General features: G+C 38.5%; 1 protein-coding gene across 8 annotated transcripts; it reads right to left on the minus strand.

The window, feature by feature from the left end:
* Positions 1-17,146: 17,146 nt before the first annotated feature.
* On the minus strand, positions 17,147-79,979 carry Mecom (MDS1 and EVI1 complex locus). Of its 8 annotated transcripts, XM_090338621.1 has the most exons (16): positions 79,896-79,979; positions 77,088-77,222; positions 64,490-64,592; positions 59,645-59,861; positions 54,423-54,570; positions 53,049-53,205; positions 47,505-48,849; positions 44,000-44,087; positions 39,429-39,455; positions 33,842-34,008; positions 32,653-32,730; positions 28,585-28,754; positions 26,799-26,943; positions 23,623-23,859; positions 22,650-22,833; positions 17,147-18,674 (listed from the first exon to the last, which is right to left on the minus strand). In XM_090338621.1, the coding sequence occupies exons 3-16, from the start codon at positions 64,536-64,538 to the stop codon at positions 18,540-18,542; spliced, it is 3,147 nt and encodes a 1,048-aa protein (XP_090194747.1). In that variant the 5' UTR covers positions 64,539-64,592; positions 77,088-77,222; positions 79,896-79,979; the 3' UTR covers positions 17,147-18,539. The 8 variants fall into 8 exon arrangements, with proteins under 8 accessions (XP_090194747.1, XP_090194748.1, XP_090194744.1 ...); XM_090338622.1 differs by lacking the exon at positions 39,429-39,455 and having other exon boundaries at positions 53,049-53,202; XM_090338618.1 differs by lacking the exon at positions 79,896-79,979 and having other exon boundaries at positions 53,049-53,202; positions 77,088-77,168.
* Between the last annotated feature and the right edge of the window lie 64,200 nt (positions 79,980-144,179).

Genomic DNA, 144,179 nt, shown 5'->3' on the forward strand with positions numbered 1-144,179 from the left:
GACTTTACCACTCGGTATTAGATGAATGCTGGTGGTAACTTGGGATATGGGCCTGGTTAGCAGGAGAATATCTGAAGAAGACAAGACAGTTCAATGTGGTGTGAACTATAGATTTACTCAGAAATAGCATTGCACCAGTACTAAACCAGTTTCACAATCCTCTTATCCCCCAAAGAAAACAAAACGGGACAGCTTCTTGACAAGGCACCAGCTAATGGGAAAGTTCCATTTGCTCCCTTCATTCTGTAATGCCTCAGCCTCATAAGGGAACTGGCAGGAGATGGAGGAAGAAGGCTGTGGCAATGGCAGAGGAAGAAATGTAGCCCTTCTCCCCATGGGTAACGGGGTGAAGGTGCCAGGCGTGGAATGCTGCACTCCTGTGTTTATTCAGCCCTGGGGCTGAGGTTTGCCTTGGACATGTAACCTTTATAACGGGTTTGCTTAATGACAGAATTATTCTGCTGCATACCTCACTCCAATTAGAAAAAGGCTGTTTGGATTCTAATTGGCCTTGACACAAGTCTGCTTAAAGGATTCCCTTAGAATTATAGGGCTACTTTCAGAGTTTGACTTGGCCAAGAATATGAAATGTAACACAGTTTTTTTAAATCTGCACTTACCATGAAATGACCAAGCCTCAGGTATCAAACACGGTTAATTTTTGTGTTATAATCACATTACAAATTGAATGTTTCCACACGTGTGAGTTGGCGAATCTAAAACAAGTGATTCTGAAGATTGTAATTACAGAGATCAGGTATAGAGGGTCAACGTATTTTCACTCACACACAAGTATATTTGCTAGAGTCCCTTGACATCCATGTGCCGTGTGTTTATTGGTTGTAAAAACCATCATTCCATATATAAGCCCGGAGCTTGTATTTTTTTAAGTTTTTGCCAGGTTAGGTGATAAGTCCACATAATAGTTGGAAGGTGTAAGTTCTAGGAGTGAATCGAGATTTCTAAGCAAACCATGAGTAAATGACTTACAGTAATATACCGAAATCAAGAAGAATATAATTTGAACTAAATATCAAGAGAAGAAAAAATAAACTCCCTGGCTACAATAACTGTTAGGCTATGAAATAATTCCTCAAGGAAGTGGCAATCTCTTCCTAACCCAAAACTTTGGAAATGAGGCATGCATTCTTGGAGTCGCTTATAACAAGCCATTTTCCTTGGAGAGTGAAAAGAGATCTTTTCCATTTCTATTTTCTGTGATTTGATATTAAGGAAAAGTCTCAAAAATAATCCTATAATTACTCACTAAATGTTCCCCAAACCACCTTTTGAGTGTGAGCTTGCCTTTACCTCACAGAGGGTATTATGTCTACTGCTCTTTTACAGCCAAGACAAACCCCACAGTCAGGCGGTCTGGAGAAACCAGGGGCTTTACTCCAAACTCAGGGGCATCCCAGTGTTCCTTTGGTAATCTCAGCTCATCTCTGAGCATCATTTCCTGATGGTCCCCAAGGAATGCAACTCACCACACTAGCCAGGATTGCTCTCCTTCTGTGCCTCATCTCCTGTCGTCTCCCAACAGAAATGGTTCCCTGAGTGCAGGCCCTGAGCTCTTCAGTTCAAGGCTCACTTTGAACCACAGCACCACTTCTAGTTTTTTGGTGGTATCATGGAGATAAAAGTCTCATGGACTTTAATGCCCAGACTGGCTTTGAATCATGATTCTCATATCTCAGCCTCCAGAGTAGCTGGATTACAGGCACGAAGCACTGGCTTGTAATGTAATTTTTTTATTGTCTTTGAATAGTTGCACTAGGGGCTTCAATTCAAGATGTCAGCTTATGAGGACAATGGACCATGATCAGTGTTAGCCCTTTCATCCTTTTCCTACCTCTCTCCCAACCCCACTCATCCACCAACTTCCTTAGTGGAACAGACTTATTTATCTATTTATTATTATCTTAAAGGTGATGTACACAGGGGTTACAGTTACATAAGTCAGATGAAGAATACATTTCTTTTAGAACAACATTACACCTCTCTCTCTCTCTCTCTCTCTCTCTCTCTCTCTCTCTCTCTCTCCTTTTCTTTTTTATTGTAATTAATAGAAGGGTTACATTATATTCACCAGATAGAAGGTGCATTACTTCACAAACATTGATACCCCTTCTTATGTTTTTGTGCCCATTTCCCTCCCCCCAACCCCTCCCCTCATCTGTTTTCTCTCCTTCCCTTTCCTATTTCAAATAAACAAATACACACATATATACAATATATCAGATAACAAGGTAAGATACTATAACAATATGAGATAACCAAGGGACAACCAAAGAGATGAGAAATAACATAGTACATTCAGAACAACAATCACACATTATATGGCTCCATATCCTGGAGGTCCTTTCATTTAGCCTTATCCTATATGGCCTTATGTATCTAGGTTTTACCCTATTGTAAACCTCTGCTAGGAGAGTCCAAGGTTTATACTAATTATGATAAATGAGGGAAACCATTGAGCCTATGTTTCTTTGAGTCTGGCTTACTTCCCTTAATATGATTTTTTTCCAAGTCTTTCCATTTCCTTACAAATGGGGTGATGTCGTTCTTCCTGACAGCAGCATAGAATTCCATTGTGTATATATATCACATCTTGTTGATCCACTCATCAACTGTCTCTCTCCCATTCTTATCCACAGGTTGTTTAGTTCATTTTTAATACAGTGTCTACTGAGTATCACCTATGCGTTTATTCTTCAGTTTGTCCCACTATTTCTATGCCCTCCTTTTGTCCTCCCAAAGACAGATAAATGAACAATCAAGACAAAAGGAAAAGAAAATTAAAGCAGCAAACAAAGAATAAAACAACTGTTTTCCATTTCCTGGAATTTGTTCTGATAAATGAATTTTATCTGATCAGATGCACGTACCATTGTACATTTGTGATCCTCTTCTGGGAATATCTTCCTTCACTCTTACTCTGTGAATGCCTAAAATGTTGCATAATTTATCATGTCCCCATGCATTTTTATGTCTCTTACCATATACTTGTAGATTTGGAACACGTTCTAGTTACCACAAATGAGGGACCCATGCAAACTATGTTTCTTTGGGTTTGGCTTACTTCATTCTTTCTAATGGCAGCATAGAATTAATTCCACTGTGTATATGTACCACAATTTCTCGACTCATCCATCCACTGAGGGGCATCTGGGTTGCTTTCATATCTTGGCTGTCATGAGCAATGCTGCAGTGAACATGGTTGCTGAGGGTCTAGTGTATTCTAGTTTATGTTCTATGGATAAATGCTTAGGAGTGGAATTTGGGAGTCAGTCTCTTCTCTTTGTGTCTAATGTCCCACTAGTGGACACGAGTTCTTTTTTTATATTTTTATTGTAATTAATAAAAGGGTTACATGATATTTGCCAGATAGAAGGTGCATTAATTCACATACATTGATACCCTTTCACATGTCTTGGTACCCATTACCCTCCCCCCCACCGACCCCCACCCCCCGTCTTGGTTTTCCCCCCTTCCCTATCAAATTTCAAATATCCAAATACAAATAAATTCAATATATCAGATAACAAAGTGAGATACTGTAACAATATGAGATACCCAAGGGACAGCAAAGGAGATGAGAGATAACATAGTACATTAAGGACAACAGTCATTCGTTATATGGCTTTTATTCAATATCCTGGAGGTCCATTCAATTAGCTTCATACTATATGGCCTTATGTATCAAGGTTTTGCTCTATTGTAGATCTCTGCTAGTAGAGCCCAAGGTTTCTACTGATTATGACAAATGAGGGAAACCATTGAGCCTAAGTTCCTTTGAGTCTGGCTTACTTCACTTAGTATGTTTTCTAAGTCTTTCCATTTCCTAACAAATGGGTCGATGTCATTTTTTCTGACAGCAGCATAGAATTCCATTGTGTACAAATACCACAACTTGTTGATCCACTCATCAACTGAGGGACATCTAAGTTGGTTCCATATCTTTGCTATGGTGAATAATGCTGCAATGAACATTGTTGTGCTAGTGGATTTAGTATGCCCTAGATTCTGGATGGTTGGGTAAATGCCAAGTAGTGGAATTGCTGGGTCATAGGGGAGTTCTATGTTTAGCCTTTTGAGGCACTGCCATACTGCGTTCCATAGTGGTCGAATGAGTTTGCACTCCCACCAACAGTGTAGTAGTGATCCCTCCTGGCCACATCCCCTCCAGCATCTGTTGTTATTAGTTTTCCTGATCCTGGCCATTCTAACTGGAGTGAGGTGGAATCTTAGAGTTGTTTTGATTTGCATTTCTTTTATGACCAGAGATGTTGAGCATTTCTTCATGTGTCTATAGGCCATTTTTTTTCTTCTTCAGAGAAGACTCTCTTTAAGTCTTTGGCCCATTTTTTAATGGGATGATTGTGACTTTGGAGATTAGTTTGGGAGTGATTCAATTTTTTGAGTTGTTGATATATTTTAGATATGAGGCCTTTGTCCGTTGTTTGGTTGGTGAAGATCTTCTCCCACTCTGTAGGCTTCCTAATTAATTTACTAGCTATGTCCTTTGCCATACAAAAGCTCCGCAGTTTAATGTAGTCCCACTTATCCAGCCTTTCTCTGATTTGTTGTGATTCTTGGTCCTTATTAAGAAAGTTTCGACCTGTGCCAAGGAGGCCTCGTGTATCTCCTATTCCTTCCTGTAAAGTTTTCAGTGTGTCAGCTTTTACCTCCAGGTCTTTGATCCATTTGGAGTTAATTCTAGTGCAGGGTGACAAAGAAGGATCCAACTTTAGTTTTCTGCAGGTGCTTAACCAGTTCTGCCAGCATAACTTGTTGAAGAGGCTTTCTTTCTTCCATTCTATTTTTTTGGCTCCCTTGTCAAAGATTAGGTGGCCATAGGTCTGTGGTTTAATATCTGGGTCCTCAGTTCTATTCCATTGGTCTTCAGGCCTGTTCTTGTGCCAGTACCAAGTTGTTTTGATAATTATAGTCCTGTAGTAGAGTCTAAAGTTTGGAATTGAAATTCCTCCAGCGCTGTTCTTTCTGCTAAGAAGTGTTTTTGCTATACGGGGTCTTTTATTATTCCATATGAAATTTTGAATTGCCTCTTCTATTTCTTTAAAGAATGCCATTGGGATATTGATGGATATTGTGTTGAATTTGTAGATAGCCCTTGGCAAGATTGTCATTTTCACAATGTTGATTCTTCCAATCCAGGAGCATGGGAGGTTTTTCCATTTCCTTAGTTCTGCTTTAATGTCCTTTTTTAGGGTTTTAAAGTTTTCGTCAAAAAGGTCCTTTACATTCTTAGTTAAGCTAATTTCTAGGTACTGTATTTTCTTTGAGGCTATTGTGAAAGGAGTTTCTTTCCTGATTATTGCCTCATTCCTCTCACTGTTGGCATAAAGGAAGGCAGTTGATTTTTGAGGGTTAATTTTATAGCCTGCTACTCTTCCAAAGTTTTGAATCAGCTCAAGGAGCTTGGGAGTAGAGTCTATAGGATTCTTTAAATACAGAATCATGTCATCTGCAAAGAGGGATAGTTTTACTTCCTCTTTCCCTACTTGGATCCCCTTTATGCTTGCTTCTTGCCTTATTGCACTGGCTAGGAATTCTAATACTATGTTAAAGAGGAGTGGAGAGAGTGGGCATCCTTGTCTCGTTCCTGATTTTAGAGGGAATGGCTTTAATTTTTCACCATTAAGTGTAATACTAGCAGTGGGTTTGTCATACACAGCCTTTATTACATTGAGGAATGTTCCATGGATTCCTAGTTTCTCCAGAGCTTTTAACATAAAGGGATGTTGGATCTTGTCAAATGCCTTTTCTGCATCTATTGAGACAATCATGTGATTTTTGTCTTTGCTCCTGTTGATGTGTTGAGTTATATTAATTGATTTGCGTATGTTGAACCAGCTTTGCCTCCCTGTGATGAATCCAGTTTGATCATAGTGTATAATTTTTTTGATGTGTTGTTGTAGACGGTTGGCCAGTATTTTGTTGAGAAGTTTTGCATCGATGTTCATCAAAGAAATAGGTCTATAGTTCTCTTTCTTTGATGAATCTCTATTTGGTTTGGGGATGAGGGTTATACAGGCTTCATAGAATGAGTTTGGTAAAGAACCTTCATTTTCAATTTCGTTGAAGAGCTTGAGGAGTATTGGTGTGAGCTCTGCTTTGAAGACCTTATAGAATTCAGCTGTGAATTCATCTGGCCCTGGGCTTTTCTTAGGTGGAAGTTCTCTAATTGCCATTTCTATTTCAGAGCTTGAAATAGGCCTGTTGAATTGGGTTAGTTCTTCTTGGTTCAGTGTGGGTATGTTAATATTGGCTAGGAATTCATCCATTTCTTCTAGATTCTCAAATTTGTTGGCGTAAAGGTTTGAGAAGTATTCCCTCATGATATTCTGGATCTTGGTAATTTCTGTTGTGATATTACCATTTTCGTTTGCGATTTTGTTTATTTCGGTATGCTTTCTTCTTTTTTGGTAAGATTTGCTAAGGGTTTGTCAATTTTGTTAATTCTTTCAAAGAACCAACTCCTTGTTTTGTTGATTCTTTCTATAGTTTTTTTGGATTCCAAATCATTTAATTCCGCTTTCATTTTAATAATTTGCTTTCTTCTACTGGGATTAGGGTTGGTTTGTTGCTCTTTTTCCAGGAGCTTAAGGTGAGACTTTAACTTGTTGGTTTGCGATTTTTCCAACTTGTTGTTGTAGGCACTCAGCACTATAAATTTTCCTCTGAGTACTGCCTTTGCTGTGTCCCAAAGGAGTTGGTATTTTGTGTGCTCCTTATTGTTAAATTTCATAAACTGTTGGATTTCTGTTCTGATCTCTTCGATGACCCATTGGTGATTCAACAATGTGTTGTTCAGTCTCCATGAGTTACATGGTTTTTGTTGGTAGAGATGTGTGTTCAGTTCCAATTTGATGCCTTTGTGGTCTGAGAGCGTGCATGGAATAATTTCAGTGTTTCTGAATCTGTCCAGGTTTGTTTTATGGCCTAAGATGTGGTCTATTTTGGAAAATGTTCCATGTGCTGCTGAGAAAAACGTATATTGTGTTGTTGCTGGGTGGAATATTCAGCAGATGTCTGTTAGATCTAGTTGGTCTATATAGTTGTTCAGTTCTAAGGTTTCTCTGTTGAGTTTTTGCCTTGTTGATCTGTCCATAGGTGAGAGTGGTGTGTTAAAGTCACCAACAATCACTGTATTTCGATCTATGTATGGTTTCAGTGTAAGTAAAGTTTACTTGATGAAGTTTGGAGCTCTGGGATTGGGTGTGTAAATATTTAGGATTGTTATGTCTTCCTGGAGGAAAGATCCCTTTAGTAGTATGTAGTAACCTTCTTTGGACACGAGTTCTTAATATCCATTTCTCACCATTAGTCCCTCCAGACTGTTCTTTGGTTATATTTAGTTTTCAATTAATATTTATCATTTCTCCCTTGGATTATTAAAACACGCTTAAACTCTGTGACTGTCATGATAAAAGAGAATATGATCCATCCATATTTATGAAATCACTGTAGAAAATCAGGGTGAGAACCTTTTTTTCCCACTGATGATAGTCTTGAAGATTGAACTCACATGCTCTCTCTGAGGCCAGCCCCGTGCTATTTGAGAGTCATTGCTTTCTTCCAGCTATTTTGGTGATTAAGTGGCTCACAGACTTTCCTGTCCAGGCTTAGTTTGAACTATTGTCTTCAGATCTCAATCTGCTGAGTAGCTAATGAGCCACTGGTACAAGTAGCATGAGAACTTTTAAAAAGTGAGATATATGGAATAGACCAGGATAAAAAGATTTCAGAATGAGGTACATGAGTTGCACATAAAGGCCTTTACTGAGATTTGTGATCCATTTATATATAAATATATATTCATAAATACAGACATTGGTTATCATTTATTAGCAATTAGAAGTTTAAATTGCTCTTGTACAAAAGATTGCAGTTGTAAAAATTGAAAACCATTGAAATGTTTTTCTCTTCAGTCTTGGCTTTTCTAGACCTCTTCCCAGAATGAGCTTTTGAAAGTCCTACATCGGAATCAGTCTGCGTCTGCATGTTCTGGAATGAATGTAGCCTGTGGTGATTCTCCACAACCCCTTGTGGGACAATCTGGACCCTTCTGTGATCACCTGACAATGCCAACTTCATCCTTGAATCTCTCCTCACATGCACCTTTCTCTCCCTCCAACTTACAATCTCCCTCTCATGATTTAGGACCCCTGCTCTCCCAAGTATTTTTGTTCATCCAGGTTCTGTTTCCTGTTGTTTGTGTCACTCATGTACATTCCATCATCCACAGGTCATCTAACTGTTGTCAGCAAATATTGTGAGACTTCTGTGGGTAGAGTGTATGTAAGAGAGAGAGAGAGAGAGAGAGAGAGAGAGAGAGAGAGAGAGAGAGAGAGATGCCATTAATAGTGTCCCAATCATCAACAAAAAGTCACACGTTTCCTGGGTAAGAAGAAATAAAAACTTACAAACTGCTCCAGAGCCCATACATAATTAATTTTTTAATTATTTCCTTCCAGAGAAAATGCTTTTATAAAAGTTTTAAAAATAGCTTATAGATGGCTCTGTTGTCGAGATTTTACTTGAACGTGGTACAAGAATTTTCCATGTTGATTTTTTATTATTTTGTAGCACTGTGTTACAAATGTCTTTCAAATATATCACTGGAGCATGATATGATCAGACATGTAATTTGTAAATAAATCTTTTAATGGTATGAAGGACTCATGGGAGTGTGAACAGATTGGGACCAGGAAAAACAAGCAGAAATGGATTGCATCAATCGTATAGATGTGGACTAGACCAGTATGTAGTTAATAACAGGAAAGAGGAAAATGAAGGCAGAGAAGAGACAGAAGACAACTTCATGGGGAGAAACAGGCAGGTCTAATGAAAGAGTCTATGAGGCAGATGAGGAGGAGGCAAATGTTTATATTAGAAACACCAAAATACAGTGTAAACACTCACTTGAGTGGTCTACAGAAGTGCAGCAGCCTGAGCCTAGGTAAAAAGAAATTTACATGTGATCAGCATGCTGGAAAGTTGGCAGATCCAGTTAAATTCCTATGAAAAACAAATTAGAGGAAATATACTAAAAGATACATTTTAAGCCAGGTGCTGGTAGCTCACACCTAGAATCCTAGCTACTCAGGAGGCTAAGAACTGAGAAGCATGATTTAAAGCCAGCTGGGGCAGGAAAGACCATACAATTCTTATCTCTAATTAGCTACCAAGTTTGCCAGAAGTGATAGAGTGCTAGCCTTGAGCAATAGAAGTCAAGGAAAGTGCTGAGGTCCTAAGTTCAAGCACAGAACCAGCACACACTTAGTGGTAACTACAATGGGAATCAAACAAGGTGGGTCAGGAGCATGGCCTAGTGGTAGAGTGCTTGCCTAGCATGCACAAAGCCCTGTGTTCGATTCCTTGGTACCACATACACAGAAATAGCTGGAAGTGATGCTGTAGCTCAAAGTTGTAGAGCTCTTGCCTTGAGAAAGCTCAAAGACAGTGCTCAGGACTTGAGTTCAAGCCCCAGGACTAGAAAAAAAATCAAATAATTAAGGTGGAGAAAGTCATAGGAAGATAAGAGTTGATAAAGATAAAAGTAATAATTAGTGAGCTACAAATATTCATAAATAGTATACATTCATTATCTAATTTAACACTTAATTTTAAGTATGTGCTTTGCAATTTATTTAAAATTTAGTGATTATGTATCTATGTTGGGAAAGTGGAAGTTATGTGGAAGGATTATGTACAAAAACTTAATACTTATTTTTTTTTGTAATAGGAATTTGATAGTGGTGCTTAAAACCAGTGGCATAACAGAAATGAAAAAATTATTTATTAATGAGTATTTAAACATGTAGAAGATTTGGAATTGTGTGCCTTATAAAAGCAGAGAAGGAAGAATAAGGTAGAAAACTGGATATTTTCAAACAGTTACGAGACGTAAAATATATGTTTAAAAATAGTGTATGGGGCCGGGAGTTTGGCCTAGTGGTTAAAGTGCTTGCCTAGCATGCACGAAGACCCAGGTTCGATTCCTCGGTACCACATGCATAGAAAAAAGCTGGAAGTGGTGCTGAGGCTCAAGTGGTAGAGCTCTAGACTTGAGAAAATTCAAGGACAGTGCTCAGGTCCTGAGTTCAAGCCCAGGACTGGCAAAAAAAATAGTGTGTATGATTTAGTAACATACAAGTGAAAGGTGAAAGCCTGGTATGGGCTGTTAAAAAGGAGCATAGACCACAAGTTCCAGTTAAAGGATTGTTGTAAAGTGAATATCTTGTGTAAAAATCATGAAGATTAAGAGACAGAAAATAGAAACCGATATTCCAAACCATTCCCAGAGTGGTTTTCTAAAAGTATATTCCCACCAACATTGTATATTGTATGCAAGTTATTGTTGCTTTACATCTCGTGTGTGTGTGTGTGTGTGTGTGTGTGTGTGTGTGTGTGTGTGTGTGTGTGTCCAAGTACTGGCTCTCATGCTATTGCTTAAGATTTTACTCCCAAACCTGGTGTTTTTACACTGACAGCCATTTACTGATTAGCTGATTAATAGGCGATGGGTTGCTCAGATTTGTCTGCTGTGACTGGCTTCCAACCTCCATCTTAGGAGCTTAACCTCCTAAATAGCTAGGATTACAGGCAGACACCACCAGCACTGAGCCAAAGACAGCACCACTTCTGGCTTTTTCTATGTATGTGGTATCGAGGAATTGAATCTGGTTCTTCCTGCAAGCTAGGCAAGCCAAACTCCTGGCCCCTAAGCAAGTCTTTTAAATTCCTCTGTGTGCAGTACGTGTGAAGGCATCATACTGTCATCTCTAGCTGGCATCTCTGCATTGCGGATAATGTTGACTCTAAAGCTAGCCTCTGTTGTGAAAGGTTTTACATTTCTTGCTGCTTTTCCACAGAGTTTGTTTTCTTCCTCGTTTATTAGCAGGAGTTTGTTATATATTCTGAAAACAAAATAGTCAATCAGTTCAGCTTTTGTAGAGAAAAATCTGCAATAAATTCCTGATGGTATCTTAAATATATATTATCCCAACTTTTTGTTGCTTAGCTTTTACTTTAGATATAAAGTTCACAGAGGAATTGACTCTTATTTTTTTAGTACGGTATGAAGTCGGTATCAATTTTCGCTAAATGAGTTTGTGAATTTAATGAGCCCCAGTTGAAAGAAAGCAAGTTGACAGCTTCTTTTTGCAAACTTTATAAAATTCAAAGATTCCGTTTAAAAATTAAGAAGCAATCATAGCCAGGAAATTCTGGAAAAATGAAGTAATTGAAGAGGATTGGCCCATCCGTCATACAAGAAGTGGTACAATATTAGACATTATTATAGGTCTCTAAAAAAATGAGCTATGTGCAAGCTATACCACTGGACAGAGCAGCTCTCACCTACTATAAAGCCAATTGTAAGCTGATAGAAGAATTCATGAAAAGAATGAAAGCCACCAAAATTTACATTAAAACCTATATAGAACGACTCCTTTTTGTGAGGGGATTCCTTATGGCTAAATGACTTTGGGAAAACAAAATCGAAGCTGTCCCTGTGCATGGTGTGTGTGTGTGTGTGTGTGTGTGTGTGTGTGTGTGTGTGTGTGTGTGTGTGTGTGTATGTGTGTGTGTGTGTGTTCGTTTGTTCGTTTCAGGAAAACCAACTTAAAATGGGACAAAATAGAGCTTCAAGTAATTTATCTCTAAAATAGATTTTTTAAAAAAAAATATCTAGAGTTTGTGGTATGGAGGAGATAAAAGGAATAGGATGCAACTCTTCTAGAAAATATCCAAGAGCCTTACCACAGGATTCATGCCAGCATCGCACTATGAGAGCTACCTTTGCTTTATTACCACTTATTAGCACTTGCTATTGTCAACTTCTTTTGAAGAGTAGTGGTTGTTCATTTGCTGTTGTTTTGGGGTGGTACTAGGGTTTGAACTCAAGGTCTCACCTTTGCTCTGCTTACTGACTTGCTTGGCCCTCTACCAGTTGAGCCATGTTACCAGTCCAGCACTGATTACTTCAGTCTCACAGACTTTTCTGTGATCCTCCAGATATCAGCTGCCTAAGTAGCTGGGACTATAGCTGTGAGCTACCGGTCCTAGCTTTTTCTTTTCATTCTCTTTATGGGTTAACAAAATATGAAAATGTTTCCTTGTGAAATTTTATGCATGCACACAATGGTACTTCGTAAATGCTCACTTGTCTACCATATTCCCATTGATCCTCTCCATTTTCCTCGCTTTTCCAGGAAGTATGTGATGTGTTTCATTATATCATATTCATAGGTAGATGATAGATAGATACAGATAGATATAGTAGAGAGTAGATGATAGATAAGTGATAAGTAGATCAATAGATAAACCGATGATTGATAGAGATGATAGATGATTGGTGGTAGATAGAAGGTAGCCAGATAGACAGTAGCTAGTGGATAGTAGATAATAGGTAAATGATATCGAGATCCGTAGGTAAGCAGATGATTGACGGGCAGAGATGATAGATGATGGCTGGTAGACAGATGGTAGAGAGCTCTCTAGCTAGCCAGATAAAAATAGATAGTAGATGGTGGATGGGGGTGGTAGGGTCTATGGTGCCTCCCAGTCTATGGTGCCCGGCGGGGTAATGCCTGGTGGGCATTTTCTTGATGACAGCACAGCCGCCGGCCCTGTCCTCTGGGTCTGGGTTTGTCTTCTCCTGAGCTCAGGCTCGCCCTCACACTTGCGCAGACGCGAGTGGACACACGGGAAGGGCCTGTGCAAGGTGGCAGCCTTCTGTGCTGAGGTCATCCGGCTCCCTTCACATGTCTGTGGACGAGTCCGGCCCAGGGGCAGGTGAGGGGTGGGCGGCAAGGCCCAGTGGAGGCCCAGCGGAGGTCCTGCCCTTCCACTCCCAGTTCCCTGGCCCTCATGCAACAAACTGGGAAGTTCTAGGCGGTGTCCTCATCCATTCAACAACCAACTCCCCAGCTGTTGACTAACACTACTCCGCTTTTCATGGCTGACTTTTGACTATTCTAGGGTCCTGATATAAGTGGCATTATGCAGAATTTCCTGTTTGTGACTGGTTTGTTTCACTTACCAAAATATTCCAGGGTTCATTCATGTTGTAGCACACATGACAATGTGGCATGACCCTTCCCAAGATCAATAACTCCCTGATTGCATGTAAATACTACATTTCATTTATCCCTTCACCTGTGGGTTGCTTCCATCTTCTCACCATTGTAACTAACGCTGCGTTGAACGTGGCATACAAAATCTCTTAGAGATCTGATTTTACTTCTTTTGCATATAGATTGAATGCTGAATCATTTTTTTTTTTTGCAATTTTCATGCTTTTTTCCCACGGTAGCTGCAGCATTTTACGTTCTCACCAACAGAATGCGAAGGTACCATTTCATATACATGTTCTTGCCAGTAATTGTTTTGTTTGGAGATTCATTCACAGAAGGGAAATGCTTCCTTTCTTTTTATTATTTATCATATATTGTATATATTACAAACATTAAAATATTTTATAATATAAAATTTATACAAGAATGTAACATATATTATTTTAGTATATAGTCCATACACAGAGCCTTTGGGTTGCCAATCCTTCTTCAAAGCTTTTACATTTGATCTCTTGGCAGGCTTCCCATTCCTACCCACATTCTTTTTTCAGAATTTCATTTTATTGTCAAGGTTCTGCACAGCAGGGTTAGTTACCTGTGTAAGGTAGGGAATATGTCAGTTGGGGACCATTGTCTACCTGCATCCTTTCCATCTGCAGTTCTCCAAATCCTAGAGACGACAAAGTCGCTTGCTCTTCCATGTATTTTCTCTTATGATGAGTGTGCTAGCCATTTCACAAAGGCCTTCAGCATGGAGGTTTAGGGTAAACCATTCTTTGTCACCCAGGGCTAAGAAGCACCTGCTAAGAATTTGCAGATAAAATGACTAAGGCCTTTATTAAGAAACCATTTAGAATCTCTGGAAAGCCCCAGTACTGTTGACTTGCGATAACCTGAATTTTTGAAAACCTGGGTGGTGGGCCTTGGCATCCCCCTTTCAAACACTTCACACCCAAGAATGAGGCGCCTAGATGTCACTGGGCCCTGTGTATAGTCCGCGCCGCCCTCTCCACACAGGCACATTTCCTCCATTTGAGAGCATTCTCCTTTGGCTTTTCTTCAGCTGTACCTGGACCAGGAGTTCTAAGGCAGCAAGAGTGCCCGCCCTCCACTCCTGATCATCTATTTCCAGCTAGCTTATTCTGTGCCAAGTTCTTCAACTTTCTGCCTTCCAGTTTCCTCATCTGAGAATGAGGAACCACACTGCCTGGCTGAGAAACTGGTTGTGATGATTCACTGAACAAGGAACATACACAGAATCAGCACGATTGCTCTGGTAGATTTTAAGACTTGGTCTGACTAGGTAAGCCCAGGCCCATCTGGAACTTGTGAGCTCCTGTCACAGCTAGTACTCGAATTACAGGTGTGTGCCCCACTTAAGTATGCTACCAACGTAATAAGCATTTAAATGAATAATTCATGTACCCTGTATGCTAAAAAGCCTGGTAGAATTATGAATATACCTACTCTTAGAATGTGGTGTCATAACTGCTTTTTTGGATTTAAGAGCTTTCAAAATTACTCTAAAAAATGTTTGGTCTAGTGGTAGAATGCTTGCCTAGCATACACGAAGACCTGGGTTCCATACCTCATACTAGAAAAAAGCCAGAAGTGGTGCTGTGGTTCAAGTGTAGAGCTGTAGAGACAATGCTCGGGCCTTGAGTTCAAGCCTCAGGACTGGCAAAAAAAATTTTTAAGAAATCAAATATATATCCTAGTCAGTAGAATAAAAATATACTATATTTGAAAATTGCTTAAAAGTGTTGAATGTTTTAACCACAGAAAGTTTATGGCATAATGTGTGTTAGTTTATCTAGTCTGCATTGCATAATTAGATCAATGTACATTGAATCGTAAATAGATATAATTTTTGTTGATTAAAACATCTAAGTGCCTCATGCTTTCCACAGTAATGAGCTGTTTGGGTTCTTTTCAAATCTATTTTTCAAGAAACATTTTCAAGAATCTATTTTCAAGAAACATGAGGGCTTGGAGTATTGCTCAATAGTGAATACATACTTTTGAAGCCCTGACTTCACAACTCAGCACTCAAATGTTTTGGTTGTTGTTGTTGTTGTTTGAATGAAGGGATGGAGGGGGAAAGGAGAAGAAATATTTCCAACTGTTTTGTACAAAGCTTCTGCATCATGTAGAATAAACTACTCTAGTATAAAAACTTCCTCTAGCACAGTTTGTGCACACATGTGTATACACGTATGTGTACCATATACATCCACTAGCATTATTTAATGCTTCCCAAGATCCTGCCATATGTTGTTGGAAAAGAACAAGTGGAAACACAAAAAGTAGACAGATAAAGGCCGAAAGTCTTTTAGGCATTTTCAGCAGTACTAGCAAACCATTGAGTTGAACAAGTTGCTGAGAGGACTAGGTGAGTTTGAATGGCTTCTGAAATGGTAGGTGTAATCTTAAAAAAAAAAAAAAAACAGTATAACACAGTCCACATCCTCTCTTTCTTAAACATGCTTTCATATATCCTAAATCTTCAATTCATGTTTTCCTTCCTGACAGATTTATAGCTTAAGCATACTTTATCCTGTCTATATGTTTTACTAAAATTAATTCAGTACACACATGCTATACTTTTTTCTTTGGGGTTGGTCGTGGGGTTTGAACTTTGAGCATGGGTAATATCCCTGAGCTCTTCAGCTCAAGACTACTGCTCTACTCATTGAGCCACAGTGCTACTTCTTGCTTTCTGATGGTTAATTGGAGATAAGAGTTTCAGGACTTTTTCCCTGGGCTTTGAACCAAGATCCTCAGCTCCCAGGCTCCTGAGTAAGTAGGGTTGCAGGTGTGAGCCACCAGCACCTGGCATTCTATATTTTTAATTTTTATACTCTAAGAATTCAAAAAAATGTAATGTTTATCTGATATGGTAGTTAAAAAGGAACAGAGATACAGAGAAAAAGAAGAGGAGAAGACAGAAAGAAAAAGAAAAAAGAGAATGGTAGAAAAAGACAAAGAGAGAAGGAAAGAAGGAAGGAAGGAAGTAGGGAAGGAAGGAAAGAAGGAAAGATATAGTCTGAACCATATAGCTTACTTATTTCTATTCTTTAGGACTGGTTAATCAAAATCTCAGCAGTCAAAATTAGAGCAGGCTTTCCTCTAAAATACACTATATTTAAGGAAGAAAAAGAATTCATAATTGCAACACAGAAAATTAACCTCTAAAAATAACTTACCAAATTTAATGCAGCAATCACAGTGATGTCCTTCAAAACTAAGATGCCTTTGCCCTTGCTAATGATAAAAAACAATTTTTCCAAAAAATGAAATTCTTGAAGAAACTATAGGTCAAACGTCTAAATATGTTTGAAGAATCTGCATTGCTATGCAGTGTTTTATATTTGTGTATAAATGTGTGTATACACCCAAATATAAGCGTGTGTGGATAAATGTATGTATATTTCATATTTTGGACACAAGAAAGAAACCGAGCACAAAAGCATGTTTATGCTTTGATTATAACCATGAAGAAAGAATATTGTGTAACTGGACAAAATCTTAAAATGAAAATAGGGAAGTTGAAAGATGCTTTCCTTTCTTGTGAATTACTTAACCGTGTTTTGTATTATTAGAAGCAAAAATAAGGAGTAGTTCAGTGGTAGAACACTTACATGTTTGAGGCCCTGGATTGTATTACTAGTAAAAGACACACATAGACACACACACACGAATGAAAATCTGAAAGCTCCTTTCAGAACTGTGTAAAATTCTATAGAAAAACTGGGTGCTCTCTGGCCTAATTAAAATGGGTTCTGTAAATACTGAGGTCTAGGAAGAGGTTCATAGACATGGTCTTTGATTTTGTGCTACACGGACGAAGTTCAAAATAAGGAGCAAGACTCACTGCAGGCCAAAAACTATCGCTGATGTCATCTTAAAACAACACAGATATGCTTAAATTCACATATCTGTTAGGGCATCATGGTTTCAAACCCCGTATCTTTAAATCATTTGGGTCCCAAATGGAAACTAAAATTGCATGGGAAGGGAAAATAACACACAAGAGGAGATTCATCATTTTTGTAAGTCTTTATTTTTTAGTTGCTCTTCCAATAGGAATGCACTGAAAGGCATAACAGTTTATATTGTACAAAGCATTTGAAGAAAGTACCTCAACTTGCCGATTATTTCAAAATGAGATTACAAACAAACAACAACAACAAAAAGAAAAGAAAACAAATCTGGTTTCTCAGTAAGGGCGAAAGAACTGAATACAGTCTGTTATTCTCTTTTTAATGTAAGGTCAGGGACACTTCATTTTACAAATAGGGCTGCCATGAACATAACATCGCACAAGCTTGCAGACAATCAGCATAAAATATGGGGTACAGTTTTTTTTAATCTGAGGAATCATGCTTTCATGAAAGAAAATTATAGTTGTTTATACAATTGAATTGATTTTAGTATTACAAAAACTAAGTCGCATCTATTCATATTTATTTCATTAAGAAGGAAAACAAAAACAACAACCAAAAAAAAAAAAGGAATGTTAAGAAAAGCCAAACACTATGTTGGCACTCCTTACACAGGCAGAGCCACCTGCCTCCTTGCACTCACAGAGGGCGTGCCTCCGACAATGTAAAATAGTGGCTGATTGGAACAGTGCTTTTTAAATCAACAAACAATAGTTTGCCAACAAATAAATACATGATACACACAACACAAAGAAAGGAATTTCGAACATTAAAAAAAAAACAGTGACATGATTGTCTAAAATTAAGATGTTATGACAAGGATTTGGCAAACGTTTTATTAGTGGTATGGTGATGAGCAGGTAGCTGCATGGATTCATCTCTTGGAACCTGACAATCCATAGTGTCCGCCTCCCCTTCTCCCTCATTTTGAGCAATGTATTAAGAAGGCAAAAAGGTGGGGGGAGGGGAGCCCTAGGATTCCTGGCATCAGTTTCTATAATAACTGCATTCCATCCAGCTACCTCCATTTTCAAAGGGTTAAGTTACATAACATTTTAACGAAGGAAATAAAAACAACAACCATTTAAAACTGCAATTTAAAGCAACTGTTCCCAATCAGGTCAGGTGACCTTATACAAAGAAGGATTCCTTGTCTACCCATAGGGTCATCTCAACAGCCCCTCAGCCCCCCACACCCTAGCAAGGGGCAAACTTCTGCCCAGCGAGTGGTTTGTGTTCAGTGAATCCTTTCAGTCAAATTGATCCTGCAGAAGTTAGCAGCTGCCTTTGCTGTGCAAAACGAAAAATCGAGAATAAATAGTTTTCCTTCCTTCTTTTCTTTTCCTTTCATCATTCAGTTTAAGGTCATCAGACTTTTAATGAGCGACCCTGGGGTTTGTAAGGCGTTCTGCTCGGCAGTCCGGTGAGGGCCCGTGGGAATGGGACTTGGGAGTGGGACTTGGTCCCACTCCGGATGGCCTGGACAACGTCATACGTGGCTAATGGACTGGATGGCACTGGCTTCCGCCCCAGCCCGCGCCATGCTGTGCCACACGCCGGAGGAACTGTGGGATGTGGAATGCAGAGAATCCTTGTCAGACAGTGACAGCATCATAGCATATGCCTGCAGTGGAAAGGAAACACTCCGTGAGCATACCGGAAAAAGAGCGGTATTTACTAGAAAAATACTGCTGGTGTCACAATGAGATAGGACTCTCAGCAGCAGCAGGGTGTGAGTGTGTGTGTGTGTGTGTGTGTGTGTGTGTGTGTGTGTGTGTGTGTGTGTGTCTTACTGTTGTGAGAGGAGCATGGGATTCCTGATGGTCTTCAGTGCATAGAGATTCAAAACCTACAAAATGAAACAAAAAATACTACTACTCTGACCACTTCCCTTGGGAAATAGGAGTCACCCTCCTCTCTGACCCTGACTAACTCTAGGTGTTTTACACAAGTTCAGCTCACCAGCAATGTCACTGCGTGCTTGTGGGTGAGCCTGCACATCTGCACAGATGTGGACCTGTCCTCCTGCTCCAGGAGCAGTGACCCCTGCACTTTGTCTCAGCACTGAAGATGAAATCACTTCCCCAAAGCCACCCAATTACTCGGAACTGAAGCTGATTTCTGCCCAACTTTTCTTGCTTTCTCCATGCTTGAAACACACCCAAAAACCTTGTGACGTGAGTGATAGCAAATTAGTTACACCAAAACCAAACAAAGCACAGAGTCAGTAATGTCCTATGCAAAGTGTGGTCTGCCCACCTCCCTTTAGCAGTGGAAGGTGCTGGTTCTCACCTATTATCACGTCAAGTTCTAAATAACTGTTCAGAGAATCCTCCTTCTAGAGCCAAGTAAAATATCCAAATGAAATGTTTGGTCCTGACTTGTGAGTGAACTTTTCACTGCTGATTTGCTGTCATGGGTCTCATCCATGGCTAAACTTGCTTGTCAAAATGCTGTTGAAGTGGAATCATTACCTTCCTGCCAAAGACATTCCACTGTCTGTAAACAAAGGCAAAACCTCTCTGTCGTCGGGCAGAATTTCATCCCTGGGAGTCAGGCTGAGGCCTGTGGCTGGGTCTGTGGTTTCTGCCTTCATCCTGGCATTTGGGAAGAAGCTTTGCCCTCACAGGCTCGTTTGCATTTGCTGGGTCATTGCTTTGCACGTGCGCATTTGTCTTCTGGACCTGAATATGTTCACCTATCTATTTCACAAATACCACATTAGCACGTGCTCTATGCAGGGACCCAGAATCCACCACCATTCTGTAGTATGGGAGTCCTCAGCCTTGGTAGTGCTGAAAACCAGGATTAAGTGAGAATCAACCTTCAGTGACCCATTCTGCTTGGGCACCTACTTTTACATATCAAAAGCTAAGGGCCTTATGAAAAAAGTGCTGGCAAAACTCATCCCAATTTATGTTAAAAGGAATAGTGATATGATGTAAGCCCTGAGTCCTGTCTTCTAACCTTCTTTTACTTTTTCTCTTTTGCTTTCTTTTCTAACCAAAAACTCCTACCTCAGTGTGATTCCACAAACAGTACCTATTATGAAATTAATTTTTGTAGAACAAGGCTGTTTTTAGATATGACATGGGGCAAAATGAAGCTTCTGTGTACTCATCAATGATTTTGAACTTAATTGCTATAAAAATCAGAGAGCAAATACATAAATGTTACGTGAGCAAAGTATCTGAACCTTCAAATTGTAGAAAATGGCAAGTATAGAATATTTGTCTAAATTCTGAGAGTTTAGGTGTAGAGTCTTGTCCCAGGGCAGGAAGGGAAAAATAAAATTCCCGAATCAAAAGGCAGATTGTGAGGTTGTGTGCTGATGACTCACACTGCAACTCAAAAGATTGAGACCTGAGGATTGAGGCTCATAACCATCCCAGGTAAAAGAGTTCATGAGACTCTTATCTCCAATTAAATACCAAAAGACCCAGAAGTAGAGCTGTGGTTCAAGTGGTAGAGTGTTAACGTTGACCAAAGAAAGCTCAATGAGGACACAATCTGAGTTCAAGCCCCAAGACTAGCATTAAAAACAAAAACAAAGCAACAGCAATAACAAAAATCAGATTGTACACAAAGATTAGAGCCCCCTTATACAACTGATAGCAAACCAGTTGCAATGAAGGAGTCTCACAATAAAGCCAATTTGCAACCAAATACTAGGACATAATCAATTAACAAGAAAAAATAGGTGCTAGGACTACAAAATACATCTATTTTTTCCTGATGCCTATTATAAAAGCCTAGCTTGACAGTGATATCATGTCAAAAAAAATGGTACTGAGCTTTTTCACGCCAACTCTCTCTGTGTTCTCAGGCCCTTTTGCTTTCTACCAGTTCTCACAGTACCTGGAACTTCTAGGTATTGTGTGCTACAACAAAAGTACTTTCAATTGAACAACTAAGACAATTTTAAGAGAGAAAACACTGCAATCTGATCAGTTAGAAAGGAGAAAGGGAAAGGCAAGGATTTTTTTTTAAGCAGCCACTTTTTATGGATGTCTGTAGCAGATAAAAGCAGACAGTTATATTGCATGTCCACAGCCTGTAGGAAATCTTCTCAAGTAACTGGAACTGTGCTCTCCCTCTCCACCTGCTTGACACACAAGGCCACTGCCTTTTCTGTAATTCACAATTAATACTAAATATCATGAATAATGTCTTGCAGTCTCTATTAAGTTAAAAGCTATTGTAAAGATTTATTCCCCAGACATAATATTTTGCCATTTTAGTTGAGACAGTATTTGCTCTGAAGATCAACCCAGAACAACTTACAGATATGAGATCATTTCTAAACATACAAGTAAACATGGTTACATGGGTAAGTCAGACCACCGCCAAAATATTCTAAGTGGATCAAACTATTTGGCTAGTGCATTTAAGATATGATAACAAATTTTTTCCCCTCTCTTTTTTTGGCTAATCTTGGGGCTGCAACTAATGGCCTGCACATTGTCATTAAGCTTTCTTAAGGCTAGCGCTCTACCACTTGGACCACAGCACCACTTCTGGATTCTTCTGTGTATCTGGTACCAAGGAATGGAACCCAGGGCTTCATGCATGCTAGACAAGCACTCTAGCACTAGGCCATGCTCCCAGCCCCTGTTTTTTTTCTCTTTTTAATCCACCTGAATTTTATTGAGTGGAGATGCCAAAAAGAAAGTACTGACTTCATTTATTTTGAGGCTCTTTGGATTGGAACTTATGAATCCTAAAATACACTCACTTTTAATTGCTGTATTATGTGTAGAATGCTAGAAGAGCTCAATGAATTTGAGTATCACCCATTCATTTAATAAAGTAGGTTTTGCTTTCATATCTATCACCCAGTTGGTACAGATCTTACTAACTCATTTCATTTCTGATCTTTGCTCCTATATTCTATAATAGGATGAATTACTAACAACCAATACACAAAAATTCACGACAGCAGCTGGTGGCTCACCTCTGTAATTCTAGCTACTCAGGAGGCTGAGATTTGAGGATCAGAGGTCAAAGACGGCTCAGGCAGGAAAGTCCATGACACTCTTTAACTCCAAGAAACCACCAGAAAACCAGAAATGGTACTGTGGCCCAAAGTGGTAAAGTTCTAGCCTTCAGTGAAAGAGCTCAGGAACAGTATCCAGGCTCAGCCTCACAACCAATAGCAGAAAAACAATTCACTATAGTATAGAAAAAAATAGAATTCACTTTTCAGAAATCTAAATACATACTTAGGTAGACCAAAAGAAAAAGCCACATAAAATGTCGAAAATTCTGGAATAACATATAAATATTTGAAAACAAACCTTGTGGATGACTCAGAGGAAGTGTAAGGGAAATGTAAGGTGAAGGAGAGATTAGTACAGGATAGGGTGTGTCATAAGTGACATTGTGTGTCAAATGCAACTGAATCTATTGCTATATTGGTTAACTCTTCAGGTCAGAGTAAAGACAAGAACACTGTGGGCAGAGAATCTAAACATGCTTGGATTCTAGAATATTCTAGACTGTTCTAGAATATTCTGGAATATCTTCTTTTGTTCATCCAAGCAATGTACATTTTCATGCACAACATCATCATGATGCTAGACTGTGGCAAAATATGTACCTGTGATTTAGACTTTCTGTGTAACGGCTGTTTAAATTCCTCTGGTACATGGGAAGTACTAAAAGAAGACAGCTCGGCTTCAGTATATTGATTATCTTCCATTTTCCTCATTTTGAGGCTATCTGTGAAGTGCCTTATATGATCTAGAGCAGAAAGTCCAGATTTATATTCTTCCTCTTTATACCTAAAATGAACCAATGGAAAAGCAAAGATTTTGTTTTCTTTTCTGGTTTGTAACCTAATCAAATCACTTTCATATGAATCTTAACAGCTGTCAAACTATTGTGCTGTGTCAAAGCAGCATGCACCACTTGTTCTAAAAAAATTTACAGGCATCTCATACTATGATATGTTGCTCTTCATATTTTTAATCACTAAGTCAAGCATAAATTTGAGATAAAGTCTATGACATCCTAAGTCGGAAATGTGTGGAGACAAATTCATACACTTCAAGTTTCCATTTACAATAAATCAACCCACATTCTCCTCAGAAAAAGTGCAATAGACCCATCAATTTAACCAGTTTGGTTAAATTTTCCCATTTAAAAATGTTTATCTCTATCAGTTGCATAGATGTCTAAATGAAGGGAAATTTTCCCTTACAATATTGGGCTGATGGTCACACCAGATAACTGAGGGATTCAGATCATGGATCAGCTTCTACTTTCCTTTGGGTCTCAGGAGTAAGAGTCTGCATTCATGTGCAATATTCTCCTCTCCCTTCCTGAGGGCAGATCAGAGTCCCACAGACAGGGAAGTATTTACTTTTGCCAGTGATGAGGCTGGCCTTCTCATTTCCCTCAAGAAAAAGGTGATGGGCCCTGTGTGCTGATTCCAAATGAAATTGGACAGTATATTCCTCACAAATCCCCACAGTCTGAAATGCTGTCCTGATGGATTGCCACATAGGAGACGAGCAAACCAACAGCTGACCATCCCCGGTCCAACGCACACAGTCACCCCAGACCCTCACCTGGCCGGGGATGTCTTGCAGCTCATCTCCAGCACACCCGTCTCCTCGTAATCATCCTCAGGGATCCCTTCGTGTAGGTCGCCCATCACTGCCTCCTTGCCAGCTTTCCCAGGGATCTCACTGTCTTCCTCCTCCTCATCTAAGAGCACCTCATCATCCACTTCTTCATCGTCCAGTATATCTGAGTTCTGACTGGTCACCAATGCTTTTTCATCCTTGAAGTGACTGCCATTCATTCTTTCAAAAGCATGATGAGAGAAAGTTTCGATTAATAATCCAATTGGTGGTGGTGGTGGTTGTTTTTTAATATGTGCTTTTTAGTACTCTCAACCTCTCCTAAAAAGTAGTCTTGATTTCCAACCCTTACAAAGGAAATTCTTTTTTTTTTATTATTTATGCCTTATGGCAATGTTGGGAAGAAATGATATGATTTCAGAAATGAGCAACCAAAGATAAAATAATTGGATGATTATTCAAATTATGGTGGAGCCTCTGGCAGAAATAGAAAAACAAACTGTCTCAGATTTCTTATCATGCCTGATAAATGATTGTGTACTATATAATATAAAGAATACATAATTTTTCTACATAATGTACCCAACTCACATTTAAGTACTCCCCATTTGAAAGAATTGATTTCTAGAAAATTCTCAGACCTGAATATCACTGACAACAGCTCAACATTCTCTCTGTCTCTCTCTGTCTCTGTCTCTGTCTCTCTCTCTCTCTCTCACACACACACACACACGCACGCATGCCCTAATTTATTTTTATTTTGTGTGTGTGTGATTCCTGTTAACTTCCTTCTTGAGTTGACTTCAAACCAGAATCTCCTGAGTAGCTGAGATTACAGAAATAGCCCCCCATACAAGCTATATGTTTTAAAGCATCCCTGATATTTTTTTTCTGGTCAAATTGAGATTCTATGTATCTGTCATATTCAATGTTGTTTTAAGTTTATGTGTTAATTTTATGAGAAAAAGTTTGTTGTTTTCTTAGAAACACCAATGTAGAAAATGTACTCAGTAGCCATACATGGTGGTCCATGCCTATAATCCTAGCTACTCAGGAGGCTGAGATCTAAGGATCATGGTTCAAAGCCAGCCCAGCACTGAAGTCCATGAGATTCATATCTCCAATTAACCACTAGAAAACCGGAAATGGTGCTGTAGCTCAAAGGGTCGGGTGGTAGCCTTTAGTTAAAGAGCTCAGGTAAAACACCCAGGCCCAGAGTTCAAGCCCCATGACTGACAAAAATAAAGGTACTCAGTGTAATTGTACAAATAGTGTAGTTTACTTAGCAAACTACAAGGCAAGCTACAACTAATAACACACAGAAAGTCATTTGTAATTTTTTTGTTTATCCTTGAAAAGTTAATAATATACAATTCAAAAAGTTATAAAAGATGAGATTAATTACAATAGAATCATAATTTAATACATTAAAATATAATACTAAGAGAAGCCATGTCGGCTTTTAAATAATTGGCAAAATAAACACAATTTGAATTTAAATTCTGCTTGAAGATTTAAAAATTGAAATTAAATTAGTGATCATAAATGCTCTGAACTAGAGAATATCTTCAGATAGTTTCCTACATTTAAAGACAGAAAACTCAATGCTGGGCACTGGTGGCTAGATCCATACTTCTGATTGCTTAGAAGTCTGAGACTTGGGAGGATCAGGCAGAAAAGCTATCCTAGGCAGAGAAGTCTGACAGATGCTATCTCCAATTAGCCAACAAAAAGCCAGGCTAGAGGTTTGACTCAAGTGGTATAGCACCAATCCTAAGCCAGCAAAATGGAGGAGAAGACTCTGAGTTCAAGTCCAAGGAAAGAGAGAAGAGAGAGAGAGAGAGAGAGAGAGAGAGAGAGAGAGAGAGAGAGAGAGAGAGAGAGAGAGAGAGAGAGAGAGACAGACAGACAGACAGACAGACAGACAGACAGAGAGACAGACAGGATGAAGGAGGGAGGGAGGGAGAGAGGGAGGAACAAAGAGAAAGAGAAAAGGAAAGGAAAGGAAGGAACAAAGAAAAGGAAAAAGAGGAAAGACCAAAGAAGAGAATGTTGTAGCATTCAGAATCTTCTCATTTACCATTTTAGCTGTGTATTTATTAACGAAGCTTGTTGTGACTATCATGTATGAATTTCATATGCAGTTACTTTTTAGTTTATGGGAAATTGAACAACAGAAACAAAACCCTCAATTTCCACATAAAAATGAGTATAACTTCAGTGTTTTGATTTCCCAGCATAAAATGAACACTAAACCAACTAATCTTGGAAATGATATATATATATATAAATAATCTGTGACCTTAAAAAAATCAAATCATTATTAGTCAGCATTATATATAAACAATCTCTTAACCTCCTTTATCAAAGAGTGATGAAAATATATTTTTCATAGACATAAATTTTTAGATTTTACACATACTGTCAACTGTGTAGCTTGACTAGATCAAACTGTTATTTTTTTTAAGAAATGAAAGAATATGTAAAAGAAAGAGTTCATGGATGTAAACTAAAGTGGAAAGCTAATATAACATAATTAAGAAAGCTTATTTGTTAATTAGGCTGCCAAATATGGCAATTTATCAGGGATAAATTATTCACAGAAGTATCCTGATAGAAGTTGGGGGGAAAAGTCAGATGAAATGGACAAGTTGAAACCAGATGCTGGAGACTCCAGACTCCAGAGTCTCCTATGAAGAGTTAGCAAATCTGAACAAACAACTCAGAATCCAAATAGTTTCTCATTTGTACCATGTAAATACTATTATATCAAAAAACAATGTGGCAGTAATGAGTATCTTACTTGATCTTAATAATTCATACTCCTGATTGTCTGATTGACATCTCTGTTTCTTCACTGAGAAACTTACTTTCCTCCCAAGGTTATGGGTGAGGATTCTTTGGGTAAAGTATCATACAGCTACAGTTTGTCCTGATACACCAATGTGACATGTAACATGTAATAAATTAAAACCAGCCACTGGTGTCAGAAGTATCAGGGTATGATAGATAGATAGATAGATAGATAGATAGATAGATAGATAGATAGATAGATAGATCTATATTATATGTTGATATTTATGTATATATGTATATATATTATGAATGAGCACACTTCTTTAAGAAATGCAAGGCTTCTGTAAAGTCAAAGGCAGCTGTACCTATCCTCTGCACTTCTGGGGGATTGGCCGCTGTGGTTGCTATTCCCAATGAAATTTCGGATTTCTGTGAAGTAGGCGTCTTCTTTGTCATCCAGAATCACTCCTGTGCTTTCCAGTTCAGAGTGAGGCGATGATGTTGCCGTACCTACGTGGTACAGAAAGCTTTCTGTGACAAAGATTATTGCTTATTGGGACACCTGTTTGCAAGCTCATAACTTTGATCGGTATTCTTGTTAAAAAAGGGAAACTTCCCTTGTATATGAATACCATAACTTTAGGAGTCAATACCTGCCCAGTATACCATGAAATGCATGCTCATGAACTTCCTTGGGAAACAGTCTTGCCCACTACAATCATGAATTACAGTTTCCCAACACTGTCATGTCTGTTGCTAGCTTTCCTTATCCCCACAGTAAGCTGGGAACATTTTTTTTTTAATCTAATTGAGGGGCAAGGAGAAACAAATGCTAGAATCTCATTGTAGACTCTTCTGAAAGACATTGGTCTCAGTCTGACTTCTGCCAATGCATGTTCCTTTCCCCTGTGCTGAAGTGTGCTACAAAGTAAAGTGCAAAACACACTGAGGGTTCTGCATCCCGACCTAAGGGCTGGGCCCTGGGCAGATTCAGGATTTGCCAGCCCAGAGGCTGGTCCAGCACTGAGGATGGGGGGCTTCAGCTTTCTCACCTGCTGAGTGAGCAGAGCCACCCCTGCCCACAGGACCACTTCACACACTTTAGATATGCTTAAACTTTCCACAGATATTATCATCCTGCTCTTTATCTTACAAGGCATATGTACAAAGACATATGACAAACATAAGACGATTTGTATGGCTGAAGTAGCTATAATCTGGTTAATGGGTAACTGGCATACTGTTTATTTCAAATTGTCACACTTTGAAATCTCAAAAGTATTCTTCATAGTATAGGAAAAATTGGTAATAAAATAATTTCTTAAGAAAAGATTCTAGTCTGTATAACTCTAATTTTTTGTTTATCTTAATATTTCACTTCCTAAAATCAATTCTTAATACTTTCCCATCTCCTAATTCATTTCCTTGATCTTCATGAATAAATTGGGACTTCACAGGTTGGCATGACATCTATATGCCAGCACTGAAAGCAATGGATATTAGCTGATTAAATCTTAGAAGCCAACATCTATAATCCTTCCTGCTAAATAGATGCTGTTAGGTTAGAGTTAAGAAAATCCTAGTCATTTTGCCAGTTAGTTTCAATTTTATCTTTATGGCAAAGTGACAAAACAGAATAACACCATCATTTGCTGTGTAGTAGCAGGATCATGTTGGCAAGTTTTAATACTTCGTTTTAAAAGAAAAGAAAAATTTAACCTGAACGTTCCAAGCCGTAGGCCTTCTGCCAAAGCAGCTGCGGTTTCCAGATTAGTACTCAGAATGTGGAATTCTGGGACTACAACTCTGAACATTAATGCCAAATGTGCCAGGAGGTGGACAGATTGTTCTACGCAATTTAGGAACTCTTGACTCATGTGTCTCCAGTGAGTTTGGGTCATGGTACTCTTTGCCTGAGATGGCCCATTGAGATGAACTTAGCAGGATGAAAATACAATGTAAACAAGGCCAGAGTTTATATTAATCAGTGATCACATGATTCTAAAATCTCAAGAGAATCTTGCTCTGAACTTTTGCACTAATATCTGATCTGGGTGTCAAAATGGAATGAAGGAAGAAAGGTCACGATCAGATTTCAAAACACAAAAAATTTAAGCCATCTTTTTCCTCATGGCACACTTGAGTACTCACCAGACATGTTACCATTCTCGTGTTTCTTTAGGTGTCTGTCTAAATTTGTTTGTTGACCAAAACACCTATCGCATAAGTGACACTTAAACGGCTTCTCCTTGTTATGGATGTTCCTGACATGGCGCTGGAGGTTCGAAGATATGCTAAATGATCGGTCACAGTATTTGCATCTGAAAAATAAACACAGAGAAAAACATGTGCAAGCAATTCAGAAGATATTTCTCTAGACCAGTAAACAAGATACCAAAAATTACCACCCCTAAAATATTGCAGAAAAAGGCCCAGGCAGTCAGAGGTGGTGAAACATGCCTAGGGAAGCACTAGGGAAGCCAAACCAAATGGATGAAGAGCTCAAGACAGCCTGAGCTACATAATCAGGTCCAGGCCAGCCTCTCCTGTGTAGTGATACCTTGTCTTAAAAAGGAGAGGATAAAAATGTAATGAAATAAAATAAGAAAACAACAAAGATACAAGAAAGAATACTGCTCATAACTCTATGGAAAACATCATCATAATAAATTGGGACTTGATTGTGCCAAACTTTATTAGGATAATCACATTCAAAGAATGTGATTTAAAGAAACTTCACAAAAATAAGATTGAGACATAGCAGCAGGGCAGGAAGTGTGGCCTAGTGGTAGAGTGCTCACCTAGCATGCATGAAGCCCTAGGTTCAATACTAGTACCACATACTCAGATAAAGCCAGTAGTGCTGTGGCTCAAGTAGCAGACCATTTTGCTTTGAGCAAAATGTGTCCAAGGAAAGTGCCCAGGCCCTGAGTTCAAGCCCCAGGGCTGGCAAAAAAGAGAAAAGAAACAGCAGCATTATTTTGCTGTTTGTTTAGTAACAAAAAATTGAATCACTTCTAAAAAACCACAAATTCACTCATTCTTCAAATTATACAGACAACTTTTAAATTCAGAATTGTACTCTGAATAGATTCTCTGTCAATTTACTTTCTCTGTTACAAATCCTAAAGACATTCTATTATTGTATCCCAAACAGCAAACATTCCAAATTTTTAAAATCAAGACAATATGAATAGTGCGGTCTGATATCAAAAGTTTTTATTTTTACAACCTATCGTTAAAGACTATAAAACGTTCATTAATCTTCAAGTAGCTGCAAAAGCAAGTAATGTCAATAATAACTAGTAATACTACTAATAATGTACCTCTTGGTTAAATACTGAATTCTTTAACCTCCTCTCTCCCTATTTCCCCTATTTTTCCATTTCTATTTGTGCATTTTTAATTACCATACATTAATTGTATAAAATAATGGACTTTTTAGCTGTTCTGAACCAACTCAGTGTTCTAGGAAATCACCTTACTAAGAATAGTTCACTGTTTCTGGTTTCTGTATAATAGAAAAAAACTTACAAATTATTTTCAAGTTTTCCTTTTCTTGTAAAATGAAAAGGAGTACTGTTAGACCTCTTCTCACAAACCCGCTTTCCAGTTTGGGAGGAAGAAAAAAAGATGTCAAAAGTTATGGGACTTTTCTTTCCTGGCATTTGAACATACAGTATACCCTGTGTAAAGTAATGTTCAATGTGCATCTTGCTTGAAAGAAAAAGAAATGATTTTTCTCTAAATGACTCTTAAGTGAATCCTTCTAACTTAGTGGCCAGAAAGTTCTCAAGGCATTCTTCCATGTGGAAAGGCTCTTGATCCACTTCTGAATACAGACTCAAGTTCAAGTGCTCTACATCAGAAGTCACCCCACTCCACTTGAAGTACTTGTGCTCCTGCAGTTCTGCTGCAGTCTAGTCAGCTCAATGGGGAACCAAGTCTGTTGAATTAGTAGATTCGGCATAATATCAACAAACCAACTTAAGGACTTCCCCCATGGAAAACCATTCTGGTATCAGGAGGTTCTGTGGATTTTCTGGCATAATAATAAGTGATGTCCTTCATTGGTGGAAAGTGCACTATTCTGGCCTCTCTGTGAGGAAGCATGGATTTCTCTGCAATAGCCATGTCGCTACAGCCCCAGCATTGAGAAGCATAGTACATTAGCAATGTGCTATGCCTCACAGGAAACATAGGAACAGGGATCAAGAAAACTCAAACTCTCACCTAACACTTTAGAAAATGGAGCTTTGCTCGTAGTATTTTTCTGTACACACATGGAGGTGAAAGATCTCATCTTGGACATGTTTCTAATTTTCTGCTTGTGTGCAGACTCAAGTCAAGTAAACTTAAGTCTTCTCACATCTTAAAACTGGCCAATAAGAAGTTCAAGTGGTTGAACTGCGTAGCCACTGTGAGGCTTAGAGGTCAAATCTAAGTACTGTTCCCCTCCTGGGTAACACACACACACACACACACACACAGAGACATACACACGTCTCTTTACTTCCATGAACAAGTAGGGGGTTTAAAAGCATCTCAAATCATCAGGCCTAATTTCAAAAATTCTTAAAATCACAGCCTTTCTAGAAAGTGGATGTAATATAGACTGGAAGAAGAGATAAAGACTCTGTGTGAGGGCTCTAGACCTGGAATTTACTTCTACATCTATTTGGTGCCAATTGAGAAAAGTAGCTAATATCTATCCATCTGAATCTTTTTTTTCCATTTATAAAATAGAAGGGTTGCAACATGCCATTGTTTAAGATCTTTAGTTATGCCAAAATTCTAGTTGATGTATTTTTAATGTAAGTTTAATAACAGCATCATTTACGAGTTAGAATGAAACCAGTATATTCAGGAACAAAGAACAAAGAACATGAACATGAGATCAGCGTTGCAGCCCAAGACTCCAAGCCTTAACAAAATAGGAGTGAGGGATGTGTGCTTTTCTGCAAACATCCTGCAAAACTGTTCTCGGAAGGGGAAATTAGCTAGAACCCTCTGATTTTTTTCTGCTTCTGGGAGATGTTATACAAAGTATATTCCATCACATAAAATAGGAGTGTAACTTATAATCAGGTTTTATTAAAATATGTAGGAGCTCAATGAATTTAAGAAAATACTATTTTTGTAACTTGAGAATTTTCTCCTAAATATTCCATCTCTCTTCACATGAGCCTTTGTCTGCCCATTTCCTCATTCTTGCATCTTAAAGAAAACTCTTTGAAGACAGATAACTTATATTAATAAAAATTGTAACACTCGAACCAAAATAACTCACTCCTCTAAAATATACAAAAACTTTAAAGAATAGAGATATTATATTACTTGAGATTAACATTACTCATTTTTTAAAAACTTCAAATAAGATTCCTAATATTATATTCAAATGATTACACTTCAAATTATGATGTAGGTTAAAATTTGAAGTCAAAAATAGCATGCTTACCTTCACACTATAATACGAAAATTAGTTGTATCATGTGGCTAATTTTGTCATTCAGTAGAAAAAAAACTAAGAGTTACTTTAAAAAGTCATAGGTAGAATTAGTCCTTTCACGTCATCCATTCTACTTTAGCTGTTCTGTCTCTAATTTCTACTTCTTTCCCCTATGAAGCATTAATAACACTTGAACTCAGAACCTGAGCACTGTCCCTGAACTCTAGACTAGCACTCTATCACTTATTAGCCACAGCTCTGCTCAGAGCTTTTTGCTGAGTAACTAGAGGTAGGAGTCTCATGCACTCTTCTGTCTAGGCTCCTTCCTGAGTGTCTAGGATTATAGGAGTGTGCCACTAGTGCCAAGCTTTAAGGTTGTTTGTTTTTTAATGTAGTCTTGGAACCTGGGACGCAGGCTTGGGAAGTTAAGGAAACAGTACCTATGGATTAGTTACTCCTGACAAGGTTCAGGGCTTGGACAAAAGATATCCACATAGTTGTGATTAATGTCAATTACAATAGCACTGATCATTATGAAGCATGTTTAATATCTAACCTCAAATGCTTATCTGTGTGTTTTTAAGAATTCTCACTGGACAGCATCAGAAAACTCTTCTCAATTGGATCCTGATACCAATAGCCAGTTCTTTATGGACAGAAAATTGAGTAGACATCTATTCACACACACACACACACACACGAAATCTCTTTTAACATTATAAGCATGTTGATAGTATTTGGCAAGATAAGTAGAAAAATTATTGTCAAACCTGTATGGTTGTTCTCCTGTGTGGGTTCTCAAGTGCCGTGTGAGGTTCGCAGACCTTGGAAAAATCTTGCCACAGTATCTGTCATAAGATGTTTATAGGAGAAAGTCAGAGCAGTTGACTTTATTTCACTCCAGCCGCAAGCAGCCCAAATGCTTATTCCTAACTTAATTAATCTTGCATGGAACTCACATGCCTCTGGTATTTAAAATGTTGCAACAAAGCCATTCTGCAGATATAAATAGCTCTACAAATCAAGGCTGCATTATGAAATCAGGCTGAATTTGTTCATGCATAAGGAGTAGCTGATGAAAATCAACTCGTTTTAATTCCCCCCCCCCCGTACACCTCTTTTATTAAGTCTGTGTCTTTACACTCAAAAATAACTGAGCCAGACAAGAGGATTAGGGAAAAACAACCACAACAACATGACAAGAGTTTGTGATTCTAGGGTGATGTAAACATATTTGAAGTGTTTCGATTCATTTTAGACATTAGACACAGTGACAGCTCCCTATGCATTGAGTGGTATCAGATCAGACAAGACCCTGAGATTCATCCATCAAGGTACATTCCCATAAAAGCTTTTCTGATACAAAAGTGACACGTCTTCCAAAGAGCAGATAAATTGATATGCCTGCACCAGGTAGCACAAATTCCTGCAGACAATTGACAAATCATAAGCACAATTTATTTCAAAAAGAAAACACACGATACAGATCAGAAATATGGAACATGCTTTGTTCTTTTCCCTAATAATTAAGAAGAAATGTATGAAGTGTCCTCACTAATTGTCCAAACTTCATAAATGGCCTTGTTTTTCAAAGGCCTGTGCAGTAATAATAGAATGCCCAATTAATAAGTATGCTGGAGGAGGGTAGGTAGTATTTTACCTTTGTCTGGAAAAAATTGTGAAAGAAAATTTATAAATACTAAACTGAGACAAGGAAGGTAATGTTTGGATAATTTCTGATCTCCCTTATTGTCACCGAATGGTCTGTGTTAAAACTCTCATTTAGTAACAATTCTTCTAAACCCAGTATTTTTGGATCTCTGTTGGAAAAATAAAAGTACTTAATCTGAAATTGATTGTGGTGGCTCTTAACCATTCAATCAAGAACAGTTTCCCAGAGCACCCCGAGGTCTGCTGACATCCAGGGGAGGTTTGGGGGAAGTCAGTCTTTGGAGTTACCTGCAGGTGTAGCGCTCCTTCCCCTTCCGCAGAAGGTTCTCGGGCAGGGTGCTGGGAGGGGCTCTGAAGCTGAACATGGAGGGAACGGACTGCAGCAGCTCGCTGGCCTCGGGCTTCAGTGCACTGAAGCTCTCTAGCTTTTCTGCCATGTTTTCAATGGCTGACATCTGAAAAGCAGCAGAGAGCAGAGAACCATGAATTCTGACGCCTCTGTTCCCAGGATCAGCCGTGACAGACCAAGACCATCCCCAGTTCCTCTGAGGGTAATGCACAGGGAAGGGGTTGCAAGGTTTCCAGATGAAATAATGAGGGGATCAACTGGGGAAAATAAATGCTGTGTGATCTTTTTTTCCCACAACATCACCTTAAAGGCCACTTTATAATAACCTGGTATACAGACAGTGAGGCAGATAATGAAGCCATATCAATTTTTTAATTAGGCATTATGTATGGGTATCACAGTAAACTAGAAATGTTAGGGGAAAGTGTTACATGTCTTGCCTTTGGTAATTAAAAAATATATAAGAACCCTAGTGTCCCATGACGAGAACAAGCAAAATAGAAATAGGAAGTGTTCCAAAGTTATATCCTAAGCTAACTGTAGAATCCTAATGTAAATGTGGAAAAGGTGTGCTGCCTAAAGGCTAGGATAACTTATTATCTGGATATACTAAATTTTAAGTGGGATCATACACAAAGAAGCTTGATGAGATGTTACTTTCTTCTAGACAAAAAACAAAAACAGCGAGTTAAAATGACAGCTCATTACTTATTAAAATAATTTAGAGCTGGGGAGTAGCTCCAGTGGTAATCCCAGTCTAGCAAGCATAAGACCATGATTTCAAACAATATCACAAAAAAGAAAAATTAGAATACTGTCATATGAGATAACTTGACATGCGCATTTTGAGACGAGGAAACATTCACATAATTGTACTCCTTGAGAAGTATTCTTTAAGAAAAACTGTCTTACCTAATTTATGTTCCTTATAAACGTAGCATTTTCTTTTTACTTACATATATAGAATTAGAAGGTGACATTTCTTTTTTTTTTTTTTTTGCCAGTCCTGGGCTTGAGCTCAGGGCCTGACTACTGTCCTTGGACTTTCTCAAGGCTAGAGCTCTACCATTTGAGCCTCAGCACCACTTCTGGATTTTTTTTTCTATGTATGTGGTACCAAGGAATCGAACCCGGGTCTTTGTGCATGCTAGGCAAGCACTTTACCACTAGGCCAAACTCCCAGCCCGTGACATTTCCTTTTAAACTTAGTTTGATTCTAAAGTCTATAGTTAAAGGGATCGCTCCCTTTCCTTCAGCAACCCCCTCAGAAAATGTTCCATTTCCCCAGTACTCAGATTTTATTTAGAAGCTGTTGACTATCAAAATCTTGAGTAGACAAAGCAAACTCTCAAGTCATCTTATTAAAGCAATTCACTCATCATGTACTTGGATCTGAGACCTATTAAAAAAAGTTTTACATGCACGTTACAGATTTCTCAAAGAACTAAGGTGGCAAAACAAACAAAAAACAACAACAAAAGAAAACCCCAAGAGGTTATCCTTTTCCTGATTAGACAGTAAGGCAAATTTACAAACTTCAGTTCCAAATAAAAGGGAATATTTGAGTATTTCCATCTCTAAAGGAAAAATAAGAAATGCTACCTTTTGAGGACACACAGCTAGACAGAATACCACTAACATCTTCAATAAAAGCAAAGTCTTAACAGAATGACATGGACATCAGTCACTTCTCACAATGGGAAGACTGAAAGCCCAGGTCTGCAAATGACTATTCATGTTCTAGTTAGCTCCTTTTCTCTTCTCTTTATCCTGGAAGCTGCCCTCTCGTTTCATGCCTAGACTCCTAATGCTGGCTACAAATTGCAATGTACAGGGTACCACTGCCAATTTGCCAAATATCTTTCATCAGACACAGGGTGAAAAAAAATTCTCAGAGGAAAGTCAAGATACATTTACTTGTCAGCCGACAAATGTAAACACATTGGGAGGCAGTGAAGGCTCCAAGCTCAAGGGTTTGATTCATAATCACTCAGCTGCTAAAACGTTCTCCACAGATGGGAGTGGACAGCACATTTGTCACTATGAAGGCTTTTGACACATACTGATCACAGGGCAAAGATATGGAATGATGATGCCGCCAAAACATTGGAGGAAATTCTGTCTTAGAATAGAGTCATTATCCTCTTCTGGTCTAGGTGGTAGCATTTTCATACCACTTTAGATTTTATTTATTAAAAATCAATCCAGAAATAACGTACAATACTATTTTATTTACATGTCTCCCTTCTAATTGCTCCTTAAAGAGAATCATTTTGCTATCCTATTCACCATAAAATAAATTATTTGAGTAATAAATGACCTCCAGTCTTCAAGCTGACGAGTAGTAACAAGCAAGGGTAAGGGTCAGGATTACACGTATTCATTGAGAAGGGCAGGAGGTGCTGCAGTGATGATTATAAATGCTTCATTTGTGTCCATTTAATATTTGGGTAATATCTAGTGGATTTAAATCGTGTGTGTGTATGTTGACCTTGCTGGCACGCTCAGATTCCTGCAACAATACTTCTTATAGAAAACCTTTTCTTTTTCTATGGAAAATAGCTTTCTCATGACTTTTTTTTATTCTCGACTTTCAACTGTAACACACATAAACTATAAGTCCTTCGAGTTATTTGAGAGCAATTGGCTGTTGAGAAATGTGTCTTGCTTTAGTAGCTGCTAATAAGTAGCTCTTTTGAAGAAAGATCACTGTGATTACTTTACCTCAAACTGTTTCAATTTGGGGAAAACCATCAAGAAACAAGAAAATATATTATGGGCTTGAGGGCTACATAATGACATTCTGAAAGATAATGGGAAAAAGTTATCCAAGTACCTCTCTAATAGCCACCCAACTTTTGGGTTTTGGTGTTAAATGAAAAGAGAAATGAGAAAAGGCAGAGAAAAAAGTTACTGACAACACACACACACACACACACACACACACACACACACACACACAATTTCTGCCCAGAAATCACTGAAAAGACATAAAAGTTTTCACTGCCTTTTTTGTTTCCTCTTCCTCACAATGCTCTTAGTACACTTGGTTTCCATTGGAAAGAATAAACGTTCTTGTCACAACAGATGAGACACACTTAGACAACTGTCATTTGGTGAGTTCTGGCAATTCTGTGACCAGTGTCAGCCCTCATCTGTACCTTGGATTGAGGGATGATTGAAAATAAGCTTTCTCTAATATGGGAATCTAAACCCCAACTCACCTTCCTATCTGGTCTCACACAAATAGTATTCTTTTAGCAGTAACATATGCTTTATAGAAGTCTTAAGTTTCGGTATTCTTTCAAAGTCTGGCTTGGTATTTTTTAAAAAATGAAGCTAAGTTGGGATAAATGACAGAATCTATTCTTTTTGTGGGGGGGGGAGCATTCCTGGGGCTTGAACTCAGGGTCTGAGCAATGTCCTTGGGCTTTCTCAAGGCTAGAGTTCTACCATTTGAACCACAGCACCACTTCTGGCTTTTTCTATGTACATGGTACCGAGGAATCAAACTCGGGTCTTCGTGTATGCTAGGCAAGCACTCTTACCACTAGGCCAAACTCCCGGCCTCTATTCTTGTTTAATTGTGAAAAAAATCCAATGGAAAAAGTGATGTATAATATTCTAAGAGATTTGCTGAGAATGGGGAAAATAAAGGAGAGAAAACATAGACCATATATTTTTAAAGCATATTACCATGTGGCCCACTAATGACTCAGGCTTATCTCAGATCGGTGACAGAGTTTCCCCCCCCCCTTATGGACTAACAATTTTTATTTACATATATAATAGTTGTTGATGGTATCAGCAGCCAGATGTCTAGAAGAGGAAGTTATTTCACCCCAACCAGTCCCCAAGAGGCTATTAACTTTATACTGACGCAAACTAATATTTAGACATAATTCCCTAGCTCCTACCAAAAACTTCAGCTATGTTTCCAGTCAAATAAAGTTAGTATTTTAAAAAAAAACATTTCAATGGCAAGATAGCATCAACTCAATCTTAAGCACTGAATTTAACATTTAATATCTGACAGTCAATAATTGATGACATGGAAATGTTTCTCGTTAAAGTCATTAAAATGACAATGTAATGATATGAAATGGTATAAGAGTTATGTGACCTACAGTTTCACAATTAAATTACACATGGCTTTATCATAAAAATAGCTTAGTATTCATAAATAACTTGTGATGGGAAAGTTTGTAGATTTCTATATTTATTCACTTGATAATTTTGAGCAATCTTGAAAATCATGGTCATTTGAGGGAGAAGTACATACTCATATTTTATTTTTAATCTCACTTCATGTATCACATGGAACAGTCATGATAGCAAAATCACAGTTTATTTACCACTAAAAATGTAAATATGTATCTTGGTATTTCCCACTAGTATCTGGTTTTCAATGTAAATGGAAGCCTCAACCTTGAAGAACCTGTAACTCAATGAAATGGAAGAGCTTCCCAAGCATTGCAATGACGACAACTATGCTTGGCGCCAAGCTGGTGCAATAATTGGTCATGCGAGTAAAGGGATAACACCTTAAGCTTCTAGCAGTTCACAATAAAACTAAGGTCAAAATTATCAAGTATCTGGTAGAAAAAAAGAAGAGAATGAGCCAGGGACACAGGGCAGCTCTCCCCATCAGAAAGGACAGAGGAAAAGCACTGGGAAAAGTAGACCAGGATAATCAAGGAAATCCCCTGGCTGCACACTTCTGCTTACCCCCCGTCTCTCTCTCTCTCTTTCTACCTCCCTCTCTCTTCCTCCCTCCATAAATACTTTCATCATTTTGAAAGAACTGATATTAATCCATAGAAATCTACTAGAGACAAAAAAAATCACAAATTCATCTTTCATAATACATAATGAAAATGTAAGACTTCCTAGAAAAGAAATGCCAGCATCAGATTAGTTTCAGAAATAAGTAAGCACTAACGTGCACCAAATGAATCATTGCCTTAAAAACCAGGGTCATTTTGATTGAAGAAGTAAACACAAATATCCTTAGAGGAAATTTTAAGATGTTATTTCAATTGACCAAATTTTATTTAAAGGTGAAATACAAATAAGCAGGATTTTTAAGTATATTAAATGCCTTCCTCAATAAAAAGATGAATGTCTCTCCCTTATGTCATTAATTGAAACTGGCTCTATTTCTAATGACTCAAGTTGAGTGTTTTATCTTGTATAAGACTTTATCAAAATATCTTCAATATGTTGTTTTCCAAACAATGGTCATATCCACTCACTGACCCATTTCAAAGCCCACGTTGACGACAGGCTCCATAATTAATATCTAAGTAGAATTATATGAAGTGGGTCAGATGAGTCAAATATGTAAATCTCACTCAATGCTTAATTATATTTAAAAACTTGTTTCAGGAACTTAAAGAAACAGGGAAATGAACTGAGTTATTGTATCATATAACAGAAAGGGGTTCAAAATTCCTCTGCAACTTAGAAGCTGTTTCCTTTTCAATGCTACATTACTTTAGTCAAAAATATAAGTAGGAAACTTACCCAAGTTCTCTGATCAGGCAATTGGAACTGGGAGCAAAATTGAAACAAAAACAAAAAATTACTTCTCTGTTGGTATCTTTATTCCAATCTACCCTTTTGAGAAATTAACATTTATACTAATTTAGCAATTTGGCTTATCATGTAACTATACCTTAAGTAAAAGCTTTGGAAAGAAAGTTAAATATTTTTGTAACATGGTTTAATTTCTCCTATTACTGAAAATAAAGTATAGGATAAACCAATGGTAACATGGCCTAATTTCTTCTATTACTGAAAATAAAGTATTGGATAAACTAATGTTCTTTATTTCAAGAATAAGTTAACGGCTACTCAATCTGTAGCAAAGCAGGTGCTTCCATTTTATTTGTTCTTATTCAATGCAAAATACTACATTTTGCTTTAGTATCTAAATATTAAGTGCTTTTCCTATAAAAGGCAAATCTGCTGCATTTCTGCAATACTCATAATGAATGAAGAAAATAAGATCTGACAAGAAGGTATTGCTTTTAGAAATTCACTTCTTGACAATGAGACTCAGACCATCAAAATATCAATTAATAGAACTAAAATGTTCTAAACTATTTATAAAACATATGTTATCATTCACTGGAGGGAAACTCTGTGGATTAGAATTCTTTCCTGAGAACATAAAGACTAGGTACACTTAATGATATGATCTTGCTTGCTGTCTTTAGTAAGATAAAGACATAGCAATGTAAAAGCAAAATAGAAACTGAATGGTAATGATTTCCTATCACTTGGGGAAAAAAACTAACATACCTAGTGCTTTAGAATGTAGTAATAGGATAATCAGCCAGTATATAAGTATGAGTGGGAAAAGATATAAACTTAAAATAAAAATTTACTTTGGTACAGATACCCAGAAAAATCAAACCTTCAAAAAGAAAATGTGTAAACAGCCAAAAAATAATATTATTAAACACGTAAGAAATTCAAGCATATTAGAATAATAGCCATTTTTCCCATAATTGCCAAATGATGTCTAGGACAGCTCAAATGAGCTACCCATGTGGCTAGAGTGCCCCAAATAGAAATCAATAAAATGGACACTCTGCAATCACACTGAAATGTTCTTCCTTATGTCCCTATTTATAACAATTATCTTTTTTTCCAAAATTATAATGCAAATTAAAACATTCAGGGAAAACCAAATAGTGCTGATTTTGCCTTTATAGGAAAATGAAAGGCTAAGTAATCTGCCAGACCAAACATCCTCCTTCAAAAACTGAGCTACAAGAGAAAATTAGGCCTTAAGGATTTATCTCTTAACTTTGATGCCTGTGTCCACATCTCTTCTAAGTAATTTTGATAGAAATTTTAATAAATATATATATATATTATTCTACAAGGCTGATCTAATAATCCTCAACAAATTAGATAAATACTGATCGGTGTGTTCCCATCATTGATTACTGACTGAGCACTGGGGAGCAATGTGCTGTAGAAGGCAAAAATGTAGAGTAAAATTGCAAACATCGGACTTGCTCAAGAGAGTACACAAGCGTGAGATGACTGTGTATGTACTTTCCCCTAACTCACTGACAGTGTGGCCTACTGGTTATTACTATGATGACCTTGAGAAATAGGGCAGACATTCTTATTTTGAAGAAGAAAATTCATAAGGCCAGAGAAGATATGTGATTTGCCCCAATACTCTTTAAATCAATAGTCTATCTGAGAATCTTTTTAGTTAGAAAAATGTGGCAAGCCATAGGAGTAAGAACCTGCTCTGCTATTGGGACTCCATGCTCAGTGTCACCTTACTGCTGCCCAGCAAGGTCATGTCAAGGACACAATAAGCATCTTTCCAATACACAGCAAGGAGCATGAGTGCATGGGGTGGGGGAAAAGGCTTTTTGCTACTATTCTTTATATTCACAATGGGATGCTTTTGAGCCACCAGTGTTTCTATATGCCAAACACATTACCAAACAAGTCCCGGAGGTAAATCCTCACAACTACTGTTACTCTGGTAAGACTGGGAGGGCAGCCCCACTTAACAGATAAAGGAATCTCAGGCACATGAGAACAGTGTGCACGCCCTGTGACTCCATCACGTCTGCTCCTAAATGGCAAGGCTGGGTGGCTTGTTTGTTTTAAGGTACATCTTGAAGCTAGGATGGAATTGCTGGAACACTAGCAAACAAAAGTCTGCTATAACTTTGGAATATTAGAAGTGATTTTCTGAAGGGACAGCCTGGTCTGAGGCAGACCAGAGGCAGAGTCAGGTTTCCTGTAACCCACTGTACACTGAATTAGCCATCAAGGCTATCTAAACGCAATGGCACATTTCTGTAGCAGCTGGTAAATAACCTCTACCCTCGGCACTCTGCGAGTCCTCCCTCCTCTCCTCGTCTCTTCTCCAAACACCTCTCAGATACCCCAAGTATCCAGCAAACAAAACAGCAGGTACAGTAAGGGACCCCAGTGCCTTGCTCTGGGAAGGCAGGAGTTCATTCTGATTAACGGACACTCAAGGCGATACAAATTTGGAAGATCACATTGGGTCTTGCGCTAATGATACCATGCATCAACAGACAGTTCCATACAGCAAGAACCCATGTTCTTGGGAGAAAGAATCACATTGCTACGGTGCTCCTGAGATCTGCCATCCTTTCTTGACTTTAGGAATGCTGAAATATCACGTTTTCTCTCATGACAATTTAAAAGACATGGGGGTGCTCTACCTATAGGACTGGCATATACATAAGAACCAGACTTTGTCTTGTGAATGAGTGAATTTGCTTTGATTAGCTAGAAATCTCTGAATTTCAGAATGCATGGGGGGTCAATTTTCTGATTTTACAAATGAGCAAACTAAAAGCCAGATAGATTAAATTGCTCAAAGAGACTAGATCCCAATCCAGTTATTTTTCCTGCTATACTGTACATCTGTCACACCCAAACTCTTCAAAAGTCTTTGATTACTAGATTCTCAAGGTTACCAAAATAGTAAAAACAACTTGATGATTTATCAATAGTTGGGATGGCAGTACAGGGGAGGGAGAAGATGGAAGGGATGATATTGATCAAGGTGCACTGTCCTTATAACCTGAGGTATGGAATTATAACTCCTTCATACAGCTACTTAATAACTAAAAACAAAAATTTAAGGCATCTTAAGCAGATTTTGTGGGTCTCAAAAGTCAAGGAAAATGAGAAAATTCCAAGGACAGTACTCAGGCCCTGAGTTCAAGCCCCACAACTGGCAAAAAAGTAAGTAATCTTGTACCTTTATAAATATGTTTATCATTAAATGAAAAAATGCCAACCTATGTAAAGTCTCAGACAAAATAACAGACAGCTTTATTAGCATGTGATTCTTACAAGTGATAAATAAGTCTAAATATGAAGGCATTTAATTATAAATGTTTGCTGGTTTAGTATTTGGTGGTTTCTATAAAAATTACATAAATGAAACCATTTTTTAGCTTTCCTATACAAAGTTAATGCTGCAATCTACCTAAAACTCTTGGTATTAAATCATATTTTTCTAAATCGGAGTTAGAATGAGAATTTTTGAGCAAATAGATTTATCTAACAGACTCAAGAGTTTTTATTTCAACTGTCAGCCTCCTATTCAAGAAAATAGTTTGGGAAAGTAGTAGAAAAAAATAAAGAAAGTGTAACAGAGAGGAAAAACATAATATCCCAAGATGAATTTATTTTAATTAGCTGATATATCTATAACTTTTAATAATTTTGTTAAAGAATCAACATTTTAAAATTAACTCTTTTCCAGTCATTTTCATAAAACCTTTGCGATGCAGAAAGATCAGAGTCTGTACCTTTTAAATAAAACAAAACAAAATGAAACATTAAGAAAGCAGATTCAAGATGTTAGTATATCAATACTTTCAATACAGTTCTTCAGATGTTGACTGTCATATAAACCAGATTTTTCAAACAACAACAACAACAAGCAAATATGTAGAAACATAGAGATGAAGCAATAGATAATCCTTTTTGGTATTCTCCTTGCATTAAGAAACTGTATACATTGCAATAAATGAGTAAGATGGTTCAGCAAATGGCTCTGTGCATTGAGAATGTTTGTGCAATTACAGAACTCTGCTGGAATGCCCAGTAGTCTCTAAACGAATCCTTCACCCTCTATGGTCAGGTGGACTCATTTCCTGTTTTTTATCTGAGCACTAAAGGAACGGGAATGACCTCTGTGAGTTTGGGACGAGCCACAATACGATCTGTATCTTAGTATCCACAATGTTGAAACACAAAAGACAACTTCAATATTTATTTCCTTAGCTCTGTTCTGCTTATTCCAAAATGCACTTTGGCTCAATCAGTAGTTAAGAGCAGACAATGATTTAACACCCAAATCCCATTATGTGTATACACATATGGTCACTACTGGTTTTTTTCCCTTGAAGGAACTCAGGTTTTAATTCTGCTAGAACTTCCTGTGTTCTCCCACGGAAACGTCATAGGAAATCCTACTGTGCTCAAGAGTTCTTTCATTTAGTGGCACCTGTCTTTCTGGATCAACAAGTTAGTTTACAAGCTTGAAATCTCACATTCAGAATACTTACTTGTGGGTGAAATAAGAATCCTGGAGAAGGTCTCAAGTATTTCTCTTTTAAAGCTTCAAGTGGGTCCGTTAATTTTCTTTTCTCTACTCTGAAAGGTCAAAATTAGATTTTGGAGGTAAATCAGTTTCGTATGTCCACTGCTACAGAGCCACTGACATTTAACATAGCAAAACAAATGGTAAATTACTGGATGCACATGAGTACTAACAGAAAGGCATCTGTTCTGCGCTCCAAGAATACTGAAGGGAATTCTAGGTGCTCAGAGACAGAAAGTCTTATTTATGATGGAAAAATCCTTCTCAATCATAGCAGTAAGAATGAGGAAATACAGTAAAACAGAAATCACTCAATCAGAGGCATTTGTCACAAATGTAGTACTTTTCCATTCCCCATGGAAGAAAACTTTTATGGTTTTGAAATCATGATAACTGGGTTAATTATGAAAATTAAAGCTATTTTCTACCAGGAAGGTGTTACTTCAACTATTCATTGTTTTTTCCACATTTGCCAAGAGTAGTAGAGAAGTTTTAGTCGGATGCAGTGGCTCACACCTATAATCCTAGCTACGCAGGGGGCTGAGATCTAGGTAGGAAAAGTCCAGGAGGCTCTTAAGTCCAACTAACCACCAAAAAGTCCGAAATGGAAACATAGTAGTAGAGTGCTAGCTAGCATTGCATGCAAAAGCTAAGGACATTGCCCAGTTCCTGAGGTCAAGCCCCAGAACCTGCAAACAACAAAAATAAGAATGTTTCTAATAGCTAGCCATACTGCTAGCTACTCATTCAGATGAACTCAGATAGGTAGGTAGGTAGGTAGGTAGATAGACAGATAGACAGACAGACAATCATGGAGAGAGGAATTTTTGTATGTATATGCATATCTGTAAATATGAAATATGAATATAAATGCATCTATAATATTAATATAAATATACATATATAACTTACCTATAAATCTCTTGTTTTTAAAAATGCTTGGTAGTCTATTTTTAATTAAGCACACATAACAATGATATCAATTTCTTTTACTAACTTCTAGTCATTTTCTTAAAAAAAAAATAAAAAACAAACAACAAAAAAAAAAACTGTTGAAGGGCCAGAATTGTGGTAGTGATAGTGCTTGCCTAGCATGCATGAAGCTCTGAGTTTGATTACTTGGTACCACATACAGCCAGAAGTGGTGCTCTGGCTCAAGTGGTAGAACGCTAGCCCTGAGAAAGGGCAAAGACAGTACCCAGGCCCTGAATTCAAGCCCCAGGACTGGCGAAAAAAAAACAACAACAAAAAAAAAAACCAAAAAACTATTAAAGACATATGATGTTTAAAAGAGAGTTGAAAGCTGAAAAAAACTAAAAATAGACTAGCTCTGGAAATTTTATATATACGATCTATTGCATAGAAAAGTTCACTTAGTAAAGTGATATTAGATCTATTTCATGGATGGAAAAAAAAGAATGTCTAGGACATAGGAAAGCCAACATATCAGGCTAGGTCTTGCACTGAAATCTGAAACTTTCATGAATTAGTTCAATGATGAGCTTAGGCCTCCAGAGCTGGAAATGCCAGATAGAAGATGAGGGATCAAGACATGTGAAAGGGTATCAATGTATGTGAATTAATGCACCTCCTATCTGGCAAATATCATGTAACCCTTCTATTAATTACAATAAAAATATAAAAAATAAAACCATAAAAATAAATAAAGTAACAGAATATTTGTATCATTTTAAAAAAAAAAGAAGATGAGGAAGAGGAAGGTCAAAAGGTTATGGAGACAGTCCAGTGGATATATGTAGGAATTGAAAGCTTATTACTATTGGAAAGTTATATTAAAAAGTCTGAAAAATTATCTTCACAAAGGACTGAGAAATGTCACTGCTTTGAAAAGTGACTTTACTGGAAATCTGACATACCAGCTATACACACATTACAGAAAATCTGTCTTTTCTTTTTTCTTCTGTAGTGATAGAAATGACATAAGAATTAGGATCTCAACACGAAAAGTAGGTGCTAGTGGCTCACACCTCTATTTCCTAGCTGATCCTAATGGGAAGCTAAAAACAAGATCACAGCTCAAGGCCAAAATGAGCTGCAAAGCTCACTAGACCTTCTCAATCCATAGCGGGGCAGAGTAACACATGCTTGTGGTCTAAGCCTGGTGGAGATTGAGGATTGGGAGACAGTAGTTCCCGCCCAACCCAGGTGAAAAGTTCATAAGAGTCCATCTCCATGAAGATAAGCTAGAAACAGGACTGTACTCCTATCCAGGGACCTCGGAGAGTGGGGATTACAGACTGCTGCCACCACCAGCCATAACCTGTGTATCACCCTCTTGTATTTCTCTTGTCACATTGAGTTGAAGGTAGCTTTTCACATACTGATAATCTCCACTAGTGCACTGAAGAAGCTTGAGGGGGAACAGACCTTGGAGTGAATAAAAATTGCATCTCTAGTACATGGGTTAGTGTCATGAATCAAAGAACAGCCTGGCAATCAAGAATAAAAATACTCCCATCTTAAATAAGTTCAACAACAACAAAATATGTTTCACATGATCCCTTTAAGTGATGTCTTGACAACATGCATCACGTGGATGAGAAAGTAAATTGACAATGCTTGTCATAATTATAAAATGCAATAAATGTAATTATTGCTACTGATATATTTCTTAAGAAAGCCAGAATTTAAGAACTAAGTAACTTTGAATGGTCACAAAATACTAAGAAGCCTTTTAAGAAAGATACATGATTTACTCAAAGAATTGAATACATAACCTAAAATTAAGTAAGAGAAGGGGTAGGTTGGGAGGGGTGTGGGAGAATGTTGAAAGAGGTGTCACTGATCAAAAAGCACTGTGTTCAACTACTCTGGTGTGTGGTAACCCCTTTGTACAACTACTTAAATATATATATATACATATATATATAAGGTTTGGCTGGATAATGAAACATGGTTGTGTTCAAGCAACCACTTACATTATATACAAAACTCCTTTGTGACTGTTTCATTTAGTTGGGGTTTGTAGGAGATTTATTTAGAAGCCTAGTATGAGAAATGTGTATTAAGGAAGTGGAGCTGAGCTAAGGAAGGGTTTTGCTGTTGTATGTCTTATCTTGTTCTAAATAACCCAACCGACCCACTTATGCATCCACAAATATCTGAATTAATCCTTCAGGGGCCTCATTCTTTTGCCAGTTGACAATTTGCTTTGAATACAACGTTCCCATATTTTCCGCTCTAAAAGAAAGCGTTTAAAAATAAAATTATTGTCAAGGGGAAAAAATTCTATGGGCTAATTCCAAACCTCCACGTTTAGATACATCCAAAGAACCAAATCCAAAGCTAAGGAGCCAGCTTTCTGAGTGAGGAAGCCAACTGGCCAGACCCAACAACGCCCTTCTCAGTTTTGTGATCACCGTAAAGATCCTAAGAAGACCACGGGTGAATCACCCCAAATCTCCCTTCTGTTTGTCGCTCCGTGTCTCCTCATCTCCCTCCACCCTTACCTGTAAATCGGGTCCATAAAGAAGGGAGTGGGTCTTGCGTGCTGCAAAGAACCATCTGACGATGGTCTTGCTTCAGGGTGGTTTCCCTTCTTTTCCCCAAATACGTGGTTTTTCCGGGGCTCGCTCATCTTGGTCCCACTGGCTCTACTTCTAGTGCCCATGCTCAGATCCAGGGGCTGGTCTTGGCTTGTGGCTGGTGTGGCCGCAGGCTTGGAGGGGCCTTGAGTCAAGGGCTTCTCATCTTTTCGCTTAGTGGTGAGATCAAAGGGGGATTCAGAGACTCCCTTCGGAAGTTTCTTTACTTCATTTGGTGATTGGGGTTCCATTTTCAAAGGTAACGATCTCAAGTCTCTATCAGGAAATGGGTACATGGATTGGGAGAATGCTGGAAAAAATGGGAGGGGAAACATGGAAGGGTAAGGTAAAGCTCCGACTTTTTTGTCTTGCAGCCCCACCAGTCCTGTGGAACCAAAGTATTTTTCAGCAATAGAAGCAATAGCCTTTATAGAATCATTCACAGCTCCTGACACCGCTGTGTGTTCCTCTAAGGATGGTGAGAAAATGGAATGATTGCTGTATTCTTTCTTATTATTTATTGAAGCCAGATTCTGCAGAGGGCTTACTTTGTCTTTGAACATTTTACCATTTTCTTTAAATTTCTCTTTATCACTTTCAATGTCACTTTCCAGATCAGAGCCCGAGGTTGTCTCCAGGTCACTGCCACTTGGCGTACTGACATCATCAAGGTCACTACTCTCTGACTGGTCACTGATTTTCTCAAGGGGCCCCTCTTCAGAGGACCGCTCGGGCTGCAGCACCACTGGCTCATTGTCCCCTACAGGTGGGTGTTTAGAGAGTGCCTTCAAAATATCTTGGGTAGCTGGTAGTGTCATGAGGGGACTTTGACTCTTGTTTGACTGTTCAGTACTTGATAGTGCTTTAACAGGAGAGCTAGCAGGTATCAAAGGAGGCCTGTGGTACAACCCGGAAGGAAACAGACCAGGGAAGCTAAAAGAAAATCCAGGAGCTGTTGGAAAGGTAAGACCAGCAGGATGTCTATTGGCGCCAAAATAGTCAGCAAGGCCCGGGTTGGCATGACTCATATTAACCATGGACGTTTTATCCATAGCTGGGTTTCCAGGAAGTGAAATGCCTTGGCCAAAAAATCCACCTGCCGCAAAATGGTTCTTGCCCTCACAAAACCTCCTGTGTTTATTTAAGGAAGACGTAGTGCTGAACATTTGTCCACAGTCTTTGCACTTGATTTGGGTTCTGCAATCAGCATGCATGCGCTTATGACGACAAAGGTTTGAAAACTGAGTATAGGATTTATGGCAGACCTCACCTGTGTGCAAACAACAAAAAAGAATCTCAGGCTTTATGGCAATTGCTTCTGAATTTAGCAAGTATCACAACTGGTTTCCCCCTCCCAAAGAATGTCAATTAGGAAGCCAGGAAAAGAAGTGGGAGGTACTTATCTGTGTGCTCCAAACCCACTATGCCCCATTTCACTAGATTCCAGAACCCAGGCAGCAGCCTGGCAAATGTCTGAAAGCAGCACAGATAGTTCATACCGAGAGATATTGCTTTATCCCATTATGCAAGGCTTTGCATAATGCAGGTATATTCAAATACGTATCTATGCAGTTCCAGCATGCATTGCTTCCCCCACCCTGATACCTCACTTGTAGAGTCTTAAAACTCCAAAGTCTTATGTTAAAGTAAGAGACATTCCAGAGGGTCCTTTACATTTTTATACCCCTTCACAGTTTCTGTATTGGACATATTAAATCAAAATGAACCTTTCCCTTGGCCTGACATTTCACCTTTCTTACCCCTCGTCATGGGGAAAGGCCAGTGCCTTCTCTACTATGATCTAATTGGTATTATTATATCATGCACTCTCATCATTCACACATCAAAGCCACACAACAATGCACATTGTGTATTCTGAGACTTTTTTTAACAATCATTTTCATGATTTGAGAAAGACTGACATAATTTACAATGGCTCTATTTTAAGCCTGCAAAGGAAGCTCAATTGAATGTAGCCCATCCTGCAAGGCCGGTTCCCATGAACTAGGATCACGTCCCCTGACTTCCCCTCACACTGAGGCTGTGCTAGCCTTCCTGCGTTTATGAAAGCCCTGTCCTTGGGAAACATGACCACTTCTTGTCCTATCTATCTCCCTCGCTTATTTCAGGGCTTGACTTCTCTGGGGATGGCCAACTATGGGAAGTAGGAAGAGTCCTGGGGAATGCTCTGATACAGAAAGGACACGGCAGTGAGAGAAGCAACTGAAATGTCTTTCTCTGAGAATTTGCTAATAAAGTAGAACACCTCTGCCTCACCTCTATGTCAATATAACTAAGGATAGTTGTACAGCAGAGTTGAGGAACACTTGAGAGCACCCCTTTTTAAAGCAATGTATATTTTACAGTGCCGCAGGATTAGATAGCAGTGTCCTAAGCATTTTACTTTTCATTTCACTTTGCTGGGGGATGAGTTACTTTCTGTGTGAGCTGATTTTAATGCTTCTGTATATGTTTAATATATGCAGAAATATGATACACCTTGCTAGTAATTGCGAAACAAATTGATTTTCAGAAATTAAGCCAAAGACAGAAAGCAACACTGATTGCTTTCATATGATGCCTGCTTTTCAGTGCCCAATGGTGAAGCAACAAAGTCAAGGCAATAAAAAGTTGGGGAAACTCATGCAAAGGAGATTTCATAGACTTCAGTCAAATCTCATCAAAAATGGATTCTTACACAAATCCTTAAACAAAAAGTATAAAGTGAGTGAATATCTACCTTTTACATCTAAAGATACTGATTGTACTTGTTACTACAAAAGCTACCTCCACTTATGGGACATTGTATGGGCTGTAACATGCATTGCAATGGGAATGGAAAAGCGAGGTGATTTCCTTTCGAATCACCCTACTAAAATATATTAACCAAACTCTGCTTTTTTAAAAAGTGTGTACTATTTTGTCATATTTCATACATATGTAGAGCATTCAGATTATTGGATAATACAAATCTCATGATAAGAGAGTTAGAAGAATCAGACTTTCACCATATTATATTAATTCAGTTATGAGCCATTGGTAAGGATTAGGAACTGAAACATTGTTGAAATTATACAAATGTACTAAGAACACATCTCTCCTGCAGGCATTGAGAAAATGTCTTGCTGAGTATTCAACCAACATGTAAGTTTTTGAAAGGTTTTTTTTGGGGGGGGGCATGAAAATGTTGCTCTAGTCTTTCTTCTTACAGCTAAGAAAATCCAGTTTTTCTCCGCACTGGAGTAACAGCCAGTGAACTTGACTATCCTGGTGGGACTTTCCTTGGTCCAGCTTGTGTGCCTACCCTGAAGAACATAGTGTTTTGACACTGAAAGGCTTGGCCTGGGATACCACAAGCCACTGGGCTTCTAGGTCCTCTGGTTCAATTGATACTGAACTCTATAGTCTGCTGTAATTACCTGGGTAATAGGGAATTAGCCCGCAGTTAACGTTGCATTTTTCTACTTATTAAACATATTAAGAGGTATTTTGAATATATTCAGTCTATTAGAGCATGTGGTTTCTATTTAGGGAGGCTGGAGTTCCTGTAAAGGCAGTCAGTAATTACCTTTGCACTGGTTTCTCTGGGCTCAAGCTCCATGGCACACTGTAATAAGAGACAGTTGCCATAAACACAGCAGTGGGAGTGAGTCATGGTAGGTGGCCCTCTGCTGAGAAATAAATATCAACCTCAGGTGAGCCTTCTCTACTCCAGCCCTTTACACCCACTCCTGATCTTTACCCTCTTTTGTTCAGAAATAACATGACTATCATTTATAATTATGTGGTGGTTCGCTGTCAGATACTATATTTGAAGAAGGCCATCTGCTGTGGAAATCTAACAATAATTACTAAAAATGCATACGTGGGGAACACTTTATGCAGGATGAATTGGAAAGGACAACCTAGAGTGCTTGAAAGAAAACCCTTTAATTCAACACACAAATATAACTGGGGATCTCAGAGCCTCTGATGACAGATTGCAGTTGGGGCTTCTAAGAAATAAAGAATTCAAGTGGGTGATTGGGATTCCTCATAATCTATTCTACTCTGTTTTCTCACCAAAATATAGTAAGACTTACCAACATCTATTTCTGAGAAGTCAGAAATAAATGAACGATTTGATAGTGTGTATCTCTAGCACTTTGTCTTATTTTCAGCAAATTCAACGGCCTGGCAACATGAATGCCTTTTTGAGGCAAGTCTAAATATTCTGTGTATTTTATTTTCCATCAACTCAACAAAGCTTTCCCCAGGGAGAATGCAGCACCCTTTTCTTTGTCTTCTAGTCCTCTTCACTCCACACAGGGAACAGAATAGCTGGACAAAACAGAATTGTAGTATATACTGGAACAGAAAGAAAAGCTCTCTTGATACTTGGAAACACAAAAGAAGGTAAAGATTGGAAAGAGCTGTCTCTGGCATCTCCTTATTGGCACTGAAAATTATCTTTTCTTCTACCAACCAGGTCCTACAATAGTTTCATATACCCATTGCAAAACATTAGCATTTGTCAGAAAAACATTTTGCAAGGAGTTTCCAAGTCAGAGGTTTTGCCAAATCCTGAGCATATTTCCTATTCATATCTACATCCAAAATCACTGTCAAAGTCCATAGTACAATGTTCCTGGATGTACATGCCTAGAGTTGTTGTTTAGATGGACAAAGAAAAGATGATTTTCCTTAGGAAACATTTCAGGGTAACTTGCAGAACAGGGGAGAGTTCAAAGAAGAAAATGAGGGCTGAGTTGGACTTGATTTGAACTGTGTGAGAGTGTTCTGTACTGAGATGCTTCAAGAAGCAGGGGTCAGAAAGCACACTGCTTCATACAGGGTGAGAGCAGCAGCAGGTCCACAATCAAAGTGAAAAAGTTCTGCTTTCCAAGTTACAGAGAACTTCTGATGTGCAGCCTGTGTGTGGCAACAATGGGTAGATTAAAAAAGGTTTTATTCCACTCTCTCAGCACACATTCACCCAGACCATGCATGCAGTCCTAAGCCGACTTGCCAGGTGGGGTTCTTCCAGCTCTTTCTGATCCCAAACAGGTTTTTAATCACTTCATCTCCGTGAGTGATATCTCTTATTTGTTGTTTTTTTTTTTTTACAAAGCCATGAACATTTACAGTGTGAGACAAATCTGGTTGTCTCAATTAAATCCTACAACCTGGGGGGCTTTCCTTTCATTGTTTAACAACTTCTCTTTTCTTTACCTGTTATTGATTTCATCTAAAAGAAAACACCCCAGGGATTATAGACAAAATACCATGGATCTGGCTATTAAAAAAAAGGATTTTCTCAGAAGAGAAAATAACCCTACTATAATAGACTATAAATAGCTATTATAGCGACCCCACACCCTCCGCCATGCCCCTACTTTGGCCATGTGTGGCCGCTTTCCTGCCCACAGTGCCTTTTGGAAGAAAGACAGATGCAGGAAGGTGGGCTGGAGTGTTTAAAAAAAAACTTACAGATAAAGGGCTTCACACTGCTGTGGATGTGCTTGTGTTGTTTGAGGCCTGATGACGTGGCAAACGTTTTACCACACTCAGGGCAAGCATGTGCCCGGGCACCAACATGCTGAGAGCGAATGTGCCGCTGTAGGTTGCTAGGGTCCGTGAACACCTGCTAGGAAATGAGTACTGATTAATCCAGAAACTTAGTTCAGAGACACAATAAAGAACACCAGGGATGGCTCAAGAAGGAATTTTGTTTATTTGCTTTATTTGTCCTCTCTCCACTTAAAATAAAAAAAAGATGATATCATATTTCCAAAGAGTAATCTCCATCATGGCAAGAAGTGAAAATGAAGCAGCTCTGTATATCTAACAGAGAGCATCAGTTTGTATTATTGGTCCCATTGACAGAAAAGAAAAATAAGGAACATTGCAATCAGGCCATATTTAAGTCCATTTAATCCCATTTACAGTGACTCAAGTTAAATGATAAAATACTGATCACATCATTATCAAAACTGATTTTGCTCTCTCTACTTTTTAACAAGTTAGCATCAGTGCAGGCAAAATGTGGAAGATCTTGGCTAAAAATCTATTTTCCCCAGGGGATTAAATTCTACCAAGGCATTTCAGTAAGTTACCAGAAAACTAAAACTTATTTTAAAAACACTGTACTAATAAAAAAAAATGAAAAAGTCTCTCTAAAACATTTCTGAAGATAAGTTCAAATGTCACAATTTCCACTTGCATAAGAAAAAGATCTTCAGATGCTATTAGCAATTTTTGGAGACAGAAAACAACTTTAAAGATGCCAGGATATTTCCGAGTTAATTAGAAAACATAAAACACAATCACAGTTGTAGCTTACGTGGGGCACTTCCATTATACAGTTATATTATTCAGTACTGGTCACTAAGACCAAGTCATCATTTATATAAGGACTTAGATGGAAAAAATCCACAGGGGTAGGAGTCTTTCCTATTCTTTCTGAGTAGACATTCAGAAACTTTATGCGACTTCCTGGCAAATTGTTATTAAAATAAATTAGTAATGTGCACTGGATAAAGTTTTCATTCCCTGTTAGGCCATAAAACAACCCCAATCCTGGCAAGTCAGTAGCGGAACCAGGAATTTACCAAGGATGTCTAACACCTAGTTCTGGAACTCACCATTAAGCCTCACTTCCTCTGTACAAAAATAGAAGGATACTCACTAAGTGTTTTTTATACACTCTACTAATACCTTTTAGCATACAACACTCAGCCTACTTTTCTCCAGATATTTATAGTTTCCCCTCTCAAGGCTTGTTTGCACATAACATAGCAAGTGATGGATTAAGAGAGAGCAGGATGACAGAGAGAGGCCAAGTAGCCTACAAATTCACTGTACCTTGGCACAGTTTTCACATTCATAGTGCTTTCCGCTGTCATGTGACATCTGGTGGCGAATCAAATTGGACTTCCAGTTGAATGCCTTGGGACACTGGTCACACTTGTACTCCCGTTCTTCAGTATGGGACAGCATGTGTTTCTCCAAGCTGTTAAGAGAGCATTTGATTCCATAAGACATGCGTACAAGAGACACATTCATAAACAGAATGCTGTTTTCTAACACATCCAACTGGCAGTGGAAGAAATAAGGAAGAAAAGAGGGCTGGGGTAAGAAGGAGGAAAGAAAAGAAACAGACTAGTTTCCTGGACTGTGTCTCCCACCAGTACCATGAAGTGGCTCTGCTTGCTGAAAATAAATATGAAAGACTTAGCAAGGATCACCTGCCAGCAGGAACCTGATAAACAATGAATCATTTGTCTAGTGCTGGAATCGCTGCATAGTTCTTATGGCAGTGCCTATTACTAGTGTCTATTTCACTCAAGCACAAATACTCTAACAGAAAATGCTAAAGAGTGTATAGCCAGGATCCTATCTGAGACATATAGTCTCTAAATGCAAAAAGTATTGATATTTCTAACTATGTCATCATAAGGGGTAGAGAGCTACAGGCTATCCATTCAAAAAGAAACTTCAAAAAACAACAAAAAAAGAAACTTTCAATGCAACTGATGGGATAGACTGATGAATGGATGGATGGATGGATGGATGGATGGATGGATGGATGGATGCTTGGGTGCTTGTATGAATGGATGGATGAACAGATATATACATGTATATATTTATTTAGATGGTAGACGTAGAGATAGTCACATACATACATACAAATAGGTTACATACATGGTACATGCACCCTATAAATCACAAAGGAAGGGATATTTTAAGTAAATGCATAACTTAATACAAAGTAGGAAACATATGGCTATGTGTCGCACAAGATGGTTTGATTTGAAAGCTTAAAAAACTTCAAAAATGGGCCGGGAGTTTGGCCTAGTGGTAAAGTGCTTGCCTAGCATGCACAAATATCTGGGTTCGATTCCTCGGTACCTCATACATAATAAAAAAAAAAAAAAAGCCGGAAGCGGTGCTTAGGCTCAAATGGTAGAGCTCTAGCCTTGAAAAAGTCCAAGGACACTGCTCAGGCCCTGAGCCCAAGCCCAAGACTGGCAAAAAAAAAAAAACTTCAAAAATATTTCTCTTCATGAATCTGCATGAATGTGATGACAAGCAAACATATTGCTGTATGATTCATAAAGATGAATTTTCGTTATTCAATACAAAGTAATGCTACGATATTACTCCAATTATGGTAATAGGAGCTCTTCAGAGAAATCATTTACTGTAAACCTAATGTAGCACATCAGATGGGTTCTGAGTGTTTTGTTACTGAACAGAGAAAGTTATATACAATGTCAAAAGAATTTGGATACCAACTTAAAGAGCTACCCACTGACCAAAGGTAGAGAAAATTAAACACTAATAGCAGTAAGTCTTTTGACAGGAATAATATTAAAAACACACAGTCACCCACAGAGGAGGCAAATAAGCCGAATTATTCTAAAAACTAATTTTTAAAAAGCCGAATGTCATTGTGCATGTCTTGTGTTTCCTATACAAACTGTGTTTTAGGGTGATGAAAATTTCTTTCCACAGAATGAAGCACTATGATAACTGATGAAAGAATGATAGAATTCATTACATTGCTTTGTAGCCCTTACAGAATGAATGGATATAGGCAATCCTTTGCATAGCTTCTGATGAAAAGAATGATACCATCCATGAAACTTGTTTCCCAGACTAAATCCTACCTAAGGCTAGGTGGAATAGTCAAAGATGCTAAACGCCACCAAGGGATATATAATCAGCAGATCCAGAAAGAATGCTTCATAAACTCTCCATTTCTTCTACAATTCTATAGTATACAATACATTTAGAAAGAAAGAGAGGAGAAAGAGAACTCTGCATCTGAGGATCAATTAGTTCAGTGCACCAAGAATACATTCCCCAGTGGTGGTGACAGGGGACCAGGAGTATTTGCAAGACACGAACATCTACTCCCATATCTCAGAAATTAGAAGTGTTTTTCCCACACTTCTTTTTCTTCCTTGGCTTCCTCCCAAAAGCTCTTTTCATACTGGCACACCGACTTCTTTTGTACCCTGTGAGTCAGTTGAGTTGGCAATGCTCTTCTATTTGAGCCCAAATGGCACTATCTCCAATAAACACAAGGTACCAGGAGGAACTGGTGTGAGGAGCCCTAAGAAAAAGCCTATCTTTTATCTACACAATGTAATCCTCAGTTTGTTACCAAAGTTGAAATGCCAACAAAAGAGTTAAGAGAGAGATCAGTACATGGAGTTCAATCTGAACAGGGTTGAGGACATATCCAAAGTCACTGATCTCAAGTCCTGGATCCTGTCCTCAGCAACCAATGCCAGCAAGCCATTTTCTGATCATCTGTCTCGTTGGACTATGTGTCAGAGCAGAACCTCTGAAACCCACTGGGCAAATGTTAGCCTATGTTCAATGATACGGTGTCGTCTTAGGTGAGATGTGGCAAAGCATAAAGACCTTATTGTTTCAAAGCACTGTAAACTGTCCACTAACCAGTGATAAAAGAAAAATAACGGGAAACATGCAGGGATGTGTAGGGCTGGGGAGACAGAGGGAGAACAATGGTTTGGGTGATGCTGACCAAAGTGCACTGTACTCATACATGGACATGTTGAATTGAAACTCCTCTGTACAACTACTTAAAAAAACTTAAATGCACACACACACACACACACACACACACACACACACACACAGTAAACGACAAGTTCTCACAAAAGCAAATATGGTTTGCTTTCCTAAGTACTCAATCAATTAATCACTAGAGACAGTTTTGTATATCAACCTTGGTATCTTTCTTAATCGTTCTGTGCATCCTTTTCTCAAGATTTTAGAGGAGAGAGACCAGAAGACTGTATCATGCCAAGAAAAGGAATAAAAAAATTCAGGCAACTTTACAACCTAATAATATTTGGGACAGTGAGAAATATTCAGAAAAATGAATGTGGGTTCTGCATGTGGTAGCTAAGGGTGCCATACGGAGACTCAATATCCAGCTACAGGAAGATCTGTTTTAGTATCAGACTGAACAGTCAGTTTCAGGGGGTCACCTGTTGTTTTTCACTGACTACTGGATAAAATCAACTGAACTGATGGTTTGATTGCACAGTAAACAGAAATGACTCAGGCTATCTCACAGCTGAATAGACTAAAAGCTTTCTCTACCTACCACATGCTGCTGTACACTTTGAAAGGAAGTAAGAACTGCATTTTACATTTAGTCTGCCAAGTTTTGCATTCATAATGATGTTCACTATTGTTTATGATCAAATTAAAGGAAATACACATACATTTTGGCATCAGAGCTATGGCTTTTCAATGCAAATTCTTTCTGTACACATTAGGGTTTCCTAATTTAATTTGTTTTATTTAAGTATGATTATAGATAAGTGACAGGATGTCATCTTTTTGTGAGAAACTCAAATTTAACACGACATATGTAGCAGACGTATTCCCTATGTAGATTTACATTACATGATACAGGGTACTAAGGGTGCTAAGAAAGCCCTTTTATTCCCTAAGAAGATTTCCCCTTAATAATTAAACTTACATTGGAATTTTCCAAACCAGAGATACATTCATCTGACATAATCTTTTCCAGGAAGACATTGTACTTAATGCCTGTTTTGCATGGATGCCTTTAAAGCCAATGACCAGTCTATATGACATCTTTCCTATGATAGCCCTAGCCACGTGGAGAGAACTCGGGGTAACAAATGGAAGGGAAGGAGTCACTGGGGAAAGAAAAGAAACAAATGGCCGACTGAAATATGTGAGCATGAAAGCCCAACTCTGAGCAGTTCCCATTCTTTAGAAATATCTGTTGCTGTATCATCTTTTCCTTACAATACAATGATGTTATGTTCACCTGAAATTCTAATTGCGAATTCCAAGGACCATGTCTAGATTTGAAAACCAATACAATTATTAAAATTGTTTGTGGGCTGAGAGAAAAGCACTAGATTAAAAACAAAAGGTTAAAAAAAACCTGTTTACAAGCTATTTACTACTCTGGTCACAAAGGAACATTTTGTAGCACAAATTTGACACTGTTTTTCAAAGGGAATGCTCTAGGAATGCTGTTTTCTTCAACAGAACTGTTGAAATGGTCTTAAGTTAAATTCATAGTACTATGAAGAGTAAGTATATAATTGGTATATAGATTTCCTTGCCTACAAAACAATGTAAAGAATTGTTCTACTTAGATTCTCCTATTTCTTTAACTTTTAGGAAATACAGCACTCAGTAATTGTACATGCTCTTAATCTCTTCTATATGGGCAGTTTACATTGTTAATGTAGTTAACTCAATGACTCTATTCAACTGTCCTATTAGAGGGTTATCGACTTGGTGCTAATGGCACATACCAGCACTCTTAGCTACTCAGGAGGCTGAGATCTGAGAATCGAGGCTAAGGCTGGAAAATCTGAGACCCTTATTTCCATTTAATCACCAAAAAGCTAGAAGTGGAGCTGTGGATCAAGTGGTAGAGTGCTACCCTTGAGCAAAAAAAAATAACAATGGGACAGCATCCAGGTGCTGAGTTTAAACCCCAGGGCTGGCACACACACGCGTGCACACACACGCACACACACACACACACACACACACACACACACACACACATTATCCATGTTAGTTGAGTGAGTACTAGATTCAATCTTTTTTATTGCTAGCTATTGTTTGTCCCGTCATATGGGATTACTTCTTTTTACCCCCTAGCACTCTGGAATTTTCCCAATAAATCATCATTGTCTTAAAGTTATGCCTTCCAAATAACCCAGATTCAATAATAATATATACAGGGTCAATTGGTAACACACTGGCCTAGCATGTTCAAGGTACTAACTTACTAATTAACTGAATAAATAACTAGATTCCTGTCTTCTTGACAACTACATAATTATTCCAACTTGACTATAAATACTTTGCAGATGTCCATTTTGGGGGGGATGTAGGGGGAGATTATTTCTAAGCACATCACCCGCATGTATGGCTGGTTTATTGCAGCTCCAAATTTCTTAACTGTGTACATTCTCTAAATATACTAAAACGCTGTCTTGCAGAGTAAATCCACCAGGCTTGTGGTGCCATCTGCCATCTCTCACCTTTGTGAGTCGGGGAAGGCCTGATCACATTCCTTACACTCCTGGATGGCATGTATCTCTCGGAGCTCATTCTCACTTTCCAGTTTCTGTTGGAATTCCTCTTCCACCATGGAGAATGCTGAGTGAGGCGTACTGCACGGGAACTTTTGGTGGTCTGCTAGTTCAGCCTTGGATTCGAAGAGCTGGTCACAGTCCTCACAGCGATACTGCCGTTCTTCTGTAAAAACAATGTTGGTGTTACCAGTATTTCAGTGGTCTGCTCCCCTAAGCCTGTTATCTCAGTGAGATACAACACAACACAAAATTGGAATTGTTATCAGTTCTTCTGACAACCAATTTTAGTCTGGAGTAGAAGTAAAATAAGTAAAGACAAAATCCAGAAGAATAACACAAACATTAACTGTGGCTATAGTACACCCTTCTGATCAAATCAGATGATTAAATCTTTCTAGGTGTGGAGAACACTGACTGTAACAATATTCACTTACTTATCATCATTGTTTTCCTAAGCCAGGACATGGGTGGCTGATATTCCTTAAAACCTGAGTATGGGAAATTGTGGGTCTGATGTGTATCCCAATTTCCAAATAAAGGCCCAGAATAGTTAGGCAATAAGTCAAGGAATATAGCTCTAAAAAGTCCCATCAGGATTTGAGCTCTTTCCTTCCCCACTCACTCCTTCTTAGGCCAATGCCATATTACGTGGTGGGTACAGGCACCACTCAGGTCCCACTTAAGTCAAGCTTAAGCTCATTGCTCTCAGTAAACCTAGCTATCTGTCAACAACCAACATCACTTAGAATGGAGCACAAAATATTTTTGCTCCCCTTCAAGGCTTATTTATGACTCCAGGCCCAGAGCTCATGGACACAGCTTTGTTATATTTAACAAAGCATGTCATGATGTGTGCTTTAAATCAAAAAGGTGAGTATACATACTTGGTAAAGACTAGAGATAATAGCATTATAGGGTGTCACATATGAATGATACTGTTTCTACCTTTTTCTGTTCTCATAGCTGTTGTGAAGCCACTCTGCATAGATCACACAAATACAGCCACAGAAGATTTGAAAACAGTGAATAATTCTGAAAAGCACCCACAGCAGACCACATGACACAGGCGCTGTTTTGTACACCTGGAGCCAAGGAGGAGGTTACTGTTCAGTTATTCATTCACTATAGGTTTTTGAGGAACTATTTTAGTCATATGCCACGTATCAGACTCTTTGCTAGGGAACATTCAAGAAACTCAAGAGGATACACATGTGATAAAAAACAACCTACACTGTATTTTCTGACAGAAGCATGCAAAAAGACTGAATGAATTCCAGGGTTTATGTCTGACCCTGGGCAATCTGAGAGGCAAATGGTTCAGAACAGGCATTAGCATGAGTAAGAATCACCAAGTGATGTGGAATGAGGTGGGGACATTTCAGGGAACGGAAATAGCATCTACTAGTGACGGAGACAAGAAAGAAAAGACAATGTTAGAAAGTGAACAATGGAAATCCATTGATTCTGCATAAAGATGGTGAAAGAAAACTCACTGAAAGCTGATGAGAAGCAAGAGGTAAGTGGGGGAGTCAATATGATTAATGTACACCGAATGTGTGAAACACCATGGTGAAATCCCTTTGAACAATCACCATATGCTAAAATATAAACTGAATGACAGGGATGTAAAATCCCTGCCTGTGGTAGAGGCGACTGGTGGAAAGGAAGAGAGGTGAAGGGAGGTGAATATGATGAAAATAATTTGCGTACATGTGTGGAGATGTAAGAATAAAGCTACTGAGATTGCTTGGGGAAGTTGTGGATGAAGGTGATGGGCAGGGCAATGATATACATTGTATGCATATATGAACACGTCAAAATAGCCATCTTTGAATAATTACTCGATGGTAATAAAAATATGGGAAAAGATAAAAGAAGAGCATGGCACAGATATGGGAAGGGAGGCATGATGAGATTACAGAAGATATGAAAGGAGGGGCGGACATGAAGCCAGAGAGGGTGGCAAGTCCCTGTTTGTTTGGGCTTAAGCTCAGGGACTGAGCACTGACCTTGGGCTTTCTCAAGGCTAGAGCTGTACCACTTGAGACACAGCACCACTTCCAGCCTTTTCTGTGCATATGGTACAAAAGAATCGAACCCGAGTCTCCATGCATGCTAGGAAAGCACTCTACCACTAGGCCAAACTCCCAGTCCTGTTTGGGTATTTTTTTTTTTTAGGGTCCACGTTTAGAGGAAATAGAAAGTTACTGAAAGTTGGGAAGTGAAGGTGTTAAGGATTGGGTTTTGGAATTGTTGCCGTATGACTAGGCCAACAGAAAGACTCACTGGGTCCTGATGCCATTTAAGATATTGGTCTACTAGTTTAAACTTGACCAGTAATGGTAGGGCTAAACCATAAAAAAGTACATAAATTCCACCGCTTGTCAACCTTGGATGTACAGAGTTAAGGAAGAGGGAGGTATTCTAAAATGAATTATCTCTGCTTTGCAAACAGAAATCTCAGTAACATTTACCAATTAGAAGAAGTATTTGCTACAGTCTGCGACAGATTTTATATACTTGAGATCTGTATTTAGATCTCAGCCAAGAGTTCAAGCAAAAACAGAACTTCTGGGCCACATGATACAAAGAAAGCTTTAGGTAGTAGACACAGCAAAGACCTAACTTTGAATAATGACTAACAACCAAAGAATGATAAAAAGAAAAGTATAGTACTTACACAATGACGTATTATTCTGCTATTAAGGGGAATTAAATGATAAAGTAAAATGTCCGAAACTAAAGATCATTATGCTGTCCAAGATAAGCCAAGCTCGGAAAATAATGGGTGCTCATACCTACAGTCTAGACCTAAAATATAATAATAATAGTAGTAATAGTAACACATCGTTGTAAGGAGGGGCTATTTGAGAATGGGATCAATGGGAAGAGATGAGAAAAAGCAAAGAGTGATAGAAAGTAAATGTAATAGAGGTACATTATATATTATGAGAACAGCATTAGTGAAATCTACTAAAATCTGTTAAAAATGAAAGAGAATGAAAAGCATGCTTTTCACCAAAAAGGTGAATCTGACCAAAGTACATTGTGGATCTATGTAATTCTCACAATAACACTGCTTTGCACCATTCATTTAATTTATTCTTATGAACATATTTTGGAAAAGAATACTCATTCCACCACTTACTAAGCCTCCAGTCTTACTAATTTAGTCTCTGTTTCATATCTGTAAAATGGGTATAATTCCCCTCTCATAGGTTTTTATCCACATTTACAAGATTAAATGAGACAACACAGTGTGGAATGTGTGTGCGTGTGTCTCTTTTCTCATGGGAAATCTTAGAAATGTAAAATCTAAATACCATTTAAAAATAGAATATAAGGCTATCAGTAGATGGTATATGGATGGCTATGGATATGACACACTGCAAACAAGAAACAACAAATTGTTGAAGAGTGTTTTAAAGGGCAGTAATTTATGGATGGCAGCTTCTGAAAGAGAAATAGCCACTTCCATTTATGCCTTATGTGAATAGCAAATTAATCATCTCAGAAACTGTGTGCAAGCAGTTTAGATGCTCACAGAGGAATTGGAAATTGGACTGTAAGGAGCCAAGATTGCATTATTATCATTAATTACCCCCACACTGCCCAGGCACCTGTTTCCATTGCATCGCTCTACCAGGCTAAGAACTCCAGATTTTTAAAGCCATGCACAGGTGAGAATTTCCAAAATAAAAATGAAAACCAATAGATACCCAACTGGTATAACCTATAAAGATGCAGATTATTTCTCAGCATAAGGAAAAAAAAATCTTCAAATAAAGATGGCCAGTCAATAGTAACCATTTCCTTCACAGGGAACAGAAGCAAAAGCTGAGCTCCTTTCCTTCTAGAGTGTGGAAACCTGATCTCTCTTGCAGGTTGGGACTACCAGTCTTCCCAGTGGTCTTTCCAACCACAAAAGAGTCTAAGGTCATCATTCCATTATGTCAAATCAAATCGGATTATCTTTAAAGGAGAAATAGGAAGAAGAAAAAATGTTCAGCACAGTGATCCTCTTGCATTAGCCATAGAAGCAAAGTTTTCTATTCATATGAACTGAACAGTTGTCACTAATTATTACTGTTTATCTTCCCTTGCACATTTTTCCATTTAAAATAGGCTCTAGCAAAGATCTGGCTCTAAAATTTCCTCATCTGTACGTTTCTCCCAGTCCCTTCCTTTGCCCCTCCCATGGTCACCTGGCTGGGATTTTACTCACTTCACCCAGCCACAGAGCAATAGATGGGAGAAACATCTGCTAGATTTGGGAAAGCTAAAACCCTACTCCCTTAGATAATTCTGACACAACAGTCCAAAGCACTGACAGAAGTCTTAAGGTGATGATTCCATACACGGATTTCCAATTCCTCAACACCTGCTTGTCAGGGAAGAATTCTAAATACTTCACCTTGTCCATAATAGCCAGTACCTGAAAACAGACACTCTCAGAGAATTGATCCATCGAAAATGATGTTGAGTGGCTCACTCCTGCAATCCTAGCTACTCAGAAAGAAGGTGGAGATCTGAGGATTACGGTTCAAAGCCAGTGTGGGCAGGAAAGGCTTTAAGGCCAATTAACCAGCAAAAAGCCAGCAATGGAACTATAGCTCAAGTAGAACAGCAGCCTAAAGCAATAAAACCAATCAAGCACATGAGGCCTTGAGGACCAACACCAAAAAGGTAAAAATCATGCTGCTAAAAGCTGAGAAACACCAGTCTCTTCTTGATGTTACATCACAGCCACCAAATAAAGGTGCAGGAAGGCACCAAGGGTGTGGCACTCACCGTGGATGTGGGGCGCCATGGTTTCATGGGGAAAGTCTTCACTCTTCATGAACAACAGGAGCTCTTCCCCAGGTGCAATCTCTGCCACTACTCTATAGAATATCTTCAAGCACCAAAAGGGCAGGAAGGGAGGGGAAAAGACACAGAAAAGTGACTATTAGCAAAAGGCAGGATACACACACACACACACACACACACACACACACACACACACACACACAGCTGTACATTTTATTCTTATCTCAATAAACAAGACTACTTTTTTCATCAAGGAATTGATCGTTGCACTCAAAAACAACCCTCCATAAGAAATAGAAAGCTATGACTCTTGCACCAGTTCATAAATCTTTTCCAAATCCTACTCACTTCACAAATCACATTTTCTTGCTAGCAGGCTTGTTGTGTCACATTCACCCTGTGTAATGTTTAACGAAGAACTTTCCCTTCTCTGAATTCCTCCCAGCACCAAGTGAACCACCCACACTGAGCCGAGTCCTGTCTTGTAATAGCCAGAAATAGGCCAGCTCACCTTGAGCTGCCCTCTTTGAGCAAGATAGCCAAAGTAAGGCCTTCTCAACAAGGTGTTGTAAAGGGTGTGTGACATAAGAAATGAGCAAGATCTCTGGAGAACAGAATCCTAGGCGAGTCCTGCCTCCTAAACATGAAAGCCCTCTTCCACCAGTTCCAAGGGTGTTGGACCTCCCTCCCCAGTGGCCACTCTTGGAAAGCAAGCATTATGCCTCTTATTAATTCTTGTATCAGGCTGGGGCAGGCAATAGTGTTGATGTCCTTGCTCTCCAGCAAAGTGCTCATGAGAAGAAGAGTTTCATTCCTTCGCTACTGGCTGACTGGAAAGCAAGAAAGCAGGATGGAAAGACCTGATATTACCAAAAGCTGCTATGGATACTGGAGCAGCTCAATGACTTGGTCAGTCCCCGCCCAGTACGCAAGCCTGGGTATTATTCTCTTCCTTGCTAAAAGCATTTCAGCATAAAATTCTTTGTGATGTTTGTTCATTGTACTCAACAACATTCTTAGGGGTTTTTCATTGTATACTAAGATTATTAAGCCACAATTTCACAATCAGGTAAAATGTTTTGGAAGAGTAAAGTTGTAGAATTAACTAATGAAAATGAGAACAATTGCTTTCTGCCTGCCACAGTATCTTTGTAAAAACTTCCCAATATTCTGACTTCCTTTCTCACACAGCATCTCCAGTAGAAGGATTTCTGTTTTCTCTCAAACCAGGGTAAGCAAGCAAGGGTGGGGGAGAGAGAGAAAGGAAGAGAAAAGGAGAGGGAGGGAGGGAGGGAGGGAGAGAGGGAGAGAGGGAGAGGGGGGGGGGGGAGAGAGAGAGAGAGAGAGAGAGAGAGAGAGAGAGAGAGAGAGAGAGAGAGAGAGAGAAGAAAGAAATTGAGGAGAAAGGGAAGGAGGAAAGGGAAGAAGACAGCCAGGATCTAAACACCAGGGCACCCATACAAACACCAGCCGAAATAAGACAAAATAAAGGAGAAAAACCACACATTAGAAGCATAACCAAGGAAAGAAAACACTGATGTTAACTATAGTGTCTCATGATGTCTGCTTGGTATTTCAAATTGAGAAAATCCGATTAATGAATAGCTTAGAAAATCAGCAAAAAAGTGCTCATACTTTATTTATATTTGTATACTTATTTGTCTTCATAAAGGCTGGAGACATGAAATGTAAGTATGTGCCTCTTTTACTCCAGTAGGTGGCTCTAAAGTCCAATTGTTTATTTTTCTATTAAAAAAAAACCAGAGCACAAAACTGTGCTAAATTTGAAAAATACCTCTAGGAGAAGTGTGTTCTTCTTAGTTTCTTTCATGACATAATAAATTTTTCCTATTCAATAGTAGCTTAACTAACCCACATTTCTTTAGAGAATGCAATGTAAAACCTGAAAGCAATACTCTCCCGTGTTATAATATAACTTTGGTTTCTTTCTATCTAGCTAAAGATGGAATCCAGGCTATGAGGAAAATTGTTTACTATATGCTCTTCCTACAAACAAAACGGTCCAGTAAACTTACAGAACTTTATAGTCTAATGTCCAACCTTCACATCCACCCTTTGAAAACGCACAAGTAGAAAGAATTCTGCCCCCAAAGTGAACAGATTAAAGTAAAATAGTGATCCTGTTTAAGTTTCCTTTCCCCCCCTAATCCTTCCAGTTGAATACTTATTGAACAGGAATGAAAAACTGTTTTATTCCACAGTTCTGTTTCCCTTTGGAAAACGACAGACTGCTCTCAGCAGTTTTGAATCACCTCTCTTTTTGGCATCTCTTCCAAGGCTTAACTTATTAGTTTCCTTTCCAACAATATGTTGACATTTGAATTGTGACATATTAGAACTTTTCGGTGGCTTCTCGGAAATACTGAGGTTAAAGACACAATAGCCCGAGAGACAGTAAAACAGCTGTAATCATCTCTGTTGGAAAAGGCTACTTAACACACACATGCCAGGTCGTTTTAAGAAAGTATTATGATATCATGACTTATTCGTTGTTCACTATTAATCACGTCTCTTTAATTCCATTTTAGATTTACTCAATCCAGTGTGAACAGTCCCAGGAACAACAGAAAGTGATGGATACACTACCTATACATTATAAACACAATTCTCTTTGCAGGGACATAGATCATGACTGTAGTATCCAGATTGTTTCTATGAAGAGTGCATAAAAAATAAAAGTGTTGATGTTGGCTTTATTTACTGAAGGTAGAAGGTGGCATTCCAAACCCTGAAAGGCAAGGCAAAGCGAAGTGGATCAAGCTTAGCTTCGGCTGTTCTTTGTGATTTTTAAGTGAGTTTTTATGGTGCTCATGAAAATGAGGTTTGAGGAAAAAAAAAACTGGCAAGTGCCAGGCATACTGAGGGCAGCTTCTGGGCATGTTTCTCCATATAGAATAAGAATGTGCCTGCAAGTCTTGTCTACCTCACGCTTACAGATGAACTCGGACACCCAAGCTGTTTCCACTGGAGCAATCCCCAGCACCTCTCATTCCTTAGGACCTTAAACACATGCGTCAAATGATGTTGGTTCCAACCATCTAAAGATGTCATTCAAATACTTAAATCCAGAAATGCTCACATCAAAAGTTATTTTGCTTTCAAACAATAATAATGTGCTAGCAAACTTTTGAAATGTGAGAGGAATGACTAAAGCTAATTTTTTTTTAATGTGTGTTTCTTTGCACCAAAACAATTCCATAGGGAGATAATAGGATGTGATATTAGAGGAAGTAAATCTTTCGGAAAAGATGTCTATACTTTTACTTAATAAAAGAGATTTTTTACCAAAAGGAAAAGTCTTATGAAGATTTTTCTCACAGCTCTTAAAGGAAAAGGTCTACTTAGAAAAACGGATCTTCAAAATTGGTGTGTTCCCCAAATCTCAATTATATAACAAATCCTATACATCACGTGTTAGCTGAGTGAATGAACCAGTGCAAGAGATACTACTAATATAACCTCTCTGGTTTTTGCATTAAAAAAAATGGAAAAGAGTCAACTGTTCAGTTAAATTCTAGAAAAGGGTTAACAGGTCTCCTTTCCCATAAGAGTTCTGTAGAAAAAGTTACCTAGCTCTAAAATTAAAATGTGTGAATCTGGTATCTTGTGATTAATTCAGATGAAGTATATAAGGAAAGGCTCAAAAATCTCAAACACTTGGTGAGAAGTTTGTATTGATAATGGAATTATTGACAACAACTCGGTTACCACCAGTATAATGTAAAAAATTAGGGGAGCAGGTCCTTGTATTTTAAGAAAATAGGATTATGAACAGGTCTGTTTTTTTTAAAGAAAATTAATAAATATCTTTAAATGTGGTCAGTCCTCCAGGATTTTGTATTTGCTGCTAAAACTAAAATCCAAAAACAACACATTATGAACAAGAGCTGACTCTCCATACATTTGAACTTTTGACAGGTGAAATAGGCTTCTCATTTTATCACATAAAATTAATTTTCTAGGCTCCTAATAAATTCTTTTTTACTTTTCCAGAAAGCACATGTTTTTATCTTTAGAAGCATGAACATTATATTTTGATCTTTATACACCTCCATTTATGACTATATGTTGAAAGTACATTTTCTAATCATTTTTACAGTTTTTATTTACACAGTATGTTAAATACCTATTTGGTAAAATTCCAATTTAAAAAATATTAATCAGAGCTGGGAGTTTGACCTACTGGTAGAGTACTTGCCTAGCATGCACGAAGGAAGACTCCTTTGATTCCTTGGTACCACATACATAGGAAAAACCAGAAGTGGTGCTGTGGCTTAAGTGGTAGAGCTCTAGCCTTAAGAAAAGCCCAAGGACAGTGCTCAGGCCCTGAGTTCAAGTCCCAGGACTGGCAAAAAAAATTTTAACCATTTGAGATATTATAAATTAGTACTAGAAACTTCAAAGTTGTTCACATTTAGATTAATGAAATTCACAATCGAACATACAAATGTATATAATATATAAATGAATACACATAGATAGAAACTTAATATTCTTAAATGCAATTTTTCCCATGCACTGGTGCTGGTGCTAGGACTTGAACTCTAGGCCTGGATTCTGCTTTGAGCTTCTTTTTGCTTAAGATGAATGTTCTACCATTTTAGTCACAGCTTCACTTCTGGCTTCTTTTGGGTAGTTTATTAGAGATAAGAGTCTCACAGACTTTCCTGCCTGGGCTAGCTTCAGACTGCAATCCTCAGATCTCAGCCTCCTGAGTAGTTGAGATTATAGGCCTGAGCCACTGGAACCAGGCCCTAAATGTAATTTTTATACTTAATTCATTTTACTCAAACCCTGAAACTAGTTTCATGTATAAAAACAATGTCCATCTTGTTAATACAAGGCTGAGCTAGGGATAGAAGGCAATATTGATAGAGATTTGACAGAGCTAATTTTTTTACTTCCAAAGGGAACATTTTCATGCAATGTTACATAGAAATATATATGATGCTAGCATGTCTTACATATGTTACATGTGACATAGGTATGGTAAAGTGTACACTTTGGGAAAAGTTCCCATAGTTGTAAAAATACTGGCAACATCACCTTTTAAAATATAAATTGTATAATATAAACTATATGACTCATTTATATAAATTAGAAAAATTTAGTTACATGTTACGTTATATAAATCATATATGGTTCAAAGTGGAATTAATCAAAATTAAGCATGTGTCACTAAATATCCATTTTATTTAGTTATTTAAGTTGCAGAAGACAGCACTAAAGAGTGTATAGATTCTCATAAACATTCTGATAGAAAAGTTAATAGACCATAAAAGACTTTCAGGTGAATTCTGTTTTATATTGTCAAGGCCTGTGTCTAACCAAATCTTCCATCAAATTAATGAGATTACCATATGTATCTTTAAAGGGTGGTTCACCTCGATTATCCTATAGAATAAAAAAACTGAGGTTCAATCAGACCAAGCTTGCTGTCTAGTTTTCAAAGCAGATATGAATTTAAAGTAGCATGTTTGCACTCCTGAGACAGAAGAAAAAATCAGTGTGCAAAGGGGAAAAAACAAGAAAGAAAGAAAACACATCATTTACTTTTGAAAAGATGAACAAGGCCTCATTGTTATGAATCCCCATTTGTTTTTCCTGGTCAAACACTGCAAGTTTTATTTATGCTTAATAGACTGCATTAGGCATGTCTAAAAATGACAGAAGTGTGAATTATGAATGACCTTCAACCTGTTCAGGAAGTTGTAATAATTGAAATAATAGAGAAATGGACTCCCTGCAAAATCTATATACTAAGAAACTGTCTCTGTCTTTTCACTTTGAAGTTGACTGCCGACTTCTTCCAGTATCAGGATGCAACGTTTCCTTTTCTATAGCTTCATTCAATGAACCACTCAGGAGTCTGCGGGGAAAGCTGAATGAGATGACCACGTTTGGAAAGTGGATGGGGAGGAGGGTAGATGACAGTCTCAGGTCTGAACAGAGTCAACATCTGGCACAAACATGTTTTAGGTCTATATAGAGGTGGCATCTGTCAGTGTACCACAGATAAAGTGTGTGCTTGTAAGACAGCTCCAGGAAGCCTGGCCTGGATTCTCAGCCATGTGGAAAACCCCAAGTCATGCAGGCAAGCATGACATCAAGATTTTGAACTCTGGTGGAAGGATTCTATTAAAAATCCTGAACCCAACTTTAATGAAAGGTAAAGTGAGGTATCTTCAGTAGATAGGACATAAATTCATTTCACAGAATGTTAGCTCTATCATAACCAAGCTTTGCCGAACTCATTTGTGCTTTGTGTCTCCAAAGAGAAGGTATCCTAGATTTATCTTTAGGATTATGGTCTACACTTAAGAAGATATGAATTGAAGGACTTGAAAAATAGGTCAGTATGTCAGCAGTGTGATACATACACACACACACACACACACACACACACACACACACTCGTAACTGAGAAAAATCAGTTTGCTATATCTGCTTCCAAAATGAAAAAAAAAATATTCTGTGAATTCAAGACATTCTTGGAGAGTTTTTTTCTTCTCTACAAAAAAACCACATATAGTTTATTTTCTTTTTGTGCCACTACTAGGACTTGAACTCAGTGCCTACATGCTGTCCTTTAGCTTTTTTGCTCAAGGCTGACACTCATGAACCACATGTGCACTTCTGACTCTTTGGTGGTTAACTGAAGATAAGAGGCTCAGACTTTCCTGCCTGGACTGGCTTTGAATCTCAATCCTTTGCTCTCAGCCTCCTGAGTAGCTAGGATTATAGGTATGAGCCCTCAAGGCCTGACAAAACTAAACAAAATTTCCCAAACGAAAGAAAACAGAATTGATGACAAGTGATAAAGATCCACATATGATTGTAGCCACAACCTACAATGGACCCATCCTGGAAGCCAGTCAACCTCTTTTTCAAGTAACTGGAGACTATGTCTACAGAGCTCATATGAAACATCCATCAGTCACCTGTCTTTTAAGTGGGAGCTTCCTTTCATTCTATGAAAACTCTCTGATGGTCACTCGGAAAGGTTGTTGAACACTTGGCAAAAGATCCATCGCTGCACTTTAAGGAAGCTAAAGATGCTTTGGGGTGTTGTGTTTCCTAAAGAGAGGCTTTGCTGGGCTCCTTCACCATCAAGAATCAAGGGACTCAAGATGACCTTCCTGGCACTGTCTCAGAAACAGTGGGAGCCTGATTGTGTGATGTCTTGAATGAAAGGTGATGAAGACTAGCATTTACTACTAAAAATGAGCACCTAATGCTTCAGTCCACTTCGTTTTTCAAATTACATGGTTCATAAATCTTTAATGTCGATAAAGACCCTTGCCTGAATCATATCAGTGACAGTAGGTACTGATACCTCATGTCTAATGCTAGCTACTTAGGAGGTTGAGATCTCAGGATCCCAGTTCGTACAAAGCCAGACCAAGCAGACAAATCAGAAACGTTTATCTCAAAAAAAAAAAAAAAACAAAAACAAAAAGCTATAAGTGGAGATGTGACTTGATTGTTAGAACTCCAAGCCTTGAATAAAAACCCCAAATGAGAGAACACGAGACTCTGGATCAAGACACAATAACAACGCATGCACAAAAATTCTATCAGGGCTGCATCCTAGGGAGATATTTCCACTGGAGAGAGAGGTGATGCTGTTTGTTTTAGCATGTAAATATCAAATAGAAAGCTATGTCTGAGACAGCTTCATCTTGGGTAAAGGGAGTAACTTGTGATCCAGATAATCCCCCCCACCCCAGCTCCATCTCAGCTTAGGCACCGTTCACAAAGCCAGTCTCTGGGTATTGCCAGCTGGCATTCATCTTAAAACAGCACAGCATAACTCTGGTATAAAAGTAGAACTTGACTTAAAAGCAAAGCAAAGAAAATGCCCAAAGCCAATAATAATTTTAACATCAAAAGAAGTCATACAGAATGTGGACAGAAATCCTTGTAAAGGAAGAAAAAAATTAACAAATTGCCTGACGGATGGTAGAGGCAAACATTTTTTAAAGTGGGAATCAGTTAACAAATTACCTTTTTTTTAGGACAGTTGCCTTAGTTTTATTTTTTCCCACAAATTGTATTAGTTGAATGATGCGGAAAGTGGATGTTTTCATTCCTTCATACTAAGAGAATAAGCTAATAATTGAGCCCATAATACACTTGTAATAATAGCAGTGTTCTAGTGTCACACAGTCTGATAGAATCATTCACGTGGGCCTAAGGAGAGAGAAAGTGGGTGTGCCGAATCAGCTATAGCCGTCCTGGAAGCCATTAAAAGTTTATAAGGTAAAGCACAAATGAGAACAATGCTGTTTCAACTGGAAACATGGCAGATTCTTGCTGCCAATTATTAACCCCAAAAGAGCCCACAGAGTCCTCCAAGTGAATTTTGACTTTATATTCTCATTCTGGTTTCTCCTAAATACACATCAGACATTAGATAATCTTTTATCAACATGTCTCTCTCCCTCTCTCTCTATCTCTTTTTAATGTGGAATGAACAGCAGAGTACTCTGATTCAACTTACTAAATATCAGCTGCCAAGAGCCTGGTTAAAGAAATAAATCAAAGGACTTATCACTTTGTGTCCATGACAACATTAATAATATCTTGGGTTTCTGAGAACTTTCTCCCACTTAAAGACCATGTTAGGGCAGGTTAGGAGTTTGAATGAACCTGTGTTCTTTCTAGGGCTGGGAATGCATAGAATATACAGGATTGTGCACACATACTCAGCTCATACTACTTTGCATGAATGGAGAGACAGGTGTTAATTAAGTCTTAAGCATTGACCTACAGGAAGAGTTACTTAATGACTTCTCTGTCTATTAAAACCAGTACGGTTTCACTGTAAAGAAGTATCAGTAAAATTTCTCAGCACAGATAACTCTTCTGCTATGCAAAATACACAAGATACCCCATACTTGTGAACATATTGGATGATGGGAACTAGAATTATTGCAGGGTGCTGGCTGACCTACAGGAAGTTGTGTCTGTGTTCTGGGTGAAGCTACAGAATCACCCAGGGAAAGGTGAGACAATACTTCAAGCAATACATCCCATCAAAATGGTTTATCAGAAGGCTTCAAAGGATAAAATATCAAAATATGTAGATTTTGCCACTTCCTTCCTAACCTTAAAAGCGACTAAGAACAATTCCAGAACAATTTCAGACACATTTATAAATTATCTGTCTTAGTCAAATACTGTGTCACAGAAGTAAAATGATGTAGTATTTTAAAGAAACTTCAAGGAATAAACGGGAAATAATTGGGGCCTCAAGAATCCAGAGAGTTGGGTGTCTTTAATGGTTCTATAAATTTATGACTTGAGTGTGAATTTTGGTCTTAATTTACTAGTGTCCTTTGGTGTGGCTTTCTTTCATAAAGATCAATTACTATATTTAATACAACACTTTCAGAGGGACATTAAGAATATCACTCAGAAGCTGCACATTTTTAGAAATTAGGGTTCAGCAGCCATGCCAGTACTTTTACAAATTCTATCTCCAAAAATATGACCGCAATCGTATTTAAAATGTGAAATGAAAGAGACATTTGAAATCACAATACTTGAGTATTTCTAGACACCACTGTTGAGAAAGAAAGCTGCCATAGCACTCATTATAATCTGAAAAAAATCTGAAGTAAAATAATTCATAGAAATCAACTGTAAAATTTAAAATCCAAGGAAAATCACAATAAAATGTTTGTGGAAAGGTACTGGGAAAATGTTTATTGACTCATCTGTGCTTTTGTTTTTTATGATATAAAATAGATTATATCTTTTATTAACTTTACTTAAAAACCAAAATTCACACTGTTTTCAAGAACTTCTTTCCCATTACCTCCAAGTAGTTCAAATGTGGGTTTTATTCAGTATATGGATTTGATAGTCTCTACCATAAAATTATCATTATCTTGTATGTACTTTCTCTTATAGGTCTCCACATAATTAAAAAATTGATTCAAATTGATCACACTTGATCTTAAACACCATTAGATTTTTTTTAATATGTGTCTCCACATATTTTACTTTTTTTGAATTGGGTAACCTTTTGTTCTTCTTTGTTAGATGACCCAATCATTACCATGACTAGATTGCAGTTGAAAGATTTATCTACATGTATTCCTTTCAGTGTTTAAGACTTAATACTTGTCAGGTTATTAACATTCATTTTATAAACTTGAATTCCTTCTAAGAATCAAAGATGAAAATTATTTTTGACAATTTCTGGTACAATGCTACATTTGCTTTTGTGATGTAAAAGTAAATCGAAGTTATTAATGTTTCCTAATTACTCCTGAATCCAAGGTCTCAGTCAGTGTTTGGATATTAAATAATATCTCACACAATGGGAGATGTGTAATGACTTGTACTTTTTATTCTTTTATATGTTTTTAAAACGTTTGGCAGCTCCTATTCCTCAAGGAAAAGAAAGCAAGAAATCAGACCTAGAGTATCCCTTTTTAATCATTCTTTCTAGTTCAACATTTGCATTTCATAGCTGTCTAGAATGGCTAGTCTTAATTGGCTTTTAAAAAGTGCATATGCACTCCTATATGCCCAGGCACTTATGCATACACATTCACAGGTTAGGAGTCTGCTCTCCTTTGTCGTGTCATTGGGCTGTGTGACTTTACACACACAGTCACCCAGCACACATGTCTTACTTCTACCTCCCACTTTCTTCTCTTGTTTATGGGCCACCTTACTTGACCACAGAGTACCAATTTCACAGTTATGTTATTTGATATGTACGCTGTTACCATTTTACATTTCTGTCAGCATACTATACAAGTTGAAAACGTACTTAAAGGAGTAGTAAGTAAATCTCTAATGTTAGCCTTCCAAGTCTTTCCTAATGAACTATATTCCCTGACCCTTCAGTTAAAATAAGTAAGCATGCTATTCATTAAGGTATGCAATCAGCACGTTTCCCTTTGAAAGCAATGCCTTTTAAAGTCACTATGCTAAAATCACCAGTGCCTACTCTAATTGAGTCACCTGATTCATAGGAACAGCAAAATAGCTTCCAATTTTAATACAATCAAGATTCCCAATGGCAAGTATATAGAAAATGTAGCCAGCTACAAGCCCTATTCTGAAATCATCTTTTCATTGATTGTACAACAGGTTTATATAAAACAACACAGTTCCTACGATCAGTACATGTGAATAGCAAGTAATGTTTTCTATGTAAATCATATTATTTCATCTTAAAGGTACTTTTTTAGATATCATCCTGTTCCTTCTTTAGGAAACAGAATAAAAACAATTATTCCCAACACCTATTTGCTGTACCTACAAATAATGGGCATTCAAGAAATGCCTGATGATGACAGTGACAGTACCTGGTTTGACGGTGGTAGAGTCTTTTCTGCTCACAATCAATAGCTAATTTAATAATGCGTCCTTTGTCAATAATGCCTCTTATTTTCTTACAGCAAAGGGGAAAACCCCCATTGATTGCTTTAATAGTTTTGATATATGTTGACGATTTTTAAATGATTTCCATTTAAACCCAATTTTACAATTTAATACCTCTTATATAGTTTCACCAGTAAAAATTATCTGGTGGCTGGTCAAACGCCAAAGAATAATCTCGTAAGGATGATTGAAAGAGTCTTAGAACACATGACGCTAGCTTTATTTAACAGCTTTCAATTGGAAACATCTAATTTAAACTTTTCTTATTCTGGGTGGTGATTTCCATAGCAGATTTGCCAAGCAGCCATTTCAATATGCTCTTGGAAACATTTTTGATTTAAGTAGCCATTGAGTTTAGAAGAAATAAATTACTATAACATAATTAAATTCTAACCCAGTGATGTTTATAAAACAAAAATGAATAGGCTGAACCTCTTCTTATTTTACATACTGTCACACAAAGCTATAAGATTCATAATCTAATTTTATTAAGTGCAAATGTTTCATGATACTATTGTGATCTTTATTTCATAGTCACTTGTATTAAAATCCTCCTCTCTACCATAATGTCACAAAGCCATTTCCAGCAGTGATTTTTAGCATTTTAGATAAACAACAACAACAGATGAAGAATATCTGGCTTTTTCTGAGAGACAAAAATTTCATTTATAATTAGACAAATCAATATAAAACTCATAGCCAGATAAATACAGGGACATCAGACATCTATATCTACTAAAATTCATAATCAGATCTGCATGCATGAGCATCATTCATTTCAGAAAAACGATATAATATTTCAAATATATTGCTTGCAATTTCTGCATAAACTCACAAAAATATTTTTGTTCAGCTCAGTATTTCCTACAAATGAACACCAGGAACAAATAAGCTGTTGGTTTTTAAATCATCCAGGTACACGAAGAAAACTGAAGTGGGTAAGAAAGATACTAAGACAAAGTGAACAACTACCCAAAGGGAAGCACTAATAAGAATAGTTCTGCATCTTATATTTGTGCATCGCTTTTCACCATATCAACAAACAGGCCACAAGGGTCTACTGTAGCTCACTGTTATTTTTTTATTCTTCAGGCTTCACTGATACTTTAATGCTCTCAAAAAAAAAAAGACAAGGAAATCTTTTGCAACATACCTGATCATTTATCTGGCATGCAACAAGGTTGTGCTGATCATAACAGCCGGCGAACCTGATGTACTTGAGCCAGCTTCCTACATCTGGTTGACTGGCATCTATGCAGAACTTCACATTGCAGAACTCATCTAAGATCTGGAAGGAGGAAGATGAGAACAATCGTTTACCATAGAGGTGCATTCCACAGAAGTTGCTTGAAAAAAAAATACATTGAAATGTATATGTCCTTTCTTTGAAACCTTAAAAGAAAGTCCAACAGCGTGCATATTTTCAAAAAGGAGAAATAAAATAAGTTATGTTAGAAATGATAACATGCTGCTTTTCTAAAGAAAAAGGAATTAAATAAAAGTAGCTCTTTACACAAAATGATGAATTGATTTCAAAACATACTTGTTTCATTATGCTGCATGGAAGAGTTATGATAGACTTAATTTTATCCAATGCATTTTTTTTACAAAAATAATATTGCACAGCCTATAGTAAAATGATATTTTTAAATGTAAACACTCCATGTTTAGGTCCTAATACCTAAACAATTCAGTATTTTAGCTTTGACTATACTTCTCAAGTAGGTATGTATTTTCACATTTTGTAGCTTTAAATCCAATTAAAAACCTTAATCTAAACATTCAGTTTTTTCTCCTAGTTTTTATTTCATCACTATAAAACAATGAAATCACACTCAGTGAAAAAAAGAAAATAAGGTTTGCCTCATAGATGAGTCAGACCAAACTAAAAAACAAAAACAAAACAAACGAAAATAATCGATAAACACTCATGTAAAGTATAACAATCCAAGATTTTTAGTTAACACATGCCAATGCATATTTTAAAATTTATGCTCAGTTAGTAAACTGAGCTTGTGAACAAAACAAAATATGTAAGGATATTGTGATATCATCCCATCATATATAGTTGAATATTGCTATTTTGATGCGATTTTTCCATTTGGGTTATAGTCAGTGTGCATATTACTTTAGGACACTTGGGAAACAAAAATTAAAAAGGAAAAACCTCCATTTTTAAGCTTTTACATACTTGACACAAAACATTCTAAATCACTAGAAGTGACAGCTTCTTAAACATCATTGCTAGAAGCTTCTGAGTTTTTGACCTGAGTTTTTGACCTGAAGATGAATACTGAGTGACTGATAATGTTAAGTCAGTCAGAAATGCAAACTCAAGAGGGTTTCCCAACGAAAGACTAAACAACACGTTGTAAACAAAAACTGATGAATTAAAGGAGCCCAGCAGAACTCTGCTAGGTCTGTACTGACATAACAATTTAAACTCTTGAGTATGATGACCAAAAGCCATTTTGCATAGAAGGCAGGTAATCTCCCAATTGAAGATTCAAATCATTAACTCACCATAAACTTCAAGATGTCAGGGCTCTAAGGGCCCTGGAATAAGTACTTGACCATAGAGCAATTGAAAGGCAATAGCACTCCCACAATTTCAAAGAGAAAAAGGATGGAAACAGAAGGTAAAGACAGTCATTGCTTCACACACACACACACACACACTTTCTTTTGTCAAGACCATCTTTGCACACTAAGCATTCACTACACCCTTCCCAACAAGAACAAATCTGAAGAATTTGTTATTTAGACAACCAAATCTCAGAATAATTCAAATGGCAACTTGAGATTTCTCCTTTGCCCAGATGTGGAGAAGCAAGATAAATAATATATATTATATATTATATATATATATATTTGTGTATGTATGCTTGGTCTTTGTTGTTTGTTTTCTTGACTAGTGTGGGGGGAAGAGGACTACGGACACAGCAGAGAAATATATAATAAACAGAACGAGACAGTGAAATACATCTAGTGAAATGCATCTAGTCTTTGCAGAAAAAAAAAAACAAAAAACAAAAAAGACATGGAAAACTTGTTCATTGCAAAGTCAAGGCGACTTCTCTTAGCTTCCAAGCATTCTCGGTTGCAGGACCCAGGAGTTACGAATGACACACACTGCACATAAAATTCTAGGTGTAATTTTATTCCGTGTTAACATTAGTGCCCTTGCCACTGTCAACAGCGAAGGTAATTTCCAAAAGATTCATTCCCAAGGCAAGCCTCTCCCCCACCTCCATCTGTTCCATGAATTATTTTAAAGATCTCACCAACTTATTAACTTTTCTGCCTCCCCATATCCCTGTCCCAAGACAAAAGCTGAACTTTCCCCGCAGACGACCCCCACCCCTAGGGGGGATTCTGCTTTATTTTATATTTATTTGCAGGCACCGCTGCGTTTATCTCCCCAGTGTCCTCGCAGTCGTGGGGATCTGGAGGGAAGCGGCCCCCCGTCTCCCCGTCGGCCCCAGGGGTTTCGGCTTGGGAAGCTGTCAAGGTCCCGGGATGGCTTTTGGGCGGACCATGGCGGGGGGTAAAGGGCTGCCCTTTCGGTGGACGTGAAAGCCAGGCCCCGTCCAACCCAACGAGCAGCGGGAGGCGAGGGGGACGCGAGTCCCACGCCGCGGCCACGGGGTGGGGACCGCGACTTTCTCACGGAGCACACGGCCGCCGAGCGCTCGGCCCAGGTGGAGCCCGGCCCGAAAGCCGCCCCGGAGGCGCGCGGCCGCCGCCGGGAATCCCGCCGCGTGCGTCCCGGGCGGAGGGGGAGGACGGCCGGGACCCGCGGGGCCCCCACGACCCTCCCTCCCGGGCCGCGCCACCGCCGCGGTCGACCGCGCCGGCCGAGCGCAGCACCGCGCGCCCCCGCGCCCCTCCGCGCCGCCCGGAGCTCCGCCGGGGAGTGGTGGTGAAGACTGCCCGCGCCGCCCGCCGGGAGTTCGCTTACCTTCCGATCGCGGCGGCGTCCGCCCCGGGGACGCGGCCCGGCGAAGGGCGCGCGGCGGCAGCCCCCGCACTCCCGCGCGCCGCGCTCCTCACGCCACCCCCGGCCGCATCGCGAGGAGCCGATCCGCTCCCGCTCGCCCCGGGCTCCGCCGCCCGGCCACGCGCTGCCGAGTTATTGTCCGCCGGCCGTGGATTTTCGTCGTGGCGGTGGCTCCTTTTCCTTTCTCACCCCCCGAGCCGCAGCCTCGCCGGTGTGGCCCGCCTGGGCGTCGCGGGGGCCCCCGCCGCCCCGCTCCCGCGCCCTGGCCTCCGCCGCCCGAGGCGCTCGGAAAGTTCTCCGCGACCCTCTGAAACTTCTTCCCCGGCTCCCCCGGTCCCGGGGGGCCGGGCGGGCGGGCGGGGTGGGGGGGGGAGGAGGAGGAGGAGAGGAGGAGGACTGCGGGGCGGGGGCCGCCCGTCCCGGCCGGCGCGCACCTCCCCGGGGCCCCGCAGCTCCGTGCGCGCGCGCGCGGGGGTCTTTGGGGGGGGGGGGGAACTGTGTCTTTTTACGGGGTCCGCCGGGACGTCGGGAGCCGGAGGGGCTTCCCTTTCGTAAATTTTTAAAGTGACAGCAGCCTGCTCGGGCTGGAGAGGTCACTCAAAGGTCGGCCGGAGCCGAGTCCTATAGGGACGGGCTGATTAGGGATGCACCACCCTCCCCCCCCCCGCCCCGAAACGTGTAGATCGCTCCCGGATAAACAACCAATCCCGAGGTCCCGCCGGCCGGACGGCTTTCCCCGGGGAAATATCCCGGGAGCGCGGCCGTGCGTGAGTGTCAGGGAGGGGGCGGGGAGAGGGGAGGGAGGGGTGAAGAGGAGGCTTTCTGGGTGCCCCTGGGATGCGGGGGCGCTGGAGAGGCCCGGGGTCGTGGGGTTTCAGGGACCAGGGAGGAGAGAGGTGGGCCGCCCACTTGAGAGAGTGCCCGGAGCCTCCAGTGAGAAGTGAGACCTCCACTTCCAGTCCCCCCCCCATGATGGTTTGATTTTGATCCATTTTCACTGGAGATTCGCATTCCGACGTTTGCAGTGGGCAGGACGTGGGCTGAGGGGTTCCGACCCTACCCTTGTCCTCGGGACCCCGTGCAAAAATGGAAACGCTTATTTACACCCAGCCCACCAGGTACACATGGATGGCTGGCCAGTGCTGCCCACGTTCTTTGATAACATTAGTGAGGACACCCAGCAACGCCCAGAAGCTGAATTTAACCATTTGACCATCTAGATTATTTTTTAAACTCTTCACCCTCAGAATTGGTGTTTTCTATTGATTAGTCGTCCATACTACGGTTCAACACGCCGATAAGATGATTAATTCATTTCTATCAAGACGCCGCCGAAAAGACACTGGAAACAAGAGCATACATAACAAAATAGTGGCGGGGGGGGGGGGGCAGCCTTGGAAGATTTCAGTTAAATCCACCAGTTAGCTGGGGAAAAAAATCTTTTTTTTTTTTTGTTTTTTAATGAGGGGAAAATAAAAAAAAAAAACCATTCACAAAAATCAAAGGAAGAAGAATGCCAGGTCTTCCCAGCTCCACCGTGGAGGGGCGTCCAGGGGGCTCTGGAGGAGCGGGGGGTGGGAGGGGAAGGCCAGAAAAGTGAGCTGAAACTTTTATTTGTAAATGGGGCACTACCAGGGCCACCCACTTTCCTTTCCTCCCGGTGAATTAAACGTGAAAACCCGAAGTCGATCTCCACACACTGAAAGGCAAAAGCCGTCTCCGAGGCCCGGGGACACGGAGGAGGGGTTGTCCCCGGCAGCGGCGGGCTTCGTCTCCGCGGCCTGGTGTCTGCGCCGGGCCCTGGGAAGCCCGCGCCGCCCGGTGAGGCCGGACAGGAAAAGACCCGGCTGGATGTTCCCACCGAGTCCCGGCCTGGAGAACCTTTAAAGGCCCCGGCTCTGCAGCATTGATTTCCTGCCTTCCCTCAACTTGCCCATTGTCGGAGTTTTTTTTTTTTTTTTTTAATTTAGCCATAAATTGGACCGGCTCGAGCTATGAGCTGTTCTATTTTCTTCCTGTCAGGATGAGGGATTTGTTTTATGATGCATTGTGTATTAAATACAAGTAATCTGGGGAAACCGATTGCTTCAGACAGTGGCGGGCCCCGATCGGGGGGTCGGAGAGCTCAGCGCCCCAACCCCGCACGACCACCCCCCCCCACGCCTCGTCCCTGCGCTCCGCCCCCATCCCTCCCCGGTCCCTTGACAATGCGGATCTGAGAAAGGAGGACCGGTCGGTGGGGAGACAAAGGTGGTGAGGAATCAGTGGCAGGTTCTGGCTAAATTAGGATTTCATGGAAAGGGCCTCGGAGTTTTTTCCCTTATATTGGGTGGGGGGGCGGGGCGATCTGCCCGGCCTGGGTCTCTGCAGGTCCGGCGGACGGCCGGTAGATGGCGCTGCGTCCCGAAATACAGCGCGGTGCCCGCGGCTGCAGCCACCCAGGTGCACCCGACGGGCGCGAAGGGGCCCCGCGCCCGCCCCGCGCCCGCCCCCGCGCCCGCCCCGCCGCCCAGGCCCCGCGGACCCAGCGCCCGCCAGGCCCGAGAGCCGGCCGGCCGTCCCTCCGCGAGACACGCTCTCCTCCCAGTCCCGGCCCCGGAGCCACCGAGATGCCATAATGCCGCGCTGGCCGCATCACCAGCACGCTGTCCACTGGACCAACCGTGGGAGAGACTGAGGCACATCCTCAGAGCGGACGAGGGCTCTCATCTCTCTGTCTGTCTGTCTGTCTGTCTGTCTGTCTGTCTGTCTGTCTGTCTGTCTGTCTGTGTCTGCCTGTCTGTCTGCCTGTCTGCTGTCTGTCTGTCTGCTGTCTATCTGCTGTCTGTCTCTTCTTTCCCCCCCCTTAGATTTCCTAATAATGACCATAAAAAGGCAGAGCCATCCCATTGTTTCTAGACACAACTTCCAAGGTTAGAGTCTAGAAATCCTACAGTGTGACGCCTTTCCCCCTCACAGATGCCGCCGGCCCCTGCTCTTTTTATTTAAATTAATTTTTTTTAAATCCCTTTGGGGATGAAATGAGACCTGAGGTCGACGTAACCCCTTAGGAACACACATGATGGACCCACCCCACCCCACCCCCAGGAAACCCCCAGGCCCAGCCTTGGCACCGACGGCCCTTCTCTCTTCTTCCTTTGCTTTCCCTCAGGAGCTCTCTAAAATCGTAAATAAACACAAGGAGCCCTGTACCACCACCAGTTTATTCCTTAGGATTTCTGGTGAAATCTGTTTACAGTCGTTCCCAGTTACAAATTAATCTGGGAAAGCCACTGTCTGCTCAGCAGTAATCAAGACCAGGCGTCCTCGGCAGTGTTTAACACCGCCCTTGAAATGGGCTATTAAAAATAATGGTTTTACTACAATCTCAAACCAGCTTTAATTTGCCAGCCTAGATCAGGGCAGAGTATCTATACGTGAAAGAGATGGAATGGGAGGATAAACTAGCACAAAGGTAGGGCTTTGAGTACAGCAGAAAAGACAGAAATGTTCATCAGAAATAATTGAAAACTGAATCCTATCTTGTATTATTTTTTCAGCTGGAATTACAATTCTTTTCTTTTTAGCACTGTTAATTGTTGTTTACCAGCAAGGGGGGAAAAAGGCATCGGAAAATAGGAGGTTTGAATGCCAGCTGATAGATTTTCTGTGAGTTGTAAAGATCCCCTTTGGTTTGATAGCAGGCACACAGGGTGGGAGAGGTTAATGTGTTTTCTTCCTGGTTTGCAAAGGGCATAAACCCTCCTCAGGCCCCTTCCTTCCTCTCCCAGCTGCATGGATTGCAGAATCTTAAAAGAAAAAAAAATACTCCAAGATTTCCAATAAGGCCACTGGCGCTGCCTTCATTGTGTGTAACTGTTTATTTAAAATAAGTCAATGTATTAGGTAAAGCAATAAGAAGTTAGTGCTCCAGTATTCAAGTGATTCCCCTAAGACTGTAAACCGATGCCTCTTTTTAGCCTTCAACTTCATGGTCGTCCCAGAAGTAAAAGTTCTGCTAATGGAGACCCTATGGGCATGGCACATTCCAGCACACCATTAAAGAAAAAAAAAAAAAAGCAGTTCAGCCAAAGCCAGATGAAATGACTACACTGTCCACTTTTAATGGGCTTCCTGTGGACAAACCGCCTTGTAACACTCTGCAGAGGACAATATTTAAAAACAAGACAACTTGCTGGCAGTTTTCAATATCATAAAGTTAATAAAGTATGTTCCCATTCACCCTGACATTATGTTTTCAGTTTATAGAGGAAGGCACTTTATAACCTTTGCCTAAGTAGAGTTCCCTTAATTCTGCAGCTTTGGGTTTCTTAAAATGGCTAAATATATACTGAACTCCAAGCCTAACGTTTTGCTTTTAACACTGGTTTTGTGTGTGTGTGTGTACGTGCCTGTGTGTGTGTGTATGTGTGTGTGTGTGTGTGTTTCTGCTGCTTTTCAAGAATGTACTAGTGCATTTTTACATTTCTCAAGTGCAGTTTCATTCACAGACATCCTGTTAAATCCTGTTTCATACAGTTCATGTCAAAACGCATGAAATAATCTGAGAAATTGACATTTAGCTGAACAATAACTGCTTGCTAATTAAATTAGCTTTGTGTATGGATATTGATGTGTGTTTAAAAAGAAAATCAATGCTTCCTTTTCCATGTCAGAAGATGATTTTGTAAAAAACAAAATCTTTCCTCTCCTTAAATGAAAGAAACATAAGTAAAAAAATAAAATAATGTAAGTCTGATTTAAGACTCAGACTTCCCACTTATTGTTCTATAAATATTTCTCCCAATTTCTCTCTCTTCCTAGTTACCCAAAAGCTCTCCCCAGCCACAATGTCTAATTCTTACTTAACCAAGAAGACTGTCACATAATATAGTTTTTAGGTAAGGAGATCAGATCAAAAAACCATGATACTCAATGTAATAACCTGTTTGATTTTAATCACTGATGCTGCTTAATCAGGAAAATTTTCACAATACCAGAAAAGACAGAAAACAGAAAAGACTCTAAATAGCCACAGCCACAATACATATCACCATTGCTCTGGAGAAAGATATCTGATTACTATTGATAGACTTGGCCTTTCTGCCTTTAAGAGACACAGACAGACAGACAGACAGACAGACAGACAGAGACAGAGAGGGAAAGAGAAAGAGAAAAACTATAGGGGATGGTGCTGTGACAAAAGAAAAGAGGAAATTAAAGGTAAAAAATGGAAATAGAAAATGTCCCCATGTCTGGAAATGGGCCCAATTGAAAACATGTTAATCTCCGCCTCAGTAATTTGGTTCTTCAGGAGAGGACAGAAGCCCTGCTGCTGTGCCCTGCACTTCATAAATCACATCTTTATGTGGACAAGGTCAGGGCACCTAACAGCTCAGACATGGGCCTCTGCGGTGGCTCGAGGATTCAGGCATGTTTACTCTCCTGCTTGGCTCTCCGAGGAGTAGGCGAGCACGCTTCTAATTACTTTTGATTATTTTCATTTGCTGGGGTCAGTCTGGCTTGCCAGGATGGCTGGAGGGTTGATTTCCTACAAATCTTGATGTCTTTGTAGACTGGCCCTGTGTGCGCTCAGAATTAACACTCTCATTGTCCCTTACAACATGGGATCCCCCAGCATAGACACTGAAGTGCTGAAGTTTCCTGAGTGAGCCTCTACTTCCTTCTCTTCTTATTAATTAGCTACCCAAGCTTAATCACCTATCTGTTCTGCCGGTGAATGTACCGTTTCCTAACACTTGAATACTGCATTGTACATCAGGCCACAATGGAAGCACTATATTTTAGCTTAGATTTGTAAGAATATGTTTAGTAATGACGAGCAACCCTTTGCAAACTAAAATGAAACGCTTTGCTGAAACAACAGCCCAAGTGAATAAATTACTACACTCAAAGATTTATTTCCTAAACTAAGGCTGCTATATTTAAAATAGTTTTTGTTTTCCACTGTGCTACTTTGATGGATTTCGATCCTGAGCTATTATACAGAGCGGTTAAAACACAACAACAATAACAAATGAAATGAAAACCTTGTCATAAAATAACCACTGGATGCAGTATAATTTTGATAGACAAAAGAAGCAAAATAACATTTTTCTTTTCTTTATTTCTCCACCTCCCCCCTCAAAGCACAAGTGTTTAATGATCTGATATAAATACAATGAAAGATACATTTAAGAAAAACAAGTGAGCTGGGAGCCAGTGGCTCACCCTTATAATCCAAGCTACTTCAGATGCTAAGATCTGGGGATCATGGTTTGAACCTTGTTCAAGTGGGAAAGTCCATGAGACTCTTTTCTCCAATTAACCAGTAAAAAGCTGGAATTGCTGGAGATGCAGTTCAAGTGATAGAGCACAGTCTTGGGATGAGGGGACAAGCCATAATAATAGCAAAATAATAAATAAGTAATGAGCAAATAAGTATTCAAAAACACACAACCATCCTTATTAAGACAAATACGCATTTTTATCTCACTGAGGAAAATCGACTGTTATGCTTTCACTTGCTAGAAGATCATTTCTATTATGATTTTCATTGGCCTCAAAACTCTCCGAATCTTCCAGGAATCCTAACTTTAGCTTTCAACTAAAGTAGTAAATGTTTTTTTGGGAATTCACCTCAATTCCATAAGGACTTGGTTTTTCCCGATTTCATTATATTTAATGAATTCAAGACAGCATTGAACTGAGTACACAATAACTCCAGAGTCAGCTTCTTCCATGGGGCTTTAGAGACACAATTTAAAAGTGCTTTTAGACTCCTAATCTTGAGGGGAAAGTGAGTTGAAAGGCTTGCTTCAACTCCTGTCTCCACTCCTGGCCTGTACCTTTGGGTAAGTCACTTAACCTCTAAGTTGATTTCCATGAACATTTCATAATACAGGCATAATATGAATTCTGGGAAAATAAATTGGGTAATGTGAATGTGAATTTCTTTGAGTGCATGGGAACAAGGTGAATGTACTGTAACTTTCACAGGATTTGTGTTTGTGTAATGAGCTAGAGTAACCAAACACACACAGGTACAACAGAAAGGAGCCCAGACATTGGAAAATGGCAACATGACAAAATATTTTCCTATCTTCTTTTCTTCCATTCCAAAGTCAGTTGCCCTAATCCTTACCCTGACCTTGGAAGAGAAGAATTTTAAGAAAAATGTTTTTTCTCTCTCAAGCTGTGCTACTCTCCAAGATGTCTGTCTGAGTCTGGCTGGCAGCTGAGTTTGCTCTGTTCCTCCCACTGTGTCCTCTGCCAATCAGAGGCAATGTTCTGAGGTAGAGGGAGAATGCCTCCCAGAGCCTGATAAACCTGGAGGGGGACAGATGTGTGTGTGTGTGTGTGTGTGTGTGTGTACTGCACATTCATGCACATGAGCACACACAGGGCTCTTAAGTCAACATTGGTTTAGTACAGTCAGGAAATTTATCCTTTCCAATGTTTTCTGGTGGTCACCACATGGCAGTATGGCAGGAATTGGGTCCTCGAAATCCAGCCTACCACAATGCCTGGTACAAAGTAGTAATCAACAAGTACTGGTGGGAAAAAAAAGAAAAGAAAGAAAAAGGAAAAGATCAATTCCTTCTTTCATTTGCATCCTCACCTAGTTTGGATGCCACTACTGTGAATTACTGCCCTTGTCTTCCAACATATATTCAATCCATTATTGAGCCTTTTCCCTCCCCCATTCATTTCCTATCCACATCATCCATCTTCCAACTACCGGCTGCCATTTCCCTTCTCAAAATTCTGCAGTGGGGTGCACTGGCTTAACCACTCAGCATCAACTCATTTCGCTTTTCTTATGTTTGAGAATAATGCTCTGTACGTAAATCACTTAAGCATTCTGTTTGGTAAATACAAAATGGCAAGACTACTGGCAACTCTAATCTAATTATTATCATTAGCCTATCATTTACTTTGCCCTGGTTATCGTAGATGGAATCTTATCTATCCTTCAAAGCTGCTGTTTTTTTATGGCCACTAACTCTTACCACCCAGGTTTAACCTCTCCTCCTTTGCTACACAAATCACCTCTGCCTCTCTCCTCTGGTATAGCCCATTCTATTCTACTTTGCAGGTGTGTCGATGATGGTCTTGTCCGTTGTCTTGCCGAGGGGTGGATTCACTTAGTTCACACTTAGCACCTTTATGCACACATGGTACCCTTATGTAATAACCAATCTGTATACTTCCTTAGAAGAGTAAAATGATTGTGATTAGAATCTTTAATATCCATTTAATGGATATTTTGGCTATTTAATACTGTTCCCTGTAGAACCAATCAATTCATTTATAATAATTCTTCAAGATTCACAGACAGGAATTTCTTCCTTTGTTGTGTCTCTTACATTCTGGTTTTTATGCTAGCTTCTGAATGTTACCTGAGCCCAGAAGTTCTTGCTCAGCTTGGATTTCTCCCTTGGCCTTGCTCTGGAGAGCTCATCAGCTTGCTCGGCTGTGTCTGCGGCTCCCTCACACCCATGTGGAATGCACCTAGTCAAAGCCCTTGTCATTACTGACCTAACCTTTTTGACATTTTTACAGAAAACAGTAGTCTTCTCGAAAGCCAAAGATAAGCTGAAGGCATAAAGCAAAACTGAGAGAGAGAAAAAAATATCAACCAAACTCTACCGTCAGAATATTCAGTAAACATATTTGAAAATAGTGCCAGGTAACTTAAGAAGATGAATGAGGTTGGGAAATAGAGGAAGAACAATGGAAGGGATGGGATGTGTTCGGATGCACTATACTCGCAAATTGATATGTTAAACTGAAATCCTTTTGTACAACTACACTTAAAGGAATCAAAATTAAAAAGTAATTTAAAAGATCCTCATGTGAGACAATGAAATTTCTAATTAAAAATGCAATGTACTCTGCAATTTTTAGCTTTGCTTAACAGCTAGGGATGTGAATATGACTTGTCCTGTTAACAGATCCTTCTCTGAGATTCACAGCATCCAGGAGCCAATACAATACACCAAGAAGGGACATAATCATTCTAATTTTCAAGCACATATGAAATTACCCAAGCTCTCCATCCTGAAAGTCTTATAGTACTTATTGCTAAAAACAATTCACTAGGCAGTTAGGGACAATTGGATAATTCTATGATCAGCCAATCTCAGGAAAATCTTTGGTAGCAAGAAACATGCTTTCCTGTAATATTTTCTAATTGCTGAATTACCTGCAGAAATTCCCTGGAAATGTGCTCTGGGGTCAACTGTAGGAAATACAGGTGCCCAATTATTGTAGCCTCACAAAGAACATCAATGTGGTATAAATTAAAAATTTAAGTCCTTTAATAAAAAGAATCCTACTTAGCTCTTTTAATTGGACCTCATCAAACATATTTAAACACACTGGAAAAAACTTTCTTTTCTGATTCCACTAGAGCAATTCGGGGGATGAATTTGAGGAAACAAACCTTTATATTTCCTTGTATCTATTTCTATAAAGGTACAGCTCCTCTTGTATATTTTCCTACAACTGATTGAACACAACTTTTGGTTAAAAAATGTCACTACAAAACAGGCACAAATAAAAAGTAGTCTCAACATGCTGAGAATATGGGTTAGTAGTAGAGTGCTTGCCTAGCATGCATGAAGCCCTGGGTTTGATTCCTAAGTACCACATAAACAATAAAAGGCCAGAAGAAACTGTGGCTCAAGTGGTAGAGTGCTAACCTTGAGTAAAAGAAATTCAGGGGAAGTTCCCAGGCCCTGAATTCAAGCCCTAGGACTGGCAAAAATAGATAGATAGATAGATAGTTACAAGTAAAAAGAGAAAACCAAAAGTTTTCATTCAACTTGAAAGCATTTGGAAAGTTTTTCAAGCACACAAAGAAAGTGGGTTCTTGGTGGACTCTAGCCAATGGTTCCTTTGTCTGTAATTATATTTGAGTATATATCATGAGAACCTCTCGAAGGAATGTACACAATCTCATCTCAAAATCAACCCACTCCTTCCTACCCTCTTCCATTAAAAGTCTTTCTGACGCACAGATTTCACCATGAGCACATTTATATGTATTGTTTTATTTCATTTGGGATTTCTCTTAATAAGATTTGGCATTATCTAGAGATACTATTTCCCCAGGAGAAAGCAAAGCAGCGAGGCAATCTCCATCTATGGATGCCTGAATTAAACACTTAGGAATTGGCTCTCACTCCAGTTTTTGACATTGAATTCATGTGTTGTGCCAGCCTATGACTGTCTGACCACTAAACTAAGTAGACATTATATCAGATGGCCAGTAAAATTACAGGAATTTGATCCTTGGATAAACCACAAACCTTGATGAACTAATGCTGTTCCAGATGAATTGAGTCATCATCTCAGAGAACAGCACATTTCACAGGATGGAGCCCATCTCTCTAGGAGCAGTTCTGAAGGACAGGATGCATTTGCAATCTATCAGAAGTGTGCACTTCTCACCAAAGAGGTGAACACGGAAGCGAGGGAACTTGATGGTGGAATGATTCCACTCCAGAATCATCCCTCTGCACCCCATTCTAGCAGCTCATGTTGCCTATTCCTTATTCTTGCTATGGAGTTAAGAGACAATGGCTACATTAAATTCTTATCTATCCATCATTGGAAGCAGTGTCTATCTTTTCTCTATGCTAAAAACCCTTAGGTCTCATTTGATTATGTCAGTGATCACGACACCCTAAAGAAAACAAAAACCCTACAGAGTCACAGTGGCAGGTCACGCTTACAATCCACTGAGTTGTGATCACATCTTAAGACACATATCAAAATATTCTCATAAGAGTAAAGGTACCATAAAAATCTCAGTACCATTGTGAAAATACAGAAATTGATTTCAGTTGTGGCTTTGAAAAATGTATTTCTGTATAAATTTTGTTGTGTTATTCTTTATCATCAAGTAAAATTCCAGTATAGCTTGTCTGAAAACTCGAATTGAAGACTGCTCAATTCACTAAAATGTAGATTCTCAAAAGTATTTGCACTTTATAAGTAGTTCTTCATTAGAAGACAAATTCAACATTTTTTTTTCCAGTCCTGGGCTTGGGTTCAGGGCCTGAGTACTGTCCCTGGGTTTTCTCAAGGCTAGCGCTTTACCACTTGACCCATAGCACCACTTCTGGCTTTTTTCTATGTATGTGGTACTGAAGAATAGAACCCAAGGTCTTTGAGCATGCTAGGCAAGCATTCTACCACTAGGCCAAACTCCTGGCCCCCAAATTCAACTTTTTAAATGCAGGGTCTACAACTGAAAAGAGGAATATCTAAGATATGAGTGGATATAGTACAAAGAAGAAAGAAAAATGAACAACTTAATTCTTCTCTCCATATGATCTAGATTACCTATTTATTATTCATAAACCATGAAACCCAGCCATAATATAGACAGCATCAAATTATGAGCCAAGAATGATAAAATCCAAATGATTACAGATTCAATATATTGGAAAATCACAACTGAGTAATTTGAGTAATATTATATAGTGTCATACTCAATTTTATATTCCTCCTCTGAATTTCCATCTTACAAATGCTAGCAAGGTTCTAAAGTCCTCAAAAACATTGCTAGAAACAAATTTAAATGATTTACTATGTATTATCTATGTAACTTTAAAACATAAAAACGGGCTGGGTACCAGTGGGTGACTCCTGTAATCTCAGCTACTTCGTAGTAGGCTGAGATCTGAGGATTAGGATTCAAAGTCAGCCTGGGCAGAAACATCCTTAATACTCTTATCTCTAATTAACTACCAGAAAAAAAGAATCTGTAGGTGGTAGTAGAGTTGTGGCTCAAAGGGGTAGAACACTAGCCTTGCATGAAAGAGCTCAAGGACAGTGTGCCTGTTCCCTGAGTTCAAGCCGCCCCATAACCAACCAAAAATATAAAATTACAAAACTTAAAAAAAATGAAATTGGAGGCAACAACCAGAGGTTAATGCCTGTACTTCCACCTACTCTCGATGCTGTGATAGGGAGGATGGTGGATTGAGGCGAATATAAAGCCCCTAGACTGCCTCTCCTCTGCCTACTGCTTGCTCCCAGCCAGTCAAGCTAGGTGCTATGGAAGGTCTAAAATAGGAAGACCATCCCCAAGAAACAATTGATGACTTATAATGACTTATATTGATAAACAATTGATAAATTACATTGGGGCAGGAAGCAAGATCTTACATTAAAAATAAACAGTAAAAAACAGGGTTGGAAGAGTGGTGCCATAAACAAACAAATAATAATAATAATAAAAAAAACTCCAGCTCTTGTCTTTGCTAAAGTTACCATGAAAATTTTATCATTTCTTATACTAGGTGCTGGTGGCTTATACCCATAATCCAAGCTCCACACAAGCTAACTTTCAGTGGATCTGGGTTTGAAATCAGAAGGGGCAGGAAACTCTGGTAGACTCCACCTCCAAAATAGTCTGGCAAAAGCAGAACTGGAGGAGTAGCTCACATAGTAGAGTGCCAAAGAACTAGGTCATCTGAACAAGCTGAAGAACCTAGGTTTAAAAATGTATATGCAGATATCTAAGTAGATATCTAAGTAGATAGATAGATAGACAGACAGACAGACGGATAGTGAGCAATCAGCCTCATTCTCACTTCCTGTGGCACTGCAGCCCCTGATATTGAAGTCCTTCCTGGAGTTTGATACTAAAGAGTTGGTCCAGCTTCTTTAGTGTTGCTGCCAATATCTCTATCATTGCTGGATCTGTAAGAAGGATGTTAAAATTAAATAGTTCTATATAGGACCTAGATTCTAGTTTATTCATCTGTAAAATGAGACCAATTTATCAAGAAGTTTATTAAATAGCTTCTCATGAGGCTATTAAGAATTCCTGAGACAATCTACACTTAATTCTTAGATCAGTATCTAGTACCTAATAAAGGGGAGTTGTTATTAAGTAGAATTCTATCTTTGTAAAATAGCTACCTTCCTTATAAATGCCCTCCTCTGTGTGAGGAGTGCATTGTTACTTTATGTTGACATTCTTATGTCTCTTTAAATGAACATTCAGAGCCAGTGAAGATTAGTCAAAATAAAAGGTAAGACACGTTGAACAAGAAAGTTATGAGAGATCCCAGTCCTAATAGAGATACATATTAGCTTAGAAGGGAAACTTTAGAAAGTAAACCAAGATAGCACAGGAAACATGTTAGGAACCAGCAGAATTCTAAACAACGCATACTTAAAAAAGAAATCTGGAAAAGAAATTAAAACTCCTGGGTTTTTTGTCAGTATATGATGAGGTTACTAAAAAACATAACCTCTCAGAATACAAAATAAAATAGAAAGTGAGCCTTGGAGAAAAAAGATAGATAAAATAAGACACAGTGTACAGCAGTGATACTTACTAGACCCTATGTTGGAAATGAATTAACTATACAACCTGTGGGGGAGGGGCCTGGGAAGGGAAAACCCTAAGAGCAAACAAAGGAAGAGGTGACACTGTTCAAAAAGAAATATACTCATTACCTGACTTATGTAACTGTAACCCCTCTATATATCACCATTACAATATGAATTTTTTTTAAAGACATAGCAGGAATCCAGAGAGGGCTTCACTTGTACAGTTGTAAATTTATTCTGAGAACTGGGACATCAGGTTACAACAGGAAAGCCATGAATTCGATTTGTAACTCGGCTTAGTTGACTTTGTTCTTCAAGGATTTATTTGGGATTTTCCATGTCCTGACAGATCATTTGGCACTGAGTGTATACTGGTAATTAAGATCTTAAGCTTCTTCCTTCAAGAATTTCCAAATACCAGTAGACAAAATGTATTGTGCCAGCCACTGGTTATACTCTGCACCTAGACACCTAAGAGTCATAAGAGGAGAATTGCAGTGAATCATCACCACTGCTGGGAGACCAAGCATGCAGAGGTGGTACCCATGAAAGCTGAGGGCCGGCACCCTGTCCCATCTACCCACCTTGACTCTGTCATCAGAGGGAGCAGGTCCGACCTGGGTCAGTACAGAGTTCCTGACGCAGAGTTCAGCAGAACTAAGATGATATGGGGGGATTATAACCAAAAGAACATGAATGACCCATGTTCTGATCCAAAAATATTTATTGGTCACCTATTAAAGATAAACATTTCATTTATCTTCCTATGTTTTAAGTACCATGTTCATGGTACAGATAAAAGATAAATGAACTGAATACCAAACTGGGATGGTTTTAAGATACATCTATCAATTCTGTAATTTGTCAGTGGAATCTAATTATTCTCATCATGATGTGGGTTTTTTTAACAAAAAGAATAGTCTGTCTGTCTGTCTGTCTGTCTATCTCTACCTGTCTCTGTCTGTCTCTCTCTGTGTCTGTCTCTGTCTCTCTGTGTCTGTCTCTGTCTCTCTGTGTCTGTCTCTCTCTGTGTCTGTCTCTCTCTCTCTCTCTCTTTCTCTTTCTCTCTTTCTCTCTGATTATTGCCATATTCTACTGACATCATACATCCAGTGTGAAAGCCTATGGCAGGAATAATTATGATCCATTGGCCACCAGAACAAAACAGATAGCAATGTGAGCAAGTTCTGATCTTGGAAAACAGATCATGCATCCTCAGTCAAATTTTTTGTGTGTATGTGTTATACATTCCAGTCCTGGGGCTTGAATTCAGGGCCTGGAAACTGTCCTTTAGCCTTTTCACTCACGGCTAGTCTACCACTTGAGCCACAGCTCTGGGTGGTTAGTTGGAGACTTTTTCACCTAGGCTGGCTTTGAACCTTGATCTTCAGGTCTCAGCTTCGTGAGTAGCTTGGACAGTAGGCATGAGCCAACAGCGCCCGGCTCTCAGTCAAATCTTTAGGAGATCATAGCTGCCATCTAAATTGAACCTTGATAAGACTCTAGCTTACTAGCTAAGCTGCTCCTGAATGAGTCAATCCTGAACACTCAAGCAAAGTTTATTGCTTTGAGCCACTAAGTTTGGGGGTAGTTTGTTCTGTAGCAATAGGTAGTAAGTATCCAGTGAGAGCTCTTGGAGAATTCAGTTCCTTGGCCTTCTCTGATGATCAGCAGAACTCCCTAGCTTGAGTTTAATGTTGGCTTATCCATATCCCACAGCAGCTCCACTGGAGGTGGGGGTCCAGGAGGGGTCACACAGCCAACTGACAAATACTTGCCTTTGGGTCTGTTCATGAACAATAGCTAGATAGACTCCTTTGTACATCATAGAATGCCTAGGTTAAGTTGATAAGATTTGAGAAAGCCAAAATAGGGTCACCTTTCTAAAATGAGTTGGAATTTGGGCTAATGGGATTGAGAACATGGTAGGTCATAGGTGATCTTGAGCCCTCAACTGGTTTGGAGAGGTACTAAATTGGAGTCACATTGATTTGCAAGTTTAGCATGATTTTTGTTGTTTTTTCATTTAAAATGATAAGAGGTCAATCTTGGAGCATGCTATTTTCTCCAAATCTAGGAAGAAGGCAGAAAAACTAACAATGCCAAATGGGCAAAGAAAAGAAGACAGTGGCAATTCCTGTGTCTCTCAGTCTCTCCCTGTGTCTTCCCAGTACCTGCAAGAGAACAGGGCCTCTATCTTGTGGTGGCAGGACTGCTTCTGGAACTTGCAACCACTTTGAATAAAATCACTACTGGCCATCACTTTCCAGGTCCCCAGAGCAAGTGTGAGGATGGCATGACACAGCTAGAGCTATGTGAGGGTCTTTCTGAGGACCACTTCACCCAATGCTTCACTAACAGTGCATATGCCAATCGTTTCCCTTACTTTACACATGACAGCACTGAATTCAATAAGAATAAGGAATGAAATAATCCACTCCCACTTTGCTTTTTTACCAAAATAGTAGCTGCTATGTCTATAAATCTCTTTTTTTGTTTTTGTTTTTATTTGCTGCATATGACAATCTCATCTCAGGCCTGTTATAAGTTGAAGGTCTTGATGCTCTTTTTCACAACTATTCAAATGGACATGTGCATGTGCACAATTTCACAAGAGTTTTGATATAGAACTGAAATATTTCCCCAACACTCATATTACCCCCTCCAATTCCATGTCTCTGGACTCACAGGTGGAAAATAGCCCAACTAAACACACTGTGGGATAAGGTTTAGAAGCCAGAAGGGATAATAACATTGATTTTGTTCCCGCTGCTAAGGTCCAGGCAATCTATTTAGAGGGGCAAGACTAAGCTACTTGAATGACAGCAAATAGCACAGGAGAGAAAGTTACACAGAAAACTAAGATGGGGCCGGGAGTGTTGCCTAGTGGTAGAGTGCTTAACTAGCATGCACACCCTGGGTTCAAGTCCTCAGTACCACATACATAGAAAAAGCCTAAAGTGGTGCTTTGGCTCAAGTGGTAGAGTGCTAACCTTGAGAAAGCTCAAGGACAGTGCCCAGACCCTAAATTCAAGCCCCAGGATTGGCAAGAAGAAGCAGAAGCAGAAGAGGAAGAGGAGGAGGAGGAGGAGCAGAAGGAGGAGGAGGAGGAAGAACAAGAACAAGAACATCAACAACAACAAAAAGATAGTTTCAGTGCTAATCTCTGCAGACATTTAAACAGGAGAGAGATGGGTAAAGGGTAGCACAGTAGAAGAAGCTCCATGCAAGGGTGAGACATGTGCCCACTCAAGAGCTCTGCCAGTGGAGAAAAGACTGTTTCCTGAGTGCTTAGGGCAAATACATATGCAATATTGCCTTTATTATTCACTAGTTACATAAGATTATCTTTACATGTTTTGAAAATATAGATTATATTAGTTTATATGTATGGGTATTTATGTGAATGTTCGAAACAAAGACTCACATCCAGGCATGCAAATTTGTAAGCAAACTAAATGTGTTGACTTCAGGTAATAAGCTTCTTCCTATTTTATCTAATAACCAAAAACATTATTGTCTGTGTTTATGCTCAACTACTACCACTACTAATTACAAAACAAAGTAATTTTAAGTCATACATGTTCTTCATTGAAGCCACTTAAAAATAGGCCTATAGATTTTACTGAAAAATTATATAGTCATACAGGAAAAGATAGACAAAATTTACCCATTATTTTTTAAATGTATTTAAATATTCTGTTTATGTCATTAGTCACTCTTGCTAATTTCATTTACCTATTCCTTCCTTCCAGAAAGAAATCTGACATCATCTTTGCCAAATTCTTATCTTTCAAAACTTCACCTGCAGTCATGTGTCCTGTGTATTAGGACAGAGCAGAAGATATGAGACACTCAACTAGTGATCCATAGACATACTGAAATAAGAGATGACAGTACAATGGCAGTAACAATTATAATAATAGTGATAATGACAATTAAATTATTTCTTTAGTGTCTTCTCTATGTTGAGCATTCATTAGGTATAATTTCAGGCTATAAGATATTTATTATCTTTGATCAAACTAGATGACAAAACTAGACCTCAATAAGATTGAATAAGTGTCAATAAGCCACACAAGAGGGTACATATTTGGGTTCATCTCCTGATCAACCAGTCTATTCTGTAAGGTCATTTGTTCAGAGCTGTCCTATTCCAGACCGAAGTGTCTTCCAGGCCTAAGAAAGTGTCTGGCTACGATGCCAAAGGTGTGATCTTCCTGAGAATTGAGACCTGTCATTCAAGGTCACTCAGGAATTGAGAGGATCTATAGGAACTCAAATCTCATTATAATCATATACACTAGATTAATAAGGGAAGTACCACTAAGGAGGATTTCCAAGACCCCAAAACAACTCCTGAGACATCAGAGAAATCTGTGGTGGTTCTAAATAAACGGGGCCAGTGGAGCCCCTTGAATTTACCAAGTCTCCATCAAAATCCAAGTAAGAACTAGTTTGTACTGATGCTTATGTTATGTCGTAGCAACATTTTTTCAATTCCTTTCTTATTAAATGCATCCTAGTTGTAGTCTTTTAGAAAAAGATGAATGCAAAAAGAATTTCAGTACTCAAGACACTGAAAAAGATACTTCTTGAAAGCTAAATTTACCTACGAATGTTTTCCTAAGTGACTCTAAAAAATGTATCACCAGTTGGGAGTTTGGCCTCGTAGTAGAGTGCTTGCCTAGCATGCACAGAGACCTGGAGTCAATTCCTCAGTACCACATACATAGAAAAAAAGCCAGAAGTGATGCTGTGGCTCAAGTGGTAGAGCTCTAGCCTTGAGAAAGTTCAGGCCCTGAGCTCAAGCCCAGGACTGGCCAAAAAAAAAATGTATTACCTATGTCATCTTATTCTCTTCACTTAAATATCTATGAAAATGTAAAGGAAAAAAATAATGAGAAGATAAAATAATGTGCTTACTTTTTCATCCCCAACTATGAAACTGTATCCTAATTCGGTTGCTTTGAGTTTCGACATATTATCCAATCATAATTATGTCTAGAACCCAGGGAAGGGAAGGTCCTCAAGAGTTCTCACAGGAGGTTTTCTCTTAAATCTAGCAAGTCTATCTTTCCATCTGTTTCCTTATCTGATTATACATCTTAAAACTTCTTTGTGCACTTATTATTAAAAAAAAAAAAAACCACGGGTAGTCTGTACCCAAGGTACAAGGTAGTAATTTCGTGCCATAACCCCCATCTAAGCCACTTTTTTTTTTTTTGGCCAGTCCTGGACCTTAAGCTCAGGGCCTGAGCACTGTCCTTGGACTTTCTCTAGGCTAAAGCTCTACCACTTGAGCCACAGCACCACTTCTGATTTTTTTTCTATGTATGTAGTACCAAGGAATCGAACCCGGGTATTAGAGCATGTTAGGCAGGCACTCTACCACTAGGCCAAACACCCAGTCTTAGGGAAGTTCTTTGACACAAGTTTACTCTACATGTCAACAACCTAGGGTTAAACAGGCACCAAATAGGCATTGTAAAAGTAGATCTGAAAGGAGACAGGAGTTCCTCTATTTTAAGAAATCTTCTGAAATTGTTATGGAAGTTTTGGATGGGGACATGTATAGATAGAGGCCTGTCCCAGGAAAGAGGGTAAGAATTCACTCCAAATTGTTAAGAGAAAGGAACCCTGTATTGTTCTGCCCAACAAACATTTCCAAACTGTGACTGTACTCCTGGGAGCATTTATTCCAGCAAGAAGGAGCATGCAGTCACATTAAGAACACGGAAATGAAGTTGTAAACCTGATTCATTTGGGTAACAAAAGAAGATAGGATAGGATATAACCAAAATTGGTCATTGCACTGGATGGCAGATACATGTAGAACATATGAGAAGTTCATAATTAGTCTACATTTTTCATCAAGGGGCAAAAATTAGGTAGTTTTAGGTATCATGTTTAAAGCACCTAAAGAGCCCAGCACTGTCATGCTAAATATAAGAGATCTAAAGATCGGCCATTACATATCCATTACATTTAGTGAGCTGTCCCTGGCTTTTTTGAAGTGCTGTATACACGATCTGGCAAGGCTAAACACTTTATGTACCATACGAAATTCGAGGCATAATGTTTAATGTTCACAAGATAAGTTAACAAAAGTGTAAGCGAGTGACTTTTTTATTTCCCTGTTTTATGTCTTTCCCGTAATTTAATGAAAGATAAACAAAAAGGTAGAAGAATCTAATGTGCTTTTTCCTTTTACCTTTTTCTTTCATACATTAAATTACAGTTGTTGATTTGTACCCAAGGAAGGAATCATGTTAAAATATGCTAGAGTTTTTTTTAATATTTAGATAGCAGCTTTCAAAACACAGCTAAGTAAAATGTGTTTTGAGACGGAAAACATTTGGTCTTTTTTTTTTTTTTGGAGCTTTCAACAGCTTAAAGTGAAGGGATTTTTAATGTTCTCGAACAGCTGGGCCATACCATGTATATCTTGAATTCCACTCTCCCATCTCCCCAACTGCACCGAGTTCTGTGTCTTTTGCTAATTCATCCAGTTTCCAGTTATTATTCCAGGGCTCTCCTCAGTAATGGATGCTTTAAAGAGCATTTTCTTGAGCAAAACATGTACTTTTTCTTCAGAAAATGCTAATTAAGTTCGACTTCAAGAAAGGCTGGTGACTGTCACAAACACCTGGTGAATGTATGCTGGCAAAATGACAGCAGCATGTCAGGGAAGGGACGATGGCATTATTTACCGCCAGGACTTCTTGGAAACTTTTTTTATTTTTTATCTGTCGTGGAACTTGGACTCTGGGCCTGGGTACTGTTCCTGAGCATTTCAGCTCAAGGCTACCGCTCTACCCCTTGGAGGCCTTCTTAAAATGCCACTGGGCATTCCATCACACGCTCTCTGAATTGCTTACATTTTTATCACTCAGTATCATTTCAAATTCTCCAAAGATCGTCCACACAAAGAGTATCTCATAATAATTAGTTTTCCAATTCTTGCCTGGTAAGGAGCTGTACTTAAAGGCATCTGTGTTCTTGTTGTTTTTTGTTGTTGTTGTTGTTATTGTTGTTTAGGTTTTTAGGGATTCTGCTTTGGTATCTTTAGTGAGGCTTGAACTCTGGTACTTGCTCTTTTTTTTTTTTTTTTTTTTTTTTGCCAGTCCTGGGCTTGAGCTCAGGGCCTGAGCACTGTCCTTGGACTTTCTCAAGGCTAGAGCTCTACCACTTGAGCCTCAGCACCACTTCTGGCTTTTTTCTATGTATGTGGTACCGAGGAATCGAACCCGGGTCTTCATGCATGCTAGGCAAGCACTTTAACCACTAGGCCAAACTCCCGGCCCCTGGTACTTGCTCTTATACTATTTATTTATTTTGCTTAAGAGCTGAGTACACCTCTGTTCTGTTGGTTAGTTGGTGATAAGAGTTTCATACATTTTTCTCCCCAAGCTGCTTCCCACATCAATCTTCAGATTTCAGCCTCCTGAGTCATAGGATTATATGCATGAGCCACCAGTGTCCAGTTCTTTACATGATTCTAAGTCATGGAATGGAAAGAAGGTGTGTTGCCTTTAGACATCATGTGAGGTCAATGTTAAAACAAAAGCAATCCATGTTAAAAAAAATCAAAATGTTCAATGATTGTATACAGAAACTCTTCTTGATACTTGTTTCTTAAACATAACATTTGAAATATAATGTAAAAATCAATGTTAATAAATTCTTTAATAAAAAAACCAAAATGTTTCTATGTTGTAAAAATATACTGAGTTCAATTGCAACTGATATGTAACAACAGACCTAACGGTATTACAAAAGTAAGAGTTCAGAAACAGCTATAATACGAATGTGCAAATCACATGCAGATCTTATCCATGAGTTACATGAGTTATTTGAACTATGTGATATGTGTCTGTTTTTACAACCTGTTATTTCACTTTTCCTCCATCTATGGTATCGCTCAGGTGACAACAATAGACACCCTGCATATTCACTCCTCTGTTCCACTCTCTTCATCTAGCTCTCCTATTTTTCCATTTGCCACGAGGAACTATGCAGCTTATTTTCAATGTTATTGCCCATAAAATAGTGTATAGTATTATTATGAAAAAGGGTATGAAATGAAGGTGTTTTACTAAAATAGAATAACTCCATAAGGATAAGAGCTCTAACTGTAATGGATTACTAGAGATGAAATCCAAAGCGGCCAGATTGGTAATGATTCTGGTAATCCCTGCTATTTAGGAAGTGGAGATTGGGAAAGTCATAGCTTAAGGCCAGCTGAGGCAAAAAGTTAGCAAGACCTCATCTCAAACAGTCAAGCTGGGTGTGGTAGCATGCACCTGTCATCCTAGCTGTGGGGCAAGTATAAGTAAGAAAGAGGATCATGTCCAGGATAGTAGAGTGTAAATACAAGACATTGTTCAATAGTAAAAGCGAAAATCACTAGGGACTGATTCGGGTGGAAGAGTTTCTACAAAGTGATCACAGCGCCCTGAATTTTCACTGAGATGCCACAAAAAAACTACACATCCTATTGATAGAAAGCTAACAACAGAGCAAAAATAAAGACAACTACATTTGTTAGAGTTAGCTTTGTGCTTTCAACTAAAGTTACAGATGAGAGTTCTCTCTCTTGTAGGAATCCACCAGCACAGAGTCTAAGTCAAATTCAACCATATTCTTCAGCTAAGAAAAGTAGCTTTCAAGAATTATTTCCTCTTTTAGCATTTAGTGTAGGAGAAAAACTATACATTATTTTTAGGAAAGACACTCTAATTAATACTTTCTCCTGGTCCACAGGTCAATCTTTCCAATCTGACATGTGAAGTAGAAAAGACCAGCATCTGGAGTTACAAAAATATGTAAAATGAACCACATTAGTTCTGACACACATAATCAATAGCCTATAAAATTATTAATAAATGTAAATTAAGGTGATTTTTCTTCCAAATGTATCCTGCCATGTTCTTGGTAAACATTCCAGAACATAAGTGGCATTCTTCCATGTGACTAAATGTGTGCTCTGACCACAGAGTGTTAACACAAACAAAAATATTGACATTTTTTCACACTTAAGCAATGCCCAGAGAAGAAACCTAAAGTGTCCTTGTGAATCCAGCACATCTTGTACTTTATAGAAACACCTCCCAATAGAATTCCACAAGGTAAAATGATATGAACAAGATACCTCTCCCCAGTTTGTCCCTCTTCCTGTTTAACCATCTTATCAGAAGTTTATCTCAATAAACAGAGAGAGGCAGCAAGATCCTTTGTTTTGTCCAATTCGGTATGAGGGCAGTTTTACTTACTTTCTTTTTTTTTCCCATGGGAAAGAAGCAAATGTCAGCCAGCCAAAATACAAAGGCCAAGATCATATCTTACTACTGGCCCAATGAAGTCATATTTTAGGAAAATTATATTTAGCCATTTATGTAGTTCATACTGGAAATGAAATCCCCAGACTATCACAAAAGTTGTCTCATATATATGCTACAATCTCTCTTCTTACCAAACCATTCTATTTTTCACCTCTGTTGATTTAGATATCTATTTTAATCATTGAAGCTGTGCCAGATCAGACCATAAAACATCTCTCCATGAGCCTTTCCATTGTCTTGGAAGTGATCCTGAAATGATATTGCCTCCCAGTGCACTTCACTATAGCAAGTAAGAGGAAGACACAACTGAGATTTGTGTACTTGTATGTGAGTGCCCCCAAATATACACTGGTCAATATCCTTTCCCCATTTGGCTCAAGGGAGCTGCAGCTCTAGCTCACTCTCCACTCTCTATTGTGAGCCAGCATCTCTAATTTTGGGCAAAATTCCACAGTTCCATAGGGAATTCCATAATAATTTGTGTAGGATTGAAAGAACAGGGTATCCCATGTATCATTTACTCTCACAATACTGAAGAAAGGTACACAGCTGAACTCAGTAGCCATGTATGGAAAATGTCTAAATATATTTTATTTTTAAACAAAATTACTTTGAATATATTCAAGACTTTACCATACTGTTCTTTTCTACCAAGAAATGACCAACACTGTCAATTCTTAGGTTCTCTATGTTAAAATTCTACATTCTGCATCCAGTGGGGAGCTCATTATCTAAGTATTAATTCATTTGTTAATTTTCATTACTAAATTACAAAGGCTGTGGGATGTGGCAGAGTGGTAGAACACATGTATGCTTGAGGTCCCACAGTGGATCTCTCAAATCATAACAGAAAAAGGACAACAAAAATAAAACCAAAAGTGTAGATTACAGAAGCGCCTTCAGCAGGCATACAATGAAACTCAAAAGTGAGAATTTTGCTTTTGATGCTGTTAAAGCAATAAGAACTTTTCAAACTGTACTCCTGGAATTCCTGGAATTTAGTTTTATGTCACTATATGCTTACAAATTTCTTCTTTCTTCTTTTAAGAATATGTGTCTTCTCTAACATGTCAATTTTTCTCTCTAAAAAGAATTTTACTTACAAAGAAGAAATGATAGCAAAGCTTAAGAATAAAGCAGGTGGTATAAGTAAAATGCTATTTTCCTTTCCTATTTATTACAGGAATCTTTTTTGTCTTTGTTTTGATTATTTAAGTATGAGTTAAATTGCTTTGGCTCTCATGAAGACATTTATTATTAACCAACAATAATCTAAGATAACCTTCAGATTTTTATTCCTTTTAAGTTTCTATAGATAGCATTCTTTTTGGAGACAGGACTTTTCTCATTTTTTTTGCATCTCTTTGAAAGCATCATCTAGCCATAGGCAAAGAAAAGATATCCAATATATATGTTTGTTGAAATAGTTTGAAATACAGTTTTATGACTGAGTGATAAAGATCTTAAACATTTTTGATCTCATGGAAATCAAGAACAGGTTGATGGTAACATAACCAGAGGTAGCAGAGAGCAGTAGGGAGGAGGGGGAGGGAGGCGAAATACTGATCAATGGTTACTAAGAGTTGAGAAGCAGAAAGTTCTGGAATACTGTTTCACAATGAGGTGGCTACAGACAACAAAGCGCACAGTACCATACAACTAAAATATTTTGAGGGTTCTCACCATAAAGAAAGTGTTTGAAGAGACAGCTGATTTAAACATCACACAATATGTTCATGTAGGAAGTCATTATCGGGTCCCCCATTAATACATAACATGTTTGTGGTTTTGTTTGTTTGTTTGGCCAGTTCTGAGACTTGAACTTAAGGCCTGGGCACTGTCCTTGAGCTTTCTCAAAGCTAGTACTCTACCACTTGAGTCACAGTACTGCTTCTGGCTTTTTCCTGTGCATGTGGTGTAGAGGAATTGAACCCAGGACTTCATGCATGCTTGGCAAGCACTCTACCACTAGGCCATACTCCCTGCCCCATGTTTATGTTTTTATACATTAAAGTCCATTTAAGAAAAACTTACACTTAGAGTATAACCACTGAACTTTTAAGAAAGAGTACTGAGATAATCTCTGAAATATATTTAGAAATTGGTTCAAAATAAAATGAAATAAAATTTAAATAATATAAATGATTATTGGAAGAAATAATTTAATAATGATTTGTCAGGCAGTTCCTGTTACTCTAAGGCTAAGGAAGGAAAATTGATACCAAGGGAAAGAAACTATTCTTCACAGAGTAAAATGGAAAAGACCATTAAGAGAAACCGGGAAAGTAGCTTGGAAGAATTCTCTGAGTAAACTGTTATGATCCAGATGAAAAGGTGAAATGAGGAAGAACTTTTGGTTTTTCCTCAAGGGAAGAAAGAGAACAGATTCTAACAACATAGGAAGTTCCCAAGAGAGGAAACATAAATATTAATAGGAATGCCAGATCATTCCAGAATGAGCAATAGGAAATTAAATTGGCATTCAGTTGCATCCATCCAAGGTGGCATAAGGCAGAGAAACTCACATGAAATCTAGATCACTTAAAATGGACAAATTAAAATGGAGGAATAAGGAAGAGGAATTCTTTTAACCTGGATGTTACAAATTGTTACTGAGAGGGGTATATGCAGAAATTACAACAAAATCTACCCATAGTTTGATCTGACATAAAGAATGTAATTCATATTTAAGAACTGAGATCACTGTTTCCTTATACCACACCATATCCAATATGGATTTAATAGTTTGGCTTGCACAGATTATTATCTGTTTTATTTGAGATAACCTTCCCCAGTGGCATACAAATTCTGACACATGCTGATTTCCCTTTATTTCCCATTGTATCATGGGCTTTCACTTTGTATCTGTAGACATCCTTGCCAATGTCATTAAAAGCTTAAATATCTCATTTTATGCCTGAAAAAAAAGTTTGACATCAGAAGAAACTAATTGCAGCTGCAATTTTTTTCTCTAGATATAAAAAAGTACAGCAGAGGAACTGTATTAAAATAGCATAAGTATTAATACTGTGTATTAATCTAGTTTCATTCGTAAAACCATGAAATATAAAATTATTTTGAATAGTAACAGCAGGAAGATAAGCCTGAAGCACATGGAGATACTGTGTCTACAGGCTGAAGAGTATGCACTTTATGTCTGGATTCCTCACCCAATGCCATCAAGATCTCAGGGAACACAAGGCCAAGGACATGGTAGTGCAGTAACAAACTATAGCTCACCAGCAGGTACCTTACCTTCTTTAAAACCTTGGCTTTTATGACTGGACACAGGGTGAAATCTTAGGGTTCCATGGCTTGCCTTTACTGGACTCACATAAAAATCAAATGCCACTGGATCGGAAACACATTACAAAGTCTACATTCTATCTAAGTATCAGTGTAAGGACTGTTGTAATTATTCATACGGAAAGGTACTTTTCAATAATTTACCCTAAAGAAATTACATGTCCATTTGGTTTTAGTTTTAATTTTTCATTTCTCTTCAGCAATACTTATATCCATCCATAGTATATGCACTCAGATCGAGCATAGGAACAGATATAAAGTGCATGTGAACATTATAATACTTTCTGGTCACAATCACTTCCTCTTTGAAATGGTCTCGTCCATTGGATTTTGTGACTCACCCTCTCCTGGCTCATCTTCTCTGGATTCCTCCTTCCAACATGCACCCCAGATCATCTGTTCTCCATTTGCTGAGGAAATGCTGAGTTTATCCCAAGGTCTTGTCTTTGGCTTATTTTTTCTTGATCATGGCCAGGAGGTTGGATTCCAACCCCTCTGAAAGCTGTACTCTTCCTCTCTGCGTCCCTCTGTTGATAAGTACTGACAATACCTCTAACCACAAACTTCCCTTTGAACTCTAAACTGGTTTATCCAGTTGTGCCAGAGACATCTTAAGTTCTGTGTGGCCAACATTTTGAGCTCACTTTTTTTTGTAGTTGGTATTACTTTAGTCTCTGTCTCTCTTGGACACCAAATCCAGTTAGACCTCAAGCCTTGTCAGTTCTACATAGCATTCGTATGAGTTGCTTCTCACTATTGCCTGTCTTCTTCTGCTTAATACACCTAACTTCTTTTAAACAGCGTTGCCAGCATTTTATCCCTTTTTTGGTTGCAGGGTGATTGTCTTGTGCAAAAATCAAATGGTGTGCCAGTACTGGTGGCTCACACCTATAATCCTAGCTATGCAAGAGGCTAAGATCTGAGCGATGATCACAGTTATAAAAGCCAGGGGGTGGGGGGAAGGGAACTGGGGACCAAGACATGAGAAAGGGTATCAATGTATGTGAAGTAATGCACCTTCTAGCTGGTGAATATAATGTAACCCTTCTATTAATTATAATAAAAAATATGAAAAAAGTCTATGAGGCTCTATCTCTATGAACTACTAAAAATCTGGGAGTGTAGCTATGGCTCAAGTGGTAGAGTGCTTGCTTTGAGCAAAAATGCTCATGGACAACACCTAAGCCCTTAGTTCAAGCCCCAGGACAAGCACACATACACAAAAATCAAATCATGTTATTTTACTGCTTTGCTTTCTCAAATATTGATAGGCAGAAGACCCACAAAATCTCATGCAACATATAAGACATTCTGTGTGGCCTCCACTGTCATGTCAAACTTAGATCCTCTGACCTCTACTTCATAATTCACAAAATAAACACTGGCTAAGTTGTACCTTCATGGTTTGTGTTTTGGGACTTAGCTTCGGCAGTTTCCTCTTGGCCAGTCACGAGTCCCTTTGTCCTTTCTACCCTTGATTTACTTGACTAACTCATGCTTATCTTTATAAAGATTTTCCCTCCAGAAAGGAGTGGAAAATTTCCGAACTCCCAAAGGCACATACATTTCCCTAGGCTTCCACAGCTTCGTGGTCATAAGTCTATCATATTTTCTAAGAAGCATTGCTCTGTCACCTATATATCCTATCTCCAGACTAAGATTTCTAAGACCAGAAAGAGGGTCAGCTATACCTTTGTTTGTCCTGGCTCTTACTAGATAATAAAAATGGAATTAATTTTTACTAAATTGGCTTGTTCAGGAATGGTTGATTCCAGTCAAACTGATCAAGATGCACAGTACTCATAAATGACTATGTTGAATTGAAGCCCTTCTATATAACTACTGAAAGGATAATTTATAATAATTAATAATAATAATAAGTAGCCTGGTAAAGCACACTTCTATAACTCTAGCTACTTAGAAGACTAGGTCTAAGGACCGAGCTTTGAAGCCATCCAGGGTTAGGAAAGTCTGTGAGACTCTTACGTGTAATGAACCATGAAAAAGTCAGAAGTGGCATTGTAGTTCAAGTGGCAGAGTGTTAGTCTTGATAGGCTGGGATAGCGCCCAGGCCCTGTGTTTAAACCCCAGGATAGGAACACACACATACATAGTGTAGAAAAGAAATGAACAGGAATAGATACATCACATCAAAACTAGAATTTCTGCACTGGACAGGTATAATAGTAATAATCCCAATAACATGATGCAAAGAAAACCATGAGTGGAAACATCTTTATCAAAATAGAACTTGAGAGAGAGTAAGCTTAAGTCAGGTGGATGCACATGCCTAGTCAGTGCAAAGACACAGCTTCAAATACCAGAACTGCTGAACTAATTAACCAAGCCTAAGTTAACAGTGAGATCAACAATGCTTCATTAATGGATAATCACCATGAGGTATATTTTATCCATATCAGTGCAGGGATTATACTGCTAACCCATGATTTTTAACATCTGCTTAGGAAAGACACAGACCTCAGATTCTGTAGAATAGTGTCCTATGGAAGGAATATTTGGAGAGAACAATTTATCAGCACAAGACAAGGTCAGTCCTTTCTTATCATTCCTTCTCAACCTAACATACAACATGTAAAAATAAAACAGAATATGTTCCTTTACTGAGATTTATGCAGCCATATGGCAATTTATTCAAATGGCCACTGCTTACCATTACTTAAAATATCAATCACACTGGAAGTGGGGCTGTGGCTCAAGGTAGGGCAGTAGCTTTGAGCTGAAAATCTCAGGGACAGCACCCAGGCCCAGAGTTTAAGTCCTATAAGTGACAAAAAAAAGGGTATCAACCACAACTTTATTCTCTCTTTCTGTCTTTCACTCACACGCACTCACTCACAGACACATACACATGTACACAAAAAGCTTTTAAAAGCTACTCCTTTAATTTACATGGAAGAAACAGGGTCTAGTGGTGGAGCTAGAGTTATGTGGCCTGTTTCTAGGGTTCTGGGTTCTCATTCTATAATTCTTTCACAGTTTGTGCAAAGATCAGAAACTTTAGTGGGAGTAAAGTACTGGAAATTAGGAAGTACTCAACAACGCACCCACCTGATTCCTCAGATCACCTTATGTGTGTCCTGACCATGCTCTCCTCCTGACACCTACACATGGCCTCTGGGGACCAAATATCACCAAGTGGGGGTGGGGAAGACACACATCCAAGACTCAAGAATTTGGAAAGGCCACAAAGTCAGGTTGAGCTTTCAGCAGTTCTCAAATATAATCCCTCCTTCTGAGGTTCTGTTATATTTATTTAGTATTTATCAAGAGTCTCTATCCCACAGGAAGGTTCATAGAAGCCATTTTGTGGGAAAGACACCTGATAAGAGAGTTTATAAATAAGGTGATGTAGGCTACAGACATAGATCAGTCATAGAATGCTTACCTACCATGTAATACCCTAGGCTTGTGTGCTATCGATATGTAAGATCCTGTGCTTATTAGTCAGGTGCTTTATCACAGCAGCCACATCCCTAGCCCTTCATGCTTTGTTTATTTTTCAAATAGGGTATTGTTTTTGCTTAAGCCAGCCTCTACTGTGGACCCTCCAATTTACTTAAGCCAGCCTCTACTGTGGACCCTCCAATTTACAAGTATACATCACTCTACCCAGCTCTTCATTGGTTGAACTGGGTTTTCATGAACTTTTTGCCTGAGCAGGCCTCAAACCTCCATCACCCTCATCTCAGTGTCACAAGGTAACCAGTGTTACAGGCAGGATCCACTGCACTTGATTTTACCAATCCACTGCACATGATTTTAGCAATCACCATGGTGCCTGGCAGAAATAGGATTCAGTAAATATTGGAAGGATGGATGGATGGATGAATGGATGGATGGATGGTAGAAGAGCCTATGAGCAAATATAAGAAATTGAGAAGAATTGAGGAACAAGAAGAAAATATGAAAAACTGCTATAGACTAAAGAATTTTCTGGAGCCAGATGGTGGAGGCACCTCATTAGTGATACAGATTTTGAACCCTATCATGAGTGCAAGGGAAAACCATTTGCAGATTCTGATACAAGGAGAGATTTAATCAGATTCAGTTCCTTTCTAAGATTACTTGTGAAATTGGCAATAAGCTTTAAATCTCAAACAGAGTAAGATTTCATAATCAAGAAGACCTTTGTCCCTCAAAGCCAATCCAACCATATCTCAGTGTGTTCAATAGAAACAGAATAAAAGCTTGGAGCAAAGTGGGCAGTTTAACAGCCAGAAAGATAGAGCTAGGTAGTGAGTGGAATCAGAAGGTGTTTTCCAGGTAAGATAAGGTTCATCCCAAGCCCACTTATCTTAAAACCAACCTATGGTAAATTTCTCCTACATTTGATATTTTTAAAATGATCTTTACCTTGAGAAAGCTCAAGAAGAGTGCCCAGGCTCTGAGTTCAAGCCCCAGGACTGACAAAAAATGAGCTTTATACTCTAAATTATTCATTGTTTGCATTCTCTATTAAATTCTAGTCTGTGATAAACCCCAGAAGATCTTCTGCTAGAAACACAGTGCCCAGGTCTGCTTTTCTCATAACTTTTAAGACCATAAATAATCAAGAACCTTTCCTTTTTATGAGATTGCTAACCCTTAGTAACAGTGGATGTCTTTCCTTTCATGTTAGTGATTTCATTGGAAATTGAAATTAGTCACTGTTAATCATGAAATCAGAGCCTGTTAAATATCATGAAAATTTTGGGATACCCTATGCCTACATTATTTATTCAGCCAAGTAATAAAATATAAATGTATTCTTAACATTAAGAAAAACAAAAGACCAATTAAAATCTTTTGACATCCACTTGAAAAGTAACAAGAAATATCCTCAAGAATCTAATCTCTTAAAAAAATTAAAACACCAGAAGTTATTCACAGGTTTTCTTTTCAAGCTTTATAACTATCTTCTGTCAGCCTTCCCAATCTTTGCAATCTATATTTAGGCAAATTATACAGTAGGTCTCTTCAGCAGAAATAAGCCCTGAGAAATTAATGTGAAAGCCTTTGTACTTGGAGCTAAGAAACAGTCACTGACACTCTCGTTACAATCTCATGTTAAAGGAGATTTTAGTAATGGAGGAGGTAGTCAAAAGGGAATCATTAAACTCGAGTTGTTTGAGATCTGCTGTGATTTGTGGAATGATAATTTCCAACCTAGTGGCTATAGAACGATCGCCTTAAAAGAAGGCATGTGGCTGACCAGGCTATAGTTCAGAGGAAAGCAGTGAACTGGCCTGTCTGACTTCTCACACAATAGGTGCGACCCACATGAATAAGAAAATCAACACTGTCAACAATTAAATATGGTTATAACAATAAAGCCATCTCAATAATATATCAAGTGACATCTTTAAAGAACAGAATTACTTCCATCACAAAGTGGCAAAACCCTACGCTTGGCACCTTCACCAGATACAGAGAGCCCTTTGGAAAATACCTTGGTTTTCTTTTCCTACAAAGAACAAGTTCTTCATACTGGGCACTGGTGGCTCATGCCTGTAATCTTAGGTATTCAAAAGGCCGAAATCTGAGAATTACACCAATTTGAGCAGAAAAGGAAACTCTCATTTCTAATGAACTAGCAAAAAGCCAAAAATAGAGACATGGCTCAAGTGAGCATCAGCCTTGAGCCCTCATGCTGGCAACACACACACACACACACACACACACACACACACACACACACACATACACGTGCTGTCTTCACATTTAACTTGCTTCAAGGATATTTTTTTAAAGGAAAGGCCTATTGTATTCTTTCTGGTGGGATGGTTGATTTCTCTTTAAAGGCTGCTGAGTGAGGAGCCACAGATTGTATGGTAGACTTCATCTTCCATCCCCCACCACTCTCTCTGTGTTCCAGGCCTGTCATATAGCATCAACCAAGTAACATCACTCAGTCTCTGTAGCAATCACTCCCTGGCTCTTCTGCCAACATTAATTCACAATGCTGATGAAAGAATGAAGGAAAGTTTATGAGCCAGTTTGTTGTTTTACTTTAGGAGTTCCTTTTCAATTTTACTAGTTTTTCCATTGTAGAGAATTTACAATAAAATCACTAAGTAAGGAGGCAATTAATTACCTCTCTTTCCTATCTATAGTAATTTCAACATCAGACCTAACTGAATGCCCTGAGCAAAGTATTTGCATAGCACTTTATACAATCTTTATGTGTGGCTTGCCAAGGTTCTCCAAATTTCCAATGTGTTCTGATTAGATTTAGCTAACACTGAATAGAGGGGTTTTTAAAATTAATTTTAATGTCAATATTAATATATATACATGTACATTCAAACATATAAACAGACACTGTATGTATGCAAGTCACTGTGGTGTGTGTGTGTGTGTGTGTGTGTGTGTGTGTGTGGTCATTCTGATGTGTAAGTTACTCAAATACTAACTGGCTAATAAAGACATCACTAAGATCAATTTATGATAGGTCTGATGAGAAACGATTTCCTACTACTGATGGTGTGTTCTACATCCTATGCTTTCCTGATGGGCTTCCTACTCCTTTCAAACTTCACCTGGGCTTGGTGAGATCCCAGGGATGTGAGTGTGTGAGACAGGAGATGACAGGCTTTCCTCCATGTCCTGTCTTGGTAAGTACTGGAGTTTCCTCTCTTTCCTCTCCTTCTCACTCGTCTTGACCCATCTGCTCTTATTTATCATACATCTGAAGAAAGAAAGCCATTTCCTGAGACAAACTCCAGAATTTTCTCTTATATGTGTGTATATATGCATAGATAAATGTATGCATATCAAAAGTCATACCTCCAGAAGTTTTATAACTCTAAGAGTTAAGTAAGTATTGAACCCCTACCATGTTATTAGTTGTGTGTGTGTGTGTGTGTGTGTGTGTGTGTGTGTGTGTGTGTGTGTAGCTTGAACACAGAGCCTCTGGATTAGGATTTTTTCACTAAAGGCTGGTACTCCACAGCTTGAGTAATACCCCCAGTTCCAAATTTTTGCTGATTAATTACAGAATCTCTCCAGTTTGCCTAAACTGGCTTCGAACCACAATCCTCAGATCTCTGCCTCCTAAGGAGCTAGGATTACAGGTGCAAGCCTCCCAGTGCCTGGCTTTCACTACCACTTTGAAATACATTTCTTATGTAAAGGGAAAACAATTTCAAACTATTCAGGGAATAGAGCTAAAATAATAAGTGATGATAATAGCTGGTTACAATAGCTAGCTATTAGGACATGTGAAACATTGTGCTGTTTGTATGGAAAGCTGTTTAGGTCATCCTCATAAATAACCTATGAGGTATACACTATTCTCATCACCATTTTGTATTGAAGATCATGAAAAATAAAGACGTCCTGTGATTTGGGCCTGGAAAACTGTCATAGTTTGGCTCCAGATTAGAATCCTGAACCACTCAACTCCACTGTCCAGTTATACTCCTAGCAGTACTTCTGCTGCCCCCAAAGCTGGCCATCAAGCACATGGATTTACTTGTATTTACCCCATTAGAGTTTAATTCAACTCTTCATCACAGTTGCCCCATGTGGCCAATGCCTATTCTATGGAGTCTTTTCAGTAAGGCAGGTGCAGATCCATTCTCTCGTTAGAGAACCTTCCAATGACCAACACTGACAAGGATACCAGCCATGGTTTCCTGGAGACAGATCAACCCTTAAGTCCACATACCAGCTAGTCATTACATCATTGAAATTAGGTTTTTTGTTGTTTATTTGCTGTTGTTGTTGGTATTTTTGCCAGTCCTGGGGCTTGAACTCTGGGTCTGGGTGCTGTCCTTGAGCTCTGAGCTAGTAGTCTACCACTTAAGCCACAGGGCCACTTCTGGCTTTTTGTGTGACTAACTGGAGATAAAAGTCTCACACTGGCTCAGACTGGCTTTGAGCCTTGATCCTCAAATCTCAGTCTCCTGAGTAAGTAGGATTACAGGTGTGAGCCACCAGCACCCAGCTAGTCTAATTAACTGCTATTAAAATCATTAATTCCAAATTTGAGTTATGCTTTAAAGTTTAAGTGATTGTCATTTGCCTCTCTCCCTGAAGATGTAACTTTTGAGTAAGGGAAAGATTGGAGAAGCAACCAAAACATGTGTCTCAGCAAAGGGCCTGGTGGTAATATGACCCAGAATTCTTTATAGGCTACTCAGCTGTGTTATAGCCATGTCTGTCATGTCGGAAGTGAGTAAAAGAAAATGACTAGCACTGAAAAAAGGCAGGATGACACGATAAGGTGAGAGATAGTTCAAATCCCATGTCCAATTCTCTTGCTGTTATGACTCTGGAATAATTATTAAGCTTTTTAAGCCTCAACCTTCTCCTCTGTGTGAGGGAGATATTCTAGTTGTCTTTCACAGAGTATTATGAGAACGGAATGAAAAGATACATAGAGTTTTCATTCAGAAAATGATTTATGTAGATGTAAACACATAAAAATATAGTTACAGATTTGTAAGTACTTAATGCATGTAAATATTTATATTACATCTATATATTTACCATTACATTTATACATTTAATATTAATATATATTTATATGTCATACATTAAACATCCTATGTGGCATGTAATTTAAATATATCTGATATTTATATGCAACTTATATAGGATATATAATTTAAATGTTATGCACTATATATGTATGTGAATTTATTATATATACATTATATGTAGTATCAACTACATACTCATTGTGTGTGTGTGAATGTGTGTGTGTGTGAGAGAGAGAGACAGAGAAAGACAGAGAGAGAAAGAGATCAAAACCATAAACCAATACTAATCAACAGGCTGAAGAGGGGTAGGAGGAGAAGTTACGTGAGCAGATGGTAGAGATGTCTGAAGTAAGCCTAAACATGCAAAGGACTGAGATATTTACCATTAATTACCACAGAATGGCACGAGCTAAAAGGCACTTGGCAGGGAACAACACAAAATAGACCTGCCAAGGCTAATGGCCATTATTAAATGATGACATTCTTAGATATCTAACTACTTAGTACTTTCAGGCACTTTTTCCCCCAAGGGCCCATCATGCTCTGCTCCTCTTTGCGATGCTTACGTTATAAAAGCAAGAAGATTCACAGGCATTACTGCCAAATGTTCCTCCATCTCAATCTGAGTTCAGAAAATTGCATTTTGAAACAGCATCTCTACTTTATATGCATGTGGCCTATAGACAATCCTTTGAAAAATATTAGAGATCCACCTGTTTTAAGCAATAAAATTGAGCCAGGTGTGGTGACTCATGCCTGTAATCCCAAAATTTGGGAAACAGAAGCAGGGGGATTATGAGATCAAGACAAGACTGGTGACACAGCAAGATCTTGTCTCAAAACACTAAAACTAAACTAAACTAAATATCAAAGAAAGTTATAAGTTTACACCCCCCGCATGCGGGGGATGTAAACTCATGAAGGAAGATAGATTCACCAATGTCAGTTGTGTAGGACTAAACCAAAATTTCAGAAGCATAAGAAAAGTGCCTTTAATTTAAGAGGCACAGAAGCTAAGCTTGTGTGCTAATAATGCGAATACCCTTTTCCTCAGACAGTTGGTGTTAATTTGCTTCCATTTGGGATAAGAACTGAGCAACACTGACTGTGTAGTCTCCTGGGATATTGACGGTTAGATAAGATTTAATCCTTCATGTCAAAAATAAGGAAAAACACAGGGTTCAAAGAGGTGAACTTTTCTACCTAGAGAACTCGTTTCTCTGCAACTGTGACTTCCTCAGTTTTCATTAATAAAGGAGATGTTACCTGAACATCACTAAGTATTCAGCTCCTGCGCTAAAAAGTATTTGGCTCCCTCGAACTTACTAAGATTATGCAGTGGATGGAGTAGGGTGGGGCTTTGGAATGAGACTTGAATCCTGGGCTAGGTCCACATCCTGGCTATGAGGCTTCCTGGAGGTGGGGGTCACCTGTGTGAGCCTTCTTCATTCAGTCTTTTCTTCTTAAGACCAATCATTACGAACACTTAAAAGACTGCTCCATCCTTACCAGTATTTTGCTCAGCAAAGGGAGGAGCCAGAGCCCACCTCAAGCAATATTTCCTTTACTTCACACCTTAACATGTGGGATTGGATATCCTCCCTCAAGGAAAACATGTTCCCTGTGGACTTGGTATTTTCAACTATCATCTGGATCACATCTCCTGTACCTCTTCTCAAACAGCACTGTATTGGATCACTTGACTCTCCTTCACTAGTCCTTCTGAAAGGAAAGCCTGTAACTCTGTGATGGCTTTCCTCTAAGACCAAGGTTAGGTAAGGTTAGGCTCAGGACATGGGCTTAAATATTGAGAAGCTAAGGTGAGTGAATAAAGAAAGAGGAAAGAAAGAAGGAAGGAAGGAAGGAAGGAAGGAAGGAAGGCCGTCGGAAAAGAGAGAGGGAAGGAGGGAAGGAAGGAGGGGAGGAGGGAGGGAAAAAAGAAGGAAAGGGAGAATGAAGGGAAGGAAAAGAAAGGAGAGGGGAGGGGAGGGGAGGGGAGGGGAGGGAAGGGAAGGGAAGGGAAGGGAAGGGAAGGGAAGGGAAGGGAAGGGAAGGGAAGGGAAGGAAGGGGAAGGGAAGGGAAGGGAGAGAGAGATGAAGGAGCAGGGGAAAAGGGAAAAGGAAGGATTTAATCCGAGTTTAATTTCACCATTACCACCAGCTAGTGGTTGATCTTGATCACACATTTTGCTTATGAAATCTATAAAGATATAATCTATAAAGTCCATAGAAGATATAAATTTATCAAGTTTATCATACCAAAATTCTTCTAGGATCCTATGCATCTGAGATTTGGATATTAAAAACTTATCATTTACCTGTGTACCAGATGGTTCATGCTATAATCCTAGCTACTCAAGAGGCTGGGATCTGAGATCACAATTTGTAGCCAGTCTACCAGAAAATTCCATAAGACTCTTATGTCCAGTTAACCAGAAAAGAGCCAGATGCGGGTCTGTAGCTCAAGTGGTAGAGCATCAGCCTTGAGGAAGAAAAAAAGAAAAAGCTCAGGAAAATGCCTGAAAATGTGTTCAAGCCCAACAAGCACTAAACAAAACAAAAACCAACAAATAACTATCATTTGTTTTCCTGGCTCATAGTCCTGGGCAGAGTAACTGCAGAGATGTGTTCTGTGGTTCTCAGTAACCTTAGGGCCTAACAGGAAGCGTTCCCCTGCTGAGCATTCCCCCTGGTGAGATGGCTGTGCAAAGGAGTTTGCCCTCACCAAGTTACCTTAACTGGGTCACTTGACTTCCTCTGACTCAGTTCCTCAAGCTATACAAAATGGCAATTGAAGATTAAGAGAGAGGCAGGAAGGCCTGATTTATGAGCTGTTCTTAGCTTTACCTAGGTGATTCAGCAGATCTCATTTGTAGATGTCCAGGTTTCACGCTCAGGTTTCACATACAGAATGACTACCTTGATTTAAGGATATCAAGCTATGCCACGTATTAGTCACTGCTAGGTCAGGTAAGGTCAATATTCAGCAGATAGTTGAATGAACAGTTTCGTAATAACTCAGTGATTATAACTTGTTCTCAAGTAATAGGAAAGTAATTTATTTATTGTGAGGGCTAAAATGTCTGGGTTATCGTGCACATTCATTGTGGTATGGCATACATCGTGATTTGCATAATGGCTGCAACTGGAAAAATCACCAGAGGAGTTTCCAATTCAAGAGGGTGTTTTCCCATCCTTCAAAGAGTGATAAATTTCCATGGTCTCTCCCTGGTAGGGTCATCTCTGCTTCAATTGAAACAGTCTCATTGAAACTAATGACTTCTACACCATACTATTGCTCATTCTTTTGATCAAGGAAGTTTCACTTAGTGAAACATTTATCAATGAGTAAAAAAAGAAAAAAGGAAAGAAAGCACACAAATACAAATAAAACTGGAAAAGCCAATGCCTTACATGGTTTTCTTGTTTTATTAAGGTTTGGTTTTATTTTGTCATATGTAGCTACTCCCTTCTCCCCACCCCCACTGGCAACAGAATGACTTGCTCAGGTGGTTGTTAAATGCTACCAGCTGTCTAGTGGCAAAAGAGTTTTAGAAACAGAACTCTGAAAAGAAGGATGGAGGGGAAGGGAAATAAAGAAATGGGTGTGGAGTAAGACTATATTGAACAAATTCCCTGGGTAGTACAAAAGACGGGGAGAGGCAACTTCAGATCGTAAACAGTAAGCAGAATTTCCATTCGCCTGGCCTACAATAAATTTATTTCTCCAAGAAAATGAAATGGAACAAGAGAACCGACATACCTGCTTTGTGTTAAAGAAAAGCATGTATGAACCTAATACAGGAAGAAGTTGTTTAAGACTGTACATCCTTGAGAAAATATTGCTTCTATAATAATGCCAAAGTCTGTGCTAAGTTGGGTTATCAGCTACATAAATTAGACGCACACTGGGGCCGTCTTGCTTGGATTGTGGTCGGCCGTGCTCATAGAAGGTGCACTTTTCTCCTTCATTTGCTCCCTTTTGTTTTCTTTCCTAATTCCTAACTTATTTATAAAAGCCTTGTGTGAGTTTCCTTACAATCATCTTGCTATCCATATTGAGTTAACAACAACAACAACAAAAATTAAAGCTGCGGACATGAAGAGATCCACTTAGACTACAATAATAAAATTAGCAATCAAGGCCAGGAGGCTGAAATCTGGAAGATGGCAGAAAATCCTGTGCAATTCTATCTCCAAAATCAATAGCAAAAAAAAAAAAAGAAAGAAAAACAGCTATTCCAACGTAATAATTATGGAAAAAAAATTACAGCAGGCTGCCAGTAGGTTTATAATCCTAGCTCCAAGGAAGGCTGAGATCAGTGGACTGAGATCTGAAGCCAGCCTTACAGACACATCTATAAGACTATCTTCAATGAATGAGCAAGAATGCCAGACTGGAGGCGTGGCTCAAGTGGTAGAAATTGTAAGATCCAGCCAAGAGAGAAAAAAAAATGACAGTGTAAGCTCTAGTATTGACATAAGGAGAAGGAAGAGGGAAAAATGAGGGAGGAAGAGGAAAAAGACAGAAAGAGAGGAAGGAAGGAAGGAAGGAAGGAAGGAAGGAAGGAAGGAAGGAAGGAAGGAAGGAAGGAAGGAAGGAGGGAGGGAGGGAGGGAGGGAGGGAGGGAGGGAGGGAGGGAGGAGGGAGGGAGGGAGGGAGGGAGGGAGGGAGAAGGATTGAAGAAAGGAAAGAGAAGAAAGAGAAAGAAAGAAAGAAAGAAAGAAAGAAAGAAAGAAAGAAAGAAAGAAAGAAAGAAAGAGGGAAGAGGAGGAGGAGGAGGAAGAAGAGAGATGAGAAGGAGGAAGAGGAGGAGTTGGAAAGCAAACAAACTAATATCTGCAATCTCGGGTTCTATTTAGCCTTTTACTTTGCTGCATAACCTGGGATTGATTATAGGTTTTTGTCATGGCCTAGAACAATAAATGCAGCACATGACCAAGATGTTAATAGTGGTTCTATCAGAAGAATGTCAGAGTGGCATAAGAAGGACCTCTGCGTGCCTGACCCAAGGAACACCGCTAGTGATTTTCTGTGTCTTGCTGCTACCAAGACTCTGCCTTTGTACTCACTCAATGATGAACTCAGAGTCCTCAGGGACGGAGCCACCCTCTCTCATTCCAACCTCAAGCTTACTGATTCACAATGGTATCTCATACCCCCTGTATAGGCAGGCCTTGAGGTCATCCATGAGGCTAAGTATAGAATTTAGAGAGCAAACTGCTGCACATTGAGACATCCATCAGAAGCTCTCCAGACATTATGTTGCAAAGCCTGTGATGAAGTTGAAGCCCAGCCCACATTTCCCAAAGTAACGATACTTCATTGTAAAGGCCTACTCTGTTATGTCACATTTGTATTTGCATCCCGTAATGCGAATGTATTAGGCTCAAATTGTTTGGGAATAAATCATCATCAAAGAAAATATGCTTCTTTTTACTTTTAGTATTCATGACTTGCGTGATCCTAGAACAACATATATTTAGTGCTGTAGAGCAATGAATCTATAACTTTGAGAGAAATGGCTTTATAGATCATTAAGACCTATGTTGCTTGAACAGTTAATCACATTTTCACTAATAATATGACATAAGTCCTTTACCTAAAGTGTGAAAAATGAATGAATCTCTTGCCTGCACCAAAAGCAACCTCTACTTGACCTTCATCACAGTCAGACGGGAAGGCGGCAAGAGCACCTAAGTCTCTTCCCAGGTTTATCAATACTTTCAGTGCACCCACAGACTTAGCTGTGACTAAAGCTCCTCAATCCCCCAAACTTTGCCTGGGAGGGGTGTGGGGGAGGGGTCCTCCAGGCTCTGTTGTAACTTTGAACCCAGGGTCACTTAGTGACGTCTCGATGAGCTCTTCATCTTCAGGAGACTATCTCAGATAGCTGGCCCAACAAAGACAAATATTATGGCAGGGAAAAATAAATCTGCCATTTTTAACCTTTTCAGGGAAAGTAATTCACTTATTGGCTTTAGTTAAAACGGCTTACCTTTCGTTCCCTTTTTGTTGTATCTGTGAGTAATTTCTCCGGTCACATTGTTTATAGGAAGTGGAGTTATTCATAATCATGCCTTAAGAGTATGTACACAAACTGGACATCCTAAAAGACCACTATGTATTAAATTCCTGATTGTTTGACATAAATTCTCTCTCTCTCTTTCACTCCGACAGGAATCTTCTCATTTATTTACTGATAGGTTAAGACCTACGCCTTGTTTCTAACTATGTTCCTAAGTGCTAACATATATTAAGTAAATTTAGAGCCTCTTCTGCATAGGAAACAAATTAAATTGGTTAAACATGGAGAAAGACTAAATGTAATCTGTCTCTTGTCATGTTTATGATATCTGAACTCATCTTATATGAATGTTCCAGTTTGGCTGTTGGAGCAGATGGGCTGCTTATGATAAACCATAACTACAGACACAGAACGTGATCATATAAATCATAAAGAAGATAAATAATGAAATTCTTTTAAAATAACTCCAGTTAAATATTTAGACAGTCATTTTTTAAGCTTACTTGCATACAAAAATAGTATTCACATAGCTAGGCAAGTAAAGAATGGTACTCAACCATAATGTAAATATGATTGAAATCTAAACATTTAAGTCTCAAGGTATTTTAAAAATCTGAGTGAAGTTTTTGGAGGAACAAACAGTAAACTAGAGGGAATTTTCAGTGGTAGTCATAAAAGAGATGGTACTTAGAAATATCTCATTATACAGACATTCTTCATTCCAAATCTCATTTCTTAATTCTATAATGAAGTAAAGTTTGCTATATCATGATCTATTTTGTATGATGGAAAGTCAGTATTGCACAATGAACAAATTACTATCCATGATCTTCTTATCAACTTGAATCAATGTGTGAACTCATACTGCTTAGAGTTATAAAATATTTTTGATCTTATTTCTGATCATCTAAAAATTTTTTAAAAAGCCTAGAGAAGTGATTTTGCCCATGGCTACATGTTTATGCACGTTGAGGACAAAGCTTAACAAGGTTTTGGACTCTAAGGTTTTCGACTTCAGAGAAGATGTTAATTATCTTAACCAGGGCAGCCCAGCCAATTTTTAATGAAGGTTAGACATTTTAACTCAGGGAAATCCAGAGTCACCTTTCAGATCCTCAACTCATGGTTTGATCAGTACAAATGATAAGACAGAGGCTGTTATAGGGGCCTTGGGATCAATTGTTTTATATATTACATCCATATTGAGTATAATTATCAATTACTAAGCAGATTGAAGGTCCGGCCCTGAACTTCTATAGCCTACAGTGGTATTTCAACTTGGAAGGTTATGTCATGAATCTATCCAAAAATATGAAAAAGTGATGTGCTGTTTCCTCATTTTTGTCATTGAAGCTTGTGAACATTTGATCCCCAAAACACATACACAGACATAATCAACAGCAACCAGAGCTTGTGCTATTCCAATGTTTGCCAGCTACCTGGGTCACAAGGTAGGAGTGACATAAAATGACAGAAGCCTGAAAATGGGAATAGGTGAGGGGTAAAAGTAGGAGGTCCATGAAATGACAGAAATTGGAGTTCAAATTTTCTCCCCAGGTCAGAGTTTTATGTCTCAATTAATTTAGAATTTATCAATATCCTTTTTTTTTTTACCAAATGGACAAGAGTTACCTAGTATCTGCTCATATGATAGAAAGGAGTTTTGACTAATTCTATGACTGTGATACAATTATCTAGAAAACTGTTGAAGCATAAGGTATTCATAGATTCTCTGTTTTCTATTTTTTTCAAAGAAAAAAGTAATGGAAAAACACCGTAACACTGGAAAATACTGCAAAATTCTGTATTTGTGGCACACCTGTGACTTTTGGAGTGCTCATATCTCAGAAAACACTGTCAAATGCCAGAATGTAAAGATTTTTTAATATGTTCCCCCTTTCTACTTTGAATTTTCCAATAAACATTTTTTTGCCAGTCCTGGGTCTTGAACTCAGGGCCTGAGTACTGTCCTCGGGTTTTCTCAAGGCTCTACCACTTGAGCCACAGCATCATTTCTGGCTTTTTCTGTGTATGTGGTACTGAGGATCGAACCAGGTCTTCGTACATGTTAGGCAAGCACTCTACCACTAGGCCATGATCCCAGCCCAAATTTTCTTTATCCCTAAATATTTTAGAGCATAAAGAATTACTGGTTTAGGCCTGAAGTGGTGGTTCATGCCTGTTATCCCAGCTACTCAGGAGGCTGGGATCTGAGAAGCAATGTTCAGAGCCAGCCCTAGAACAAAAGGACCTGAGACTCTTATCTCCAATTAACCTTTAGAAAACCACAAGTGGGGTTTGGCTCAAGGGTAGGGCAGTAATGTTGAGCTGAAGAGCTCAGGGACAGTGCCCAGGCCGAGTTCAAGCCCCATGCATGACCCACCAAAAAAAAAAAAAAAAAAAAAAAGGTATTATTAGGTTGTTTTTTTTTTTGAGCTGTTGATATATTTTATTTTATTTTATTCTTTTCCAGGAAAGAACAATAAAGTAATTTTTTATTGTAATTAGTAAAGGGGTTAAATGATATTTGCCAGATAGAAGGTGCATTAATTCACATACATTGATAGTTTAAAAAGGTTCTAGAACTACACAATATACCATCAGGACAAAATTGAAAAAAGATCAAAAAGGAAAGTAAAACCAGTATTATCACAGAAAGAAATGAAGAAAATTGAATAATAAAGTATTTCATGTAACTATCATAGCTGAAAAACAAAGATATCTTAAATTTTGCAATGGGAATATCATTTGCCTATTTCAAGTAGATTTTTAGAAATGAAAATTTACTACTAACATTTTGGACATAAAATTCTTCAGTATTTGTGATGATATACAAATAAGGGAAAACTAATAACACTGAAACTGATCTAATCAATGGCTGATACTTTCATTTAATCATTTTCCTTTTTATATCTCCCTTTCCACTCAGAAAACATATTTAAATGTCACCACACTTTGTTCCAAAGCACTAATACTGTAGTTTTAGATGATTACAGAGCTTTCAAGTAAAATGGAACACAAATCTTGTTGTATATTTATGCCTGCTTTCCACAGATGATGTGAATGTAGCATATAAAAATCAAGTATTTCACATTTCAAGATATATTAACAGGATTTAGTGAAATTTCTGATAAATAAATGAGGTATATGTTGTATAAATAAACAAATATTCAAAAACAGATTTTTTGGTAAACATCTCAAAAATAACAACATGGACATGTATGCATTATTTTTCTTCTTATATATCTCTGGAGTTGCTAGGGCCCCTATGAAGACACTATGAAGCTGTAGTGTCGTTGTTGTTGTTACTAGTACTAGGGTTTGAGCTCAGGCTTTGTGCTCACTTACCTGGCACACTAACATTTGAGAAAAAATAAATACAAGGTACAAGGATGTAATAGAAATACTTGAAGTAGAATCTATGACTTGTATCAGTCAGCTCTTAACCACAGCCATACCATCCCAGAAAACCCTGAACTCTCTTCCACCTTTAATTTCCACATTGGCTTAAAGAGAATAATTGCACCTGCCCTGTTTGGATATACTGCTTTGATAATCAAATCAGATGATGTATTTGAAATCACTTGCATAAACCTTGCAAAATGAATATACCTAGTTATGCTGGCCTGGAAATGCTAGTACCTTTCCACTGGAACTAAGCAAGGTCCCAAATATTCTGAGGCAAAAATGAGTGCTGCAGGGAGACTAAAGTTTGACCTGGTCCAAATTAGTATCTTTCCTTGAAGGGTAGTGTACATCACATTTAAATCTGAATGTGACTGCAGCACATGGTAGGACACGTTTAAAGTAAAAAAACTGTAATGTAAAAAGAATGTATTCTTTCAAGTATTCTTAAAATTAACTGACTTAACCTGAAGATACACACAACACACAATATTATCAGGAGAAAAAGTGCAAGCACAGAAAAGTAACAGTTATAAAAAAAGAAAAGGTAATGCTGGATTAATTTCACAATCACTTCTAATGATGCTGTGAGATCATTTTTATTAATACCAATTAATTCTTTGCTCAGGCCAGGGTCACTATATAACTCTCTACTTAGAAGAAATCTATTGTACTGCATTTTGCTGAGAAAGAACCACCCATACTGGGTGCATTCGTTCTTACCTTTACCACAGCCCTTAAAGGTGATCAGAGGCAAGAGCTAAAGATGCATTGGAGCCCCAGGGATGATTGAATGAACAAAAATGGGGGATGGGTACAGACCTATTCGGATAGACCAATTTCCCACCACTGTGAGCCAGAACAATTGATTGATGAATCCCCACCCTGTCAAGAGGCAGCCTTCAGATTTGATCACATAAATACTCATTCAACTCAAATTCTGCTTGACAAGGCTCAGACAGCTTTGTTCTGTCACAGATATCATTGGAAGGAAAATGCTCCATTAATCATCCTTAATTAACTTTACCATAGTCTGTTGAAACCAATATGCTCTCTGGCTAAACCTTAGACTTTGCCTGGATTTTGCAGTTATCAAATGGAAGTGAATTTTTCAAGTTCCTATTACTATTATGTCTGGGGTTCCAGTGTGAAAGGAGGTTATTGGGGGTCACACTCATTGATTACATAAGGTAGCTCATCAGTGTTCTGTAAAGGAAACACAATTTTAAACATGATCGACCTGCACAATACGGTGTTTTATGTCTATATCTCCGTCAATGAGCATGAGTTCTAATATTTTCTTTGCAATTTTCAGTAATCATTTTCTGTGTAAGGGGCATAGAAAAAAAATTCTGAAGCAACACCAAGAAAGCCTTAGCTTGAAAAATCATTTTAGAAGGACATAGTAGTTTATGACAAATACATAAACACACATGCATACCTCCTATTGTAAAATGTTCCATGATTTCCATAAACCATGATCATGGTTTGACTCAGTACATATATTAATCACTTTTCTCTTTGACAAGACACCTTTCCAGGCTTAGGCCTATAATCTTAGCTACTCAAAAGGCTGAGACATAGAAGATCACAATTGGGAGCCAGTTCAGACAGACCAATCTACATGACTACATTTTCAATAAAGCAGCACTGTACTAGCCTGAGGCTCAAATAGTAAGGCTCCAGCTGTAAGCAAAAAAGCTGAGTGACAGCTTGAAGCCCTGAGTCCAATACTAAAATGGAAGGAAGGAAGGAAGGAAGGAAGGAAGGAAGGAAGGAAGGAAGGAAGGAAGGAAGGAAGGAAGGAAGGTCTTTTAGGAAGACCTTTTAAACTAAGATGTGCTCAGGTTTTAAGTTAAAGTGCAAAGTGTGACCTTCTGTTGGCGGACAGTGTCTAGTATAACGAGGTCAGCTTTAGCTGGTATCTGCTCATCTAGAGGCTTCAGTACAGTTTACTAACTCAGTTATTACACACGTTTATATGTTATATGGGTACAAAAGTACTCTAGTGATAGTGTCAGTAACCATTTCATTACATGCTCTGAAAGCCAGCTGATTCATTTAAGAGTTGTGAGAAATTCAAACTTACAATTGCAAAATTCTATATTCATAATTTCCAAAAAGAAAATGGGCTTTCCTAATGATAGGTACACACCATTATTTTATATGAGCATTCAAGAAGATAATTTAGATTTCTGAACTGAAGAACTAAATAAAATCGAAGGGATAAGGGTTTAGAAAAAATGACTGATTCTTTAGAAAAGACCCTAATTTGGTGTTGTCATAGCATATATTACATTTTCTTCCTTCTCTGAAGAATTGACTGACACACATTCAGTGTATTACTTATATTTTTTAGTCCTTTGAAGTTCCAGTAATTTTCTAGTTTTCTAACTGGGGACAGACAAAGCCTGACCACCTCTGAAGTTCTCAAGTTTGTTAAAATGACTGTCCAGTCTATGCTTTGCAGCACAATGACATATATATATATATATACACAGCATGGTTTTGCAAATCTCTAAATAGAGATTTCATTTGCAAATATTAAACTAGATTTTAAAACTAGTTAAATACTAAACCATGAAACTTTATTTAAAAATTTTACAACAAAAATTTACAACATAATTATGATCATGTTTGCCCTCTCTTTGCTTATTTTGTTTAAAAAACGCAATTGTTATTAATAAAGGTGATGGACAGAGAGGTTACAGGTTACTTATGACATGAAAATAAAAGGTATCAGATTCAAAACAATAGATCCATCTTAATTAAGATAATTCAATGTCTTTAATGTACTAATTATGAAATAGGGTTTTACTTTGTGGGAAAGCACATTGTTCCTCTGCCTTAGGAAAGAGAAGAGTCTAGAGCAAATAGGTTTGTATTGTTAATTACTATTAGTGCCTATTATCATTTTTTCCTTTTCTTTTTGTTTACTCCCTTCCTTTACATTGGTGCCTAGAAATTCTCCCATGTTTCAGGTACACAATTCTTATTGCCAAGTCTGTTACTCTTCCTCCATTCCAGGCATTTCTTCTCTTATCTAGTTTTCCATTTCCATAGATAGTTTTTCTTTTAATCTCTCCTTTTCTTTTTCAATCTCTCAATATTTCTTTTTTAATCTTTCTTTTTCTTTTACGTCTCAATTTGTCTGTCTGTTTCTATCTCTGTCTTTGTCTCTGTCTATTTCTCTCTGGTTAAAATCTACTTCCTGGCTACTCTTCCTTGTGTAATTTCCAAAGCTAAGTAGCTTTTTATTTGCCCATCCCTTCACTGGACAATGGGAATAATCTTGGAGAGTGGAGGAGGTAGACATTAAACACTGAATCCCAATATAATATAAAAAAAGAAATGGCCGATGACCGATAAAAATATGATATGGTAACAATTTGAACACAATTTAGTCTTAAAAAGAGCAGCCATGAAAGTTCTGGGGACTCACAGGACAATTAATAGTGTTTTTTATATTTAAAAAAAAGGTGGTATTAGAATAGAGATCAGTTTCATATGTTCCCTCCTTTGCTAAATGTTTTCCTCCAGCCTCTGGTGTCCACTGTGTCTAACGCAGTGTCATGTGAACAGACCCCTCACTCACTGACTTCAAGCTGTGGCCTAGAAAATGCCTAGAGCCTACTAACCTGCAAACTAGAAATTATTGGGTCACAATGAAGTCCAAAATGAAGACTGCTTTCCTTGGGGAAAATTGATTTGAAGGCGACTTTGGGGATATTACTCTTCTTTCCCTACTCGGTCCACACCAGGGGCAGCTGGGTAAGTGACTGGCGACAGGGACACTGTTCAGAATGGTGTTAACTGGCGAAGAACAAACATGCCGTTCCTTCTGGTGGGAAAGCATGGCAATACACAGTAGGGATTCCTCCCAAAACACCATGAATTTGACATACTAAACAATATAGCTACGATTTCTGGTCCTTTCCCTATCACAATCTTAAGGGATCTTGCCAAGCCGAACCATAAGGACTGTTTTACTAGTGATCGTTTTTATGAAGTATGTATACATTTTCAAAAGTCAGCTGGTAAAATTTAAAAAAAAAAATGTTGTAAGTACTGAAGTGAAACTTGTTGACAACCTCCATTTAGACAGAAAATCACTTTGGTGATGCTATTCAATATATTTTAATATCAATGTATATCAAATGTTCTGTTTTAAACAATAAAAGGAGCTTAGTAGATTTACATGAAATGGAGTGCAGACTATATGGATGTCCTTCATCATTTCAAAGGTCAGAGGCAGCATTAATTATTTTTAACTAATGTCCTATTTAACCACATGCAAACTTAAATCAGTTTGGGTCTGACGAATTCAAAGCTATCGGTTGGTTCCCTGCTTGGCTGCAGTAATTGACTAGGGTAGACTTTGCAAAGGTCAAAAGAAGGGGCTCTGTTCATATTCTTGCAGCTAATAACAGTTCTTAAATCAACATTTAAAAACTGATGTTTCAAAGTTACTTTTGCTCTCTACATTCATGTGTAATTTCAAATCACATGATAGATGTATCCAAACTTCCTTTTCATTTAATTACATTTTAGAAACAGAAGACACAGTAGGAGAGTTTTTAACAAGATCTAGGTTTGTCTAAAAAAATCAAAAGAGAATTATGAAAACCATGGGAAACTTGGCATTTAACAAACTTCTAATGAATTCAATTGGATGTGGGCAATCTGAAGGAAAAAATTCAAGCAGACATAATGCCTAGCAAGAGAGAAAATGAAAACTATCTTAGATTAAGTTAAAAAAATACAGAGAACACTGTGATCAAGTAGTTTAGCAATCAGGCCTTGATGGACTCGAACCATCATACCAAAGATTATAGTTGTTTCTGGATGCCAGTGGCTCCAGTAGCTACTCAGGAGGCTGAGATCTGAGGATGGAAATGGAGCAGGAACGTTTGTGATCTCCAGTTAACCATCATAAGCCAGAAGTAGAGCTGTTATTCAAGTGGCAGAATACCAGCCTTGAGCAAACTAGCAAAGGAACATTGTCCAGGCCTTAAATTCAAGCCCCAGTATACACACACACACACACACACACACAGATGAAAATTGTTGCTTTAGAACAAGATCGTCTCTAAACCATTTAGTTCCATCTTCCCACACACATTTCCTGTTGGGACTACAGTTTCATCCTCACGCCATTCTCTCCCACAGGCCAGGTGCCCATATGTGCAAGGCTTGTCAGAGATTATCATTTTTCTGGTATGTGGACTTTCTTCTACTGCTACTAAGACTTCCCAGACTATTCCCTGGTCAGACTGTGATTGCTTTTAAGACTCTCTTATCTAACCTTGCAACTGGACCAGCTGTCTTACCCTCATCACTCCACAGAAGCCCCTTAGCCTGTCGATAACGAAATCTTGATTGAATGTGTACATCTGCTCAAGGTTTACGCAGTTACAGGTGTGTCTCTCAAGCATGTCCTACGGCAGTTGTATCTCCTACACCTTAGATGATAGAGAACACATTTACCCGATGCACTTGGCTATGCCTAGCACATCACCAGGTGGTGGTCATATTTGATAAGTGCATTTGAGTGTGACAGATTCAACTGTCTTTGTAAACAGGATGTGAATATAGCGTATAGACAAAATAAAACTCAGGAAGAAAAATCTCTCTCCTGCACTGAAATTTGATCCCTAATTTAATTCACATTCTGTCTCGATATCATAAGAATAGTGTCAAAATGAAGTCAAAATAGAAGTCATGGAATTGCTATTCATATTATGAAGATTAAATGACTACTTTGTCACTAATTAGAAAGCCCTATACCTTCAAGGTTAAGCAATAGCAAAGGGATTCCATTTTATATGGAAAATGTTTCCAGTCAAGGTTTGTATAACCTACTCATACACTTCCATAATAAACATTTTTATAGCAGATTATTCACCATTCAATTTGTAAATCACACACACTGTATTTAAACCTGGTGAAGTCCCACATTTCTCTGTGTCAAAATGCTAGGTTGACTTAACTGATTCCCCATATGCAATCACAGAGATTCCCTTCTTGAACACTTGTTTGTTAAACATGTCAGTTGAAATATGATGTAAAAATCAATGTCAATAAATTCTTTAATAAAAATGCAACCAAAAATTTATGTATCAGATAAGAAAGACATTCCGTAGATAATTTTTCTGGCTTTAATAATAAGCATGTTCATATTTTTCCTCCTGAATCTGAAACTAAATGTTGTTTCTTAATATTTTTCCTGCCTCCTGGATTTTTCTTTCCTTCTTCTATGTGGTAACTCACAGCCTGGCCTTTGTGTATTCTCCCAAGAAAGAATTGTTTATTTATATTAGCAGTTCTTACTGGGGTTCCCTGTAGTTTCTGTTTCCAATGGCTTGTGAAGTTACTAAGCTTTTATTGTTGACAAGTGGTAGGGGGAGTTCCAAGCTTTTGTGGTTAAATTGTTTATTGATAATTACCTGTTAATTGCCCTGCTGCCTGACTCCTGTAATTTACTGTAATCATTACTTTCCTTTTTCACTGAAAACCCAATGCTCACAAAAACACAAAGTGAAGACAAAAATAGACACTTCCATACTACTTTTAAAATATCTACTGCTCTCTTAATTAAAGCCATTTAGAGTCAGAGCATTTCCTCACCAGACAATATTTGCATTTGGAAAAGCAAACTAGTATTATCAATATAATTATAATTGGGCCTAATCATTGGTTTATAACTGGTGAATATCATTCAAGGTAGCAATCATCAAATTAGGTGTCATATAATATTCTTGAGTGATTTGTGTTTTATTTTACTATAGAATGTTTTCCTTCCTAATACTGGCCAGAAAGTCTATGTTAAATAAGCAAAGCCTTGAAATATTGGGTATGTTTGTCAAGTTTTGAAATTTTTAATTTAATATCAAAATTCTACTATCCCATACTTCATTGCACAGGATTGCCTGTGATCACACCTCTAGATAATTGTAGAGTGAGGCACAGTGGCTCACGCCTGTAATCCTAGCTATTCAGGAGGCTGAGATCTGAGGATTACAGTTCAAAGCCAGCCAGGGCACTAAAGACCTTGTGACTCTTATCTCCAATTAACCACTAGAAAACCAGAAGTGGCACTGTGGCTCAAGGAGTAGGGCAGTGGCCTTGAGCTGAAGAGCTCAGGGACAATGCCCAGGCCCAGGGGTAGGGCAGTAGCCCTAGGCTGAAGAGCTCAGAAATAGTGCCCAGGCCCAGAGTTCAAGCCCCATAACTGATCCTTCTTCCCCCCCAAAAAAGATAATTGTAATTTCTCAGATCATTTCCTCCCTAACTAGCCTTGATAGAAAAGTATCATATCCAAGGAAAGTACAACATGTTCCACCTTCCTTGAGAAATTCAACTTGGCAACGGAACTACAGTATGGCTGAACTACAGTAGAGGTGCCAGTTTTGAGCAAAAAAAAAAAACCAAGTGAGAGCTCAAGGCCCTGAGTGTAAATCCCACTGCGCGCGCGCGCGCGCGCACACACACACACACACACACACACACACACAGAAATTAGTTATACCTAACGTTTGTTCCCCAAAGCTTTCAATATTTATAAAATATTTTGCCATTAAATTGGAGTTAATGATAACATCCAGCTTAGTAGGAATGAACATTAGTTCTATGCTGTCCATAGATGGCTTGTGAGATGTATATTCTTATATTCTTGAAGTATGCCAGGAACAGTAAATAATGATTAAATAAAATTCTAAAATAACAAAAAACCCTACAATATGCATAACAGTCATCTCACTATTTTTCACCTATAACTATTGAATTGGCATTCTCAAGATAAGCAAGGTCAAGGTAAACTCATAAATTTTATTGGGATCATGGATTAAAACCAAACTTTGGAACTCTGCCTGTTTACCTGTTAACTTGACTTTTCCTCAGAAGCAATGCAGCGATGAAGAACAGGACACGCCTTAGGGTTCATTATATTTATTGATTTACACACTTCTTCCATAGGACTCCCTGTGCTAAATGAAGACTGTTAAAATCCACAGTATTTTAACGCATCATGGGAAGAACACAGTGTTTGGACATTCCAGTTGCTGGAATGGAGTCTGGGTTTGACACATAGTGAATGAATAAACACTCAACATTTTGGAACTTCTTTTCATCGTTAACAAAAATGTTGATTAAAAAACCCATCATATTGACCCAGCCCACTTATTGGTATTCTTACAAGGATGCCAACAATGTGATGATAAAATAACACATAAGAACACACTTTAAAACTGAAAAGTACTATGTGATTATAATAATCTCTATTAATCCTAAACATCATAAGCACCCTTTAAAAGAAAGATTAAAAGAACTTGGCTAGACCTCAAGAATAAATAGGTCAAAGCTATCTAAATATCTTGCAAGAGTGTCAATGCACACACATTATAGCATTTCAACAAATATTTTTCCTAGGGGAAGATTAAAGTCAGGAGAGGAAATGGAACGGCTGCAGTTGCTGTCATTGCATTCTTAGTATTTTGCTTGGGAGAATGAGCTTGTTGAATGGAAAGACTGAAGTGAATACATTTCTCAGCTGCTTAACAGATATATTTCCCAATATAAGTTAAACATTTCAGCCAACCTCATTTCCATGTGGATATTTGCCCTCCTGAAGAGATGATGGGATTGTTAAGGGGACTGGGTTGATCTTGGCATTGGAATGATATGGCTTAGGTGTAAATTTATTCTTAATCTTCAACCATTATATTTTAACATTCCTAACTGAAACTTGGTTGAGCTATCAAATTGTTCAAAGGCCAGTTCATGCCACAACCCAAGAACCACTACTGGGAGAAGGTAGAAACTCAAACCACAACCAAGTCGTTCCATGGAGATTTTCCTCACGAAGGTGACCACAACATACTTAACATTGTTACAAATTGCTACCATTACCCAGCCTAACAATTGTGTTTTTATGTTCTTAAATAGTTTGAGTAACTTCTCAGAAACTTTAAAGCTGGAAAGGAACTGCATCTTGATGGAGCTACATTTATAGAATTTTGCTCTTTGCCCTATTTGTTTTTCCCTTCCATTGGTTTCCTGATTCTAAACAATGGCCCCACGTGCAAGCTGTACATCAGTTAATCAAAGAGTTGACCTGAGCCTGGGATTCAGTGAGGCTCTGCACAATCACCACCATTGCTCCCAAGAGCTTATCACCACTGTTTTGTATAACTGGAAACACCATTATTTATATGCTTCTACTTTCTCTGCAAGAAAATTTACAAGGCAACTGTCTCTTAATCTAAGTAGGCCTAATGTAAACAGTATCACAAAAGACTATTCAAATTTATGATATGACTTCCTTAAAGATCAATATTTTAAATGAATACATATTGTGCTAATTTAAACATGCAACGTATCACAAAGCTATTTACTGAAAAAATTTACAATGGCCTAAGACATTTTTATACTTGATTTCTACTTTCTGGAAAGGAAAAAGAAAGAGTTACAAGTTCAGTGTTAATTAGCCTCATTTATAAACTTTCAACTAAACCTGTAACCTCAACAGACAATATATTAAGCTATGAAATGGACGATTAAAGTCACACTGAGTGACACCCAAGCAAGGAAATGAAGCTGTTTCAGTCTGTGTTAATATAAGATGCACAATTCTGGGTAGACAGGTGTGGGATTTTTGCAAGATCCAGCCACAGCCCGCTGATCCTGGAGTAGTTATTTTAGTTTTACTCTACAGTTCCCCGGATGCTGTGGGCTTAAATCACTCCCTCTCTTTATTTAGATCTCATCTTGGAGCTTTAAAATAGTATGCCGCTGACAAGAATCTGGGGTCCTTCAGACCTAATATCACGTCAAGCTGCCAGGCTGAGCCCTTACACACCAAGTCTCAGCCTACGATGAATTTTTACAAGTGAGTTATAAACCCCTCAAAAACAAGGTTTATAATGGAAACGCTGACAGACTCTTAACTATCAGGTTTCTACCGGGTTCCTGTTTAATATACTGTATTTCTTCCCCTTGAAGATATTAATTTACTTTTTGAAATGTTCATTGCTAAGATTAAGCGCAGGTTTTTGAAATGTGTTCATAGGCAATTTATGCATGAGTAGAAATGTATTCTTCTCCAGATGTACAGAATACTAATTTGAAAATGATTTATAGGCCACACTGTGTTGGACATTCCATTCCCTCCTGAGAAGTTAAGACAAGGTTTTCCTGTGACATAACACCAGGATCTTCTGTAGATTGTAAATACAGTATATGAGGAACAGTTGTTTCAATTCCTCCGATGTCAACTCTAGGATAAGATAGAATAGTTGGGTAAGCTGCCAGGAATGGTAATATTAATGGTCCTTAATAACAGAGGGATTCGGGGAAAGGTGAATTAACATTAAGCACACATTCAGACAGATATGTCCTATCTTAGAGGGGTACTTCATGTTTTGTCCAAATTACATATTTTACAATCTTAGAATGCTAGAATGGAAGGAGCTTTAGGAATTTTTTAATCCAGATTTAGATGTTGTTTAGTATCCCTAGGATTGGTTCCAGGAGCCTCAGCCAATACCAAACTCTTCAGAAGCTCCAGTGTCATCCAGAAAATGGCATACCACCTTCTGTATACTTTAAATCGTCTCTCCATTACTTATTTACAATCTCTAGTACATAGAAAATGCATATAAATAGTTGTTATATTGTTTAGGGAATAATGACAAGAAAAATATATGCACATGTTCAGTACAGATATAACATTTCTAAATATTTTCACTTATCCATGAAGGCAGAGCCCCTGGATAAGCCCACTGTGAAACTGTGGCCTATGGCCTGAACTAAACCTAACAATGTAAATACAAAATTGGCAATGATAGTAACTGGGAAAACTCTGCTTTGCCAGTTGTTACAGACACATGACACCTGTCTGGTTCCTAACACACGTTCACACTGTGAATACTCCACACCAGACCTCTTGCCCAGGACTAAATGGTGCACTGACAGGAAACCATTCAAATTCCAGACCCTTCCCTCATCACACTCAGCGCTACCCATTCCCCTTATTTAGGTATTCCTCTTTGGGGAAAAAATGATTTCAGCAAAAATTCAATAGAACACTTTCAAAAATCAGGATCATTCTCAAACTCTCATATCACATACCCTTCTTTGTATCTCATTTAAACGTTAGTCCAATACTAGATTCTCACAACTCCTTGAAAATACAAAAAAACAAGTCTTTAAAAGGGTGTTGGTATATATAATTCTTCATAAAAATTTCATGACACCTTGGGAGAAAAACAACCCAAAGGGGATAATGTTTTTAATTCTTGAAAAACCCTCCCAGCTGGGAACCAGTGACTTATATCTGTAATTCTAGATATTTGGGAAGCTGAGAGAATCAAGGTTCGAAATCTATCTAGGAAGAAAAATTTCTGGTCTCCAATTAATCAGCAAAAAACTAGAACTGGACACACAACTCAAGTGATAGGGCAGAATCGAAAAAGTTAAGAAAGTGTGAGGCCCTGAGTTCAAACCATAGTACTGGCAAATTAAAAAAGAAAAGAATTTGCCTCTAAAATATTTGCCTCTAAAATATTGATTTTCAAACTTTGACTTCACCTAAACAAATTATCTGTGGAATGTTATAAAAACATTTTAAGCACTGAGATTTATTAAAACAGAATTTCTCATTGCAAGAATACATATAAAATATGAAAATACCTAGATTAGTCTAGCACATATCTAGCATTAACAAAGGTAAATGATTTTATGATATTCAAATGATAATAGTAAACATACTTTGTGGGATAAGAATGATATTAAATAGAAAAGAGATTTCAAAGAAATTTTAAACTGTTTCTCTAGGATATAAAATTAACCCACAAAAATCATTAGCTTTTCTGTATGCCAACAATGAGAGTGAGGCTGAAATCAGAAAAGCAATTCCTTTGGTAATAGACTATAGAAAATAAATGAAATACTTAGAAATTAACTTAACCAAACTATGATAAAAATATTAAGAACCTAAAAAGGAAATTGAAGCAGATTTTAAGGAAGTGGAAAAACCTCCCAATCTCCTGGATTGGGAGAATTAACATCATGAAAACAGCAGTTCTGGTCAAAGCTATCTACAAATTCAATGCAATACCCATCAATAACAACAACATTCTTTAATAAAATAGAAAAGATAATCCAAAAGTTGTTATGGAATAATAGAAGATCCTGAATAGAGAAAACAATCCTTAGCAGGAAGAGTAGTGCTGGAGGAATATCAATAGCAAACTTCAAACTCTATTATAAAGCTGTAATTATACAAACAGCTTGATACTGGCACAAGTACAACCCTGAGGACCAATGAAATAGAATTGAAGACCCAGACACGATCCCACAGACCTATGGCCACCCAATCTTTGATAAGATAGCCAAAATTATCAGATGGAAAAAAGATAGCCTCTTCGACAAAAGTGCTCACAGATTGGCTATACATATGTAGAAAACTGAAGGTAGATCCTTATATATCCTCCAGCATCAGAGTCAACTCCCAATGAATCAAAGATCTCAAGATAAGAGCAAATTCCATGAAAATATTTCAGGAAGCAATAGGGGATACACTGGGACTCCTTGGCACATGTTAAAGCTTCCTATATACAATCCAGAAACACAACCAATCAAAGAAAGGCTGGATAAATGAGATTGCATTAAACTGGAGCGCTTCTGTATGGCAAGGGACATACCCAGCAAGATAAACAGAAAACCCACAAAATGGGAGATCTTCACTAGCTATACAACAGACAAGAGCCTTATGTCAGCACTCAAAAAATTAAACCCCCAATAAAAAATCCCCAAAGAAATGACCACCCCATTAAAAAGTGAGCTAAATAATTTAAAAAGAGACTTCTCTGGAGAGGAAATAAGAATACTCAATAGTCACATGAAGAAATGTTCAACATCTCTAGCCATAAAAGAAATGCAGATCAAAAATACATTGAGATTCCACCTTATCTCAGTTAGAATGGCCATTATCAAGATGCTGGTGGGGATGTGACCAAAAGGAAACTCTACTACAAACACTCTTAGTGGAATTGCAAACTGGTTCAACCACTCTGGACCAGCAGTATGGAGGGTCCTCAAAAAAATGAAATATAGAACTCTCCTATAATCCAGTAATCCCACCCCTGAGCTCTACCCAAATGATCATTAACAACGCCTCACTAAAGCTCCCAGCACAACCATGTTCACTGCAGCATTATTCACCTTAGCTAAGATATGGAACCGACCCAGATGCCCCTCAGTAGATGAATGGATCAAGAAGATGTGCTATATAAACACAACAGAATTCTATGCTTTCATCAGAAAGAATGACACCGCCTCATTTGTAAGGAAATGGAAAGCCTTGGAAAAAAATCATGTTAAGTAAGTCAGACCCAAAGAAACAAGCTCCATGGTTTTCCTCATTTTTTAATAATTAGTATACATCTAGGATAGTTCTAACAGAGGATCACAATAGCTCAATAGCTATGTACATACAACCATATAAAATAATGCTAACTGAAATGAACTACAAGATATGGAAACAAGAGGGTTTTTTTGGTCATTGTCACTGTTGTTGTTGTTGTTAATGAGCTGTGTGAAGTTCTTTCTTTTTTGTTTTCCTTTTGGTTTATCCCCTGTAGTCACTGCTTTTGTTTCTGGTACCCTGTGTCTTGTATATATGTTTATCTGATTTGGGAAAGGAAAGGGAATGGGAATCACAAAATGGTGAAACAAGGACAAAGAGCAAACAAATGCAACAACGATACTCCCAAGACAATAGATTGGAAATGAACTTCACAACTTTGGAGGGGGAAGTCAAGGAGGAAGGAGAATGGGAGAAAAGTGAGGGAGGGGTAACACTGGCAAGAAATATACTAAGTACCTTACTTATGTAACTGTAACCCCTCTGTACATCACCTTTACAACAAAATAAAATAAAATTGAAAAAAAACTCTGCTTCTGTAATAAAATGATGATAGAAGGCAAAGAACAAAATAAAAGGAGTTATAAGATTATCCATAGCTAATGGCTTCAAAGTAATATGCTTTCATCATTGAGGAAGAAAGGTCTTCCTAAAATAGCAAGGAATAAACAGTGAGCTTATAAATGGCTGGACAGGCAGCAAGAAAGGTGCAGTATCTCTGAAGGATGACACAAGACGGATAGGAGCTCCAGGCTAAGAATAGCTCTCTTTGTTTCCTGGAAAGGAACTCCATATCCTTAGGAAGAAATGACTATCTCCAACTGTCCCATCTGCACACAGAGAGGACGGATGTCGCCTTTATAGTAAGTCGATGCTAAGCAGAGAATAAGCTATAATTAATATCCAGTAAAATCACAAATGCAGGAATCCTTGGATTCCATAAAAATACATGCATAATAAAAGGATCATAACTTTTTAAAGTGGGATTTTTATTATTTTTAAGAATTCTTTTAAGAATTTTTTAAAGCAAACCTCATGAAAGCTACATAAATGTGTGTGAGCTAGATGAGGAAATACATTGTTTTCCAAGAAAATGTTTCCTAACAAATATTGATGATTTTTGTTCTCCTTTAATTAGCATAAATTGATGTGCAAAGTGGTTTCCTGAGGATGTTTCAAACATTTAAGAAACATAAATGTACCAAAAGCTTCAGGCAATATCTCATAGATTCATGAATTACTATGAAATACACAATAATTTGAGCAATAAATGATGTCAACTTAGTAGATTATACATATCTCAAAGTAGGGATGATAGCCCTTAGAATAATAGATAGATAGATAGATAGATAGATAGATAGATAGATAGATAGACAGACAAGTAGAGCTAGCTACCTAGCTAGTTAGCCAGTTAGCTAGCTAGCCACATACATACATACATACATACATACATACATACATGCATACATTATCTTATATGTTAAAAATTATAAGATAAACAAAGCCAAGGAAAAACATATTTTGACAAGCATAAGTAATATCTTTAGTAAATCTATAAAAATCTGAATAATAGATATCAGGGAAGTTCTTACAGTATTAAGGAAGGTGAATAATTCAAAAATCTGATAGGAAATCATATGCCTCAAGAAACTAACTTTTCTCAAGAAACTGATTTTTTCTCTCTCAGCTTTATTGAGATTTATAATCCACTCATTTTAAGGTAGAAGCCAATCACTTTGGATAAACATGTCTGTAACCACTGCCCTTGTCAAGACATTTGGTCTCTCCCAGAGAATCCCTCATTCTTTTTCAATGGTGTTTCTACTTCTCTTGTACTTCAGTGAGCTCTTCCCAGCAAGAGGGTAGAAATATGGCATCCTCTTAGATGCTGCTTCATCCTATCCGATTGACCAGGCCTATTCACTGCTCTGGTTTCATCTTGGTCACTGCCATGTATATTCTTTCATGGACGTACATGACACAGCACTCGTGGTGGTCCTGCTCCATGGAATCCCTTTCTGTCACTGTACCAATTCCTTCTCCAGAGCATGCACTACTTGAAGTTATAGATTCAGGCTATCGTCCCTTCTCGGCACTCATTTCTTAAAATGTTACATCTAGTTCTAGCACTTTAAAGATAGTTCCTGTTCACAATTCATTCATTTGCATATTCAGTCTTGACTCCTCTTGTGAGTGATGTGACACCTTCATCTAGATGTTTGGCAAACGTCTCACATTTAATTTCTTTAATTAAATGAAGCTCTTGAATTACCCTCTCCCCTAGCCTTTCCTCACCAACTCTTCTCGATCATTTTGCTTTTCTTTTTCCAGTACTGGAGCTTGAACTCAGGGTCTTGTACTTGCTCAGCTTGATTATGTGACTCGCTTGCTCTTCTGGCTCTCTACCACTAGAGCTATGCCTCCAGGCCAGTTTTTTTCTTGCTAATTATTCTAGAGATGGAGTCTCCATGGCCTTTTCTGCCATGAACTGTGATATTCCAGATCGCAGCTTCCTGAGTAGCAAGAATAACAGGCATGAGCCACTAGTTGCTAGCTCCTTTCTCAGCTATTTTTATACCCCAAATGGCTCTTTCTACAGTCCGTATTCTTAGGCTATACACCTAACAGGTATTTATGACTTCTCTGTTTTTTTCTTGCTCTGTCTGATGCATCGGAAAAAGTTATGTTGTTTAAAATCTATCTAGAAACTGTTTGCAGTCTTCTCCTAATGCTTACACCATACCGCATCAAAAGTCAGGATCGCTACAGCAGTCTCCCTGTTTTATCATAGAACTGTGCTTCTCTGTAGCAGCCAGAACGATCTTCAAGTCAGCTTTCGCCCCTTCTCCTCTCATTATAAAGCTTTGATGTCTTTCTACTACATCGAGAACAAATCCAAAATCACTGAATATGCTCTATGCATCCCCACCATAATCCCACAGCAGCAGCACAGATATTACACACAACTGTACTGGCAGTGAATAATGAAGGAGTGACTAAACTAGTTGTAAAGCAAGTTAGCTGGACAAGTTTTCAGTGCAAAGACCACAACACAGGCCACTGAAGCCTACTAGCTATCTCCACTTGGAAGCTTCTACATCAACCATTCCAGACCCTCCTTAGTCCAGTAACCTACTTACTCCACTCACTTCTTACTTGTTACACTTTAGTTGACCCTCCCTATGAATGGCAATCTCAGGGACTTTGCACTTGCTATTTGTCCCTGCCTGCATTCCTCTCCTTCTCAATTTTAATATCACCTCCTGCTTCTAATGGTGTAGTCTTCAGACAGCTGTCTCATTCTGGGAACCCTCCATCTTCTCCTTTAAAGTAGTCCCCATTCCAGATCTCATTCCCCACTCTTGTTCTTCCTTTACATTTCTCATTATTTGGAATTTACTGATTTACTGATAGAATGTCAAAAATTACCACAAAAGTTGAAGTTCCCTATGGACAGACAGTACTTGAACCGCAGACTTCAGGTACATCTGAAGGGCTCAAAAATATCCACCAAGTTAATCTCAGGGCCTGAGCATTTTCCCTTAGCTTTTTAAGGCTAGTGCTCTACCACTTGAGCCACAACTTCACTTTGGTTAATTGGAGATAAGATTCTCATGAAAGTTTCCTGCCCAGGCTGGCTCTGAACTATGATCCACAGCTATGAGCATCCTGAGTAGCCAGGATTACACGGGTGAGGCCTCAGTGCCTGGTCAGAATTGAAGAGTCTTTATAGCAATGAAAAAGTGGGAAATTTGCCCATGAAAAGAAAATTTAGGTTTAGTTTCAAATGTATAAGTATTCTGGAAGACACCAAAATGGAAGACAAAAAAGATAAAAGGGAATAAAAGCTTATGTATTTTTATCATGTTTGGCTTCCCCAAAATGTCCGTTACTTTTCCTTTCTTGACAAATGTTAATCCCATGTGAAATGTTTCTTCTCAGCTATTTTGACTCATTTTTAATTTTCTCCCTATTGAAAGAGCTTAGCGGTGCCTCATTTTAAATACAGACATAGGTAAATAACTTCAAACAGATGAGCCTGGACTCATTTTAAATATTCCCAGACAGCACTGTGCTGTAGGTTTTTAATGCCTTAAACATTTTCCTTCTCAAAAGAAAACATAAGTGGTCTTTAAACAGAAAATAAAGAATAAGGTTATGTTTTTATACTCTTTAAATGTATGAATATTTTACCAATAATACACTAATTGATTTGCCCAGAGAGGATGAAGTTTTTATTTGAACGAGTGTCCTAAAACTGACCAGAAGTTTCCGTTTATGTTGCCAAATGGGACCCCAACTTGAGCAGTAAACACTTCCTGCTCCCATGGCAAAAGGGCTATATATTATCTGAAATAATTTCTTTAGTCTGTGACTGGAGGAAGAAAAGTGTCTTGCCCTTATTTATCTTTCTTTTACGGGCTACATGCATTTTAGTGTCCTTGAAAACAAGTGACTGAGAACAAAGAATTAGCAACAGCACACATCTGTATAACACAATTCATCTCCAGATCTCAAAGCAGTTTTGAGTGTCTGCACTGCCCCCATCTCCGAATTGCTAAAACATTTTGGTTGAAAACAGCAATGTAGCTATAATTTGATCCCTTTTGTGGCTTTGCAAAGCCACAAAAAAAGTAGCATGTAAGGGTGTTGGTGGGATTAAACAGGGACTCACTTAACTTGAAAGTCACAGCAGCAAAAACCCAGTCTCTCCCCTAGCAGATATCCAACACACATAGATTGAATCTAACTTAATTATTATCAATTTACATTGATGTTTGCAAACAAAAACAATGGAGTATATGAATGCCGTATCTGTTCTAAATTGAAAACAAAACAACTAGTGTTAAGAGTCTCTATTTTCATGTAAAATAGTTTTCAGTTATATATTTAAGAAGTTCTTAAATTTCAATGAGGGAAAAAGATTCATTGACTTATTTTTGGTTGTTTAATTTTTTAATCTCTCACACACACTCTCCATGTTTTTAAGTAATGGAGTATCATACTACCAGTAAATCCTATGAGCTAATAGGTCAAAATTAATTTTAAGAAATGTTAAAGTGGATGATTCTGAAAATATTTATCTCTACCTGTATCTTTGTTTAACATTTTTCCTGAACTAGAGGTACCAACATAATGATTAATTTTTATTGCAGTGGGATTTTCTACCAATAACATAAATGCCTAAAATTTCTTAAGGAAAAATATGTTCTATATGAATTTACATGTGCATATATATGCATATATATGCATATATATACGTGCATATCTATTGCCTTTTATAAAAATCAGAGCAACAAGAAGAATTAAGTAAACTAAATGCCTAGGCTTTCTCACAGAACTTGGAAAACACAAGAGCAAATTAGAAAATCAGTATCATTTTTTGAGAGAAGTTACACTTGTTTAAGTTTATATTTTATTCCACTCCAATACTTTCTTCCTACTATTCCTATGATATCTATTTCCACAATAAAAGACTAATATGAAAGAAGCCTTATGAAGTAATTTCCAGGAGATCCGTTCTCTCTCCCCCCCCCTTCTTCTCCTTTTTCAATAAAAGGGGAGGGGGAAGACTCTCTTCTAAAGGAGCAATTTTACATGGTGTGTAAAACCAACCTTGGACAAAAAAATGGAACACAAAGATTAATCACTTATGGTGAATTTAAACATGAATCCGTGGAAATCCTCCTTTTCTGCAATCGTCTATTTCTTTTAAAACATCCTGGTAATAAATTGCTGCGAGTTTTTGCTATACCCGATGTCCTTACTTGCCTGGAACAATCGATGCTTGGAAACCATTCAGCTATGGTTACATTCACTTGTAAAAAAAAAGAAAGAAAGAAAGAAAGAAAGGAAGGAAGAAAGCAAGCAAGCAACAAAGAAAGAAAGAAAGAAAGAAAGAAAGAAAGAAAGAAAGAAAGAAAGAAAGAAAGAAAGAAAGGAAGGAAGAAAGGAAGGAAGGAAGAAAAAAGAAAAAGAAAAAAACAGGAGGTAGCCAAGTTTCCCTTTAAGAATTGTTCAGTGAAGTTATGCTGCTTATTTTTTTTAATTCTTGTTATTAAAATTCCTCATTGAACCTGCCTGAAAACTGATTGTATTTCCTTTTTACCTGATGTAGCAAAATTTGTCCTCACCCCTGCCTGGGACCATTTTATTACAAAGAACAATAGATTTCTTTGCTGGGTAAAGTAAGAGCAGTGTGACTAATGCACTTTCTATTCTACAGAAGGCCTAATATTGTTAATTTACAAAATCAATTCAAGGGAACCACTTTGAAGGCAAACCAGGGGTCGTGCACATGGCTCTCTCTAAAAATGACGTGTCAGGCCCAAGGCTGGCATTCTGCCCCAGCTGGCATCTAGCAGTTTTTCACTCTTCCAGGCAATTTGGCTCTTGATTTCAAACAAATGCATCCTGAAGGCTTAATGCCAGGAATAGTTTGATATGATTTATGCTCCATATTTTCTCACAACCCAGAAAATTTTCTACCTAAAAGACATCTTTTTTCATTACTTAGCATTTGCTGTGAGTTGTAAGTGTGCCAAGTTATTTTTAGTGTCAACTTTAATTTTTCTGGACCTCTGAGTAGAGTCAATTCACAAGTGTTTCCACCTCTTGTTTACTGCACAATAAGAACATTTGTTGGCTCCTAGCATCAATTCCTAAGTTCCAAGTCTTTCTTCAGTGTCTAAAGTAAGATGAAGAAATAACTCCTGGGTTAGCACCAGTTGTTATCAAAGATGACTACTCAAACTAATTTTGTTATTGTTGTTTTGTTTTCCTCTAAAAGTTTACTACTTCAACCAGATGCCAGCAATCCCGTTTGACATACAGCTGGGAAGGAAATACCTTGTGTCACTTCTAGTGGTGTTGAGGTGTAAGTGCAGTATCTTAAAACTGAGAATTGACTCATT

The sequence above is a fragment of the Megascapheus bottae genome, chromosome 1 (genome assembly GCF_031878675.1).
Source record: "Megascapheus bottae isolate mThoBot1 chromosome 1, mThoBot2.hap1, whole genome shotgun sequence".
NCBI lineage: Eukaryota > Metazoa > Chordata > Mammalia > Rodentia > Geomyidae > Megascapheus > Megascapheus bottae.

Bases quoted from the DNA above. Each gene is read 5' to 3' on its own strand.
- Mecom (XM_090338621.1), bottom strand. From the start codon at position 64,538: ATGAAGAGTGAAGACTTTCCCCATGAAACCATGGCGCCCCACATCCAC. The intron at 32,731-33,841 runs GTAACTCCAAAG...ATCTTATGACAG, and splicing joins AAGGAGCGCTACACCTGCAG to ATACTGTGGCAAGATTTTTC. The intron at 23,860-26,798 runs GTACAGCTGCCT...TGCTTTTGAAAG, and splicing joins CCCAGAAGTGCAGAGGATAG to AATGAATGGCAGTCACTTCA.